At 35.1% G+C, this 144,179-nt stretch overlaps 10 protein-coding genes and 1 non-coding gene across 24 annotated transcripts; 9 read left to right on the forward strand and 2 right to left on the reverse strand.

The window, feature by feature from the left end:
* Positions 1 to 24,722: 24,722 nt before the first annotated feature.
* LOC115719437 (uncharacterized) lies at positions 24,723 to 51,075 on the forward strand. The gene is made up of 3 exons (XM_061106063.1): positions 24,723 to 24,854; positions 47,495 to 48,308; positions 48,392 to 51,075. Exons 1-3 carry the CDS (start codon positions 24,723 to 24,725, stop codon positions 51,073 to 51,075), a joined length of 3,630 nt encoding a protein of 1,209 aa, XP_060962046.1.
* A 4,201-nt stretch (positions 51,076 to 55,276) lies between these two features.
* Positions 55,277 to 58,401, forward strand: LOC115709151 (protein PHLOEM UNLOADING MODULATOR). Its single transcript, XM_030637188.2, has 4 exons — positions 55,277 to 55,804; positions 56,990 to 57,384; positions 57,461 to 57,654; positions 57,752 to 58,401. Exons 1-4 carry the CDS (start codon positions 55,509 to 55,511, stop codon positions 58,148 to 58,150), a joined length of 1,284 nt encoding a protein of 427 aa, XP_030493048.2. The 5' UTR covers positions 55,277 to 55,508; the 3' UTR covers positions 58,151 to 58,401.
* A 3,613-nt stretch (positions 58,402 to 62,014) lies between these two features.
* On the forward strand, positions 62,015 to 65,786 carry LOC115709121 (thioredoxin Y2, chloroplastic). Its single transcript, XM_030637160.2, has 5 exons — positions 62,015 to 62,291; positions 63,957 to 64,045; positions 64,995 to 65,172; positions 65,473 to 65,541; positions 65,618 to 65,786. Exons 1-4 carry the CDS (start codon positions 62,100 to 62,102, stop codon positions 65,536 to 65,538), a joined length of 525 nt encoding a protein of 174 aa, XP_030493020.2. The 5' UTR covers positions 62,015 to 62,099; the 3' UTR covers positions 65,539 to 65,541; positions 65,618 to 65,786.
* Positions 65,787 to 69,937: 4,151 nt separating this feature from the next.
* Positions 69,938 to 73,407, forward strand: LOC115709107 (protein SET DOMAIN GROUP 41). 2 transcript variants are annotated; one of them, XM_030637144.2, is made up of 5 exons: positions 69,938 to 70,774; positions 70,858 to 70,897; positions 70,998 to 71,101; positions 71,363 to 71,461; positions 72,076 to 73,407. In XM_030637144.2, exons 1-5 carry the CDS (start codon positions 69,968 to 69,970, stop codon positions 73,084 to 73,086), a joined length of 2,061 nt encoding a protein of 686 aa, XP_030493004.2. In that variant the 5' UTR covers positions 69,938 to 69,967; the 3' UTR covers positions 73,087 to 73,407. The 2 variants fall into 2 exon arrangements, with proteins under 2 accessions (XP_030493004.2, XP_030493011.2); XM_030637151.2 differs by having other exon boundaries at positions 69,938 to 70,768.
* Positions 73,408 to 74,172: 765 nt separating this feature from the next.
* On the reverse strand, positions 74,173 to 74,892 carry LOC115709095 (probable histone H2A.5). The gene has a single exon (XM_030637134.2). It carries the CDS (start codon positions 74,726 to 74,728, stop codon positions 74,297 to 74,299), a length of 432 nt encoding a protein of 143 aa, XP_030492994.1. The 5' UTR covers positions 74,729 to 74,892; the 3' UTR covers positions 74,173 to 74,296.
* A 4,818-nt stretch (positions 74,893 to 79,710) lies between these two features.
* On the forward strand, positions 79,711 to 84,735 carry LOC115702461 (potassium channel KAT3-like). The gene is made up of 13 exons (XM_030629910.2): positions 79,711 to 80,146; positions 80,217 to 80,432; positions 80,592 to 80,753; positions 80,853 to 80,910; positions 81,001 to 81,318; positions 81,407 to 81,646; positions 81,733 to 81,831; positions 82,158 to 82,190; positions 82,289 to 82,474; positions 82,726 to 82,809; positions 83,210 to 83,279; positions 83,369 to 83,500; positions 84,402 to 84,735. The coding sequence occupies exons 1-13, from the start codon at positions 79,971 to 79,973 to the stop codon at positions 84,506 to 84,508; spliced, it is 1,881 nt and encodes a 626-aa protein (XP_030485770.2). The 5' UTR covers positions 79,711 to 79,970; the 3' UTR covers positions 84,509 to 84,735.
* Positions 84,736 to 93,563: 8,828 nt separating this feature from the next.
* LOC115708964 (pentatricopeptide repeat-containing protein At3g49730) lies at positions 93,564 to 106,070 on the forward strand. Of its 12 annotated transcripts, none has more exons than XR_009684798.1 (6): positions 93,564 to 93,584; positions 99,878 to 99,942; positions 102,706 to 102,741; positions 102,840 to 105,164; positions 105,401 to 105,455; positions 105,541 to 106,070. XR_009684798.1 is itself a non-coding variant. In XM_061105289.1 (4 exons), the coding sequence occupies exons 3-4, from the start codon at positions 102,739 to 102,741 to the stop codon at positions 104,841 to 104,843; spliced, it is 2,007 nt and encodes a 668-aa protein (XP_060961272.1). In that variant the 5' UTR covers positions 99,913 to 99,942; positions 101,302 to 101,409; positions 101,534 to 102,738; the 3' UTR covers positions 104,844 to 105,480. The 12 variants fall into 12 exon arrangements, 2 of the variants coding, with proteins under 2 accessions (XP_060961271.1, XP_060961272.1); XR_009684800.1 differs by lacking the exon at positions 93,564 to 93,584 and adding exons at positions 99,747 to 99,774; positions 101,354 to 101,409 and having other exon boundaries at positions 101,534 to 102,741; positions 102,840 to 105,455; positions 105,541 to 105,845; XR_009684791.1 differs by lacking the exon at positions 93,564 to 93,584 and adding an exon at positions 101,302 to 101,409 and having other exon boundaries at positions 99,913 to 99,942; positions 101,534 to 102,741.
* Positions 106,071 to 107,027: 957 nt separating this feature from the next.
* LOC115709077 (egg cell-secreted protein 1.1) lies at positions 107,028 to 107,438 on the reverse strand. Its single transcript, XM_030637114.2, has one exon. The coding sequence runs from the start codon at positions 107,436 to 107,438 to the stop codon at positions 107,028 to 107,030; it is 411 nt and encodes a 136-aa protein (XP_030492974.2).
* A 14,254-nt stretch (positions 107,439 to 121,692) lies between these two features.
* TRNAY-GUA (transfer RNA tyrosine (anticodon GUA)) lies at positions 121,693 to 121,777 on the forward strand. The gene is given in 2 exon segments: positions 121,693 to 121,729; positions 121,742 to 121,777. It is a non-coding gene; the product is annotated as a tRNA-Tyr (tRNA).
* A 201-nt stretch (positions 121,778 to 121,978) lies between these two features.
* On the forward strand, positions 121,979 to 126,034 carry LOC115709068 (glycosyltransferase family protein 64 C3). The gene is made up of 2 exons (XM_030637104.2): positions 121,979 to 122,043; positions 124,589 to 126,034. Exon 2 carries the CDS (start codon positions 124,652 to 124,654, stop codon positions 125,639 to 125,641), a length of 990 nt encoding a protein of 329 aa, XP_030492964.2. The 5' UTR covers positions 121,979 to 122,043; positions 124,589 to 124,651; the 3' UTR covers positions 125,642 to 126,034.
* LOC115709057 (pentatricopeptide repeat-containing protein At5g47360) lies at positions 121,979 to 128,045 on the forward strand. Of its 2 annotated transcripts, none has more exons than XM_061105290.1 (2): positions 121,979 to 122,043; positions 126,276 to 128,045. In XM_061105290.1, exon 2 carries the CDS (start codon positions 126,402 to 126,404, stop codon positions 127,857 to 127,859), a length of 1,458 nt encoding a protein of 485 aa, XP_060961273.1. In that variant the 5' UTR covers positions 121,979 to 122,043; positions 126,276 to 126,401; the 3' UTR covers positions 127,860 to 128,045. The 2 variants fall into 2 exon arrangements, with proteins under 2 accessions (XP_060961273.1, XP_060961274.1); XM_061105291.1 differs by lacking the exon at positions 121,979 to 122,043 and adding an exon at positions 125,694 to 125,835.
* The last annotated feature ends 16,134 nt before the right edge of the window (positions 128,046 to 144,179 follow it).

Here is a 144,179-nt window from a genome sequence, read left to right on the forward strand (position 1 = left end):
AAAGGATGATCTCCTTCGAGCTTGACCAAACGAAAATAAATGGTGGAGATCTCATTTCACATAAGCTGAAATATCATTTATACGGGGTTAAGTGTTTTAAGGATTAAATACATTGTAGGGTGTAACGGTAATCTAATCCCTTTACAGTGTAGATCATTCATATAGAGGATCATTGATCAAATTAGGATTATAACAATGGATAACTAATGATGTGTCCATATGGTGGAACATATAGAGCATTCTATATACTGAGAGTGCAATTCTAAGTTTTATGCGTGGATTCAATGAAGAATTAATAAGTTAGTGAATTTTAGTAATAAATTCTTGATCTACTTATTGGAAGCTCGGTTATATAGACCCATGGTCCCCGCACTAGTTGAGATAATATTGCTTGTAAGACTCATATAATTGGTTTTGATTAATCAATTATAATTCTCAATTTAGACTATGTCTATTTGTGAATTTTTCACTAAGTAAGGGCGAAATTGTAAAGAAAGAGTTTTAGGGGCATATTTGTTAATTATGATACTTTGTATGGTTCAATTAATAAATATGATAAATGACAATATTATTTAATAATTATTTATAGTTATTAAATAGTTAGAATTGGCATTTAAATGGTTGAATTTGAAAATTGGGGTTTTTGAGAAAATCAGATGCAGAAAAGATAAAACTGCAAAATTGCAAAAAGTGAGGCCCAAATCCACATGTATAGGGCCGGCCACTTTTGTAGGGTTTTTCCTCTAATATTTTCATTATTTTAATGCCAAATAATTCAAACCTAACCCTAGTGGAATGCTATAAATAGATAGTGAATGCTTCAGGAAATTTACACTTAAATTTTCTACTTTTCCCTTCAGAGAAAAACCTGAGCCTTTCTCTCTCCCTATCTTTAGCCGCCACTTCTTCTCTCTCTTCCCTCTTGAATTTCGAAATTCTTAGTGTTAGAGTAGTGCCCACACACAGCAAGTGATACATCAACCATAGTGAGGAAGATCGTGAAGAAAGACTTTCAGCAAGAACGAGTTTCAGCACTAAAGAATCAGAGAAAGAGATCCAGGTTCAGATATTAATAATGCTCTGCTACAGAAAGGAATCAAGGGCTAGATATCTGAACGGAAGGAGTCATATTATTCCGCTGCACCCAATGTAAGGTTTACTAAACTTTATATGTGTTTATTTCATCGTTTTAGAAAGTTCATATTTAGGGTGTTAATCAACATACTTGTGAGTAGATCTAAGATTCTGGTAAAATAATTTCCAACAACTGGCCTCAGAGCCATGGTAATTGATTTGCTTGCAAGAAATTTGGACTTTAAAACGATTGTTTGATGTTTTGGATGGTATCATGTTGTATTGAGTGTTATTTGATGATTGATTGATGTTTGTAAATTTTCGTGAAAAATAATTGAATATCTGTTTCTCGAATTATTTTTATTGGATAGTATGGAAAAAATTAAGCAAGTTACTTTTTTACAGAACTCAATTTCTATTTAATTTGAATTAGTTATGATTTTTTGAAGTTTCGAAAAAATCGGGGTTGAGCAACACGGATACGCGCGCGGAACAGGTTGCATGCAGCCTCCTGCGCCCACATCCCTCGCCATGCAGCTCCTTGCGCGCCCATGGACAGTATGCCAAGCATACTGTCCGTACAACTCGCAATTTTTTCGCTTTTCTTCGTTTTTTCATGCTTTTTCATGGAATTAACTTCTGTTTTTTTGTGTAGTTCTGTATTTATACATTTACTATTCCTAATTCAATTCTAATTATCATAATTAATTTATTTAATATTTTTTAAATTTAATTCATGATATTAGTGTAATTTGAATTTAAAAATAGTAAATATCTATCTTTTTGCTTAATTATCTATCTTATTTTTAAATTTGATTATATCTTATCTTATTTTTAAATTTAAGGTCAGATTTTAAATTTTTTAAATTAATTTTTTTTTTAAATAATTTGACCTTATTTAAATTTAAAATAAGATAACTATAATCATGTAATTTTAAATAGATGTAAGATATTTTGCTAACTTTTAAATTTTGTTATTTTATTTATTTAAATTACATTTAAAATCTGAAAAAGATGTTCATTTATCTTTTTTAATTTTTATTTATAAAATAACATTAAATTTTTAAAAGTAATTAGCAAATTTTGAAATGATATTTAGGTTGGTTGAAACCTAATTTTTCAAAATTGTAGGTTTAATTTTAAATTTTTTTAAAAAATTTCAAAATTTTTTAATGTTTTTTAAAATTTTCGAAAATAATTTTTTTATTTATTTAATTAATTAATTTTTTCGAAATTATTTATTTAAAATTAAATAAATCATACATACGACTATCCAGCTAACCTTGTTGCATGAGTATATGTTTTAGCTTGTTTGTAAGTTTTCAAAACCTATTATTGCTTGATTGCAAATAGCCATGGTTAACTTTTGCCAAATCTAATGATCTGATGGCTCCCTTGGTCAAGTCAATAATTTGTAACAGGTAAATTTACAATCTTCTTTCATCTGTGTATGACCTAGCAACATGATAGGACCCATCCAAAGTGTGTCTGTGTGAGCCTATGTGTTTAATTTCATTATAGATGCATATAGGTTGTTGTTGCTAAATAAAATGTCATAGTTCTTGATAGATTTTATTTAGGCCCATTTAGTTTTTGTGCCTATTCAATTAATAACAGTTGTTCATTTTAAGGTTAAATTCCTCTCTTTTGGGCCTTGTGTGAGAGTTGGGAGCCATAGTAGTGGGTACGACATACTGAACCCAGCACCCCCTCACATGAACCACCCCAATTGTGAAGGCCCATTTGCCTGATTTGAATAACTGTACTATGTTAATTAAACTAGTTTAACCTAATAAAATTGATTAGCAACATAATTAATTTCATTTATTTTGAAATTAATTTAAGAAAATTATAGTTTAAAGAATTTTATATTCTAAGCTAAACTATATGTATTTTCTTGTATTTAATTAAATATAGAATTATAACTGTTGACCGAGGTTTTCGGCAACTATTAGAATATAATTATAATGATGAGCTGTAAGAAAGTGAGATGAAGACTTTTTACGTGGTTGGGGCGTTAATGAGCCTTAGTCCACGAGCCACTGCTATTAATGGATGTATTTAATACAGATTCTACACTTGAGAGAATGTTTTTCTCTTAAATACAGAGAATGTTCTTGGTGAGTTTTTTCTCTTCTTGCTCTTTTGCAACCAAGATTCTCCGACCCCATTAAATGAGCTTTGAGGGGGTATTTATAGTGTTTTGGTGGGGTAATCCCTAGAGTTGTTCTTACACATGTGTCTGTAAGTATCCATAAAGTTGGGCATTTCCGATGAATATACCACGGGTGATGCATGGTCAAATCCCTAGGTGCTGTAGGGTTTTTATGGAGAAAGTCCTTTTTGTCTTATGATTGACGTGACTCTTCGCAGAGTAGCCGTCGCTAGACTTAAATGATCATTACTGTAGCGCTGCTGTTCGGGGGTTGTGCCGTCAGACTTTATTGCGTGTTACAGTCCCAACACGCTTCCTCCCATGCAGCATTAAATGCGACTTGATTTCTCGGGAGAGACCTGACACATCCCGGAGGGCCTTCACGCTATACTAGCTTCCAGGAGTAACTTGTACTCCGGATGTCTCCTCCGGGACCCATGCTAATAGCGCTTCCTGGCGGCATAAAAAGACTTAGCAAATCTTTCCAAGTTATCTGATCCACGTGTCCCCTCTTGACTGGTCCACGTATTTTGGGCAAATTTACGAGCAACATTTACCCCCCAAGCCTTGTTTACTTAGTAAAAATAAACCAAGGCTTGTTCAAGTGTCTCCGGTTGACCCCTCGTTCCCCTAGCTCGAGCCTCGAGCGCGTGGGGGCACATTAAACGATGTCATTTAATGCAGCAGTATGCTTGTTTGCAGGAATGTTTCCAGCCGCCTCCTCGGTCTTCTGATACGACTTGGGGGCGCGTGAAGGTGTGTCTAATAATGGCATTAAATGCGGCGATTCACTTTTGCAGAGGTCGATTCGTTTCACGCCCCATGATTGATGCGGCGCATTGATGGTGTCAGATGAATACTCAAACGTTTCCACCGCCTTAATGGTAGATTGATCTGGTCCGTTGATCTTTTGGGAATTCGAATCGTGCGTTTCCCCCACCGTGCGATTGGTAGGTGAAGACGCCTGTTCCTCATGCACATTTGCCTATAAAAGCCACCACCTTTCCTTCATTTCGGTTACTTTCCATTCTTTTCCATTTCTGCTCGAATTTCTCAGAGAGAAAATTCCTCAAAGTAGCACAAACTGCTTTAACACTTAAACACTTCTTTTAATTTTCCAGTGTTCGACTTTGCCAGTGCTTCTCAACTCTCACTCAACCACGCTCAGTACCCCCAGTTCAACAATCAACTGTAAGTTTCTTGCATCTTTTGATAATAACATGCTTACATTTACTTCGTTTGTTTTCTGGGTTCGCACTTAGAGGCTTCTGGGTGTGTGAGTGTTTAAGTTCTTCGAGTTCTGCTTTATGTTTACTGTGTTAGTTGTAGAGTCGCCATTGCCATGCCTCTGTTGTAGGCGTATAGCTTTGTTTGAAGAAGGCCATGTGTTCTTCGATTAACAATTGCTTAGGGCATAGGAAGGCTTTTCCCTTTTCTTTTCCTTTTTGCAAAACCACTTTTCTGCGATTTTACTGCACCCGACACTTGTTCAGGGATTCTCTCTTGAGTTTCCCAGGTGACACGTGTCCGGAGGGGGCCTCTTTCCAGCGGTTAGGGGACCCCCACTCCCTTTTTTCTGATTTAGGGTTTGGTATGGGGCCTAACTGCTGGGTTTTTTCTTTTTGTTTTTCTCAGAACATAAAATGTCTGCTTCTGGCTCGAAATCTTCGAAGAAGAAAGGGAAAAACATAGCCACCCTGGAGGAGGTTTCTCTGGGACCCGTTGCCCAGGAAGGGTACAAGTCCCGCGCCACTGGTTGGGAGGCGGCCGAGCTTCGATCGACCCTGACTTGCCCTCACCAGCTGGAGAACATCATAAATGTGGCCGGGATCAAACCCTCTACCTCAGGGACCTTCCACCGGCCTCCTCGTGACTCGGAGACGCCTAATCATAACTATGACGGCTTCGGGGCTTGGAGTCAGACCCATTTGATGGCCGGTGCCATGCTCCCGCTCCAAGATTACTTTGTGAATTTTCTTGTATTTGTCGGCCTTGCGCCATACCAACTTATTCCTCAAGCTTACCGCCTGCTCTCAGGCTTATTTATTTTTTACACCGCCCGCGGCTGGGGGGCTCCCAGCCCGGCGGAAATTTTATATTTTTATGAACTTGTATCCGTCCCCAAGAAAGGGGACAAACTTAAGGATGGTTTTTATGGGTTCCGGATCCACCCTGCTAACGAGGGGATGGTTCCATATAATAGGCAGACTCATGTTAAGGAGTACCGCCACTGATTTTTCTTCTCGTCCGGGTTCAGGGCCGTGGACCACCCGGAGCTTCTCACGGAGTGGGTGCGGATCCCACCTTACTAGCGGACGCTCCCCACTCAGGCTTTCCTTCGAAGGGCCCAAGCCTTCGCCTCCTACGACCATGCCGATCTTGATGTCGGGGGCCTGGTCACCACGGAGAATTGTAGAAAGGCTAAACTTATCCTTTCTCATCAATCCGTGGATGACTCCAACCTCTCCAAGGTCATCTGCCCTAATGTGAGGGCGCCGGTTGCGGAGAAGGCCTTCCGGGATGAGCTCATTGCTACGGCAGAGAAGAAGTACCAAGATTATCTCTACCGGAAGGCCCAGGAGAAGGCGTATTCTAAGGCCCAGGCTGCCTCTGGGAGAGGGCTTCGCGTGGGGAGTCCGGTGGTGCGAAGGAGCCAAGCCATTGGCGGGAAGTCCGAGGCAAAATTTTTTGACAAGATTCTTCAAGAAGAGATTGGGGGTCCTTCCGCCGGGGGGCCCCTTCGTCTTGAAGGTTCTTCTGAGAACCAGACTTCCCGGCCTCAGCCTTCAGCCCCCGAACCAAACTCGGGTGCTCCCGGTGCTAGCACTTCCGGTGCTGGTGGTAAGTCTCCCTTGATAATTTGCTATGTTCCTTCCGTTGATGAATATACCAGTCATAGGCCCATAGGGTTTGACGAGCGTCTCCGTAGGTTTAAGATGCCGTCGACCCGGTGGGGGGATCATTTGAAGGAATTTTATTTTACGAACTTAAGAGATTACCTAGGTCGGTCCCGGATGGGCTCCGGCCCTCCGGAACCTATTCCCTTGGGTCGAGTCGGCTTACATAGCGTCCAAATGGTTTCGGCCCTCGGACGGTTATCTCGGAGATGATGCTTGCCGGCCATTAAAGTTCGGGACTTTGCTAGGGCCGAATTAGGAAGTTCGGGTAGGAGTAGTTTATTTGCTGCACCTTTTATAAGCAGTTTCTCACGAACTTCTAACACTTGCTTATTTTATTGGAACAGGTACCTCCATGGATGCCATCCTGGAACAGCTTGCCGGGGTTCATACTCCCGTGGCTCCTCCGGCTTTCACCCCCTCTCCCTCGGCTCCTTCCTTGAAGGTTCCTTCCGGCGCTCCTCCCGAAACCATTGACTTAGTGGATGACGAGGAGGTGCTTCCGGGAGAAGGCCAAGGAAAAGGGTGGGACTTCTCGGAGGAAGCCGCCGAGGGTACTGGAGAGCCTCAAGCCCTTCCAGTGGTAGCAGAGGAGGACGAGGAGGAGCCTGAAGTGGCTCTGATTCGCAAGCGTAAGGGCAAGATGATTGCCCAGGACGAGCCGAAGAGGCCTCGGAGGGCCGACACTCCTGCTCATGGCCTAGACGGCGGGGTTTCTCTGATGGAGGAAAATCCTGCTCCTCCTCACATTGATCTTACCCCGATTCCAGGGGATGAGGTGAGGCAGGAGCTTCGCATAGCCAAACACAACTACGCTATGGATGAGTACTCCCGGGGATATGCCGAGGTGGAGGCCCTTAGGAGGATTCTGCGAGCTGAGGTTGAGGCGAGCATCAACCATCCGGACTATCATGATCCGTGGAACCTCAACCTGGACCCTTTAACGGACTGGTTCCGTCCCCTCCTAGGGCCCACTCTGGCTCCCTTTGCCGCGGAAATGACCGGTGAGTTCGCTTCTCAGCTTACACGCTGTGCGCCCAAGCGGTTTGCCACTTGCGCTTCCCTGAACTCCATCTTCCAGGTCCAGGACCTCAGCCATTCCCTCACAGTGGTAAGTACTTTGCAATTTCTTGCGTTTCCTTTTTGTTGTTTGTATTTTGTTTTCTTCCTTTGAGCAATTTTTCCTTACGCCTCGTTATGGTTCAGCTTGCTGCTGAGGCTGGTCGTCTCTCCAGGAACATCATAAACCATGGCTTCGCTCTGTCCGATTTTGGGCACATGAACGACGTCAGGAAGGTCCTCCAAGACCTCACAGCGGAGAGGCAGATCTACCAGGAGGCTGCCGAGCGCCAGGAAGCAGCGGCCAAGGCCAAGGAAGAGAAGGCCAAGGCCAAGGAAGAGGAGGCCACCCGGAGGGAGGCTCAGGCGGAGGCCATGATCCAGGCCGAGGCCCAGCGGAGAGGCAGGATGGAGGCCCATTATCAGGAGGAACTAAGGGCTCAAACCGAGGCTGCCGAGAAGGCCAGGCGAGATCTTCGGGAGGCCAGGGAGGCTTTGGATGAAATGGCCGCCAAGGTAAGGTCTCTAGAGGAGACTCACCAGTCGGACATCGAATCCAAGGCCGCTCTAGCTGCGGAGTTGAAGGAGCTTCGGGACTACAAAGATCAGTCTACCAGGAAGGCCAAGAGGGCCGAGCTCCTTTCTCCTGTCTCCTGCGCCCGGTGCCCGAAGCGTTTTGATGATGGTGTCTACATGGCTTGGGCCACCAATGATCAGAGTATCAAGCTTACTTTTTATCCCAAACCCGAGGACATGATTGCCAAATTTCGAGAAAAGAAGAAGAGGCTTGATGCTGAGCTTGAGGCACGGATTGGACCTCGTCTTCCACCGCGGGCTGACTGAGCTGCCATATTATTGACCCAGATTTTACCCGTTCTTCTTATAACTTTTTTTTTCTTTTTTGTTTGTACATACTTGCTGCTGCCTTAGAACAATTTACATACAGGCGGCAGCTTTTATTTGAAGGGGAGACAATTTAAGGCCTGTCCCCGGGCCATTTACATGTGTATGACCTACCCTTCGGGCTAGGATATATTTTTTTATTTATATATATATGCGATCTTTTTTTTTTCACACTTATACATTTCAACCTGTCCTTTGGCTCAGGGTTTTTATACTTACGCTCTTTATTTTTGCGCATATTTTTTGACCTGCCCTTTGGGTCAGGATATTTTACTTAGATTGACCTGCCCTTTGGGTCAGGATATTTTACTTAGATTGACCTGCCCTTTGGGTCAGGATATTTTACTTAGATTGACCTGCCCTTTGGGTCAGGATATTTTACTTAGATTGTTTTTTGTTTGTCCGTGCGGTATACCCTAGTACCCCCCTGAGTGGCATAGAAACTTTGTTTTTAAGGCACTTAGTTTTATTTAATATAGAGGAGGCATACATTTGGACGGTACAAACCCTTTGAACAAAATCTAAGTTTAATTCGCTACTGGTAATATTTTCTGAGGTGATCGGCATTCCAGGCTCTTGGGACGGTAGTTCCGTCCATTCTTTTCAGTTTGTAAGTGCCAGAACCGATTTCGTCCTCGATTTCATATGGTCCTTCCCAATTTGGTCCAAGTACCCCCACTCCGGGTTCTTGGGTGGCTGGGAAAACCCTTCTTAGGACCATATCCCCAATAGCGAATTTTCTGCTTTTAACCTTGGAGTTAAAATACTTGGTCACCTTCTTTTGATAAGCGGCCATCCGTATTTGGGACTCATCCCGGAGTTCTTCGACTTGATCCAGAGCTTCTTGGAGCAGGGCCTGATTGGTGGCCGGATCGTAAGTCGTCCTCCTGTGGGATGGGAATAATGTTTCCACCGGGACCATTGCTTCACAACCGTACGCCATTGAGAACGGCGAGTGACCGGTCGTGGTTCTGGGGGTCGTCCGGTAGGCCCACAATACCCTTGGCAATTCTTCGTGCCGCTATTTTTACAGGCCAGCAGCTTCTTTTTCAAGGTGACCTTTAGGATTTTATTGACTGCTTCCGCCTGGCCGTTTGTCTGAGGTTGGGCTACCGCGGAGAAGCTTTTCACTACTCCGTGTTGGTTGCTGTCGAAGAAATTCCTCGCAATCAAATTGCTTTCCATTGTCTGAGACTATTTTGTGAGGCAACCCGTATCGACACACTATGTTTTTGATAACAAAGTCCAACGCCTTCTTAGCAGCTTATTGTCTTCATAGGCTCACCTCTGTCCACTTGGTGAAGTAGTCCACTGCTACTATTGCATACTTTACCCCTCCTTTTCCCGTAGGTAGAGACCCGATGAGATCTATGCCCCAGACCGCGAAGGGCCAGGGGCTGGTCATCAAAGTGATCTCATTTGGAGGGGCTCTCGGTATGTTCGCGTACCTTTGGCACGAGTCACACTTTTGGACATAGTCTATACAATCTTTTTTCATTGTTGGCCAGAAGTATCCCTGCCTCAATATTTTCTTTGAGAGGCTGGGTCCTCCCGTATGATCTCCACAGTCAGAACCCTTCATGGACCTCCCGCATGATTTGTCTAGCTTCGGGTCCGATACACACCTTAAATAAGGCATGCCGAGTCCTCTCCGTAGAGAATTTGATCCATCATTACATAACGATGAGCCCGATACCGAATCTTTCGAGACGTTGCCCTCTCTTGGGGCAACTCACCTGTGGTTATGTATTTTATGATGGGGACCATCCAGCTGGGTTCTTGCCCAACCGTTTGTGTGGTCTCTTTTATTTTGATGCTTGGCTCTGCCAAGCGTTCCACTGGTACTACCCCCAGCTCTTCGATTTCGCTGTCCGAGGCTAACTTAGCCAGACAGTCCGCGTGAGCGTTCTTTTCTCGGGGGATTCTTTCTATTTTGTAGTCCGTGAACTCGTGGAGCAGTTCTCGGACTATTGTTACGTACGCGGCCATCCTCTCGCCGCGAGTTTGGTATTCTCCGGAAACATGGTTTACGACCAGCTGAGAATCGCTGTAGACTTCCACCCTCTTGGCTCCTACAGCTTTAGCCAATTTTAGCCCTGCTATCAGGGCCTCATATTCGGCTTCATTATTCGAAGCTGTGAAGTTGAATCGGAGTGCTGCCTGGAGCCGCAACCCAGTGGGTGATATCATAGCCACTCCGGCTCCTGAACCGTTTTCATTAGAAGCTCCATCCACAAATACTCTCCAAGTGGGGATGGGTGGCTCCGGTGTATTGGCTGTTGCTTCGGCTTCATTACATTCGGTGATGAAGTCTGCCAAGGCTTGGCCTTTTATGGAAATCCGGGGCACGTAATGTAAGTCGAACTGACTCAGCTCCATTGCCCATTTGAGGAGTCTTCCGGAGGCTTCAGGCTTCTGGAGAACTTGCCGGAGTGGATGATTGGTCAAAATTCTGATCGGATGGGCTTGGAAGTATGGTCTCCACTTCCGTGATGCCATCAGGAGGCAGAATACTAACTTTTCAATAACCGGGTACCTTGTCTCGGCCCCTACCATGCGTTTACTAACATAGTATACGGGGTGCTGAATTTTTTCTTCCTCCCGGACTAGTGCAGCACTGTCCGCATGCTCGGAGACGGCCAAGTAAAGGAACAAGTCTTCTCCCAGGACGGGTTTTGATAGGATAGGAGGTTTGGCCATGTGGTCTTTTAACCTTTTGAATGCCTCCTCGCATTCATCTGTCCATTCGAACTTTTGGCATTTCTTCAGTATGTTGAAGAAGGGTATGCACTTGTCCGTGGACCGTGAGATAAAGCGGCTTAGTGCGGCTACCTTTCCGGTCAAACTTTGCACGTCCTTATGTTTCTTGGGGGATGGCATGTCCAGGAGAGCTTGGATTTTCTCCGGGTTCGCCTCGATCCCCCTTTGGCTGACTATGAAGCCCAGGAATTTTCCCGACTTGACCCCGAAGGTGCATTTTTTCGGGTTGAGTTTCATGCCGTATCTCCAGACGACTTCGAAACATTCCTCTAAGTCGCTTGCATGGCTGTTGCATGCTTTGGATTTGACGAGCATGTCGTCTACATATACTTCCATGTTTCGTCCCAGGAGGCTTTTAAACATCCGGTTAACCATTCTTTGATAGGTTGCTCCGGCGTTTTTCAGTCCGAAAGGCATGACTAGGTAACAAGATACCCCCTTATCTGGTCCTGAAGCTAGTGCACTCCTGGTCTGCCGTATGCATTTTTATTTGGTTGTACCCAGCATAGGCATCCATGAAAGACAGCAGCTTAAATCCGGACGTGGCGTCCACCATCTGGTCGATCCTGGGCAGCGGAAAGCAGTCCTTTGGGCAGGCTTTGTTTAGATCTGTGAAATCTATACAAACCCGCCAAGTCCCGTTTGGCTTGGGCACCAGGACCGGATTGGCCAGCCATTCCGGATAGTATACGTCGCGGATCATGCTATTGGACAAAAGTTTATCCACCTCTTTCTCTAAGGCCTCGGCTTTCACCGAGTCGAGCGGGCGTCTCTTTTGCTGTACAGGGGGCATGTCCGGGTTGACATTGAGTACATGGGTGATGACATGAGGGCTGATGCCGGTCATGTCTTCTTGGCGCCATGCAAAAATGTCGATGGCGCCCTTCAGTGTTTTTATTATTTTATCTTTTTCCTCCGGATCTAGGCTTCTCCCTATCCGGAGTACTTTGGTGGAGTCGTCGTCGCACACTGGTATTTCTTCGACGTCCTCCATTGGTTCTACGACCCTTTCGGATCCTATGCGAGGATCCAGCTCGTCTTCTTCAGCCTTCTCTATTTCAGGGGGCCCCCGGATCATGAGTACTGGCAAGTGGGTGGCAACATTGTAACATTGCCTGGCCTCTCCTTGATTTCCCCTCACCGTTCCGACTCCGGCTTCCTGGGTAGGGAATTTTAGGCATAGGTGTCGGATTGAAGTTATTGCACCAAAATCGACAAGGGCCGGTCGGCCTAAGATTGCGTTGTAGGTTGTTGGACAGTCTACCACCACGAAGGTGCAATACTTGAATGTGCTTTGGGGGGTATCCGGGCACAGGGTAACTGGGAGCCTGACTTTTCCCATCGGGATTAGCGTTGTCCCGTTAAACCCTGTGAGCTGCGATCCGCTAGGAGAGAGGTCCCGGTCGGTCAACCCTATTGCAGTGAAGGCTTCTTTGAAGAGCAAGTTCACGGAACTTCCATTGTCAATCAGGACCCTAGCCACCACTTTATTTGCTATGGGGGTCTCTATGACCAGCGGGTCGTGATGAGGAAAACGCACCGTCTTGGCGTCTTCTTCCGTGAACGTTATGGGTTGGTCCATTAGCCGAGGCCTTTGAGCTGGGAGTTGAGTGACTTCCCATACCTCACTGTGTCTTGCGGCCTCGGCATATCTCTTTCGCTCCTTTCGAGTGTTTCCTCCGATATGGGGACCTCCGGAGATCATGGCTACCCGTCCATTAGGCCGGGGCGGTAGGCCGGGTATATGCTGGGTGTCACCTGCGGGAGCAAGCCTCGGAGGCAATACTCCCGCCGTACCCCCTGGTGTTCCCGAAGGCATACCCCCTGCCACCTGCCCCGGATTAAGGTGGGGCAACCTATTTTTGATCCACTCATAGAGGTGGCCCAAACGGATCAGATTCTCAATCTCATCTTTGAGATTTTTACACTCATTGGTGTTGTGGCCAATGTCGTTGTGGTACTCGCACCTTTTACTCGGATCTCTCTGGGAGCTGTCTCTGTACAAAGGCTGGGGTCTCCGGTAGTGCGTATTCTGCCTTGTGGCAAAATATACACGTTCCTGAGAGTCCGTGAGCTCTGTGTACTGGGTGTATTGGGGTGTGTACCCCTTCTTTTGGCGCTTCTCTCCCGTTCGGGTGCTGCCCTTGGAAGACCTTTTGCTTCTCGACCCCTGGGTAGGGCCTGTTAAGCTAGCAGTCGGGGCAGCCTGTGAAGGAGCCCGTCCATTCACCCCGGACGGGTTGCCGTAATGGGAAGATGCCGGGGGCAAAGCTTGGCCCTGGCTGTATCCGGGAGTGGCAGAAAACTGTATACCACTTATCGGAGGGGTCGCGGTCGGGACAGTACCCGAGGGCGATACTCCTGGCATGTATCCTGCTATCCCGGTGGGATAATAGCCTCCGTAAGTCACGATCTGGGCTTCTTCGAGGTTAATATATTTTTGGACTCGCTTCTGGAAGTCCTGAAGGCTAGCAGCGCCTTCTTGCTGTAATTCGTTCCAGAAGGGAGTCCCGGTGCGGATTCCTGCTTGGAGAAGCACAAGCTGTTGTCCGTCGTCGACCTTCTTGGTCTTCGAGGCTTCCTCTCGGAACCTCTTGATGTAATTCTTCAAGGTCTCGGTGGGCAGTTGCTTGATGTTGGTCAAGGCACTAACCTCCAAGTTGACCTTCCTGGCGGCGACAAATTGTCTCCGGAAGTTGGTTTGGAGTTTGTTCCAACATCCCACCGATCCCCGGTTCCAATTTCTTGAACCATTCCTCCGCCGATCCGCTCGAGTGAGGGGGAAGCATAGGCATTTGGCGTCATTGCTGACCCGCATGACTGTCATGACTCGGTTGAATCGTGACAAGTGATCACTGGGGTCGGAGTTCCCAGTATATGCCGCCATCTCGGGCATCTTGAAGTTTTTAGGGAGCTCCGCCTCCAGGATATGTTTGGCACAAGGCTCCCGATCCTCACTGTCCGAGTCGGAGTCATCTCCCTTCTGCCTCCGGGAGACTCGGGCAATATCTTTTCGAAGTATGGCAAGCTCTGCCATAATCCCTTCGTTTACAGTACCCGAGGAGACTACGGGTCTGTATCTTTTTTGGTCAAGGTGATCCCGGAGGTCACCTTGATTCCCATTGATTTGATTTCTCAGATCAATGGGTGGACATCTCTGTCCACCCCTTCCTCTACCCCCTGGTTCCTGGTGCACGGAAACGCTTTTCCGGTCCCCTCGATCCTGAGGGCCAAGACTCCCTCTTTGGGGCTTGCCCCTCTGCGGACCTTTCCCTTTAGGGAAATCCGAGCGGACCTTTCGCGGATCCTGCGCCTTTTTCTTTCGACCAGGGGCAGAAGTAGGGTTTTTTGTTTGGTTTTCCTCAGCAGGGTGCCTTATAGGGCTAGGTTCCCTAGGCCTTTGCTGCTGGGAATTAGGCGAAGACGTCGCTGGCTCCCCGTCGAGTCCAGCGGCCATCGCCTTGGGATGCACGTGAATACCAGCTGCCTCCATGGCTTTCTGCATGGCTAGCATCACTTCATGCATTTTTTGGTTTTGCACTTTCTGAGCTTCGATCTCAGCTTCATGATCGATAGCTTTTTGTCTGAGGAGCACCAGCTCTTGGTAGCTTCCATCATCATAAGCGTACTCGTCGAGGTGTTCCTCGTGGTTTTCATCAGGAACTATTCCTTCTTCTTCTTCCTTGGACTCCTCTGCTGCCCTTGAGGCTACATCTTCCTCATTGGGATCTTGAGCGTCTTCTAGAGGGCGAGGATGACGTGTAGCTCTTGTCTCCACCATTATCGTGAAGTTAAATGCTTGTTGTGAAGTAGCTTTCCTCAGCTCTCAATGAAAGCACCAAAATGTTGACCGAGGTTTTCGGCAACTATTAGAATATAATTATAATGATGAGCTGTAAGAAAGTGAGATGAAGACTTTTTACGTGGTTGGGGCGTTAATGAGCCTTAGTCCACGAGCCACTGCTATTAATGGATGTATTTAATACAGATTCTACACTTGAGAGAATGTTTTTCTCTTAAATACAGAGAATGTTCTTGGTGAGTTTTTTCTCTTCTTGCTCTTTTGCAACCAAGATTCTCCGACCCCATTAAATGAGCTTTGAGGGGGTATTTATAGTGTTTTGGTGGGGTAATCCCTAGAGTTGTTCTTACACATGTGTCTGTAAGTATCCATAAAGTTGGGCATTTCCGATGAATATACCACGGGTGATGCATGGTCAAATCCCTAGGTGTTGTAGGGTTTTTATGGAGAAAGTCCTTTTTGTCTTATGATTGACGTGACTCTTCGCAGAGTAGCCGTCGCTAGACTTAAATGATCATTACTGTAACGCTGCTGTTCGGGGGTTGTGCCGTCAGACTTTATTGCGTGTTACAGTCCCAACACGCTTCCTCCCATGCAGCATTAAATGCGACTTGATTTCTCGGGAGAGACCTGACACATCCCGGAGGGCCTTCACGCTATACTAGCTTCCAGGAGTAACTTGTACTCCGGATGTCTCCTCCGGGACCCATGCTAATAGCGCTTCCTGGCGGCATAAAAAGACTTAGCAAATCTTTCCAAGTTATCTGATCCACGTGTCCCCTCTTGACTGGTCCACGTATTTTGGGCAAATTTACGAGCAACAATAACCATCTAGATTCTTTCTGAAGCTTAATTTAAATTTTTCATTAAATATTCCTATTTAAGTTGACATTTAGTTATCTATAACTAACCAGCTTAAATCTGAATATCTTTTGGATTTAAAATTTCAAAATTAAGTTGAGGAATTTTAGGCATTGGTTATTAAGATTCTTTAGATATTTTTAAGTTAATATTTTTTCGAATATTAACTTAAAATGGAATATTTTAGATATTTTTCAAGTTAATATCTTTTCGAATATTAACTTAAAATAGAATATTTTCAAATTAAGTGGTTACAACTTAATTTTTTATATTTAATTAAATTTAAATTTGAAAATATTTAAGTTCTAGATTTTTTCTAATACAACTTAAATTAGATATTTTTTCAAATTTTGTGGAAAAGATACTTATTCAAATAAGATATTTTCTAGATAGTTATTTCTAGACTACTTATTATTTTTAATATTAAATAAGAAAATATTATACATTGTGAAATTAATTATTTAAATAATTAATTTTGGTACAATTTATTTTAAGTATATTTTTCCTAGTATTAAACTAGAGATTAATAATTAAGCCTTCTCTACACTTAATTATTTATTTCTTGAATTTAATACATTTAATTAATTTGAAAATTAAATATCTAAGTTGATTTTCATCATTATACTTAAATATTTCTTTTTCATGACACTTAATTAAATAGAAAATTATTTTTAGTTGAAATTTATTTTTTCAACTAAATTTAAATAATTTTCAAAATATATTTTTTCTTTATTTTATTAATCAAATTTCGAAATTGCATTTATTAAATGCTGGAATTTGGAATTTTATTTGAAAAATAGATTAAAGTTGTAAATTATTTATTTTAATTTTGGACCAACTTAAATCAATGATTTTTTCATTTAATGATTAATTAAAATAAATGAAGTAAAATATATTTTATTAGAAATTTAATTAATTAGTCAAAGGAAAATCTAGATAGGTGATATTTTTGCTTGAAGTATTTTTCTAGTGTATTTAATTAAATAGAAAATTAATATTTAAGTTGATTTTCATCATCATACTTAAATATTTGAAATTTTTCTTATATATTTAATTAAATAGGAAAATTATATTTTTTGTTTTAAATTAATTTTATTAATTAATTTTGGGCCAACATTAAATTAGAATAATTTTTCCAGGATTTATTTTTTTTATTTTAACATGCATTTTCGAAAATTGTATTTATAAATACTTTAATTTTTCGAAATGCAATATATATTTATAGAAAATTAAATTTGAGTTGTAAATTAATTTAAATTAATTTTGTAACAACTTAAATTGAATATTTTTCTAAATATTTATTGGAAATTATTACTAAGATGGAAATAATTCATATTATTTTCATATCCATCTAAGTAAAATTTATAAATATTAAATTAAAATTTATATTTAGAATTTTTCATTCTAAATTGGAAATTTTAATTAAATAAATATATATTTAAAATAAATAGATTAATAAGAGAATCAAAGAAAATACAACTCTCTTTAAATAATGAGCTTTATTATTAAGATATTCGATCTCCATTGTTGGTGTTACATCGCGTTTGTTTTAGTGAGTAATCCTCCCTAATGGAGGAACGTTCATTAGCAATTTCGCACTGTTTAATCTCGAAAGATAAGTAATTTGTAAGTGTTTTATATGGTATGGATCACCCTAATGGTGGCGACCATATTTGACTTGCAAGTTATGAAACAATGGTGGAAGCTCATAAGATAGAATTGTCTTGACTCTCGCCTAAACGGGACAACGCCGAATTCCAATCTTGATCGAATAAAAGGTTGCTAGAATGTTTAACATTTTAGATGAGCTGACAACTCTATTCAATGGATGGTAGCTTTGACTCTCGCCTAAACGGGACACTGATATCAGTTTGTTGAAAACCTTGGAAATTATTTAGGATTGTATGTTTTAGTATTTTCACTTGTCTTTCCTACTTGCTATATGTTTAATAATTTCTGAATTGTGTATGAATTTATATTGAACCATGTTATTTTCTGTTATTAAGTTGTAGTTTAATTTCGAATCTTCATTGTTGGTCTAACTTGGTTTGTTTATCTAATGAGATAAATCCCTAGTGGATTTTTACCATTAGACATACATAATAGTGTTAGATCTCGAAAGATAAATATTGTATATGCGACATCTAGTTGTTCATCAATTGATGACACCTTAGACTAGTATTTTTACGATATGAAACAAGAAGATTATATAAATAAGATTACTTTGACTTTCGCTAATCGAAGCATCGTTGGATTCTTATTTATAAACGAAATTATCCTAATTCCTCTTAGCTTATTCATTTCGAATTAGCTCAATAATATATCATTGGATGAATGGTCTATATATCATATCATGTCATTCTATATTTTCTCTTAAGAAATTAAATGACGCATATGATTATAATCCCGAAATTCTATTCCCAATTGATATAAATCCTCAATCTTAGAAATCTCCTACTTGTATGGGCAAATCTGACTTAGAGTTTAAATTAGTAGTGGTGGTCCAAGAAAGAATTACTCATTATATTTGGTATAAATTTAAGTCTTTGACTTTAATTTTAGATTCCAAACAGAAATTTTCTTATATTTCTAATTCCAGAATACAATACAGTTACACTTTCTCAAGTGTTTAATATCCATCTTCTATTAATCGATTCAAACTGTATGGAATATGAGTTTAGTATTCTGTGACCAGGATCCACTTGCAGTATTCTAATAACTCTTTGATGTAACTAAACCTAAGTCATCAAAACGACACAACCACATTTTTTTTAATCTATGGCATTTGTATCTTGTTCATAGTGGATTTGACAAGATCAATCTCTGCAAAGAGTTAATATGCCTATATCCACTGAAAGTAGTTCATCTCATTCGCAGATGGATGTACATTCAGGGGTGGATATGAGTTTTTCGTTGTATTCTTAAAACGATCACTCTAGATTATACCTTATGCAAAGAAATTTGAAATGTTTGAAAAATCTCATTAATTTCTAGCAATGGTTAAACACCATTAAGGTAAGTGGTTAAAGATCTTGCGAACTGATAGGGGTGGAGAAATAGTTAATAGATATGCAGTTCAAAGATCATTAAATTGATTTTTGAATTATATCCAAACTTACCTCCCCAGAAATTTCGAATTGCATATTGATGATTAGTTACTAGTCGTTGCCTAATCCCTTCTATGGTAGTACATTTTCAGAATGATGTAATGGTTGTATACTTAATGTAAATCATTACTAGATTCATGGATGACCTAATCAAAATCTTAAGAAAAATTAGAACTGTTAACCATGGTTTGTTAGCTATTCTAAGTGATTAGGGGTGGACCATCCCATAGTCAATAGATAAGAAAGTGTTTGTTCAAACAAATACTACTTTTCTAAGAAAATGACTAAGTCTGAAAATAAAGTAGCAAATAAAGGAGATATTTATTTTTTGATTCCAAAAGTGTTCTATCATCTTATTTGACATATGATGATCCCACTGTCTCTGTTGTTTTGTCACAACTAAAGAGGTTAATACCATTTAGTTTTCTTAGACATAATTCACGGTACCTTGTCGTAGTGGGAGAGTTTCTAGGAACTCACCTTCTTATCACTTGGGGGACACTAGTGATTAAAATCCATTGTAAGTTTAAACAAGTAATGGATTGTCAAGATAAGAAACTAAGAAGAAAAGCCAATAGAACTATGGTTCAATCCATTCACATGGAATAACCTAAAGTTTTCTATTACAATGACATAAAAGGAAATTTTAGTTAATAAGTCTACTCTATGGACTTAACAAAACTTCCTGTTCCTAGTATTATAGGTTTGAGTTTATCTAAACCTATGGCTTGTGGTACACCTGGTAATTACTTACTCTAATGCAAGCAACTTACTTTAGTAAGATGCTGAAGCATTTTCTTTCTAATGGCAATCTCTAGAAGCTTCACAACTTCTTAGGCATAAATTTTATTTATCTAAGGAAAAGTCTCAACTATTCCAGAAAAGATAAAGCCATGAAAGAATTTCTTAAATCAACAGTGAGAGGTCTTAGATATGCTTTAGTATGCCTTAGACCAGACACCTGTTGTTGAGTGGGAGTAATGAGTAGGTATCAGATTAATCCAGGAGAAGAACATTGGAAGACAATCAAGTAAATCCTAAGATTAAGAAGATGAACTATATGTTAGTCTATAAGAGTGTGTTTAAAACTCTTAGACTACACCATATCAGATTTCGAAATTTGCCATTGTGCTAGAAAATCTTTCTGATAAGATTGTGGTTACTCTGGGGGTGGAATAGTAATTTTGGAGAAGTGTAAAAACCTATCTGAAGTCTCTAGGTCTACCAAGAAGGGACTGAATGTTAAAGTTACAGGAAAGGTACTTATTCAGTCTAAGGAAAGTTCTATACATTTTTGGCACCATTCCAAATTGCCTAAACTACTAGTGTTACTTCCTGAATAACCAAGAAGTAGTTGCCAAAGGTATAGAATCCAGTATCCCAAGAGAGTAGACATATAGAGAGGAATTTCACATTATCAATGATTTTGTGATTAAAGGAAGAGTAATGGTGGAGAAAAGGTTGTGGTTAATTCAACCTTTCAGATCCTATTACGAGGAGTTTACTACTACTACACTTGATTTGTATATCGAGGTGTTGAGATTATTTGAAACGTACTTTTTGTTTTATATTAGTGCAAGTGGGAGTTTGTTGGGTTTTATGCCCTAAATAAAACTCATTTCAATATAATCAGATTTACTTATTAATATAGATCAGAAATAACATTTAATGTTGCATGGTTCACATGATTTATTTCATGATTATATGTACATAATGTATAAATTCATCTGAAACCCTTTTCACATACTTGATCCTGTTTATTGTGCTGTCAACACATTGGAAAGTAAACATGACTATGTGAATAAAGATTCCTAGATTTATCAGACATAGGGTTTTACTGATATGATAATCTACAATAGAGTTTACTTGCATTTGGAAAAATACTATGTTCTTTCCAGAGCATTGGTTAAAGTAAGGCTCAGGTTGGATGCATGGAGTATGCATCGGAAGGGACCGATATTGAACTTTGACTTAGATTTATGAAACTTACCGTAATATCTATTCAAGTCAATATCGCCTAGTTGATCCTAGATCAAATGATCTTAATCCTGTTATGATTAGGCTCAATCTCAGGAGGCTATTCGTGTTCTTTGATTTGTTAGTTAAGCCTACTTTTAGGTCAGGGTGATACGTACATTTTGGGAACACGGTAGTGCAATTGAGTGGGAGCGCTAACATAAACATGGAATCTATAGCTTCTATCTGGCGAATAGTAAGTAAAGGATGATCTCCTTTGAGCTTGACCAAACAAAAATAAATGGTGGAGATCTCATTTCACATAAGCTGAAATATCATTTATACGGGGTTAAGTGTTTTAAGGATTAAATACATTGTAGGGTGTAACGGTAATCTAATCCCTTTACAGTGTAGATCATTCATATAGAGAATCATTGATCAAATTAGGATTATAACAATGGATAACTAATCATGTGTCTATATTGTGGAACATATAGAGCATTCTATGTACTGAGAGTGCAATTCTAAGTTCTATGCGTGGATTCAACGAAGAATTAATAAGTTAGTAAATTTTAGTTATAAATTCTTGATCTACTTATTGGAAGCTCGGTTATATAGACCCATGGTCCTCGCACTAGTTGAGATAATATTTCTTGTAAGACTCATATAATTGTTTTTGATTAATCAATTATAATTCTCAATTTAGACTATGTCTATTTGTGAATTTTTCACTAAGTAAGGGCAAAATTGTAAAGAAAGAGTTTTAGGGGCATATTTGTTAATTATGATACTTTGTATGGTTCAATTAATAAATATGATAAATGACAATATTATTTAATAATTATTTATAGTTATTAAATAGTTAGAATTGGCATTTAAATGGTTGAATTTAAAAATTGGCGTTTTTGAGAAAATCAGATGCAGAAAAGATAAAACTGCAAAATTGCAAAAAGTGAGGCCCAAATCCACATGAATAGGGCCGGCCACTTTTGTAGGGTTTTCCCTCTGATATTTTCATTATTTGAATGCCAAATAATTCAAACCTAACTCTAGTGGAATGCTATAAATAGATAGTGAAGGCTTCAGGAAATTTACACTTAAATTTTCTACTTTTTCCTTCAGAGAAAAACCTGAGCCTTTCTCTCTCCCTATCTTTAGCCGCCACTTCTTCTCTCTCTTCCCTCTTGAATTTCGAAATTCTTAGTGTTAGAGTAGTGCCCACACACAGCAAGTGATACCTCAACCATAGTGAGGAAGATCGTGAAGAAAGACTTTCAGCAAGAAGGAGTTTCAGCACTAAAGAATCAGAGAAAGAGATCCAGGTTCATATATTAATAATGCTCTGCTACAGAAAGGAATCAAGGGCTAGATATCTGAACGGAAGGAGTCATATTATTCTGATGCACCCAATGTAAGGTTTACTAAACTTTATATGTGTTTATTTCATCGTCTTAGAAAGTTCATATTTAGGGTGTTAATCAACATACTTGTGAGTAGATCTAAGATCCTGGTAAAATAATTTCCAACAGCCATATACCTTGGAAATTCTTTGGGTCTGTCTTCACAAACGTTCCAATATAATTCCCTAACTCACGAAGAGTTCTCTCAGTTTTTAAACCGGGTTGCAAACAATGCACTTGAACCCACATATCCAATTTAGAAATAACAACAGAACGAGGATCTTGTCCCCGTTGAAGCCTTTCAAAAACAAATTGAGTGCGGTTGAATGTCCAAGGACTTCCTTCAATAACCCTTTCAAGATTAATCTCATGGTAAAATTGAAACAAATACCGATTTGGCTCGAGTTCTTTAACGTACATACCACGCCCGGGTTGGAACAACGATGCCATCATATGTCTCATTGCATCAAAATCAATAGCCCTCTCGGTTAGAAAATTGCCTACAATACACCACCGATCTTCCCCACTTTGGTCTGAATCATCAAATATGTCATATACAACATCCCCATCATCTTCTCCTTCAATCAATATATTAGCATATTGATCTTCCACATCTTTGAGCAAAGCACTTGTTGAAGCCATAACACATATACGAACACCACTGTAGTCAATAAGCAGTAGACGACAAAACGAAAGACAGAGTACTATAGAGAGAACAACACAACCATGTCAAAAGACAAGACATATGTAATTCCAAGTTCGCTATGTTATTAATTAAACATACAAATTTGAATAATTAAATATATCCAAATGAGGAAAATACTAATATAGAGAGAGAGAGAGAGAGAGAGAGAGAGAGAGATTGAATTATTGATGAAGGGGGAAGAAAAAATGTCAGCAAAGATTAGTCAGGTTTCATGCTAGAGGTTTCTGTTGTTGATTTAAAAGAAGAGACTTTAGAGCAATCCCAAACATTAAAAGTGGTGTTTGAATTTGCATGTTGGATCAAAGAAAAGGCCGTTTTCTGAAACGATCTTTGGTAGCAGCCATTTGAATAGTAAAAAGAGGAGCCTGTTCTTCAGGTTGTCAATGCTCTTAGACTCGAATTTAATGGAGGTCTTGCTGTTCTTCACTGTATCGCATCAGGGCGTGACCCGAAGAAGTTTCTTTCAGTGATTGCTGGCTTGTGGGTTCTATCTATGTTGGGAAATTGTTGCAACTTTTTGACCTTGTTTTGCATAGCTTTTGTCTTGCTTCACACTGTTCCCGTACTCTATGAGAAATATGATGGCAAAGTTGATTCATTTGCTGAGAAGGCATGTTTCGAGATCAAGAAGCAGTATGCAGTGTTTGATGCAAATGTGTTGAGTAAGGCATTGAGTAAGATTCCTAGGGGGCCATTGAAGAGAGATTGAACTGGAGCTTGAGAGGGCTTTGAAAGATCCAGGTATATATTTGATTTAAAGGGCCAGTTCTCAGAAGCTTTTGAAAAGATTGGCATTTCTGCCTTTTCTGTGATTGTCTTGGGTGCGCTCTTTCTTCTCCAGTTACGGGGTGAAGACAAGGACTGGTTCGGGTGTGTTGCGGTTGTCGGAAATTTTCCTAGCCCTAGGTCGTCGACGGTTGCTACGTTGGGCAGTACTGGGATGACCTCGGCGACTCGCGGCTCGAGGCGGTTGGAGACAGGGACATCTCGACCTCGACTTGGGTACCCGAGGAACGGCCAGGTGAGGAGATTCGAGGAAGTTCTAGTTTGGGTAATAAGGGTAAGTCTCTTTTGAATTTGGAAAGAAAGACAACTGATTATACTCCCAGTTTAGAGTTGTTAAAGGTGGATTCCAGGAGTGAACCGTTGGTCTCTGTAGACCCTTGTCCTTGCAAGGAAACAGTGAGGATTGTGCCAAATCTTTGTGTAAAGTTTCCTATAACTATTGGGCCGAATGTTGGGCCGAATATTGGGCTGGATAGTGGTATTGTACATGGATTAATTGGTGAGAAGGTGTTCATGTCTTGTGATGTTGGATCTATGGCCCGATTGGATAATGGGCTTCCTCTAATGGGCTCTGAAGTCAATGTTGATAGGGCCGAAAGCTCTATAGATGTAGTTGGGTCGTTGGTGTCCTGTGGTACGTCATTATACTCTACTGATGTGGGAGTTAATAAGAATGGCATTAATAATAGTCTTTGTTTGGGGGATCAGGCGGGCCCATCCCAGAAAATTAATAGCTCGACCCCTAGTGTTTATGATGGTTCTTCTATGGGTCTGGTTGGTGTAGTGGAGGCCGAGCCCATCATTGGTGAAGATAGGGATTTGTCTCTTTTCGTTAAGGCCCAAGATCATTTGTTGTATGATCTAAAACTTTTTGGGAAGATGGATTTGTTTGAGATTAAGAACAAAGGAGGGGATTTTGGTGTTTTGCCAACCTCAGAAACCAATGAGAGAACAACGCCATTTAAGAAGAGGAAGTTTGAAGGTTTTGCTTCGCTGTGCTCTAGACCTCATAAGGTTATCAGAACACATCCTGTCGTTATTTGGGACTTCCCCTGGGACAAGAAGGATCACGACAAGGAATCTAACATGGCTTTTGAAGAACCTTATGAGAATAGCTCCAGCTCCCTGAATTGCAATGATGGAATTATGAAGTACCCTCTGGTTGGGTCTTTTGTGATGGAAGATTCTGATTCGAGATTGTCGGTACACTCCCATACCCCTGTGGAGGAGAATGTCAAATCTCCTCCACAGGAGCCATGAGAGGTGTGGCCTGGAACTGTAGAGGGTTGGGGCAGACCTCTACAGTTCGTGAACTGAAGTCCCTGATCAGATCGCGCTCTCCTGATTTTGTCTTTATTTCTGAACTGAAAGTTGATGCTACAACCCTGGTACTGTTGGGTTTTATGCCCTAAATAAAACTCATTTCAATATAATCAGATTTACTTATTAATATAGATCAGAAATAACATTTAATGTTGCATGGTTCACATGATTTATTTCATGATTATATGTACATAATGTATGAATTCATCTGAAACCCTTTTCACATACTTGATCCTGTTTATTGTGCCGTCAACACATTGGAAAGTAAACATGACTATGTGAATAAAGTTTCCTAGATTTATCAGACATAGGGTTTTACTGATATGATAATCTACAACAGAGTTTACTTGCATTTGGAGAAATGCTATGTTCTTTCCAGAGCATTGGTTAAAGTAAAGCTCAGGTTGGATGCATGGAGTATGCATCGGAAGGGACCGATATTGAACTTTGACTTAGATTTATTAAACTTACCGTAATATCTATTCAAGTCAATATCGCCTAGTTGATCCTAGATCAAATGTTCTTAATCCTGTTATGATTAGGCTCAATCTTGAAAGGCTATTCGTGTTCTTTGATTTGTTAGTTAAGCCTACTTTTAGGTCAGGGTGATACGTACATTTTGGGAACACGGTAGTGCAATTGAGTGGGAGCGCTAACATAAACATGGAATCTATAGCTTCTATCTGGCGAATAGTAAGCAAAGGATGATCTCCTTCGAGCTTGACCAAACGAACATAAATGGTGGAGTACTCATTTCACATAAGCTGAAATATCATTTATACGGGGTCAAGTGTTTTGAGGAATAAATACATTATAGGGTGTAACGGTAATTTAATCCCTTTACAGTGTAGATCATTCATATAGAGGATCAGTGATCAAATTAGGATTATAACAATGGATAACTAATGATGTGTCTATATGGTGGAACATATAGAGCACTCTATATACTAAGAGTGCAATTCTAAGTTCTATGCGTGGATTCAACGAAGAATTAATAAGTTAGTGAATTTTAGTAATAAATTCTTGATCTACTTATTGGAAGCTCGGTTATATAGACCCATGGTCCCCCCACTAGTTGAGATAATATTGCTTGTAAGACTCATGTAATTGGTTTTGATTAATCAATTATAATTCTCAAATTAGATTATGTCTATTTGTGAATTTTTCACTAAGTAAGGGCGAAATTGTAAAGAAATAGTTTTAGGGGCATATTTGTTAATTATGATACTTTGTATGGTTCAATTAATAAATATGATAAATGAGAATATTATTTAATAATTATTTATAGTTATTAAATAGTTAGAATTGGTATTTAAATGGTTGAATTGGGAAATTGACATTTTTGAGAAAATCAGATACAAAAGGTGTTAAAATTGCAAAATTGCAAAAAGCAAGGCCCAATCCACTAAGTGTATGGCCGGCCACCTTTGTAGCTATTTTAAGTTGATTTTTTCATTATTTTAATGCCATATAATTCAAATCTAACCCTAGTGGAATGCTATAAATCTATAGTGAAGGCTTCAGGAAAATAACACTTTTTTTCAGACTTCTTCTGATTCAGAAAAACTGAGCCTTCTCTCTCCCTATCTTTAGCTACCACTTCTTCTCTCTCTTCCTCTTGAATTTCGAAATCCTTAGTGTATGAGTAGTGCCCACACACAGCAAGTGATACCTCAATCATAGTGAGGAAGATCGTGAAGAAAGACATTCAACAAAAGGAGTTTCAGCATCAAAGATTCAGAGAAAGAGATCCAGGTTCAGATATTGATAATGCTCTGCTACAGAAAGGAATCAAGGGCTAGATATCTGAACGGAAGGAGTCATATTATTTCGCTGCAACCAATGTAAGGTTTCTTAAACTTTATATGTGTTTAATTTCATCGTTTTTAGAAAGTTCATATTTAGGATGTTAATAAACATACTTGTGAGTAGATCTAAGATCCTTGTAAAATAATTTCCAATAACTGGCCTCAGAGCCATGGTAATTGATTTACTTGCAAGAAATTTGGACTTTAAAATGATTGTTTGTTTGTCTTTGGATGGTATCATGTTGTATTGAGTGTTATTTGATGATTGATTGATGTTTGTGAAATTTTCGTGAAAAATAATTGCGATTTCATCTCTGGAATTATTTTTATTGGATAGTGTGGAAAAAATTAAGCAAGTTAGCCTTTTACAGAACTTAATTTGGATTTTATTTGAATTAGTTATGATTTTTTGAAGATTTGAAAAAATCGGGGTTGTGCTGATATTTTCCTGCGATCGCAAATCTGTCCGTACAGTTTCAAATTTTTTCGTTTTTCTTCGATTTTTCATGCTTTTTCATGTAATTAACTTTCGATTTTTTGTATGATTTTGTATATATACTATTACTATTCCTAATTCAATTCTAATTATCATTTTGAATTAATTTAATATTTTTTAAATTTAATTGAAGATATTAGTGTAATTTGAATTTGAATAGAATTAGTATCTATCTTCTTGCTTAAAAATCTATCTTATTTTTAAATTTGATTATATCTTATTTTTTTAAAATTTAAGGTCAGATTTTATAAGATATTTATAAAATCTTTTAAGATATTTTTAAGATATCTTATCTTTTAAGAAATTTTTAATTATATCTTATCTTTTAAGATTTTTTTTCAAAAATTAAATCTTTTTAGATATTTTGACCTTATTTAAATTTAAAGTAAGATATTTATAATCATGTAATTTTAAATAGATATAAGATATTTTGCTAACTTTTAAATTTTGTTATTTTATTTATTTAAATTAAATTTAAAATCTGAAAAGATATTTCATTTATCTTTTCTAATTTTTATTTAATTTTTATTTTTAAAATAACATTTAATTTTTAAAAGTACTTAGCAAATTTTGAAATGATATTTAGGTTGGTTGAAACCTAATTTTTCAAAAAGTAGGTTTAATTTTTGTTGCTCCTAAATTCGCCCAATATACGTGGACCAGTCAAGAGGGAACACGTGGATCAGATAACTTGGAAAGATTTGCTAAGTCTTTTTATGCCACCAGGAAGCGCTATTAACATGGGTCCCGGAGGAGACACCCGGAGTATAAGCTACTCCCGGAAGCTAGTATAGCGTGAAGGCTCTCCGGGATGTGTCAGGTCTCTCCCGAGAAATCAAGTCGCATTTAATGCTGCATGGGAGGAAGCGTGTTGGGACTGTAACACGCAATAAAGTCTGACGGCACAACCCCCAAACAGCAGCGCTACAGTAATGATCATTTAAGTCTAGCGACGGCTACTCTGCGAAGAGTCACGTCAATCATAAGACAAAAAGGACATTCTCCATAAAAGCCCTACAGCACCTAGGGATTTGACCATGCATCACCCATGGTATATTCATCGGAAATGCCCAACTTTATGGATACTTACAGATACATGTGTAAGAACAATTCTAGGGATTACCCCACCAAAACACTATAAATACCCCCTCAAAGCTCATTTAATGGGGTCGGAAAATCTTGGTTGCAAAAGAGCAAGAAGAGAAAAACTCACCAAGAACATTCTCTGTGTTTAAGAGAAAAACATTCTCTCAAGTGTAAAATCTGTATTAAATACATCCATTAATAGCAGTGGCTCGTGGACTAAGGCTCATTAACGCCCCAACCACGTAAAAAGTCTTCATCTCGCTTTCTTACAGCTTATTATTAAAAATATATTTTAATAGTTGCCGAAAACCTCGGTCAACATTTTGGTGCTTTCATTGAGAGCTGAAGAAAGCTGCTTCACAACAAGCATTTAACTTCACGATAATGGTGGAGACAAGAGCTACACGTCATCCTCGCCCTCTAGAAGACGCTCAAGATCCCAATGAGGAAGATGTAGCCTCAAGGGCGAGAGGAGTCCGAGGAAGAAGTTCCGGATGAAAACCACGAGGAACACCTCGACGAGTACGCTTATGATGATGGAAGCTACCAAGAGGCCGGGTGCTCCTCAGACAAAAAGCTATCGATCATGAAGCTGAGATCGAAGCTCAGAAAGTGCAAAACCAAAAAATGCACGAAGTAATGCTAGCCATGCAGAAAGCCATGGAGGCTGCTGGTATTCACGTGCATCCCAAGGCGATGGCCGCTGGACTCGACGGGGAGCCAGCGACGTCTTCGCCTAATTCCCAGCAGCAAAGGCCTAGGGAACCTAGCCCTATAAGGCACCCTGCTGAGGAAAACCAAGCAAAAAACCCTACTTCTGCCCCTGGTCGAAAGAAAAAGGCGCAGGATCCGCGTAAGGTCCGCTCAGATTTCCCTAAGGGGAAATGTCCGCAGAGGGGCAAGCCCCAAAGAGGGAGTCTTGGCCCTCAGGATCGAGGGGACCGGAAAAGCGTTTCCGTGCACCAGGAACCAGGGGGTAGAGGAAGAGGAGGACAGAGATGTCCACCCATTGATCTGAGAAATCAAATCAATGGGAATCAAGGTGACCTCCGGGATCACCTTGATCAAAAAAGATACAGACCCGAAGTCTCCTCGGGTACTGTAAACGAAGGGATTATGGCAGAGCTTGCCATCCTTCGAAAAGATATTGCCCGAGTCTCCCGGAGGCAGAAGGGAGATGACTCCGACTCGGACAGTGAGGACCGGGAGCCTTGTGCCAAGCATATCCTGGAGGCGGAGCTCCCTAAAAATTTCAAGATGCCCGAGATGGCGGCATATACTGGGAACTCCGACCCCAGTGATCACTTGTCACGATTCAACCGAGTCATGACAGTCATGCGGGTCAGCAATGACGCCAAATGCCTATGCTTCCCCCTCACTCTGAGCGGATCGGCAGAGGAATGGTTCAAGAAATTGGAACCAGGATCGGTGGGATGTTGGAACAAACTCCAAACCAACTTCCGGAGACAATTTGTCGCCGCCAGGAAGGTCAACTTGGAGGTTAGTGCCTTGACCAACATCAAGCAACTACCCACCGAAACCTTGAAGAATTACATCAAGAGGTTCCGAGAGGAAGCCTCGAAGACCAAGAAGGTCGACGACGGACAACAGCTTGCGCTTCTCCAAGCAGGAATCCGCACCGGGACTCCCTTCTGGAACGAATTACAGCAAGAAGGCGCCGCTAGCCTTCAGGACTTCCAGAAGCGAGTCCAAAAATATATTAATCTCGAAGAAGCCCAGATCGTGGCTTACGGAGGCTATTATCCCACCGGGATAGCAGGATACATGCCAGGAGTATCGCCCTCGGGTACTGTCCCGACCGCGACCCCTCCGATAAGTGGCATACAGTTTTCTGCTACTCCCGGATACAGCCAGGGCCAAGCTTTGCCCCCGGCATCTTCCCATTACGGCAACCCGTCCGGGGTGAATGGACGGACTCCTTCACAAGCCGCCCCAACCGCCAGCTTAACAGGCCCTACCCAAGGGTCGAGAAGCAAAAGGTCTTCCAAGGGCAGCACCCGAACGGGAGAGAAGCGCCAAAAGAAGGGGTACACACCCCAATACACCCAGTACACAGAGCTCACGGACTCTCAGGAACGTGTATATTTTGCCACAAGGTAGAATACGCACTACCGGAGACCCCAGCCATTGTACAGAGACAGCTCCTGGAGAGATCCGAGTAAAAGGTGCGAGTACCACAACGACATTGGCCACAGCACCAACGAGTGTAAAAATCTCAAAGATGAGATTGAGAATCTGATCCGTTTGGGCCACCTCTATGAGTGGATCAAAAATAGGTTACCCCACCTTAACCCGGGGCAGGTGGCAGGGGGTATGCCTTCGGGAACACCAGGGGGTACAGCAGGAGTATTGCCTCCAGCTGCTCCCGCAGGTGACGCCCAGCATATACCCGGATTACCGCCCCGGCCTAATGGACGGGTAGCCATGATCTCCGGAGGTCCCCATATCGGAGGAAACACTCGGAAGGAGCGAAAGAGATATGCCGAGGCCGCAAGACACAGTGAGGTGTGGGAGGTCACTCAACTCCCAGCTCAAAGGCCTCGGCTAATGGACCAACCCATAACGTTCACGGAAGAAGACGCCAAGACGGTGCGCTTTCCTCATCACGACCCGCTGGTCATAGAGACCCCCATCGCAAATAAAGTGGTGGCTAGGGTCCTGATTGACAATGGAAGTTCCGTGAACTTGCTCTTCAAAGAAGCCTTCACTGCGATAGGGTTGACCGACCGGGACCTCTCTCCTAGTGGATCGCAGCTCACAGGGTTTAACGGGACAACGCTAATCCCGATGGGAAAAGTCAGGCTCCCAGTTACCCTGTGCCCGGATACCCCCCAAAGCACGTTCAAGTATTGCACCTTTGTGGTGGTAGACTGTCCAACAGCCTACAACGCGATCTTAGGCCGACCGGCCCTCGTCGACTTCGGTGCAATAACTTCAATCCGACACCTATGCCTAAAATTCCCTACCCAGGAAGCCGGAGTCGGAACGGTGAGGGGAAATCAAGGAGAGGCCAGGCAGTGTTACAACGTTGCCACCCACTTGCCAGTACTCATGGTCCGGGGGCCCCCCTGAAGTAGAGAAGGCTGAAGAAGACGAGCTGGATCCTCGTATAGGATCCGAAAGGATCGTAGAGCCAATGGAGGACGTCGAAGAGATACCAGTGTGCGACGACGACTCCACCAAAGTACTCCGGATAGGGAGAAGCCTAGATCCGGAGGAAAAAGATAAAATAATAAAAACACTGAAGGGCGCCATCGATATTTTCGCATGGCGCCAAGAAGACATGACCGGCATCAGCCCTCATGTCATCACCCATGTACTCAATGTCAACCCGGACTTGCCCCCTGTATAGCAAAAGAGACGCCAGCTCGACTCGGTGAAAGCCGAGGCCTTAGAGAAAGAGGTGGATAAACTTTTGTCCAATAGCATGATCCGCGACGTATACTATCCGGAATGGCTAGCCAATCCGGTCCTGGTGCCCAAGCCAAACGGGACTTGGCGGGTTTGTATAAATTTCACAGATCTAAACAAAGCCTGCCCAAAGGACTGCTTTCCGCTGCCCAGGATCGACCAGATGGTGGACGCCACGTCCGGGTTTAAACTGCTATCTTTCATGGATGCCTATGCTGGGTACAACCAAATAAAAATGCATACGGCAGACCAGGAGTGCACTAGCTTCAGGACCGATAAGGGGGTATATTGTTACCTAGTCATGCCTTTCGAACTGAAAATTGCCGAAGCAACCTATCAAAGAATGGTTAACCGGATGTTTAAAAGCCTCCTGGGACGAAACATGGAAGTATATGTAGACGACATGCTCGTCAAATCCAAAGCATGCAACAGCCATGCAAGCGACTTAGAGGAATGTTTCGATGTCGTCCGGAGATACGGCATGAAACTCAACCCATAAAAATGCACCTTCGGGGTCAAATCGGGAAAATTCCTGGGCTTCATAGTCAGCCAAAGGGGGATCGAGGCAAACCCGGAGAAAATCCAAGCTCTCCTGGACATGCCATCCCCCAAGAAACATAAGGACGTGCAAAGTTTGACCGGAAAGGTAGTCGCACTGAGCCGCTTTATCTCACGGTCCACGGACAAGTGCATACCCTTCTTCAACATACTGAAGAAATGCCAAAAGTTCGAATGGACAGATGAATGCGAGGAGGCATTCAAAAGGTTAAGAGACCATATGGCTAAGCCTCCTATCCTGTCAAAACCCGTCCTTGGAGAAGACTTGTTCCTCTACCTGGCCGTCTCCGAGCATGCGGTCAGTGCCGCATTGGTCCGGGAGGAAGAAAAAATTCAGCACCCCGTGTACTATGTTAGTAAACGCATGGTAGGGGCCGAGACAAGGTATCCGGTTATTGAAAAGTTAGTATTCTGCCTCCTGATGGCATCACGGAAGTTGAGACCATACTTCCAAGCCCATCCGATCAGAATTTTGACCAATCATCCTCTCCGGCAAGTTCTCCAAAAGCCCGAAGCATCCGGAAGACTCCTCAAGTGGGCAATGGAGCTGAGTCAGTTCGACTTACATTACGTGCCCCGAATTTCCATAAAAGGCCAAGCCCTGGCGGACTTCATCACCGAATGTAATGAAGCCGAGGCAACAGCCAATACACCGGAGCCACCCATCCCCACTTGGAGAGTATTTGTGGATGGAGCTTCTAATGAAAACGGTTCAGGAGCCGGAGTGGCTATGATATCACCTGCGGGTTGCGGCTCCGGGCGGCACTCCGATTCAACTTCACGGCTTCGAATAATGAAGCCGAATATGAGGCCCTGATAGCAGGGCTAAAATTGGCTAAAGCTGTAGGAGCCAAGAGGGTGGAAGTCTACAGCGATTCTCAGCTGGTCGTAAACCAAGTTTCCGGAGAATACCAAACTCGCGGCGAGAGGATGGCCGCGTACGTAACAATAGTCCGAGAACTGCTCCACGAGTTCACGGACTATAAAATAGAAAGGATCCCCCGAGAAAAGAACGCTCACGCGGACTGTCTGGCTAAGTTAGCCTCGGACAGCGAAATCGAAGAGCTGGGGGTAGTACCAGTGGAACGTTTGGCAGAGCCAAGCATCAAAATAAAAGAGACCACACAAACGGTTGGGCAAGAACCCACTCGGATGGTCCCCATCATAAAATACATAACTACAGGTGAGTTGCCCCAAGAGAGGGCACTGTCTCGAAAGATTCAGTATCAGGCTCATCGTTATGTAATGATGGATCAAATTCTCTACCGAAGAGGACTCAGCATGCCTTATTTAAGGTGTGTATCGGACCCTGAAGCTAGACAAATTATGCTGGAGGTCCATGAAGGGTTCTGTGGAGATCATACGGGAGGACCCAGCCTCTCAAAGAAAATATTGAGGCAGGGATACTTCTGGCCAACAATGAAAAAAGATTGTATAGACTATGTCCAAAAGTGTGACTCGTGCCAAAGGTACGCGAACATACCGAGAGCTCCTCCAAATGAGATCACTCTGATGACCAGCCCCTGGCCCTTCGCGGTCTGGGGCATAGATCTCATCGGGTCTCTACCTACGGGAAAAGGAGGAGTAAAGTATGCAATAGTAGCAGTGGACTACTTCACCAAGTGGACAGAGGCTGAGCCTATGAAGACAATAACCGCTAAGAAGGCGTTGGACTTTGTTATCAAAAACATAGTGTGTCGATACGGCTTACCTCACAAAATAGTCTCAGACAATGGAAAGCAATTTGATTGCGAGGAATTTACTGACTTCTGCAACCAACACGGAGTAGTGAAAAGCTTCTCCGCGGTAGCCCGGCCTCAAACAAACGGCCAGGCGGAAGCGGTCAATAAAATCCTAAAGGTCACCTTGAAAAAGAAGCTGCCGTCCGTAAAAATAACTGGCCTGAAGAATTGCCAAGGGTATTGTGGGCCTACCGGACGACCCCCAGAACCACAACCGGTCACTCGCCATTCTCAATGGCGTACGGTTGTGAAGCAATGGTCCCGGTGGAAACATTATTCCCATCCCACAGGAGGACGACTTACGATCCGGCCACCAATCAGGCCCTGCTCCAAGAAGCTCTGGATCAAGTCGAGGAACTCCGGGATGAGTCCCAAATACGGATGGCCGCTTATCAAAAGAAGGTGACCAAGTATTTTAACTCCAAGGTTAAAAACAGAAAATTCGCTATTGGGGATATGGTCCTAAGAAGGGTCTTCCCAGCCACCCAAGAACCCGGAGTGGGGGTACTTGGACCGAATTGGGAAGGACCATATGAAATCGAGGACGAAATCGGCTCTGGCACTTACAAACTGAAAAGAATGGACGGAACTACTGTCCCAAGAGCCTGGAATGCCGATCACCTCAGAAAATATTACCAGTAGCGAATTAGACTTAGATTTTGTTCAAAGGGTTTGTACTGTCCAAATGTATGCCTCCTCTATATTAAATAAAACTGAGTGCCTTAAAAACAAAGTTTCTATGCCACTCAGGGGGGTACTAGGGTATACCGCACGGACAAACAAAAACAATCTAAGTAAAATATCCTGACCCAAAGGGCAGGTCAAGCTAAGTAAAATATCCTGACCCTAAGGGCAGGTCAAGCTAAGTAAAATATCCTGACCCAAAGGGCAGGTCAAAAAATATGCGCAAAAATAAAAAGCATAAGTATAAAAACCCTGAGCCAAAGGACAGGTTGAAATATATAAGTGTGACAAAAGACCGTATATATATATATAAAAAAAAATATCCTAGCCCGAAGGGTAGGTCATACACATGTAAATGGCCCGGGGACAGGCCTTAAATTGTCTCCCCTTCAAATAAAAGCTGCCGCCTGCATGCAAATTGTTCTAAGGCAGCAGCAAGTATGTACAAACAAAAAAAAAGAGTTATAAAAAGAACGGGTAAAATCTGGGTCAATAATATGGCAGCTCAATCAGCCCGCGGAGGAAGACGAGGTCCGATCCGTGCCTCAAGCTCAGCATCAAGCCTTTTCTTCTTTTCCCGAAATTTGGCAATCATGTCCTCGGGTTTGGGATAAAAAGTAAGCTTGATACTCTGATCATTGGTGGCCCAAGCCATGTAGACACCATCATCAAAGCGCTTCGGGCACCGGGCGCAGGAGACAGGAGAAAGGAGCTCGGCCCTCTTGGCCTTCCTGATAGACTGATCTTTGTAGTCCCGAAGCTCCTTCAACTCCGCAGCTAGAGCGGCCTTAGATTCGATATCCGACTGGTGAGTCTCCTCTAGAGACCTCACCTTGGCGGCCATTTCATCCAAAGCCTCCCTGGCCTCCCGAAGATCTCGCCTAGCCTTCTCGGCAGCCTCGGTTTGAGCCCTTAGTTCCTCCTGATGATGGGCCTCCATCCTGCCTCTCCGCTGGGCCTCGGCCTGGATCATGTCCTCCGCCTGAGCCTCCCTCCGGATGGCCTCCTCCTCCTTAGCCTTGGCCTTCTCTTCCTTGGCCTTGGCCGCTGCTTCCTGGCGCTCGGCAGCCTCCTGGTAGATCTGCCTCTCCGCTGTAAGGTCTTGGAGGACCTTCTTGACGCCGTTCATGTCCCCAAAGTCGGACAGAGCGAAGCCGTGGTTTATAATGTTCCTGGAGAGGCGACCAGCCTCAGCTGCAAGCTGAACCATAACGGGGTATAAGGAAAAATTTCTCAAAGGAAGAAAACAAAACACAAACACCAAAAAGGAAACGCAAGAAATTGCAAAGTACTTACCACTGTAAGGGAATGGCTGAGGTCCTGGACCTGGAAGATGGAGTTCAGGGAAGCGCAAGTGGCAAACCGCTTAGGTGCACAGCGTGTAAGCTGAGAAGCGAACTCACCGGTCATTTCCGCGGCAAAGGGAGCCAAAGTGGGCCCTAGGAGGGGACGGAACCAGTCTGTTAAAGGATCCAGGTTGAGGTTCCACGGATCATGATAGTCCGGATGGCTGATGCTCGCCTCAACCTCCGCTCGCAGAATCCTCCTAAGGGCCTCCACCTCGGCATATCCCCGAGAGTACTCGTCCATAGCGTAGTTGTGTTTGGCTATGCGAAGCTCCTGCCTCACCTCATCCCCCGGAATCGGGGTAAGCTCAATGTGAGGAGGAGCAGGATTTTCCTCCATCGGAGAAACCCCGCCGTCTAGGCCATGAGCGGGAGTGTCGGCCCTCCGAGGCCTCTTCGGCTCATCCTGGGCAATCATCTTGCCCTTACGCTTGCGAATTAGAGCCACTTCAGGCTCCTCCTCGTCCTCCTCTGCTACCACTGGAAGGGCTTGAGGCTCTCCAGCACCCTCGGCGGCTTCCTCCGAGAAGTCCCACCCTTTCCCCTGGCCTTCTCCCGGAAGCACCTCCTCGTCATCCACTAAGTCAATGGTTTCGGGAGGAGCGCCGGAAGAAACCTTCAAGGAAGGGGCCGGGGGAGAGGGGGTGAAAGCCGGAGGAGCCACCGGAGTATGGACCCCGGCAAGCTGTTCCAGGATGGCATCCATGGAGGTACCTGTTCCAATAAAATAAGCAAGTGTTAGAAGTTCGTGAGAAACTGCTTACGAAAGGTGCAGCAAATAAACTACTCCTACCCGGACTTCCTAATTCGGCCCTAGCAAAGTCCCGAACTTTAATGCTGGCAGCATCATCTCCGAGATAACTGTCCGAGAGCCGAAACCAGCTGGACGCTATGTAAGCCGACGGACCTAAGGGAATAGGTTCCGGAGGGCCGGGGCCCATCCGGGACCGACCTAGGTAATCTCCTAAGTTTGTAAAATAAAATTCCTTCAAATGATCCCCCCACCGGGTCGACGGCATCTTAAACCTACGGAGACGCTCGTCGAACCCTATGGGCCTACGACTGGTATATTCATCAACGGAAGGGACATAGTGAATTATCAAGGGAGACTTACCACCGGCACGGAAGTGCTAGCGCGGGAGCACCCGAGTTTGATTCGGGGCCGAAGGCCGAGGCCGGGAAGTCTGGTTCTCGAAGAACCTTCAAGACGAAGGGGCCCCCGGCGGAAGGACCCCCAATCTCTTCTTGAAGAATCTTGTCGAAAATTTTGCCTCGGACTTCCCGCCGATGGCTTGGCTCCTTCGCACCACCGGACTCCCCACGCGAAGCCCTCTCCCGGGCGGCTGGGCCTTAGAATACGCCTTCTCCTGGGCCTTCCGGTAGAGATAGTCTTGGTACTTCTTCTCTGCCGTAGCAATGAGCTCATCCCGGAAGGCCTTCTCCGCAACCGGCGCCCTCACATTAGGGCAGATGACCTTGGAGAGGTTGGAGTCATCCACGGATTGATGAGAAAGGATAAGTTTAGCCTTTCTACAATTCTCCGTGGTGACCAGGCCCCCGACATCAAGATCGGCGTGGTCATAGGAGGCGAAGGCTTGGGCCCTTCGAAGGAAAGCACGAGTGGTGAGCGTCCGTGGTAAGGTGGGATCCGCACCCACTCGTGAGAAGCTCCGGTGGTCCACGGCCCTGAACCGGACGAGAAGAAAAATCGGTGGCGGTACTCCTTAACATGAGTCTGCCTATTATATGGAACCATCCCCTCGTTAGCAGGGTGGATCCGGAACCCATAAAAACCATCCTTAAGTTTGTCCCCTTTCTTGGGGACGGATACAAGTTCATAAAAATATAAAATTTCCGCCGGGCTGGGAGCCCCCCAGCCGCGGGCGGTGTAAAAAATAAATAAGCCTGAAAGCAGGCGGTAAGCTTGAGGAATAAGTTGGTATGGCGCAAGGCCGACAAATACAAGAAAATTAACAAAATAATCCTGGAGCGGAAGCATGGCACCGGCCATCAAATGGGTCTGACTCCAAGCCCCGAAGCCGTCATAGTTGTGATTAGGCGTCTCCGAGTCGCGAGGAGGCCGGTGGAAGGTCCCTGAGGTAGAGGGTTTGATCCCAGCCACATTAATGATGTTCTCCAGCTGGTGAGGGCAAGTTAGGGTCGATCGAAGCTCGGCCGCTTCCCAACCAGTGGCACGGGACTTGTACCCTTCCTGGGCAACAGGCCCCAGAGAAACCTCCTCCAGGGTGGCTATGTTCTTCCCTTTCTTCTTCGAAGATTTCGAGCCAGAAGCAGACATTTTATGTTCTGAGAAAAACAAAAAGAAAAAACCCAGCAGTTAGGCCCCATACCAAACCCTAAATCAGAAAAAAGGGAGTGGGGGTCCCCTAACCGCTGGAAAGAGGCCCCCTCCGGACACGTGTCACCTGGGAAACTCAAGAGAGAATCCCTGAACAAGTGTCGGGTGCAGTAAAATCGCAGAAAAGTGGTTTTGCAAAAAGAAAAAGAAAAGAGAAAAGTCTTCCTATGCCCTAAGCAAGTGCTAATCGAAGAACACATGGCCTTCTTCAAGCAAAGCTGTACGCCTACAACAGAGGCATTACAACGGCGACTCTACAACTAACACAGTAAACATAAAGCAGAACTCGAAGAACTCAAACACTCACACACCCAGAAGTCTCTAAGTGCGAACCCAGAAAACAAACAAAGTAAATGTAAGCATGTTATTATCTAAAGATGCAAGAAACTTACAGTTGATTGTTGAACTGGGGGTACTGGAAATGGTTGAGTGAAAGTCGAGAGGCACTGGCAAAACCGAACACTGGAAAATCAAAAGAAGTGTTTAAGTGTTAAAGCAGTCTGTGCTACTTCGAGAAATTTTCTCTCTGAGAAATTCGAGCAGAAATGGCAAGGAATGGAAAGTAACCGAAATGAAGGAAAGGTGGTGGCTTTTATAGGCAAAACTGCATGAGGAACAGGCATCTTCACCTACCAATCGTACGGTGGGGGAAACGCACGATTCGAATTCCCAAAAGATCAACGGGCTAGATCAATCTACCATTAAGGCGGTGGAAACGTTTGAGTATCCGTCTGACACCATCAATGCGCCGCATCAATCAGGGGGCGTGAAACGAATCGACCTCTGCAAAAGTGAATCACCGCATTTAATGCCATTATTAGGCACACCTTCACGCGCCCCCAAGTCGTATCATAAGACCGAGGAGGCGGCTGGAAACATTCCTGCGAACAAGCATATTGTCGCATTAAATAACATCATTTAATGTGCCCCCACGCGCTCGAGGTTCGAGCTAGGGAAACGAGGGGCCAACTGGAGACACTTGAACAAGCCTTGGTTTATTTTTACTAAGTAAACAAGGCTTGGGGGGTAAATGTTGCTCCTAAATTCGCCCAATATACGTGGACCAGTCAAGAGGGAACACGTGGATCAGATAACTTGGAAAGATTTGCTAAGTCTTTTTATGCCACCAGGAAGTGCTATTAACATGGGTCCCGGAGGAGACACCCGGAGTATAAGCTACTCCCGGAAGCTAGTATAGCGTGAAGGCTCTCCGGGATGTGTCAGGTCTCTCCCGAGAAATCAAGTCGCATTTAATGCTGCATGGGAGGAAGCGTGTTGGGACTGTAACACGCAATAAAGTCTGACGGCACAACCCCCAAACAGCAGCGCTACAGTAATGATCATTTAAGTCTAGCGACGGCTACTCTGCGAAGAGTCACGTCAATCATAAGACAAAAAGGACATTCTCCATAAAAGCCCTACAGCACCTAGGGATTTGACCATGCATCACCCATGGTATATTCATCGGAAATGCCCAATTTTATGGATACTTACAGACACATGTGTAAGAACAATTCTAGGGATTACCCCACCAAAACACTATAAATACCCCCTCAAAGCTCATTTAATGGGGTCGGAAAATCTTGGTTGCAAAAGAGCAAGAAGAGAAAAACTCACCAAGAACATTCTCTGTGTTTAAGAGAAAAACATTCTCTCAAGTGTAAAATCTGTATTAAATACATCCATTAATAGCAGTGGCTCGTGGACTAAGGCTCATTAACGCCCCAACCACGTAAAAAGTCTTCATCTCGCTTTCTTACAGCTTATTATTAAAAATATATTTTAATAGTTGCCGAAAACCTCGGTCAACAATTTTAAATATATTTTTTTAAATTTCGAAATTTAAATTTTATTTCCGAAATTAAAATTTTTTTAAAATTTTATTTTATTTTTCGAATATTAAAATATTTTTAATTATTTATTTTTCGAAATTATTTATTTAAAATTAAATAAATCCTACTTCCAACTATCCAGCTAACCTTGTTGCAGGAGTATGTGGTTTTAGCTTGTATGTAAGTTTTCAAAACCTATTATTACTTGATTGCAAATAGCCATGGTTACCTTTTGCCAGATCTAATGATCTGATGGCTCCCTTGGTCAAGATAATAATTTGTAACAGGTATATTTACAATCTTCTTTCATCTGTGTATGACCTAGCAACATGATAGGACCCATCCAAAGTGTGCCTGTGTGAGCCTATGTGTTTAATTTTATTATAGATGCATATAGGTTGTTGTTGCTAAAATAAATTATCATAGTTCTTGATAGAATTTATTTAGGCTCATTTAGTTTTTGGGCCTATTCAATTAATAACAGTTGTTCTTATTAAGGTTAAATTCCTCTCTTTTGGGCCTTGTGTGAGAGTTGGGAGCCATAGAAGTGGGTACGATATACTGAACCCAGCACCCCCTCACATGAACCACCCCAATTGTGAAGGCCCATTTGCCTATTTGAATAACTGTACTAGGTTAATTAAACTAGTTTAACCTAATAAAATTGATTAGCAACATAATTAATTTCATTTATTTTGAAATTAATTTAAGAAAATTATAGTTTAAAGAATTCTTTATTCTAAGCTAAACTATATGTATTTTCTTGTATTTAATTAAATATAGAATTATAACCATCTAGATTCTTTCTGGAGCTTAATTTAAATTTTTCATTAAATATTCCTATTTAAGTTGATACTTAGTTATCTACAACTAACCAACTTAAATCTGAATATCTTTTGAATTTCAAATTTCAAAATTAAGTTGAGGAATTTTAGGTATTGGTTATTAAGATTCTTTAGATATTTTTTAAGTTAATATCTTTTCGAATATTAACTTAAAATGGAATATTTTAGATTTTTTTAGGTTAATATCTTTTCGAATATTAACTTAAAATGGAATATTTTTAAATTAAGTGGTTACAACTTAATTTTTTATATTTAATTAAATTTAAATTTGAAAAATATTTAAGTTCTAGATTTTTTCTAATACAACTTAAATTAGATATTTTTTCAAATTTTGTGGAAAAGATACTTAGTCAAATAAGATATTTTCTAGATAGTTATTTCTAGACTACTTATTATTTCTAATATTAAATAGGAAAATATTATAAATTGTGAAATTAATTATTTAAATAATTAATTTTGGTACAATTTATTTTAAGTATATTTTTTCCTAGTATTAAACTAGAGATTAATAATTAAGCCTTCTCTACACTTAATTATTTATTTCTTGAATTTAATACATTTAATTAATTTGAAAATTAAATATCTAAGTTCATTTTCATCATGATACTTAAATATTTCTTTTTCATGACACTTAATTAAATAGAAAATTATTTTTAGTTGAAATTTAATTTTTCAACTAAATTTAAGTAATTTTCAAAATATTTTTTTCTTTATTTTATTAATCAAATTTCGAAATTGCATTTCTTAAATGCTGGAATTTCGAATTTTATTTGAAAAATAGATTAAAGTTGTAAATTATTTATTTTAATTTTGGACCAACTTAAATCAATGATTTTTTTCATTTATTGATTAATTTAAAATAAATTGAATTAAAGTATATTATTAGAAATTGAATTATTAGTCAAAGAAAAATCTAGATAGATGATATCTTTGCCTGAAGTATTTTTCTAGTGTATTTAATTAAATAGAAAATTAATATTTAAGTTAATTTTCATCATCATACTTAAATATTTGAAATTTTTCTTATATATATTTAATTAAATAGGAAAATTATATTTTTTGTTGTAAATTAATTTCATTAATTAATTTTGGGCCAACATTAAATTAGAATGATTTTTCCAGGATTTATTTTTTATTTTAATATGCATTTTTCGAAAATTGTATCCTTGAATACTTTAATTTTTTGAAATGCAATATATATTTATAGAAAATTAAATTTGAGTTGTAAATTAATTTAAATTAATTTTGTAACAACTTAAATTGAATATTTTTCTAAATATTTATTGGAAACTATTACTAAGATGGAAATAATTCATGTTATTTTCATATCCATCTAAGTAAAATTTATAAATATTAAATTAAAATTTATATTTAGAATTTTTCATTCTAAATTGGAAATTTTAAATAAATATATATATTTAAAATAAATAAATTAAATAAAGAGAATCAAAGAAAATACAACTCACTTTAAATAATGAGCTTTATTATTAAGATATTTGATCTCCATTGTGGGTTTTACACCGCGTTTGTTTTAGTGAGTAATCTTCCCTAATGGAGGAACGTTCATTAGCAATTTCGCACCGTTTAACCTCGCATGATAAGTAGTTTGTAAGTGTTTTGTATGGTATGGATCACCCTAATGGTGGCGACCATACTTGACTTGCAAATTATGAAACAATGGTGGAAGCTCATAAGATAGAATTGCCTTGACTCTCGCCTAAACGGGACAACGCTTAATTCCAATCTTGATCGAATAAAAGGTTGCTAGAATGGTTATCATTTTAGATGAGCTGACAACTCTATTCAATGGATGCTGCTTTGACTCTCGCCTAAACGGGACACTGTATCAGTTTGTTGAAAAACCTTGGAAATTATTTAGGATTGTAAGTTTTAGTATTTTCACTTGTCATTCCTACTTGCTATATGCTTATATTTCTGAATTGTGTATGAATTTATATTGAACCGTGTTATTTTCTGTTATTAAGTTGTAGTTTAATTTCGAATCTTCATTGTTGGTCTAACTTGGCTTGTTTATCTAATGAGATAAATCCCTAGTGGATTTTCACCATTAGACAGTTAGATCTCGAAAGATAAATATTGTATATGCGACATCTAGCTGTTCATCAATTGATGACACCTTAGACTAGTATTTTTATGATATGAAACAAGAAGATTGTATAAATAAGATTACTTTGACTTTCGCTAATCGAAGCATCGTTGGATTCTTATTTTAAACGAAATTATCCTAATTCCTCTTAGCTTATTCATTTCGAATTAGCTTCAAACATATCATTGGATGAATGGTCTATAAATCACTTCATGTCATTCTATATTTTCTCTTAAGAAATTAAATGACGCATATGATTATAATCCCGAAATTCTATTCCCAATTGATATAAATCCTCAATCTTAGAAATCTCCTACTTGTATGGGCAAATCAGACTTAGAATTAAATAGTAGTGGTGGTCCAAGATAGAATTACTCATTATATTTGGTATAAATTTTAAGTCTTTGACTTTAATTTTAGATTCCAAATAGAAATTTTCTTATATTTCTAATTCCAGATACAATACAGTTACACTTTCTCAAGTGTTTAATATCCATCTTTTATTAATGGATTCAAACTGTATGGAATATGAGTTAGGTATTCTGTGACCAGGATCCACTTGCACTATTCTAAGAACTCTTTGATGTAACTAAACCTATGTCATCAAAAGATACTACCATTTTTTTTTAATCTATGGCATTTGTATCTTGTTCATAGTGGATTTGACAAGATCAATCTCTGCAAAGAGTTAATATGCCTATATCCATTGAAAGTAGTTCATCTCATTCGCAGATGGATGTACATTCAGGGGTGGATATGAGTTTTTTGTTGTATTCTTAAAACGATAACTCTGGATTATACCTTAAGCAAAGAAATTTGAAATGTTTAAAAATTTCATTAATTTCTAGCAATGGTTAAAACCATTAAGGTAAGTGGTTAAAGATCTTGCGAACTGATAGGGGTGGAGAAATAGTTAGTTGATGTGCAGTTCAAAGATCATTAAATTGATTTTTTGAATTATATCCAAACTTACCTCCCCAGAAATTTCGAGTTGCATATTGATGATTAGTTACTAGTCATTGCCTAAATCCTTCTATGGTAATACAATTTCAGAATGATGTAATGGTTGTATACTTAATGTAAATCATTACTAGATTCATGGATGACCTAATCAAAAATCTTAAGAAAAGCTAGAACTGTTAACCATGGTTTGTTAGCTATTCTAAGTGATTAGGGGTGGACCATCCCATTGTCAATAGATAAGAAAGTGTTTGTTCAAACAAATACTACTTTTCTAAGAAAATGACTAAGTCTGAAAAACAAGTAGTAAATAAAGGAGATATTTAATTCTGGATTCCAAAAGTGTTCTATCATCTTATATAACATATGATGATCCCACTGCCTCTGTTGTCTTGTCACAACCGAAGAGATCAATACCATTTAGTTTTCTTAGACATAATTCACGGTGCCTTGTCGTAGTTTTCTTAGACACTAGTGATTAAAATCCATTGTGAGTTTAAACAAATAATGGATTGTTAAGATAAGAAACTAAGAAGAAAGTCAATAGAACTATGGTTTAATCCATTCACATGGAGTAACCTTAAGTTTTCTATTACAAGGACATAAAAGGAAATTTACGTTTATAAGTCTATTCAATGGACTTAACGAACTTCCTGTTCCTAGTATTATAGGTTTGAGTTTATCTAAACTTATGGCTTGTGGTATACCTGGTAATTACTTACTCTAATGCAAGCAACTTACTTTAGTAAGATGCTGAAGCATTTTCTTTCTAATGGCAATCTATAGAAGCTTCACAACTTCTTAGGTATAGATTTTATTTATCTAAGGAAAAGTCTTAACTATTCCAGAAAAGATAAAGCCATGAAAGAATTTCTTAAATCAACAGTGAGAGGTCTTAGATATGCTTTTGTATGCCTTAGACCAGACACCTGCTGTTGAGTGGGAGTAATGAGTAGGTATCAGATTAATCCAGGAGAAGAACATTGGAAGACAATCAAGTAAATCCTAAGATTAAGAAGAGGAACTATATGTTAGTCTATAAGGGTGTGTTTAAAACTCTTAGACTACACCATATCAGATTTCGAAATTTTCCTTTGTGCTAGTAAATCTTTCTGATAAGATGGTGGTTACTCTGGGGGTGGAATAGTGATTTTGGAGAAGTGTAAAAACCTATCTGAATTCTCTAGGTCTACCAGATAGGGACTGAATGTTAAAGCTGCAGGAAAGGTACTTATTCAGTCTAAGGAAAGTTCTATACATCTTTGGCACCATTCCAAATTGCCTTAAACTACTAGTGTTAATTTCCTGATTAACCAAAAGTAGTTGCCAAAGATATAGAATCCAGTATCCCAAGAGAGTAGACATATAGAGAGGAATTTCACATTATCAATGATTTTGTGATTAAGGAAGAGTAATGGTGGAGAAAAGGTTGTGGTTAATTCAACCTTTCAGATCCTATTACGAGGAGTTTACTACTACTACACTTGATTTGTATATCAAGGTGTTGAGATTATTTGAAACGCACTTTTTGTTTTATATTAGTGCAAGTGGGAGTTTGTTGGGTTTTATGCCCTAAATAAAACTCATTTCAATATAATCATATTTACTTATTAATATAGATCAGAAATAACATTTAATGTTGCATGGTTCACATGATTTATTTCATGATTATATGTACATAATGTATGAATTCATCTGAAACCCTTTTCACATACTTGATCCTGTTTATTGTGTCGTCAACACATTGGAAAGTAAACATGACTATGTGAATAAAGTTTCCTAGATTTATCAGACAGAGGGTTTTACTGATATGATAATCTACAACAGAGTTTACTTGCATTTGGAGAAATACTATGTTCTTTCCAGAGCATTGGTTAAAGTAAAGCTCAGGTTGGATGCATGGAGTATGCATCGGAAGGGACCGATATTGAACTTTGACTTAGATTTATTAAACTTACCGTAATATCTATTCAAGTCAATATCGTCTAGTTGATCCTAGATCAAATGTTCTTAATCCTGTTATGATTAGGCTCAATCTTGAAAGGCTATTCGTGTTCTTTGATTTGTTAGTTAAGCCTACTTTTAGGTCAGGGTGATACGTACATTTTGGGAACACGGTAGTGCAATTGAGTGGGAGCGCTAACATAAACATGGAATCTATAGCTTCTATCTGGCGAATAGTAAGCAAAGGATGATCTCCTTCGAGCTTGACCAAACGAACATAAATGGTGGAGTACTCATTTCACATAAGCTGAAATATCATTTATACGGGGTCAAGTGTTTTAAGGAATAAATACATTATAGGGTGTAACGGTAATTTAATCCCTTTACAGTGTAGATCATTCATATAGAGGATCAGTGATCAAATTAGGATTATAACAATGGATAACTAATGATGTGTCTATATGGTGGAACATATAGAGCATTCTATTTACTGAGAGTGCAATTCTAAGTTCTATGCGTGGATTCAACGAAGAATTAATAAGTTAGTGAATTTTAGTAATAAATTCTTGATCTACTTATTGGAAGCTCGGTTATATAGACCCATGGTCCCCCACTAGTTGAGATAATATTGCTTGTAAGACTCATGTAATTGGTTTTGATTAATCAATTATAATTCTCAAATTAGATTATGTCTATTTGTGAATTTTTCACTAAGTAAGGGCGAAATTGTAAAGAAAGAGTTTTAGGGGCATATTTGTTAATTATGATACTTTGTATGGTTCAATTAATAAATATGATAAATGACAATATTATTTAATAATTATTTATAGTTATTAAATAGTTAGAATTGGCATTTAAATGGTTGAATTGGGAAATTGGCATTTTTGAGAAAATCAGATACAAAAGGTGTTAAAATTGCAAAATTGCAAAAAGCAAGGCCCAATCCACTAAGTGTATGGCCGGCCACCTTTGTAGCTATTTTAAGTTGATTTTTTCATTATTTTAATGCCATATAATTCAAATCTAACCCTAGTGGAATGCTATAAATAGATAGTGAAGGCTTCAGGAAAATAACACTTTTTTTCAGACTTCTTCTGATTCAGAAAAACTGAGCCTTCTCTCTCCCTATCTTTAGCTACCACTTCTTCTCTCTCTTCCTCTTGAATTTCGAAATCCTTAGTGTATGAGTAGTGCCCACACACAGCAAGTGATACCTCAATCATAGTGAGGAAGATCGTGAAGAAAGACATTCAGCAAAAGGAGTTTCAGCATCAAAGATTCAGAGAAAGAGATCCAGGTTCAGATATTTATAATGCTCTGCTACAGAAAGGAATCAAGGGCTAGATATCTGAACGGAAGGAGTCATATTATTTTGCTACAACCAATGTAAGGTTTCTTAAACTTTATATGTGTTTAATTTCATCGTTTTTAAAAAGTTCATATTTAGGATGTTAATAAACATACTTGTGAGTAGATCTAAGATCCTGGTAAAATAATTTCCAATAGGTACGCACTCTAAAATCCCTCCATTTTTACTTTAATATCACTGTGCCGCCTGTAGGTACAGCCGGGGGAATTATTTTGGCTTGGAAAATTGGGTTTAGCTTTGAATGTATATCTTGCTCTGGCAATCAAATTTCTGGTCTGGTATATTCGGATGCCCCCACTCACCCCTGGCTCCTCTCGTGTGTGTATGGTCCTCCATATCTTCATGCTAAGAAAAAGTTCTGGACTGAGCTCATGTGGATAGGAGAAAGATTTGGGGGCCCGTGGTTGATCTTTGGCGATACTAATTTTGTGCTTAGTCATTCTGAACGTGAAGGGTCGTCTGGAAGGGACCCCTTCGTCTCTTTTATTTCCAATCTAGTGGATTCTCATGGCCTAATTAATATGCATATCCAAGGTGAGAAAATGACTTGGGATAACCACCGGTCTGGTAGTAGACATGTGAAATCTGCTCTTGATAAAGGAATTGTCAATGGAGAGTGGATCCATCTGTTTCCCAAAGCTATTCTCTGCTCTCTTCCTACGAGCAATTTGGACCATAGACCGTTATGCCTTGACACGGGGGGAATTGCCCCTAAATTTAGAAGGTGCTTTAAGTTTGAAGAGGGGTGGACGAGGGACGAAAGAAGTAAGCTGGTGGTGGCCAATGCTTGGGACTCGGTTGAGCGTTCATGGGCTCCTGATCGAGTGTTCAGGAAACTTGGGGCGACTCGTGTTGCTCTCCTCAAGTGGAACAGAACTCAGTTTGGGAAGTTGGATGAGGTGATTAAAGAATTGGAACAAAAACTTGATAGATTACAGAGCTTACTAGCAGGTGCCCGGGACTGGAATGAAGAATATAATACACGTCGATCACTTAATGAACACCTGACTAGAAAAGCAATTTACTGGAAACAGATAAATGCTCTAAATTCTTCTTCCTCTCAGCAGCTATTAGAGGAAGAAGAAATGCCATTGAGAGCCTTCTGAGTAAAGACAATTTATGGATTACTGACTGTGAGTTAATTGGGCGTGAATTCATTGAGTTCTTTTCGAACATCTACTCGGGGTCAGAGATTAGTCAAGCTACGGGATGTAGAGAGTTATTTCAGACTAAGCTGTCGTTGGAGGAGCAGGAGGGGACCACCTTTTGTCCCTCTCGAGACGAAATCAAACGTACGTTGTTTGCCATGAGCAACCATAAGGCTCTGGGGCCGGACGGTATGTCCGTTCTCTTTTTTAAACACTACTGGGAGTCGGTTGGTGATGACTTTTGTGAGGCAGTTAGCGATTTTTTTGAAGAAGGTAATATGCATAGAGGAATCAATTCAACGAATGTGGTGCTCATCCCCAAAGTTCAGAATCTGAAGCGTCCTAACCACTACAGACCTATTTCTCTATGCAACCTCGTTTATAAGGTCATATCCAAAATAGTTGCAAACAGAATTAGACCTATCCTTCCTTCTCTGATATGCCCTACTCAAGCTTCTTTCGTTCCGGGTAGGAATATCCAGGATAACAATGTGATCGTTCAAGAGATTATCCACACCTTCAAAAGGAAAAAAGGTAAAGAGGGATATTTTGCAATTAAAATTGATCTTGTTAAAGCCTATGATAGGCTAAGCTGGAGCTTCATTGATCATGCTCTTGATTGCTTTGGTTTCCCTCAAAAGTTTCGGCGGTGGGTTTCTCAGTGTATCTCCACCACTTCTCTCAACGTGTGCCTTAATGGAGGTCAGGTTGGCAGGATTTTGCCGTCCTGTAGCCTCCGCCAGAACGATCCTCTATCTCCTTATCTTTTCATCTGTGCTGCGGAAGTGCTTTCAAGACTCTTTGAAGAGGGCCTACGAAATGGTGAGATGAAGGGTATCAGGCTCAGTAGGGGAGGGCCGGTGCTATCGCACCTATTCTTTGTTGATGATCTCATCCTGGTGGGTAGGGTCAATGTGAATGAAGCCAAAGGTTTTTGGAATTGCCTGGAGAAGTTTTGTTCTTGGTCGGGTCAAAAAGTCAATAAGTTCAAAACGTCAATATTCTTTAGTAATAATACTCCCAATGGCATGAGGAGAGGAATCAAGGAAGCATTGGGCATTGATTCTCCTGAAGGGGTCACTAAGTATTTAGGCTTGCCTCTCTTCAGATCTAGACAAAAAGATGCAGATTTCAATTTCATCCTTGATAGTCTTACTTCTAAACTTCAGGGATGGAAGACAAAGACATTGTCCAAGGCGGGTCGCGCTACGCTCATCAAGTCTGTAGGACTTTCGCTCCCAATGTATGCCATGCAGACTACTAAGCTCTCTGACCGGCTTGTAAACCAGATTGATGGTCTGGTCAGGGACTTTTGGTGGGGCTTTGAGAAGGGGAATCATGGTCTTTACCTTAGAGCTTGGGATAAACTCTGTCTTCCTAAGTCTTTAGGAGGCCTTGGTTTCCGGAAAACTAAAGAAATGAACCTGGCCTTCCTGGCCAAGTGGGGTTGGAAGATTCTGACAGGTTGCCAGTCTTTATGCTGCAAAATTTTGGAGGCTAAATATTTAAAAGGGAAGGATCTTCTCTGCTGTAGATACAAAGACTCTAACTCATGGTTTTGGAAAATTTTGGTTAAAGCCAATGCAATCCTCAGAAAAGGCGCCTGTAAATTGGTGGCGAATGGCAGAAATACAAGCATCTGGAGGGATCCTTGGATATCTCATTATAAATGTTTCATTCCGAAACCAATGGCTGGAGTCCTGACAAACAATAACTGTGTGGCTGATCTCCTTACACCCTCTGGCGTATGGGATGTTCACCAATTAAGAAATATGATTGATCAGGAAACTGTTGCGGCAATCCTTCATGGAGGAACCCCTTCGGGACAGGGAGAGGATAGATGGGTGTGGACTTTAGAGACCAATGGTCGTTTCTCGTGCAAATCGGCTTACCTTGCTCAGGCTACAGAAAGAGCTAGTCACTCTGAGGTGGCTCCGTCGCTTTGGAACAAGCTATGGAATAGTAAAATTCTAGAGAGACACAAGATTCTTTGGTGGTGTATTCTGTCAAAGGCGCTTCCTGTTAGAGCTGAGATTGGTAGAAGGTTTCAGATCGAGGATTTGGGATGTCCTTTATGTGGATTAATGGAGGAATCTATGGAACATTTGTTTCTGTCGTGTGATGTGGCGCTACGCTTGTGGCGCTCTTCACCTTGGGGCATTTACCCTGTCTGTGATAATGGAATCCGTGTTTGGGACTGGGTGAAATTTATGTGGAATCTTAACAAAAGGGGTCTCCGTACTGAGGATGTATTCCTTTATGCATCGATTGTAGTTGACAACATCTGGAGGATGCACAATGAAGTTATTCACAATAATACCGCCCCTAATGTTATGAAATGTATTGGTAGTATTTCCACTTATTTTGTAGAGTTACGTACTTCTCTTGTGCCTAGTCTGACTCCAATCTTGCGGGAGAGTTGGGAGCCGCCACCTCTGGATTGGATTAAATTGAACTGTGATGTTAGAGTGGGTATGGAGAGTATGTGCATAGCGGCTGTAGCAAGGAATCATCTGGGCACGGTGGTTCGTATCCACACGGCTCGGTTGGATTTCGTTGATGCGGTTTGAGGAGAATCAGCGGCCTGTTGTTTGGCTTTAACTACGGCGATGGATTTAGGTGCTAGATTTGTTATTGTAGAGAGTGACTCGAGACAAGTGATCAATGCTCTCAATGGGAATGAGTCTCATTGGGCTATTGAAAACTATGCCTCTTTTTGTGTTAAGTCCTCTCCTTCTTTTATATGTTGTAATTTTATGAATGTTAGTAGAACTTGTAACTATGTAGCCCATAATGTGGCTAAGTGGGCGTTCACCCACCGGATGTATGGCTCTTTTCCGGTCTCCTCTTTTCCGGGGAACCTTTTTTGTAATGACCGGGAGGTCTAACTATTTTATCTTATTAATCGACTGATGACGCTAGTTTTCAAAAAAAAAAAAAAAACATACAAATTTGTTAACAAAATAGTATAAAGATCAACCCGAACAAATTTCTCATTGAATTGATGATTTGAAAAAGAAAAAAAAATAAACAGTACAAATTAAATAATTAGCCGTCGCAAATTGTTTAACAAAAATTATGGAGATATTGTTTAAAGAAGAAAATAAAGATTTATAATAGCCATAAAATACTTTATGTGGTCCGTCTTTCCTTTAAATAATATTATGCAACTTTGTCCAAAATAAATTAATAAAATTAATATGATGTAATTGATCTTAAATCTTTGTGTTGCAGTAATAATTATAACAAACTTAAATTGAAAATATCAACTATATAGATTGATGTGTAATTAATTTTTATGGCACAATTAAATGTCATACAAATTTTTACAGTTAGAGAAAATTTCCCCCTCTTATTTTTTCCTATTTTTTTTTTTTTTTTGGTTGTAAATAAATATTATAATTTATAGAATAAAAATTTATTTTTGCCCCCTAAACTTTGTCACTTATATAATTGTACTCTTTGTAATATTAACGTTGTCAAAAATACCTTCTTAACTTCATTAGCTAGTAAAAATTATGATTTTTGTTAAAGAATAAAACTATTTTCTCCCTAAACTTTATTTTTTATACGATTGTACCCTTATAATATAAGCGTTGTTAAAAATATCCTCTTAACTTTATCAATTAGTATAAATTTAGACTTTTGCTATACTTTTTATAAATTGAGCTGAAAATGTATGACATGGTAGATAATACATTGACGGGTCCATCCATATAATTGCGTATGTGATTAAAAAATTAAAAGAAAAAGTAATTAAATTTTAAAAGGAGACTTAAAATATAATGAATCTAATTCTAAACTAATTTCTAATGAAATTTTTTATTTTAATATAAAAAATATATATGTAAACTGAACTTTTTAAAAAGAAGAAAACAAAATTAAACTTGAAACTAATTTCATTACAAAAAGAAGAAAGTTAAAACATAAAATATACTAAAAATTAAATTAAAATAAATTTCATAAGGTTTATTTTTATTTTAGTTTACTTAATTAGGTAAAAAATTAAATTAAATAATATTACATCACATCAAAAAGATAGCTGAAAAAATTGACAAAATGTAACATAAATGATAATTTTATAAAGTTCAAGAGGATATTTAAAACCTATATAAGTATAAGGCATGGTTTTTTTTTAAATAAATTATAAAATTTTATTAATAGCAATTAGTTAAAATAATAACTTGAAATCTAATTGGGACATCTCCTCACTAGATTCACAATCATGATTAGAATTAAAAAAATAAATCAACAAATAATCAATCTAATTTTTAAATCTTTTGACAAAAAAATTTAAATAAAATCACATTTATAACATTTTTTTTATTATTTCATATGTATGGAAAGCATTTTATGAGCAATGCTAGATACATACAAAACTACACACATATTTTTACACACAATTATATGTATTTAGTTTATTATGTTTGGTGGGAGGAAGGGATAGTAGGATGGATGGAGAGGTTAGAAAGGATGGGGAGTAAGAGGGATAGAGATGATTGTTCATCTCCTTTGTATTGTTTGGTATAAGGGGTGAGGTGGGAAGGATAGAAAAAAAAAATTAATTAGTAAAATTACAAAATTATCCTTTTAAAAATAAAATTTTATTATTTTTTAAGTGTAGTTATTGTATTTTGCAAAATGTGTTTTGTCTTTTTCTACAATCCTTCCAAATATGGAGGGATTAAATTTTCAAAGTTTGGAGGGATTAAATTTTCAAAGTTTGGAGGGAGACATCTCTCCTCTCCCTCCTTCTCTCCCTCTTGCCAAACAAGTGATTTAGTCTCTCCTTCCATCACTCTCCCTCCACCCCTCTCCATCCACCCATCTCCCCCTCCTACCAAACAATTACAAATGTAATCTCCATCCACTTTGCAAAAAAAAAAAATGTAATCTCTATCCAATTTTAAAATATGTTTAAAAAATCAAAATTAGCGAATAATAGTTTGACTAACAAGGTTAAAGCCATATGAATTGGGATTAATCCCCCTTGTATAAGTCACAATATTTGGTTAGACTTGCCTAATCATTTGTAATTGTTTCTGTTGAATGAAGGATTGTGATTTAAAACAAAAAGTTTACTCCTGGGTCCGCCATTGCTTGAATATTTTATGTTGGGAAGTTGTTGATCATACTTATGTCGAGCCTATTTTTAATTAATTAGTTAGCTGTTAAATGCAAAATATTACATATTTAATAAAAGAATAGTATAAAAATACAAAATTAATTAAATTTTAAATAATATTTTAATGAAATTAATGTTATATATTTGATTGTTGAAAATATTTTATTTAGATTTAATTTATCTTTGTTTATAAATAATAATTAGTATTTATAACATAATAAAGAAAAAAAATAAAAAGTTAAGAAAATACATTATTTTTATTAAAAGTTATATTTGTAGAATTTTCGTAGGTACCTAGTCGTTAAATGTCAAGTCATTATCCACATGTCACTTTTTATTGGTATATGTAAATTAATTTTTAAATAAAAATAAAAATTTAATAACCTAAACCAATCCGGGATTGTCACGTGGTAATTTACTTGACACTTAACAACCAAGTACCTACCGAAGTTTTAAAATTATAACTTGAGTATTATTACCCCCAACAATTAAACTTAAATATTTATTTACAACGAAAGTTAAACTTAAAAATTAATGACACAAATTACTAAAAAAAACATGACACTTATCATAATTTTTATTTCGTATTTATGAGTTTAATTTAGGGATATATACCTTCCAAACAAAATAAAATCTATAATTTTCATGCAAAAGTATTTTCATTTAAAGGAAAAAAAAAAAAGAGTTGTAATCAATATTTATCAATTAATCTTACAAAAAAATTTATATATTTATCAATGAATAACTTTCTTTAACTTTTTTTTTTTTTTTTAAATTTAAGATTTAGGTTACTTTGGTTACTTTGGTGGTTTCTTCAATGATTTCTATGTGGGTTGCTATGTAGATTTTTGTTACAATTTAGATTGCTCCGTTAGTTGCTATGAAGATTTTTATATAGAATTCTGTAAAAAAAAAAAACTGTTTTGAAGTATAAAAATAAAAAATTATAAATCAATCACTCTTGTAAGTGCAATAGTTTCTGTATGGCAAATTATGTGGTTCATTATCTGTTCAGTTTTCAGATTTTTATTGTTTGCTATCTTGATTCTTTACATTGACCATCTAAGTTGTCATTAGTTGCTTTTATATTTTTTTTCTAGTATGAGTCAGTGCCAGCTGGATTTAGTTGTGGTAGTTAGTTAGTTCGTCGTTTCTTTTACAGTTGGTATATAATATTCTTTTGTGGCTTTTTCTGACTAACTCTCTCATCTTTGATAAATTCATCTTTGATTCTTACTTTGCTAGGGCAAAATATTTCTTTGGTGATTCTGTGTTATCTGCAGATAAAAATTCAATGAATCTTCAAGAGGTTGAAGAAGGAGTTCATGATGTCTGAGAAGAGTTCAGACTGAACTACTGAAGGATCTTCAGCTTGATGGAAGCAAGGAGAGCTTGTCTTCTTGGATCTAGGAGTGCTTAGATTTGTTGTCTTGACTGTGTTCAAGAATTAGGTAACATCGTGTAAAGTCATTTCAGATTATGTAGTTTGATTTGTAAAATCAAAACTGGTGTATGTAATTGAATTGATTTTATAATGGATGTAATTTACCCCGTTCTTGGAGACCCAAACACTACTCGGTTGGAATGTGTTTCCAATGAAGAGAAAACTTATAAATCTAGTATTCATTGATTTAACTTTCTAGTCTTAATTTTTTGTAATATGCATTTAAGTTCAATTACTTAGCTTTTGGAGATATTAGAACTTTCAAATCTAATTTATTTATTTATTTTTAAAAAAAGAAAAGAATATTTCCTTCCAATCAAAATAAGTCCAACCTTTGTTAGAAGAAGAATTCCTACTTTTTCTTTGAGCAGAGTCCAAACCACTGAAAAACCACACACAAACACACAGAGCCACCGCCACAGACACGTGTCATCATGCGGTGGCCGGCGGCGAGGCCCGGAGGAGGGCTTGGCATCGCCGCCATATCCTACGTAGCCATCGACTACCTCCGCCACCTATCTCCGACATGGCACGAGCGTCTACAACCAGTCCTCTGGTCTGTACTCGCTCTAATAGCCATCACTCGAGTTCCATTCTACAAACACTGGTCCTCAGAGTTTCGCTCAGTCCTTCCATTTTTGGGTTCCATCATCTTCATGCTCTCAACTCTTCTCTTTGAAGCTCTCTCTGTTCGCTTCGTCACTGCTGTGCTCGGTCTTGATTGGCACAGGTAATTAATTAATGTGAGCTTTTGAGCTAAAAATGGAGTGACCCAGGTCATGAATCTGATGCAAGATTCGAAATTTTTCATCTTTTTGGTTTTTTCTTCAGTTATTATTATCTGGGTCAAGTTTAATTTGTTGTTTATTTCATTGCATTAACTAAGTTGTTTGGATTTTTGTGATTTGATGCTATTTTGGGAAAGTAATTAGATATTTATTACCAAATTGAATAGATTTGGAATTGAATTTTGATTCATTTTCAACTCTGAAGAAGCTAAATTTTATTTTTGTTTTAGTTTCTGGGAAATTGAATAGGGGCCTTTCTAATTTCGGATCTGGGGTTGTTATTGGAGATTTTTAATTGCTTAATATAGTAAAGAAACTCCTTTCATTGGAGGGTTTCCTGAGTTTTTGGCCTTAATGATGTGTCACTTGCATTTTTCACTACAAATGTAGTATTACATTATTATTTGTAACTGACCTAAGAAACTTGCTTTTATTAGAAAAGGAGATCTTTGATTCACTTCTTTACTCTTAAAGCATTTAAGTAAGTTGGAAAGATTACCAAAGTTAAAAAGAAGGGATGAAATAAAATTTTCTCATGTGGTTAATTTATTTTATTTTTTTTAAAAAAATGTGATATAATTGTGTTTAATTTTAATGTTTTTATAAAGGGGAAGATAATTTAATTTTACATTAAATTAAATCATCTAATTTTAGTTTACATGACTTAGAAAGGACTACTTACTACTTAGAGAGGGTGGAATATCCATTCACAACATTGATAAAAGATAGCAAAAGACTGATTTAACTATTTGTTTTATTGCAATTTGTGTTAGAAAGTTTCTTTTCTTCTTCTGTTTAATCTAAGTTTGGAAGATTGTAGATACAAACACTTTTTCGGTTGTGCAGAAATTAACAACTAACTTTGGAAAAACCATGATTAGATACTTGTCAATATCCCACCTTTCTAATTGCAGTAATGGATTAAGCTTACTTGACAAGTACCAACTTTACTTTACATTTGTTTTAAGTTTTATTTGGCAATTAAACTTTGTTGTGGTTCATTAACTCACTTGTCACTTAAACTTGTTGATTCCTGATCGAAAAATTACTTATTTCACACGCTAACTTTCACTGGCGGTTAGACGATTCACCATAAGTTTATTGATTGGCTTAACTGTGTTTGGCAGTGATGCAGCTCCTCTTCCCGACACTGGTCAATGGTTTCTCCTTGCTCTGAATGAGAAACTACCATATACATTCGTCGAAATATTGAGAGCCCGGATAATTGGACTGCACCACTACCTCATGCTGTTTATAATGTTGGCATTCTCTGTTTTGTTTGACTCGGTAAAAGCTCCTGGCCTTGGACTAGGTGCAAGATACATATTCACTATGGCTATTGGACGTTTTCTTCGTGCCATTACTTTCGTTTCAACAATTCTTCCATCAGCCAGGCCTTGGTGTGCTAATGCTCGGTTCAGAGTCCCTGCGTATCCTCATCACTGGGCTCAAAAGTACTATGTCCCTTATGCAACAGATTCTAATGCTATACGCCAATTACTACGAGAGGATATAGCATATGGTAAGTTCTCGGTTTATTTTGAAATCTTTCTTAGATGTCAAAACTATTGTTTTAACCTTTTACCTCTATTTCACAGCTGTTCCTGAACAGTATCTTGGCGATTATCGCCCAGATTGGGGTTCGATGAGTTTCTTAATAGATTTTCTAAGGCCAACTGCATCGGAAGGATCTACTTGGTACCATTTGCTGAAAAAAGCTGGTGGGGGCTGTAATGATCTTATCTACAGTGGCCACATGTTGGTTGCTGTACTCACAGCTATGGCTTGGACGGTATGTATACCGGTTATGCAATTCGAACTTGATTTATCTCATAACCTACTTGTCTATGGCACAGAGGCCTAAAAGGGCATTATGCTATTCCATGCAGGAAGCATATGGAGGCTTTACTTCAGCTCTCATATGGCTGCTCGTGCTTCACAGTGCACAGAGAGAAGTACGCGAACGCCATCATTATAGTGTTGACTGTATTGTTGCCATCTATGTGGGAATCCTCCTCTGGAAGATGACAGGCTTCATCTGGCCGACAAAGAACACTTTGAGAGAAAGGAAGCTTGCAATGCTCGAGAAGATTCAAAATAGACTAACCAAAGCTGCTAAAGACTCTAATATCGAGCAAGTGAGAGAACTTCTCGAGGAAGTCGAGCAGGGTAGTGAAGATAGCCAGAGCACAGGACCGAGCAAGGGAATGTGGTTGTTTGCTGGTGCGACCATTTTCTCGACGCTCACTATTGTTCTTTTGGCCTTCACATGGACAAGCGACGGGTAAACTGATACTTCCTTCCACGGCATAGAGGGTAGATAAAGCAATTCCATTTTCGTGTACTATGTAGCATTGTTTAACTTGTTTGATGAGAAGTTTGAGTGTAGATTCTTGCGTTTACATTCTTAGCTAATTTTTACATGATTGATTGGCTTACTGGCTACTGGCTTAGGTTCAGTAGCTTCAACTCCTTAACAATGTGCTGATTTGAAACTTGGATGTGGCAAAAATCTTTATTATTGCTGTTTTTTTTATTATTTTTATTTTTGTTGTTCTAAATTACATAATACCAAATAAGAATATCATTAAAAATATATGGGATACCATAACAAAATAGTATCTCCATAAAACACACATTACCTACCAACCAATCCAATTCCAAAAGTCACATTAAAAAAATGAAAAATTCATGAGTTAACATGTTTGAAATGCGTTAACATATTTTTTAAAATTAAAAATAAAAAAGAAGACATTTGTAAATGCCATATTCAAATTTAATTAATAAAATTTTATAAATATGACCAGATTGTACTTAGTTATTTATTCACTAAATATGTAACTAGTATTTTGATAAAAACATGCGATAATGTTGGGGTTCTGTTGAAATAGATTGTCGATTTTAATCTTGTGTATTCAAGAAAGAAATTCTGAAACTGCTGCAGTAAGTTCATACAATGGGAGATTGTTCACATCTCTCAAAAGTGCAATTTCATAACTCATAATACTGCTAAGTGGGTGAGAGAGACGAATGTTACTGGTTTCTTATAGCCAACCGACATGAACCAGGAAGTTTTGGATGACTACATAGAATGGAAGAGAGACGCAGGGTGATCTAGTCTTAAGTGAATTGGAAGATGTTCTATTTTCTCTGTTATGTGTTTCCTGTTGTTTTGTAATTTCCTTGTTTTCTGTTTTTGTTCTTCAACTTCGACTAGTATTCTGTTTGATATTAATTGAATTCAGTGTTTAGGTACCTCCTTTTTCATAAAAATAAAAAATCCAACCCAAAAGTTATATCTTAAAAGAACAAATTTAAAATTCATAATTTTTTTATGAAAAATTTCTTTATATAAAACAGAAACAAAAAAAAAAAAAAAACGAAAAGAATTGGTTGTAGCATCATAAGCCGCCAATCGATGAACAATAATATTGGAGAGATTAAGATTCAAATCTCAGCAAAATATTAATTTAATTTCATACTATTATAAAAGTGTGGTAATAGTGTCTATAATAGTGTGCCACTTTTACCCTTACAAAATTATAGAAATTACAATAAAGAAAAGTAATTTTTGGCATAAGACAAAAACTATAATTTGTTGATGTATTTACTCTATAAGCCACTAAGGCTAGCTTAATGGTGAGGGAGGGATGGAAAAAAGAGAGAGGTCATGGGTTCGAACCTAGGATCCTTAAGCTATTAAGTTCATATATGATTGTAAAATACCATTATGCTACACTCAAAAAAAAAAAAATGTATTTAGTCTATATCAACATTTCATCAAAAAAAAAAAAAAACATTTCTTTATAATAGCTAAATAAACAAAATTATTTCATTGAATGTCAAATTTAGATAACTTTTAGTAATGGCAACCAAAAAAAATTGTGAATAATGTAGTGTTTGAATTAATAATTATTAATAAGTTAACAATTTTTTTATTTTTTTGAATAATTAGTTAGTTTTAAGATATTTAAGATAATGTAATACTATATTTTATCATTTGTTAAAATCAAATTTAACAAATTCATAAAAACTATTTAATAATAGTTCTATATTTATTTTGAATTAATAATGAAAAGATGTAAAATAAAATAAAATAGCCATTATTTTAAGTTACAAATTAATTATAAATTTTATTTTTACTATTATTATTTTCAAAATGGCTGCCCATCTTCTTCCACTAGTATATATAAATATGACATTGGCAAGTTACTATAATAAATAAAAGAAATTTTTACACCAAAAATCTAAAATGATAAATTTATTACACAAATACCTATACACGGCTAAACCAACTTTTTTACTCATCTTTTATATTTTATTACTATTTTACCACATGCACACACAATTCAACCTTTTTTGACACGTGATTGATTGATGTATTACATCAATCACTCTATACATCATTTCTCTCTTTTTTCTCTTCATTTTCCTTTTATTTTCCATTTCTTTTCAGTTTTTTTTTTTTTAAAATAATAACCTTCATAGCTGAACATTTTTCTCTCCACAATCACAACTCCATTTTCACTCTTCTTTTTGTTCTTCAATTTTTTTTTCAACTCCCATTAACCGTTTTCCCTCTTTTTATTTTTCTTAATCTATATATAAATATGGTTGTAACTCATTCTTCATCAACTCCTTCCCCTGTTCAAAAAAAAAAATTCTAAAATGGAGTTGAAATCTTTAGCTAATAGAAACAAGGGTAAACGACCTGTTGTTGAGGATGATGACTATGATTTTGCTCCATTGTCGAAACGTGGGCGAGCTCTTCCAAAAAAGAAATCAAAGGTGGCAGCCCATGAAAAAATTCCTCAAGATGATGCTCAAAAAAATGATCAAGATGGAGTTGGTCTTCAGTATAAGGTTTGATTTTAGTTTCTTTTTGGTTTCGCCCCTATTTAAAATTTGTTTGTATTTGCCATTTGTGTGTCTTGTGTTTTTCGATTTTACTATTCTAGTTTTTTTTTTTAGCATTTCGTTTGGTTTTTTAAGACTACTATTTTTTTAGTTTAATTTATTTGTTCTTTTTATGGGTTTTTTATTTTCGTTTGTTTAGTCTTAAAAACTATTTCATTTTGTTGTTTTTTTTTTGTTTTTTTTTCTGTTTTATGTTTTTCCAGATGTTTTATTCTTTTTCATTTCAGTTTTTTCATTTGTTCTATTCTCAGTTTGTATTAGTTTTTTCATAGTTTTTTAATAGTGTAAACACGTTCTGTATGTATTTTTTTGGAAATATATTTTTGTCTAGTTGTTTCCTGTCTATTTGTATATCATCAATGGGTAACAATTTAATTTATCATGGATGTTGATGTTCAAAGAGTTTTTTCTGTATTTTAGTTTGTTTACAGTTATATTGTAGTTTTATTATGGTTTTGCTACTTGCATAATATATAAACTATCATAAAACGATAATGCAACTATAATGCAACCAAAACAAAAAATAAACACACTTATACGTAATGTGTTGTCCCTTAATTCAAATTTGCTCTTCTTATTGTGTTTTTTTAAAAAAATATATTCACCATTGGAAACGAGTAATCAACCAAAATGCAATTATATATAACGTAGATCTATTATTCATGAGGTTTTTTTAAAAAAAAAATCACATCATACCTTGTTTTGGATCCGGGGGGAGCTCCATATTTGTTTGTTACAGATCTACATTTCATGAATCTGGATTTCGATATTAGGGGAAGTTGTTTTGATCGAATAAAACCGAAAACAATTGTGTAATTTTAGTTTCTTCCCAGTTTTTCTGGTTTTTTTTTCGTAAATTTCTGTTTAGATCATTGCAGGTCTTCTTTTCCAGTTGATTTCGCCGGAATTAATGGTTGTATTTCTTCGTTTTGGTTTCATTTTAGTTGTTTTGCGGTTTTGAAACGATCGAGGTATGTCATCTTCATTGTTCGCTCCGTGCAGCTAAAGGTTTAGTGCATGTGGTATTTTTGTAAATATTTGTATGTGGACTGTATAAATGTTTAATGGGCCGGCCTATAGTATTTTTGTAATTTTTTTTCCTTTTTTGTATTTTTCTGTTTTTTTCCCTAAATAAAACTTAAAATAAAGATAATTGGTTGAAGTTATTTAATTGGAAAATATTGGACTTAGAATCCAATGTTATTTTTGTTCCTTGCATATAAAAAACATTTCTTATTTTTTATAAATTATCCAACAAAATTGGAAGAGAACAACTAAACTCAACTCCTTCCTTTCTCTTTCTCCCAACTCAACTCAATAATGGCGCTCTCTCTTTCTTCCTCCACCATTTCCGACCGCACCACTCCTTTACCAGCTCTTTCTTCTTCCTCCTCTTCCTCTTCAACACTCTCTTTTTCGTCTTCTCTCCATTTCCCCCTCCACCTCCGCCGCTTTCGGATTGGACCCAAAGGGGTTTCTGCTCCCTCCTCCAGGACTCCACTTCTTCCACTGGTAACACTTTTTCTTTTCTTTTTTCTCAAATTTTCTCAATAATAACTTCAATTTTGAGTTTTGTAACTGCCCTTTTGTTCAATCCCTTTATTGCGTTCTCCTAAACTATAAAGATGGTTCTTTTATGGATCTTAATATATAAGGAAGGAGTTTCTGAACAATCTCATGAAAATAGCTGTTAGGCTTTGAATTGGGTTTTACACTTACTTTGTTCAATTTGATTATTTGAGTACTTTCTTCAATACTTCAGAGGAGATTGAATGGAGGAACAATTTTGTATTTTAAAATATTATTAAGGAAGTTGTTGTTGTTGTGAGAGACCTTAACATGAAATTTCTTGGATTTGGGAGGAGATATTTTGCTTAGTCTCTCTTATCAATATTTCTTCAACAGTTGTGTTAGGATTGATAAATTTGGAAGGTCCTTGGATAATCTTGTCTGACATTTGGGAGCTAACATGTCGTGGGAAGAACATATTAGTGTTGATTTCTATTATAACAAGTAGAGATAGAATTGAGTCAAAATTGAAAAAGAAAAACCCTCCAGAATCCAGATTCTACAGAAGATAAGATTGCAGAAGCTAGTTTATTGGTGTTTTTTACCACATAAATATTTAAAATGAATATCAAGGATATCACATTTTTAAGAGTCTTCTGCTTTCTAGCCAGGTCTCATGTGATTGTTATTTTTTCTTTTGATTCACATTTATACATACTATGTTTTGAGTTCTTCATCTCACCAAGCAAGTATTTTCCTCCTCTTAATTCAATATTTTTTTTTTCTGTCAAGACTTTTATATCCGTATATGGATAAGCTTAAGCTTGATTTCTATTACTTGGCCTTGCATTGTTTGATTGTTGAACTACCTCTGATTTTATTGACTTTTTCTTTGCATATAATCTACAATAACGTTTTGACTCCTGAACTCTAGATTTTTAGCATTATGATTGGAATTAGCAATGCCAACCAGTTAATCAGTAATGCCAAAACTAGCTTTAGTCAACAAGTAATTGGATTGAACCAAATTGTAAAAGTTAGATGCATTTATAATGGTGGGATTCTTGTCAAACATAAGGTCTTGTTAATCAAATTATCATTATCATAATTTTCTCAAACATGTCACTTCTTTGTGTCAATTAATCTAAACTCATTGGATGTTCTTCTCATCTTAAAATTTATGATATTCATTCCTGGATTTTTTATTTTTTCTGAATACGAATAAGCTTTTACTGTATACTTTCCTTCTTTTTGCCTACATTTATCCTTTCATTCAACACACCTGTACTTACATATTGGTCCGCAGATTTCTGTTCTTACTCGCTCCATATTGATTTCTATGAAAATCTTATTTTTCTCGATGGATTGAATCCATATATGTTCTGCACAATGACTTGTAAATCTTGTAATTGACTATAGAAATTTTAAGTGAAGCTGCTGAAGTTGAGGCGAAATGGGTTCAACTGACTGGCCTCGCGGTGTGAATTAAAAATCTCATAATGTTCTTTTTCTTATAAGAGACAATAATCTCATTAAAAATGTTTCCTTTTGGGAACTTTGAAAGAAATATTTGTATTAACCGTTCAATCTTGAGAGAAGTACATGAATTCTAAATCAGTGTTGTAACATAATTACTTATGTATTTTGTTGTTAAACTTAATTTTATAGGTTAGAGCCAAGAAACAAACATTTTCCTCGTTCGATGATTTGCTCGTTAACTCAGACAAACCTGTGCTGGTAGACTTCTATGCAACCTGGTAAGCTCTTTCCATCTAATTTATTATAGAATACATTTTATATATTACTAATTACTACATTAATCCTTCATCTAATAGAGGATATGAGAATTTTTTTAATTTCTTATAAATGACATTATAAAAATGTGCATATGATCAAACAATTCCATTCCCAAGTGGAGAAGGGAAAAGGATTGGGGAATCACCTAGACATAGGGACAAGATGTTCATTTTAGGACAGGACAAAACTAAGAACATTTTTTGTTTAACTTAGTTTGCTGGCCTATGGCAGTTTCATCTGTCTTGGTTTTTTCTTGTAAATTAAAATATTAAGCTGGTAGGCGAATAGGATCTTAATCAGACGCAAATATTTAGAAATTAGAACAAATGTAATAAATTTAAGAATAAATAGGATTTTTTCCTTGAACTATGAGTTGATGACACTTGTAGAGTTTTGTCCCTGATTTTTTTTTTGTTGTTGCGAAAATATAAACTTTACAAATGTTGCAAATATTCCCTTTCAATTACATTCTGGTCATTTTTTATAATTTTTTGCTTATGTGACCGTGAGTTACAGCTATAGTGCAATATAAGGGTCTATTTAACAATTTTAAGCTATCCGAAATCTAATTTATTTGCATTAGACATACAAACATTACGTCTAAGAATGCATATACATATTTCTATAATTCACTATTAGATTGTTATTTATGCATTTATTTTTCGGTTGGTCTCTTGAACTAGGTTAGATTAATATCATGTTAGTGCTTCATCAATAAATTGTTTAAAAAAATAATCAGAATGTAACTGGAAGAAGATATTTGCACTAATTCTTTTAGTTTAGGGGCAATCTCGCAACAAAAGAAAAAGTTAAAGGGGCAAAGCTCTACACGAGTCATAGTTCGGGGGGACAAATTCTATTTATTCTAAATTTAAAATGATATACTAATCAAAATGGTTTCTTTAACAGGTGCGGCCCTTGTCAATTTATGGTTCCCGTTCTCAACGAAGTCAGCGCTGAGCTGAAAGATAAAATCCAAGTGGTTAAAATTGACACTGAGAAGTACCCAAGCATAGCTAACAAATACAAGATAGAGGCATTGCCTACTTTCATCATATTCAAGGACGGGGAGCCTTTCGATCGCTTTGTAAGTCAAATCTGTTTTGTTTTTATATTCATTTTTGTTAAGAATCAATTTCAATGCATTTAGATGATCAGTCAGGCAGCTTAATATTTCAAACATTAAAGATGCAAGTGTGTCGGTCAGTCTAACTTTAAACACGAAGTTTAAACTCATTATAAAATTTAATGAGATTTTCATTAAGTGCAACCGCATTCCTGCATTGATTTTTCAAGAGCAAAACAGAGAAACGATTTTCATACCACTTTTCTCAGTTTTCTCTAAACATTTGGATGTGTCATAAGTATATTTGATTGCGTTTTTCAGGAGGGTGCTATGCCTGTTGAACAGTTAGTCCAACGAATCGAAAATACTTTGAAAATCAAACAATAGCGGGTAAGTCATTCATCTCTTTTACTTTCCCATTCTTGAGTTCATAATATTCACTTTTTCATTTGTTGTTTTAAAACAGAATTTTGAGGGTACTCTGATGGGAAACACTTGATTTGATCAGTGAAGAATGCACAGAAACTATTTTTTCTTCTTTCCTTTTTCCCTTTTGTTATTTGAACTATTTTTCTAATATTTACAAATTGATTGTGTGATCATACCAGATATATAGTAGAATTTATTTTTTGATATTTGATGGCAGTTAATTTTTTCTTTATTTTGAAGGGTAATACTATTTTGGACTCTGTATTTTGCAAAAAAATTTGATTGGACCCTTTGTTTTGCTAAATGACAAAATGGACTATGTATTTTTCAAATGGTAAAAATAAGATTATGAGTTTAATTTTCGATAATTTTTTTAATATAATCAACTTGGAGACAATTCCTAACACGAACAGATACAAAAAATGTAAACAGTTTGGTCATAACACTTTTAAATCGGATTATTATTAAATTTCTTTTGACAAAAAATTAGTTTAGGGTTCTATTTGTACTATTCTGAAAAATGCAGGGTCTATATGTTAATTTAACAAAATTGAGGGTTCAATTAGTAATTTTTGCAAAATACATGGTCTAAAATGGTATCTCCGCCTAACTCTATTAGGCGACTAGAAAAATATAGCAATTACTATGTAGGTACTCGGGAGAGACTCAAACCTTAGACCTTGAGTTGTTATAGCAAACTACATACCTAACCATTTAAGTTATCTCTCTTGTCTTGGATATATTTTATTCGATAGCAGTTCATTTTTAGTGTTCCAAATTTCAGCCACATTTAAGAATTATATCAAAATCTAGTCTATTTTTGCTATGAGGTGATCTTTGATCCTTGCACTGTAAAGATACTTCTGGTAATATATATATAAAGAAATGTTTTAAGAGAGTTAAGGTGGCTTTCTATAAAGATAGCATTACCATCTTTCTATTTTATGATGATTTTAAATTTTTTTAATTATTTTTTATAATAATGCTAAATTAAAACTAACTAATTAAAAGAAATTAATTATCAATGACTTATAGTATTCTAAAACATGGCTTATAGTATCTAAAATAAAAACTATTTATATATGATAATTAGAACATTTTAATATATGTATTAATTATTTAAATTCTATCATTAAAAATACAAACTATTTGTATTCTTTGTATTTATCTATGAGACTTTTCATCTCTTCACCATTCTTGTCATACTATATATATATGTATATCCTACTATTGTTCAATAACATGAAAAAAAAACCTAAAAACTATCACATGTATACCATAACAATATATATTTTAGAGTTTGATTTTTTTTTTTTTAAAAAAAAAAAAAATTATCCTATGGAATTAGGAACAGCGTCAAATTATTGGTATGCTTATGATTAATAAGGTATGTATTTTTTATTTTCTATTAGTATTTTTAAATATGTCATATTTTTAATTATTAATATTTTCTATTAATAAGGTATGGATTTTTAATTTTCTTACTAACTATAATCTATACCTATGTACATCTATTACAATATATTTATATTTTTATATATATATAATCAAAGAGGTGAGGAGACATTTTTCCTTCTAATACTTTCTTTTCTCTAATTTGTAATTTTTTATTTAATTAATTTTTACTAATAATATCAATTGATTAAAAGAGAATATATAGAATCCTAATTGACATTTTAATAGAGAAATTATTAGGTGTGTGTTGTTAGAATTTTAATAGGCAAATTATATTAATAGACAAGTTATTACACTAAAAAAGTAATAGAGTAGAATTCTAATAGCTAGAGAAATTGCAAATTATTATGTGTGTGTAGTATTAGAATTCTCATAAGCAAATATTAACTTAAAAGAAAAAAAAAAAGAGAAATTATTATTATTATTATTATTATTATTATGACATTCTTTTTATATGCCAATATCTTTAATAGAATATGCCAATATATGTAACAAAAAAAATTCATGTTAGAGGATATGAAAAGGTGGCTTTCTAATTTTATTTATTCTTTTCTATTATTTATTATCTATCTTCTTTTTACTAATAATAATATTAAATATTAGTAAACGGTTATAGATTTTAAATGTATTAATAATTATTATTAAATATTTTTATTTATTTTATTTTCCTTATTACTCATTTAAGAATATATGTTTTATTATTAATGCCTTTTAACCTAAACAAACAAAATCAATACGTGTATTATAAGAAAAATAAGAAGACAAAAAACTGTTTTGATACTCTATTATATTCTTATTTTTCTGTTTTTTTTATATCAATTAATAGTAGAGTGATCATTCATTTTTCTTCTTTATTAGGGGTCATATATATATAAATATATATCTTCTTATTTTTCATCATTTTATCTCACAATTAACACTATTTAGTTTTATTTACTCAATTTAATTTGTTTGACTTTTTATATGTATTCTCATATTAAATTTCTTTTTCTCATATCATATATATAATAAATTATGTGTTTCATCTGGACATATATTATTTTAATTTCTCTCTTTTTTTCCCTTTATATTGATGTATATTTATATATTTCTAATTTGTATTATTAAGTAGTGATATTACAGTCCACATGTATTTTTTTTTCTACTATTGTTATATTTGTTATCCATTTATATATACTACTTTAGTTAATAATTTTGTATAATTTGAATAATATAGATCGATGATAATTCTAAGAAATGAAAATAGTGGAGAACCTACTTCTAATTTTGCAATATCTTTATAAACTTACTTTTGCAAATGGATACAAAGAGGAGCGAGAAGATATTTTTATATAATAATGTCTTCAAAAGCTATAAAACTAATTTTTAACCTACATACATGAAAAATATTTATATATTGATGCAAAATAAATTTAAAACATAGAAATTTAATATATATATATATGTATATAATAACAGTATATGTATATTGTATAATGTCTTTATTATTGCAAATTGTTTTAATACATGATTTTGAGAAAATAATATTAATATATTGTATAATATACCATTCATTCAGTACTAATATTTTGTAATCACAATAATAATAAAAATAAAAATTTATAAGATCGCGCGAAGCGCGATTTAGTTGCCTAGTTTACTCATAACGTAGTGGTGGTCAATTGGGTGCAATTTTACTTTGAGCATGGTTGGCCAAGTTTTTTACTTTGAGCTTTACCAAAGCTCTTTCCCGAAAAGCTTCAAGGAGTGGTAAAATGAGGACAGGTTTTTGGAGTTAGCACACTCGCAAGAATGTGAGTTTTTATCTCGTCTATTGTAGTACGTATGTCTAGTGGTGGACTTAGAATTTAAAGTGAAGGAAGCGTAATTTTTTTTGTAAAAAGAGGGAGGGCATAAATAAATTGAAAAATAAAAATATAAAGTGTAGTTAGTGGGATTTGAATCTTTACCCTCTAACATATTTGCATCTACCTTAACCATTACACCAAGCTTACTATTATGTCTATAAATATCATTTTTTTAATACAAATATATGTTGTAACTAATTAAAATACATACACATGTTTTTTTCGATTTTTTTTTTCAGGGGGCGACTGCCCCCCTCGCTACAATGTGGGTCTGCCACTGCGTATGTCTCACCCAGGGCATAAGGGGTATGATGACTTGACATCATCCTCACCTTCATCTGAGTGATCATCTGTAGTTTGTTTAAGGTTCTAAACTCAACAGTGACAAAATTATTTTTAACATATTGTACTCTTGTTAATTTATTATTAATTTTATGTAATTTTTTTTTATTATTTTGTATTATTTTTGTAAAAAATCGTAAAAATACATTAAAAAAAAAATCTTCAAACTTAAAAATATAAAAATTTGGGTGATTCTACAATGCACCCCCTTAAAAGGGATGTACTGATGCACCCTCTACTTGTTTCGGCATCTAAAAAAAATTTTAGTCTAATTTTTTTTTCATATCTATATACGTTATAGCTATTTAAGATATCCTACAAAATTTTAAGAAATTCGGAATAATTTACAGTATAGAAAACAATATTCAAACAGTCTATTTTATACGCGTATAAAATAAAATAGTCACGCGTGCAACACACTGCTTGAACGCAATTTTCAGCGTGTTAAACTTTTCCGAATTTCTTAAAATTTTGCAAGATGTCTTAAATAACTATAATTTACATGACCATGAAAAAAAATTTGACTAAAAAATTATTTCGGATACTAAAACAGATAGAAATGTATCGATATACTCCTTTTAAGGGGGTGCATTATAGAATTTTCCTAAAAATTTTACCCAAAAAAATAATATTGTATATAAGAGAAGCCTAAGCTGAAGGGCCTAAAAAAGCGATTTTTCCATATAAATACGTGTAAATATAAAATTGAAACAAGAAGAAGGAGAGAAGAGATTTGGAGGGAAATGGAAATGGAAATGGAAATGGAAATGGAAATGAGAGGAAAAGATGAGATAGAAGTGGGAGAAGACTTAACTCCTTCCCTTCCACCCCTTTCCTTCTCTCTCAACGATTCCCTCCTCTTTTCGCACTGCTCCGCCTGCTTTTCCCCTCTCCCTCCACTTTTCCATCCCCTTTTCCCTCCTCCTCCTCCTACTCTCCTCTACTGCTCCTCACAATGCTCAAATTACGATTCTACCCTCCACCACTCCAGCGCCGAATCCCAACTCCTCCACCTCCTCCGATCACGTCCCTCTCTATTCCCCCACTCCGCCGACACCTCCGATCTCCGCCTCGCCCTCCGCCTCATCACCGTCACCATCATCCAATCTCACTCCGATCGCATCGCAGGCTTACTCACCAACCGCCATAAATTAACGGCCAGTTTTGGCTCTTGTGACGAGATTCTCCTGAGAATTTCGGACGGAGCTAGGGCTATGGCATTGGCTAGGAGAATGATGATGAGAGACGGTTTTAATTTCTCCGAAGACGAGATTTTGATCGAGGATGATGTTCGGTTGGAGGAGGCGGCGCTTTGCTTGGTGCTAACGAACGCCGTGGAGGTGCAGGATAATAAGACTGGGCGTACTCTTGGAGTTGCTTTGTACGGTCAGAATTTCAGTTGGATCAACCATAGTTGTTCTCCCAATGCTTGTTACAGAATTTTGTTGCCTTCCGAGATCGAAACGTTGCCGTTTTCCCCTGAGGAGACTCCTTTGAGAATTTCCCCTTACTGTTCCGCTGAAGAAGAAGAAGAAACTCAAGTGGTGAGAGTGAGGCTCTGAATTTTAACTTCTTTTCTTCTCTTGTTGACATTGATAACTAATAAAGTTCACGTTTTTTTTTTCTTTTACAGATGAAGAATAGTGTTTGTAGCAGTGATTTCTTGAATAAAGGTGTCAACTTTTGCTGTTGTTATTAGGTATATTGTTGAAAAATTGGTTATATATGTGTATGTGTGTATATATATGTTTAATTCGATGCGTGAAAATGAAGAGTTTCAGGTTTGTTATGGACCAAGAATGATAGTTAGAAGCATCAAGAGGATAAAGAAAGGGGAGGAAGTGACTGTGGCTTACACTGACTTGTTACAGCCCAAGGTATATATGTTGGTGTTTGGTGTTTGGTGTTTGATTTATGAACTATGAAATGAATTGTATATAATTTCTATACAATATCTGCCCACCCTTTTGAAAATGTATGAATCATATAACAATTTTTTATCATTTAGTGGGAAAAACCAAGAAATAGTTATTCAAATGTCAATTTTGATCTGATATTGTAAGCTTATGTTTAAGCATTTAAAATTGTTCTTTGATTCTGATTTTTAACTTCTACATCACTTTATTGTTGCATACTAGGATATGAGGCAGTCGGAGTTGTGGTCCAGGTACCGTTTCATCTGCTGTTGTCGGCGATGTAATGCATTTCCTTCAACTTTTGTGGATCATGCATTGGAGGTAAGATATCTTGAAAACATGTTCTTCTGTTAATGGCATCTACAAACGTGCGATTGATGATAGGATTTGGATTTTACCGGCTGCAATGATTCCATTTTACCTGTCAGCATAATATTTTGCTCGACTCTTTTGAATTATGGTTTTACACTGTTAGACCCCAAGAGTAGTGGAGTATGGTAGAAGAGAGTAAATAGTTTTAAGTGAGAATAGGATAGTATATATAGTTGATTATAGGGGGAGAGATTATGCAAGAATTGAGATTGTTCTCTGCATCATAGGTCCGAAAGGACCACTCTGTAATTGCTTTTCTTTTCAAGAAATATAAAGAAAAGCCATGGCTGAAATGGCTTAGTTTTCCCTACTGCTCTACTGACCTATTTCACAGTTACTGTTCTATTGGTTTCCTTTTGTTTGTTGTTTGCTTGCTGAAATCTGTACTCAAGAGGATTGGTTCATATCATACAATATTTTTCAGTGGACAGACAGAAATCATATCATACACTAGCTCACTTGCAAAGCACCTACTCAAATTTCTCATTTAGTTAACGATTATTTTCTCTGAAAGGGAATGTTACCTGAACAAGTATTAACACTAGTGCAATTGCCTTTTCCAGGAAATTTCTGCTGTTAATGCTCATTCTTCATGTACCAGTAGTGACTTTGATAAAGACAAGGCAACTGAAATGTTGAATCAATATATAGATGATGCAATAGCAGATTATTTATCAGTTGGTGATCCCCAATCTTGTTGTGAGAAGCTTGAGCATGTTTTAACTCAAGGTCTCTTCGATGAGCATTTGGAATGTAAAGGAAAAGCACCTCAGCCAACTTACTGGATGCATCCTCTTCACCATCTTTCTTTAAATGCTTACACAACGCTGGCTTCAGCATACCAAAGCCGCTCAAAAGAATTATTTGCTTCGTTACCTGAAACCAACAAACATCTGTGTGAAGCTTTTGATATGGGCAGGACCAGTGCAGCATATTCCTTACTGCTTGCTGGCGCAACAAACTATCTGTTTCAACTTGAACCTTCTCTAATCGCTTCTGCTGCAAATTTTTGGGCTGGTGCAGGGGAATCCTTGTTAGATTTTGCTAGAAGCTCAATCTGGAGTAAGTGTTTGCCTGCATCAAACCTCTCTTCTTTCACAAAATGTAAACGCCCAAAGTGCTCGTTGAGAGAGAAAGTCATCCAAATTCGCACCAGCCAACTCAGAAAGAGAGAAACCAATCTGTTGCACGGTCAAACTCAATTTTCAGATTTTGAGAATTTATCAAGCCAGTTCCTCAATTGTATCACTAGTCTTACCACAGAGAAAGCTTGGCTTTTTCTCACTCGCAATTGTAGTCATTTGAAAGTATTTAAGGATCCCTTAGACTTCAGTTGGCTGGCTACCGAAAGATTTTTCAATTTGTGGGAGTGTCCTATTCATTGTAGTGACAACAATGAAACTATTTCTAAACACGAAGCTCAGGAATTCGGCAACCATGGAAGAATACATCTCCTCCAACTGGGCTATCATTGCTTATTATATGGAAGTTATCTAGGAAGCTTATGTTTTGGTGAGCATTCTCATTTGGTCTGTCATATTCAGAATATCTTAGAATGTGAAGATGGTTTGTAACTTGATTAACACGAACACAAGAAGGCTTTGCAGAAGTGCAACTATGTCCCAAGCTTCTCTTGAGCGTTTGGCTTGTGCAATGAAAGGAATTATGTTGGGTGCTGGACAAGGTTTTGAGCCATCTATTCTATATATCCTGAGATCATACCAAATGAATTGAGGTATTTTCCATGACAGATAAGTTTTAGATTGATGGTGATAAAGAGTATTGTTGCAGTAGGAGTTGTCATCATGATGAGAGAGAGGTTGAGGTTTTGAATGTGTTCTCACATCTTATTTTTTAATCAATGGAATATATATAGATACATTTTGAAATTTAAACGTACAAAAGACTATAACAAATAGTCAATAACGTGTCATTTGAACACAAGGCACTTTCATCATCACCATATATAATATATATATATATAAATATATATATATTTTTGAGTAAACAGAACTTCTCTTTAATTATTAATCAGAACAATGATCTTCTATCAAAATCACTCTTAAAAATTGATTGAGACATCGCTTCACTAAGCTTAGACAAATGCCTTTTGCATTCAGAGCTTGCAAGATTGAAACTTTTTCATGATTGGATGGTTAAGGCTTTCAATCTTCCTTAATAGTTGAGCTCAAAAGTAAGAAATGGATTTAGTATCAGTTAATTGTAAGGCCATTTTTGATAGTTGTTGCATTGCATGTTTCATTAAATACTAGGCATTAGTTAAGTGGTGATCAAAGTGAGAAGAGGCTCTAATGAACACTCAAATAAAGACAATCAAAATAAACACATTTCAAGGGTCTTCACAAAGTTTGTTTAATAATAATAGAGCTTTGATCAAAATGGTGTATGTACTAAAACCAATATACCACTTCACCTAAGATTTAAAAATTAATTGAGTCCAATTGAAACAACCAATCAAATCAAAGTTATTTATTAACCAAACTAAGCTCATTCCCAAGAATTCCATATACAAACAATAATTGTTATGTGTCCTTAATTTTATATTTTTTTAAAGCAAAATATAAAGTGACCATTGTGAGAATGTTAGTAATATTATAACCAAAAGAAATATATTTCAATCATTTTAAGGAGCAATCAAATAGAAAAGAAAATATTATAATAGTAATATTAATAGAGTAAATTCCCATTACATATTTCACCAACAAAGAACCAAAAGGGGAAATGTCAAGACCTAATTACATAACCAAACCCTAATTTTTCCATTTAGGCCTTTTTGGGAGATTTGGGTGCAGATTTCTCCGACTCAGCAGCCTTAGACTTCTTGGGTAGCAAAACTGGGTTAATATTGGGAAGAACACCCCCACTGGCAATCGTAACACCGTGAAGCAATTTACCCAACTCCTCGTCGTTCCTCACAGCCAATTGAACGTGTCTAGGGTTAATCCTGTTCTTCTTGTTGTCACGTGCAGCATTTCCAGCCAATTCCAAAACCTCAGCAGCCAGATATTCAAGAACAGCAGCTAGGTAGACGGGAGCACCGGTACCTGTACGTTGGGCGTATCTTCCCTTCTTGAGAAATCGAGCGATACGACCCACGGGGAACTGAAGCCCAGCCTTAACGGACTTCGTCACCGACTTCTTCCTCTCTCCGCCTTTCCTTCCTCCGGCTCCCTTGGCTGCTTTCGTGGCTTCCATTGATGAAAGTTACGAGCTTTTTTCTCTGAAACGATTGTTAGGGTTTTGGAGGGAAATTCAATTTTGTTTTGATTTGGTTTTTGAAATTTGATGCAGATGCAAATTTATATAGGGGAAAGGGGACTGCCACGCTGGCAATCCGCGACGTTTCATTTCGACGAATGGGATTAAAGGCTTTAATCCAATTAGAGAGATTATTTAGGTTGCAGAAATGAGAAGATGGTGGCACGTGACTTTCACGTTGGGATTTAAATCTAAAAAAGCGATTTAAATTGCATCAAGGATCATTGTGTTATAAGACTAATTTTTGTTGAAAAAAGATATTAAGGTCCTGTTTGGAAGGTGACAAGCAAATTCTAATTAAGTATAATTAAAGGTAATTATACAATTTTTTTTGTTTGTCTAATCATAATCACGTAATAAAATTATAATTATGTAATTAGAGAAAATTGAGAGGTATCAATTACATTCTCTAATTCTTATGTTTTATGATAATTTAGTGTAATTACTTAAAATATTTTATTTTAAATATTAAGTATAAAAAATTATTATTAACTATTTTGTTAAGACATTAAAAATTCATAAATAATCCTCATCTTATATCTAAATATACCTTTTTATTTTTATTTTAAAATAACTAAATGCACTTTAAAAAAAAATTTAAAAAAAAAAGTTAAATTGGAAAATACAAAGATTTTTTTTTTTTTTTTGAACAATGATTTTTCATGGAAGATAACTATAATGAGCTTTCATATAAGATAACATTAAAGATATACCACTTTAGTTCCTTTCACTATATTGCCACATTTTATAATTTTCAAGAGCATAGGCTTAAAAAACAATATTTAATGATAAGGATGGAAAACTAAAAGAGTAATAACAATCTAACTTAACCTAGTTAAAAGTTCAACCGATTCAAATATATAGTGTAGAAAACATGATTTTATGCAAGAATATTTATCTAGGTTTACTTCAAAACTAGTTATGATTAAATCATACATGTGACTATAATGGTCTTTATATCAACATAAAAATAATAATTATACTACCCCATCGAAATTAATTCTTTTACATTATTCCCTTCCAAAGTTTATTTTCTACCTCTGCCACTGCAGAATCCCACATGAATTTCCAATCCTTTGAAAGAGAACAAGTTTTAACGACATCAGTAGTAGAAAGAAATGACAGTATATGTAGAATGAGTGTATCAGGTAGTTTCGAAATTCTGTCTTCATTATCGAAGTCTTCCACCATGGATGTTGTTGTAACTCTTTCTTCAGCCATAAATTATTGACCTATCAAATACCAATACCAACCAACAACAAAGAACGATGAACAAAGAAAGTTCCTCAACTGAAAAATATATTAAATGACTAGAAAATCCAATGAATTACAGATACCAATATATAGTGAAAAAATAATAATGATAATAAAAACCTAGAATCGTTCCTACTTACTTAAAAATTATTAAGTGCTTGTTTGGTTTGGATTTTGGGTAAGCTAAAATCAACTTTTTAAATAAGCTGTATGGAAAAGCTAGGTTTAAGGAAGTTTTAGCTTTTAGAATTTGGTTTCCCTTTTAATAAATATTTTAAAAAGTCAAAAATTATCCATATTTAATTATTAAATTTCCCAATATAACCCTATTTAACCTTTTTCGTTTTCTTCACATTATTTATTTATTTTTCTAGATTGCACTATCATTATTTTCTTTCTCTGCAATTTTAAATTTGTTGGCTTAGTAAATAAATTATAAAACTTATCATATCTATATATTTATATGAGTGATAATATGTTTATTGTAATTATGATGGTTATCAGGGCCAGTCTTAAGGTATATGGGACCTAAGGCGAAATCAAATTTTGGGGCCCTATATATAGTTTAACTATTACATAAATGATAGTTCTAGTTCTTAGTGTAATGGTAAAATTTTAAAAAAAGGTTAGGAATTGATCCCATGACCTCTTATATTAAAGTAAAACATTTTACCACTACACCAAACAATTTTTATTATATTTTTTTCTTATTTAACACTTTATCTATGTATTAATTTTATTTTTTTTTTTACAATTTCGGGGCCCTGAGCGTTCGGGAGCTCGAGGCGCACGCCTAGCCCGCCTACCCTCAGGGCCGGCCCTGATGGTTACATTCTTGTTGACTTGTAATAATATGTTACCGAAATATAAAAAATTCATTTTTTTTTTTAAATTAAATTAACTATAATTAACCATTTTCTTAAAATAATTAATTTTTAATTTAAATATTTAACAACTTTCTATGTCAATAAGTGAATGTCATGAAACTTCTTGGTCTATCAGCATACACATTAAGGGATAAAAAGCAGATATTTAGTGGTGTCAATGAGAAGATTTGGAAACTGATGCATACCTAGAATGAAAAAATTTTCTCAGCAGGGGTAAAGAAGTTCTTTGGAAAATAGTGGTGCAATCCATTCTCACTTATGCTATGAGTTATTTTAGACTTACATCCACCTTTTGGAAGCAACTTAAATCTATAATGACAAATTTCTGGTGGGGATCCAATGCGAAAGGCTCTAAAATACATTGGCGGAATTAGAATTTGCTTTGTAAAACAAAAATTGATGGTGGAATGGGGTTTCACTCTTTTGTGCATTTTAATCAAGCTTTGATAGCAAAACAAGTTCGGAGGATTCTGCAAACACCAAACTCTTTGCTTAGTAGGGTGTTGAAAAGTTGCTATTTCTCAAATAATACTTTTCTTGAATCGCAACTGGGGCACTCACCTTCTATGACATGGCAAGGAATTCTATGGGGCCAAGAATTATTAATTGATGGTCTTTGTTGGAAGATTGGAGATGGCAGAATGTTTAGAAGTGGTTCAGATCCGTGAATTCCTAGCCACAAATCTTTCTACCCACTGTGCTATTTAGGGCCTTCTAATGGTGTGGTGGTAAACCTAATTACGGAAGAACGTCAATGAAATATATCTTTGCTGAAGCAATATTTCTCTCCATTGGATGTTGAAAGAATTTTAACACTGCCTTTAAGTTTTTTTCCTAGTGGAAATTCTCTTATTTGGCACCACCTTCACTCGGGGGTTGTACACATATAAGTTAGGATATCATTTGGCCGTAAAGTTGTTGTTGATACTTCTCCCTCCACCTCACCAGCTTCATGGTGGAACTATTTTTGGTCTTTACAGCTGTCAGAGAAGGTTAAGATTTTTGCTTGGCGAGTTGTCCATGATGCTCTTCCAGTTGCCACTTCTTTGTTTCGGTGGAAAGTAATTCCACTTGCTCCCTCAGTAATCGAGCTTGTTTGGCTGCAAGAATGCGCGTACTGTTTGGCATTTTTCTGATTTTGTGTTTGATTGGCACCATGCTCGTTCAATGAAACAGGGAGATTACCTTGTACATCTTTCAAATATGTACAAAAGCTGATATGGAGCTCATTATCTGTACTATGTGGTCGATATGGTTTAAGCAAAATAAAGTACGACATGGGAGGGGGGTTGTAAAACCAGCCAAGGTGGTGTCTTCTTTTGCCACAAATTACTTGTAGAACTTTCGAACAACCCAAGCCAAATATCAACTGGATGCCTCTGCAGCTCAACGACTCCCACAACCAGTCCAAGCATCTGTTCCATGGAGTCCTCTTGCTCTGGGAGAGTTAAAATTGAATGCTGATGTGGCTTGTGATACCAGCAGAAATATCATTGGTGTTGGAGCAGTTATTCGAGATGCTCAACGTGGTGTAATTACTGCCTTTTTAAAGCCCATTATAGAAATTTTTTCATAGCACGAGATGGAGGCAAAAGCTATCTTTCACATCTTGAACTGACTTTCACAAATGCAACAACCAATTGCACAAGTTGAGACTGATACTCTGATGGTTTCAAACACTTTGAATGCACCTTCTTCTACAATTTCTTCTTATAATAATTTAATTGTGGATATTTCAATGTGAAACACTTAATTAATATGGTTGCTCATAGTTTGACTCGATATGCTCTAGAATTTGATAAAACTTACTTTTGGTTGAAGAATTTACCTCCACCCATATACTATGTTATTGTAAATGACTTATCTTTTTAATTTATGATAGCAAAGTATTTCTCTTAAAAAAAAAAGTTTGAATTAAAATAAAATAAAAGAACCTACCCCCATATTCCTAATCGTAACAGATTCACTGTAAGAGATCCAAACCCAAAAGAACAAACCTCATCCCACCATTCCAACAAACCCAGTCGACCCCTTCCCTCCCATTGTCACTGGTAAGAACAGGTCCCAAACTAGCAAAAGACTCAGCTTTGAGTTTTTTTTATTTTTTATTTTAATTCATTAAAGATATATTAGGAATATTAACTCAGGTTTAAGTTTAATTTTTTACTTTTACAATTTTAAACAAACTGGGAAATAGGGTTTTACACGAGTATTATTTTTCACACCTAAAAGAATAATAGCCATGAGTAAGGTAAAACAAAATGTTAATTGAAAAAAATAAATATATTTAAGTGTATAAAATTAAAAATATATATTTTTTATGCCGTAAATTTTTCATAAAAATATATGAAAAAAAATCCCATAAAAATGATTTTTTATTTAAAAAATATCATATAAATTTTATTAAAAAGACACACCAAAAAAAAAATTTCTCGTATTTTGTGTAATTTTTTATAACACAATATATATATTTTTTAAGAATATGATATTGTATTAAAAAAAAAATTCTAGAGCAGGGTTACATATATAAGACGAGGAATTTCTTTAAAGAAATTTATCTTTTAACTAAAAAGCATCTTAAACCAATTCATGAAAAATTAAAGATTAATTTGTAAAAAAGAATACGTTATAAATTAAAAATTATTTAAATAATTTATTGAAAAAATCAATGGGAATAATAATGGGTAACGTTATGTAAAATATCAAAGTTATTCATAGTAAACATACTCAAATTGTATTTTATTTGTGTTTATCTAGTGTGACTGTGAAAATATATATAGTATCTTAAAAGATATTTTCCATTTATAAAGAAAAAATAAAAAGAGAATTTCAAAGAAGAAAAATCTTATTTATTATACCTATATATTTCACGTTTAAAATTCTTAATCTATTCTGTATCCTACTATAACTAGAATTCATTTATTATTATATAGATTTGCATTTAATAAATATTTGTTTTTCCATAATATCAATTTAATGTGATAGAAACACAAAAACAAGCTCTGCATTGGAATATAATCACTGTATTATAATTAACCATGTCGGGATCTTCGCGACGTCCGCGACTATTTCGAAGGCATTCGAGTCGAGAAATTATGAATAATTTGGCCTCAGTTTCAAGTAGTTTCTTACCTGCTTTCGGAACTATAGTCGATGAAACTTATCACTTACATCTCAAAAAATTTGTTATTGCTCCTTATGATAGACGATACAGGTATTGTATTGTATTGTATTATATGTTTTTTTTTTATCGATAAATTTTGATTTAACTGAAAAATTGGCAGATGGTGGCAAACGTTTCTAGTAGTATTGGTGATATACTCTGCATGGGCGTCTCCATTTGAGTTGGCTTTTAAGAAAGTGTCAATGGGACCTCTCTTACCTCTTGATTTGATTGTTGATGCATTCTTTGCTATTGACATTATTTTGACTTTTTTTGTGTCTTACTTGGACAAAACTACCTATCTTTTAGTGGTTGATCACAAGAAGATTGCTATGAGGTAATTACTCAGAATTACACTCAATTCAGCGTTTTGGAAACATGCCTGTATTGTTTAATTATAATAAATGAGATTTGATATTGAATAAAGATGGTTTTGAGACTTTTGAAAAGGTATTTTTGAATTTTGTTTGAATGGTAACTAGTTAATTAATTTCAGGTATGTAACCAAAATGTTATTTCCTATGGATGTGGCCTCAACTCTACCTTTTCAGCTCATACACAGGGTCGTTACTGGTAAAGTCCACTCCGGTGAGGCATTTCGGTTTCTCAGTTTGCTTAGGTTATGGCGACTCAGGCGTGTTAGTCAACTCTTCAAAAGGTGCTCTCCATTCATCTTTCAATTTTTTAAGCAATTTTACTACTCATAATTGTGTGGAAATATTATACTAATATTACATTTCGACTTCAATTAACTCAGATTAGAGAAAGACACGCGCTTTAGTTACTTCATAACAAGATGTTGCAAGCTAATCTGCGTAAGTTTTGAACACTATCCTGATTGATTAGTACAATTTAGTATCGAGTCTCATCTTATATATGTTTGTTATGTTGTTTGTAAAAAATAGGCAACACTATTCTCAGTGCACTCAGCAGGGTGCTTCTACTTCTGGCTGGCAACTCGCCACAAAAACCCGGAAAACACATGGATAGGAAGCCAAGTACCGGATTTCGAGCAAAGGACAATCAAATTAGGCTACACATACTCCATCTATTGGGCAGTTGTGACACTCACAACCGTAGGGTACGGTGACCTCCACGCGGTCAATCCAAGCGAAAAGGCTTTCACTTTGTTCTATATGCTCTTCAACATTGGTCTAACAGCCTATGTCATTGGTAACATGACCAATTTGATTGTACACAATGCTATCAGAACATTTGCTGTGGTAACTAACTAACTAACTAAACTCAATTTCTTCCAACAATGTCATAACTACAAATCGAAAATGATTTGTTATTGTTTTTTTTGTGTAGAGAGATTCTATCAATGAAATATTGAGGTATGGTAGCAAAAACAGACTCCCAGAGGGACTAAAAGATCAAATGTTGGCACACTTGCAACTCAAATCCAAAACAGTTGAATTACAACAAGAAGAAGTGATTGCAAATTTGCCTAAAGCAATAAGAACAAGCATATCTCAACATCTATTTTATCCCACTATTGAAAAGACATATATCTTAAGGGGAGTCTCTCAAGATTTCATTGCTCAAATGGTAAAATAACAAAACAAAACAGCTCAGTTTTATTTTGTTACACTACATATTATTACACCACCAATTTTTGTTTTTTTTTTTGACAGGTTTCAGAGATAAAAGCAGAATATTTTCCACCTAAGGTTGATATAATTTTACAAAATGAGATTCCAACAGATTTCTACATTTTGGTTTCTGGATTAGTGGTACAGTTTTCTTTTCTATATTTATTTAGTATTGTGTTTCATCGACATACATATTTGATACCTTGTGTTTTTAATAATGCTCATTTGGTACTTTTATTTTAAAATTGTATATATTTTGTACCGTAAATTCAAATTTAATTAGTATAATTCTATCAATTTGATCAAACAATTTTCAGTTATATATAATTAAAAATTCATAAAATTAAAGAGAGTTTGATCGTATCGATAAGATTTCATTAATCAAATTTGAGTTCAGGGTATTAAATTTGTACCGAATGTATAGACACCCTAAAAATAATAACAATTGTTGTTATGAAAACTTGCAGGAGGTGCTAGTTTACAAAAATGGTACTGAACAGGTAACATTTTTTGTCACTAATTCTAAATTTGCATATCATATCATGTCATCATGACTGAATCTGAATCTGATGTTGTTTTTTTTTTTTGGTTTTGCTAGCTTTTGTCAAGGCTAGGATCTTCAGACATGGCCGGAGAAATCGCTGTACTTCTTAACATTCCGCAACCCTTTACATTAAGAACAAAGAAGCTTTCTCAGGTCATCAGAATAAGTCATGATCATTTCAAGCAATTAGTAAAGCCAAATAGTCAAGATGGAAACATTTTACTCTCCAACTTCATTCAGGTTAGTAATTAATTCTTAATTATTTTTCATTGTTTTCCCTAATCCAAATCGAATCTAAAAGAAAAGCCATGTAAAAATTGTGTACCCTAAGAATTATTTTCGTCGCAATTTTAATATTGTGATCCATAAATTAGTTAAACTAGAGGATGATTTTTTTTTATGTATCCACCTAATTTGTCAATCTTGTTAAAAATGATATTCTTGATTAGATTAAGTTTTGACTAAGTGTGTGTGACTAATTCAATTGTCAGTATTTGAAGAGCTTAAAACAAGAGATTGTACAAGAAATACCTTGTCTTCCAGAATTATTGAGTGACCTAGCTACTATTACAGAGGTACAATATTATTTATTCTTACCAAATGTAAATCATTACTTTTCTTTATATCATATAGACATATTTCATTCTTATATTAAAAAAAAATTGCTATACAGTAATGCTTTGTAAAATGTACAAATCATACTTATATGATTTGCACATCATATATTTTATTTTTAAATATTTTTACCAACTATGATTAACTTTTTGTGTCCATAAAAATATTTAAAAATATACCCTATGCATTGGTATTTTTGTAATACTTTATAGATTAATTACGAAAAAAATCCCAAAAGAAAATTGTAAAAATTACCATTGTAGTGGACAATATATCTCCATTTTAATAGTTTTTCCAAATTAATTAATTAGATATTTGATATGATTGTGCTAAATGAGGATTAAATTTTATAATTTGCAGGCCACAGACTTGAATGAGGATCCACAAAATCAAGAATCTGTAGATGGAAATACAAGGGTAATAGAAGAAGGTAATAAAGTCTAGATCTTTTTTTTTTTTTTCAGTTAATGTATTAAATATTTTGATAGATTTCATAAATTTTTCTGATATAATTTGCAGATGTGGGTGGAAATTGTTGTCCATGGTGTAATGTGAGAGTTATTATCCATGGAAATAGTCCTAACCAAAATACAACAAAAGGGAAACTTGTATATTTACCTCCCACCATTGAAGATCTTTACCGTTTGGCAGGTAAATATAGGCTAAATAATTTTTATTTTTATGGATTTTTACTTTTGGTAAAAATTACAAAATTATGATTTTTTTTAAGAGAAAAATTAAAGAAAAAAAAGTTAAAAAATACGTGAAAAACAATTTAGGTAACTAGACCTCTTTAGTGTAATTAGTTACCGTACAATGCATCCCACTAAAATGAGTGTATTGATATAACTCCTAATTGTTTCGAAATTTTAACTCTAATTTTTTTTTTTTTTATAGTTGTGTACATTATAGTTATTTAAGACATTTTGTGAAATTTTGAGAAATTCAAAATAATTTATAATATAAAATTTAATATTCAAACTATCTATTTCACACACGTATAAAATAAAAAAGTCACACGTGCAATAGATTCTTTGAACCCTGTTTTCGACGTGTTAAGTTTTTCTAAATTTCTCAAAATTTTGCCCCGATGTCTTAAATAATTATAACGTATATGACCATAAAAATATTGGACTAATTTTTTTTAGATACCGAAACAAATAAGGATGCATCGGTGTACCTATTTCAAGAGAGTGTATTGTAGAATTTTCTTATTGTTTTTTCGTATTTTTTTTAACTTTTTTCTGAATTTTTTTTCTATAAAATAACTTTTAAACTATTTTTGCACAAATTGTATAAAACTCACAAAATGTGTAATTTTTACAAAATAAAATAGTATTTTTCAAAGGACTTTTCTGCAAAGGAGAAAAAAAAACCATTTTTATAAAATGTAGGGTTAACTTTGCAGTTAGACCAACCAATTAAAACTGAAGACCTTTTTTTTCTTTCTTAATGATCTCAATTTAACAATGTGACATCTTATAAATTTTCTTCTAAGGAAAATATATACTTAAATTAATAATGGATTATATTTGTTGATGATGTTTTGTAGAGAACAAGTTTGGAAAACGACCAAACATGATTGTGATTGGTGATGACTCAGAGGTTGAAGAATTGAATGCTTTAAGAGACAATGATCATCTTTATCTTATCTTTTGAGCAAACATTATTTTTTTTTACAAATTTTTTTGCACATTTGTACAAAAGTTTACAAGTCGCAAATTTTAGTGTGTGTGTGTATGTAGTAGTACTTCTAAACTACATGTTTTGACAGAGAATTAGTAAAGAGTACAAATGGTGCTTAATATTAGCTAGAATGAGATATATATTATTATTTGTGTAATTTTTTTTTAAGTAGTAAATAAATTTATTTATTTTTTTTATTATTTTTTTTGTTGGGATAACTGATAAATGTTAAAATAACAAAGGTAACAAAAGTTACACAGTAGGTGGGGAGATTTCTTTAATCCAAGAAATTATTGTCTATCCTAAAAGCATGCTTAGCCAATTTATGACCCTCAACATTAAAGATGCCCCAAGAAAACTAGACAATAGAACTTTAATATCAAAAAAGATAACCCGTAGTTCATTGAAATACACTGTTTGACCCTGCTGAGACTAAAAAAAATGAATCAGAAAAAACCCTCTACACAAGAAGTCCCACATCTCATAGCGTCTATAGTAGATCTATAAGTACTAATTCAACAATCGATAACAACAAAAGTTGTATAACATTATAACTCCAATAATCAATAACTCACACAAGAACCAAACTATAGTTCACCAAAACTATAATCACAAAAACAAAAGCTATTGTTAATATCATAATCATCAATAATTATTTCACTATTTCCCTTAACCATTAACAAAACAACTAAAAATTTATAAACACTGCCGTCTATTTCAAAAACAAAAGCCTCTTAGTGCCTCTAGACAGTAGAGTGGGGGACGACCTAACAGCAGCTGGGGTCGGGTAAAGGCCAGCAAAGCAACAAAGAAGGCCGAGTAGGAACATAAAAAATATTAGCTAAAGACATGTATAATATAATTTATCATGAACGGGTAAAAAGAATATAATTTTTTTATGAGACTAATCATATAAAAATAATAGAAATAAGTAATTCGAAAACTTATTTGTGATTTGCAACTCCTTTGTGTAAATAAATTCTTCTAGTTCCAAATTTTAATTAATTTATAAATACTCAAATGACCTAACATAACACAACAACAAAACAGAGAAAATTGGATATCGCCATAAATTCTCCTTGGTAGGAATGTGCAGAATTGATCCAATCCAATTCAACCGACCGATAAAATTGGATATCCAATCATGATTTGATTGGATCGGATGATATTTTTGAAAATCCAATATTGGATCGGTCGGTTCTTGGATGACATGTAAATCAAATAGATCCAACCGACCAATCCAATCCAACAATCATCCAATATTAAAATAAAAAATATATATTATAAATTTATAATATTAAATATATTATATTTTATTACATATATAAAAAACATTTAAAAAAAAGCAACGTATTCTCTCTCTCAACTCATTCTTTGAAGTCGGCTGCTCACTGCCCAGAGAGGTGGACGACGATGGTGACTCACTGCCCAGTGATTTGATGACGACAGAGACGACAACATCTTCTCCCCTACTCGCTGACGACGACGGCCATCTCTTCCCTAAGTCGCCGACGGCATCTTCACCAACAACAGAAGCGACACAGCTCCTCCCTCCCCAACGACAATGCAACTCCTCCCTCCGCAACGACAACACATCTTCTCCCTCGCAAACGATAGCAACTCAGTTACTCAGGTCTTTTAACTTTCTCTTATTTTTTATTTTTCATAGTTAAACTTAGAAGTAACCCAAATGAACATTTTAATTAATTTGGAGTTAGCAAAGTTAGGCAGATGGTGACACCTTAAGAAACTTTTAATTAACAGTTAGATTTTTGTTCTAATACCCTGCTGATTTTTTGTTTTTGTTCTTTTATTAGTATTTAATTTTTTATACATACATATGCCTTTGCTCAATTGAATGAATATGAATTGTGTATGCGTGTACCTATTTTTAATTGAGTTTTTGATCCATTTTAGGATTTGTTTGGTAAAATGAAGAGAGTTATGATATGAGAGTGTTTTTCATTTGTTGTGTTGATATAGAATAGAAGAAGATGTGTTGAAATCCAATCAGAAAAGTTTGTGTTGTGTCACAGTGAGTTTTTAATATAATTGCTGAAATGATATATATATATATATATCTAATGTAGGGTATACCCGGTACTACCTGTATGTGGACACAAAATAAATATATAATATGTGTGTGTGAATGGACCAATTGGAACCTTTTCCCATTATTCTCAAACATGGAAACAATCAACAAAGAAAAGAGATAAAACACCTAGTGGAATGGAAGATAGTGATAATATATGTATTTATAGAAACAACATCTAAAGGTTATAGGTTAAAATTGGATTTAAAATGAAATAGATATCCTTAATATGTTTACACAATTATTATGAAACTTTTTTTTTTTTTTTTGTGAATAAAGGCGTTTTTATAATTAAAATAAAAATCAGATCTCATGGTCATTACAAAGGATATCAATCGGGATAGTAGATACTTCTACCATACCGTTAAAATTGTTTGCAAACGCCCATTTAGTCACATTATGGGCTGCAAAATTACAGTTTCTGGAAATAAAAGAAAAATTACAAGAAATCATACAGGTAGAGAGACGTTTACATTGCCGTACATAATTTTCAATCCCCCACAAGGTGTCAGCACCTTTAAGGTTCTTGATAACACTCTCAGAATCACTCTCCACCATAACAAAATGATGATGCATAGAGATCGCCGTCTCCAAAGCTAACAGACACGCCGCTGCTTCTCCGATGATAGAGTCAGCGAAGTTAAGCAATTTAGTTGCCAGCCACAAAATCGACCCCGTAGAGTCCCTGGCAATTGCCACAACACACATGGAATCACCACCGACTCTGACGTCGCAGTTAATTTTAATCCAATCCTCCGGCGGTGGCGACCAAGCCGTGGTACCATCATCTTGAAAAGTCTTAAACAAACAGGAACCATAATCTGCGTAACAATAAGCAATAGAGTCAATATAATGTATCAAGCTACCCATAGTGTTGTTATGGACCTTATCATTCCTAGCCCTCCAGATCGTGTCAACCACAATCGAAGCAAAAAGGAACACCTCATCAGTGTCCACTCCAATTATTATGAAGCTTGAGTAGTGTTAAATTCACACCAAATTGTAGATTATTTGTGAATTTTTCTTTTCTTTATTAATGTGAATTATATCAATGAATTTATTTTTTTGTATTCTAGATTAGTAAAGTGGGATTGGAAAAAAAAAAATCATCATCACACTAGACACTACTACAAATTATGTAATTGCATCTAGCTTGGTGAGTTTAATTATTTATCATTTTTTTAATTTAGAATTTAAAAGTTTATCATTTGTATTGAATAGTAGTTGATAACGATAAGAAAAACTAAACAATTATCATTGAAAAGTAATACTCCTAGTTGTGATTCCTATGTAATGGTAAATCTTCAATACTAAAAACCAATTATGTCATGTAAGAAAAATATAGGTAAAAACATCAAACCAAACCAGTATATTATAATTCTCCCCTCAATGATGGTAGTCATATATAATAGAAAAAACTCTTCAAAAAATAAAAATATATATATAGGCAGAAGTTACGTGTCTAGTCACGTATAGTTAGTTTTATTTTAGGTTTTAGTTATAGTTATGGTTTTTTTTCAAATGTCATACGTAATTTTAAAATAAATAATGCTCAATATAGAGTGATAATTGTAGAAAGAATAATAATAATTTGAAGAAAGAGAATGTATAATTATGTAATATATTAAAAAAAATATATATATATTGTGTAAAATTTTGAGAAATAAAAATTAAACTCAAAATGTTAATAAAATATTTAAAAGCAATAATAATAAATTTATAAAATTAAATTTTAATATTGTTGATATATATTAGAAAAAATAATGCTTAAGGTTTATTAAATTAAAGAAAACAATGTAAAAAATTAAAAAGAAACATATAATTTTGATAATTAAAAGAGAAGAATTATTAAATGAAAAGGAAAAAAAATTAAAAAAATTCATTATTGAAGGAGTTTTTAATTTTTTATAGACTTAACAATAAAATTGTGAAATAGTAAAAAAAAAATACTTAATTAATTCACCGTACTATACATAATAAGTATTTATGCTCTTGTTAATCTTTATTCTAATTTGTATAATAGACCAACAAACAGAGACCGTTGAGCTATAAAACCCTTTCACATTGCCTACCAACTTCAGTACCTGCAAATTCTCACATGCTGCTATACCACGTAAGACATTGTCGTTGCACCTGTGCAATTCTAAATCTTGCAAAGTCGAGCATTACCCAGTTCAGTAGCACCAACCAATGCCACTTTGTGAAGATTTGGGCAACCGTTGGCTAATTCTTGAAGCCCTCTATCAATAACCTCGGGAGGAAGCAAATGGGCTTGGAAAGCTTGAGCATCTGCCGAAAAATGAGAACCAATTTGAACAGAAAACATTTTGTGGTTCAACAAAATATCAGAATTTAGGGTCGAAATCAAAGACCCAGAAAGCAAATCAACATGGGTCAGAAAGCAAAATTGAAAAACACACTCATTAAGTTGAACTAAAAAGATTTTTCTAAGATTAAGTTGAAAAGAACAATCATTGTTGGCTTGGATGTAAGTGAAAACAAAGATTTACATATGAAAAGCATTTAGTCATTATTCCTTAAATTTCAAAGCATATGGAATCTATCTTTCTCTATAATTGTAATTAGCTCTTCAAATTGAACCATAAAGAAGAAGAAAAAACAAGTTGAGTGATCATTCAAAAAAGTGAGCTGAAAACACAAACTGAGAACAAATAATCAAAACCCATATAAAGAAATAAAGAAAGAAAAGAGAAAAGAGAAACCTTGGGGACCAATAATGGTGGCGACCCAGCGGTAGAGATTGTCGCCTTTAGTGCCAGCAGAGCAATCAAAAGGAGGATCAGTGTTGAGCTCAGCCATTTCCCACTGAATCCGCTTACCGGAAGCTGAGACTGAGGTGGTGGATACCCAAGTGGAAGCGAAGGAAGAAGACGATGCAGGGTTGGATGACATCATCACCGTGCCTCTCTTGTTCGTACCTCAGTTTCAATTGATGATACTGTGTTTTTTTACAGTATACAAATCAATAAATTAACACATAAACTTATGAAGTGAAATGTGAACATGCACTCACTCTGGCTCATTTGCGTCAAAATGGTAAATACCATTATCAAATCCCCAGTCTGCAAGCTGCTTCTTCTTCTTCATAATGCTTGTGCAAGTACCAGACACATCCCTGATAATCCACTTCAGAAGCTCCAACATTCGTAAACTTTTTCTAAATATATTAACACAGTAAAATCAATTCAAACAAAGAGATCATATGAATCTTTACCATCCTTGGCTCTTGAGCTGTTGAGCAAAACAGTGGCCGACAAATCCCATACCGAAAATGAACATCCTTTTTCGATCCTCAGGTAACAAGGAATAAGTTTCCATATGTGAATGTTCCATCACTACCCGACTGAAGAAAGCCCTAATCGAGAAGCTTGAGAGACCGTACCAGACCTTGAAGACTGAGCCATCTTTTGCAGACGAGTGAGTTGGTGTTGCGATGAGACAGGGGAAGCTTGGCGAGAATAGTGAGTAGGATTTCATCGGAGAAAAGGAGGACGAAAATATTCTTTGGAAGTCTTTTTAATATCTAATCTCAACGTTGGAATAGGGTATAAAGGGTACGAATGGAATCACAATTTTAGGAGAATTAGTTTCATTATCGCTATCAAGCTTACAATTTCCCTAACAATTTGTTTCATTCTCTTCTCCTAATTTTTAGCATAATTGGTTATTTCTGGGATGTTAACGGAATGTGTGTTTTTTTTTAATAAAATAATGTTATGTTAACGGAATGTGTATTTTTTTTAATAAATTTTTGTTAAAAAATAATATAAATTAATTGGGAATATTCTGTTAAAATTAACGGAGGAAACAAAACAACATCGTTAAACCAAGAATTGCCGTTAATATAAATTAATGTGAACATGCACTCACTCTGGCTCATTTGCGTCAAAATGGTAAATACCATTATCAAATCCCCAGTCTGCAAGCTGCTTCTTCTTCTTCACAATGCTTGTGCAAGTACCAAACACATCCCTGATAATCCACTTCAGAAGCTCCAACATTCGGAAACTTTTTCTAAATATATTAACACAGTAAAATCAATTCAAACAAAGAGATCATATGAATCTTTACCATCCTTGGCTCTTGAGCTGTTGAGCAAAACAGTGGCCGACAAATCCCATACCGAAAATGAACATTCTTTTTCGATCCTCAGGTTCCAAGGAATAAGTTTCCATATGTGAATGTTCCATCACTACCCGACTGAAGAAAGCCCCAATCAAGAAGCTTGAGAGACCGTACCAGACCTTGAAGACTGAGCCATCTTTTGCAGACGAGTGAGTTGGTGTTGCGATGAGACAGGGGAAGCTTGGCGAGAATAGTGAGTAGGATTTCATCGGAGAAAAGGAGGACGGAAATATTCTTTGGAAGTCTTTTTAATATCTAATCTCAACGTTGGAATAGGGTATAAAGGGTACGAATGGAATCACAATTTTAGGAGAATTAGTTTCATTATCGCTATCAAGCTTACAATTTCCCTAACAATTTGTTTCATTCTCTTCTCCTAATTTTTAGCATAATTGGTTATTTCTGGGATGTTAACGAAATGTGTGTTTTTTTTAATAAAATAATGTTATGTTAACGGAATGTGTATTTTTTTTAATAAATTTTTGTTAAAAAATAATATAAATTAATTGGGAATATTCTGTTAAAATTAACGGAGGAAACAAAACAACATCGTTAAACCAAGAATTGCCGTTAATATAAATTAATGTGAACATGCACTCACTCTGGCTCATTTGCGTCAAAATGGTAAATACCATTATCAAATCCCCAGTCTGCAAGCTGCTTCTTCTTCTTCACAATGCTTGTGCAAGTACCAAACACATCCCTGATAATCCACTTCAGAAGCTCCAACATTCAGAAACTTTTTCTAAATATATTAACACAGTAAAATCAATTCAAACAAAGAGATCATATGAATCTTTACCATCCTTGGCTCTTGAGCTGTTGAGCAAAACAGTGGCCGACAAATCCCATACCGAAAATGAACATCCTTTTTCGATCCTCAGGTTCCAAGGAATAAGTTTCCATATGTGAATGTTCCATCACTACCCGACTGAAGAAAGCCCCAATCAAGAAGCTTGAGAGACCGTACCAGACCTTGAAGACTGAGCCATCTTTTGCAGACGAGTGAGTTGGTGTTGCGATGAGACAGGGGAAGCTTGGCGAGAATAGTGAGTAGGATTTCATCGGAGAAAAGGAGGACGGAAATATTCTTTGGAAGTCTTTTTAATATCTAATCTCAACGTTGGAATAGGGTATAAAGGGTACGAATGGAATCACAATTTTAGGAGAATTAGTTTCATTATCGCTATCAAGCTTACAATTTCCCTAACAATTTGTTTCATTCTCTTCTCCTAATTTTTAGCATAATTGGTTATTTCTGGGATGTTAACGGAATGTGTGTTTTTTTTTTAATAAAATAATGTTATGTTAACGGAATGTGTATTTTTTTTAATAAATTTTTGTTAAAAAAAAATATAAATTAATTGGGAATATTCTGTTAAAATTAACGGAGGAAACAAAACAACATCGTTAAACCAAGAATTGCTGTTAATATAAATTAATGTGAACATGCACTCACTCTGGCTCATTTGCGTCAAAATGGTAAATACCATTATCAAATCCCCAGTCTGCAAGCTGCTTCTTCTTCTTCACAATGCTTGTGCAAGTACCAAACACATCCATGATAATCCACTTCAGAAGCTCCAACATTCGGAAACTTTTTCTAAATATATTAACACAGTAAAATCAATTCAAACAAAGAGATCATATGAATCTTTACCATCCTTGGCTCTTGAGCTGTTGAGCAAAACAGTGGCCGACAAATCCCATACCGAAAATGAACATCCTTTTTCGATCCTCAGGTTCCAAGGAATAAGTTTCCATATGTGAATGTTCCATCACTACCCGACTGAAGAAAGCCCCAATCGAGAAGCTTGAGAGACCGTACCAGACCTTGAAGACTGAGCCATCTTTTGCAGACGAGTGAGTTGGTGTTGCGATAAGACAGGGAAGCTTGGCGAGAATAGTGAGTAGGATTTCATCGGAGAAAAGGAGGATGGAAATATTCTTTGGAAGTCTTTTTAATATCTAATCTCAACGTTGGAATAGGGTATAAAGGGTACGAATGGAATCACAATTTTAGGAGAATTAGTTTCATTATCGCTATCAAGCTTACAATTTCCCTAAAAATTTGTTTCATTCTCTTCTCCTAATTTTTAGCATAATTGGTTATTTCTGGGATGTTAACGGAATGTGTGTTTTTTTTAATAAAATAATGTTATGTTAACGGAATGTGTATTTTTTTTAATAATTTTTTGTTAAAAAATAATATAAATTAATTGGGAATATTCTGCCAAAGTTAACGGAGGAAACAAAATAACATCGTTAAACCGAAAATTGTTGTTAAATAAGTACTTTTAATATATAAAGATATGGAACACTTCTTATATAATAGAAAAAACGTTTAATTTTTTTTTTTTGAACTGACAATAGGTGTAATTTACTTTTTGATGATTTTATTTTTAATGCAATAAATAATTTTATTGAGAACATAATATAAATATATAATGGCATAGACTCGTATGTACGAAAGTACCAATTTTTAATATTTTTGTATAAAAAAGAATAATTGCAGATTATTTAAAGAAATATTGATTAATTTTATTTGACATTAATACAAACCGACTTAGCTCAGTTGGCAGAGCGGAGGACTGTAGTTGGTAATGGCTATCCTTCGGTCGCTGGTTCGAATTCGGCAGGTCAGAATTTTTTATTTATTTATTGACAATCTAAAAAACGACTTCTTATTCAACAATGGCTCCTCATTCTAATCAGGTATCTTCTTTTTTTTTTTGTGCCCTATAAAACAGAAGAAGTTTATAGGGCTTAGTCGAATCTGAGTTGTAAAGAGAAGACAAGGTTACCAATAAGGTTAGTCCGGTTTGATTCATACATTTCGATTTAGTTTACTGTGGATTTTTTTGGGTTTCAATTGTGCTGTATTAACCAAGAATCTGTTAGTTAAAGTCAAAGGCAGTTTGTTACAGTCAAATGCTGTTATTCTGTTATGCCAACTGTATTTTTCTGTTTTTACTGTCTTCATTGTTGGTTTGTTTTTCATCTTGTATCTGCAACTACTCTATATAAATAAATTCAAGCTAACCATTAAGGGTTAAGCTTTTCTTGGCATTGTTCTTTTGCTCTGCACTATACTCTGTTAAGTTCGTTTGTCTTGATTAGCTCCTACATGGTATCAATCACCATTGACGACTGTCTCTAATGGCCTCCGGTAATACCTCTGGTCTTCAATTCGATCCTCCCTTCCCTGCTACCGTTGCTATTCCTCCATCTCAATGGAATCCGTTTTCCAACTCTCTCTCTGCCTCCCTCACTGTTAGGCTTGATCGATCAAATTTCCTTGCGTGGAAATCTCAGGTTGTCCCCACCGTCATCGGACACGATCTCGACGACACTCTGTTCATTGGCGTTCCCCCTCCCCAGCATCTTGTCTCCGGTGAACCAAATCCTCAATATCGTCAATGGAAGAAACGAGATCAATTACTCCTTTCATGGCTCCGATCGTCAATGACCGAAGGTGTACTTGCTTCTGTCGCCAATTACACCAGCTCCTACTCTGTTTGGACCGCCTTAGAACAACGATTCACCAGTCAGTCTCGCACAAGGCTTCTCCAGCTCAAGGGACAATTTTCTCACATCAAGAAAGGCTCTCTTTCTATCTCTGATTATGTTGAAAAGGTTCAGTCTCTCTCTGATGCGATCACCATTGCTGGCTCTGCTGTTGGTCTCCAAGATCTCATATTGCAATTACTCAATGGGTTAGGACCCGAATATGACCCTGTGTTTTCAGGATTTACTTCCAGAAGTGATGATCTCTCTCTTGAAGAAGTTTAAGCCTTGTTAATGGCTCACGAAAGTCGACTAGATCATCACAACTCTGTCTCTGATCTCACTCTGAAAATGCAAGCTAATCTTGCCTCAAAAAATTCCAGAAATGACAACTTCAGACCATTTCAATCTCACAATCGAGACCCTCCCAGTGAAAATCAATTCAAAACTCAACCAAGAACCTTCGGCCGTGGCTCCTATCCAAGCTCTCGATTAATTTGTCAAGTCTGTATGAAGTCTGGGCACACAGCTGCTGTGTGCCACTACAGATTTGACAAATCATGGGTCACTCCAAAACCAAATGTGTCTGCACCAAGGGCGTATCTCACTGAATGTGATCTGTCTGACCATCATCAACCTGTGGTATTACCTGATTTCGGTGATGATCTTTCTTGGTTTGTTGACACTGGGGCCACAAACCACATCACCAACACTCATGAGACTCTTGACACTGCCACTGCCTACAATGGCCCTGAGACACTTGCTGTAGCCGATGGTAAGACCATTTGTATCTCTCACATTGGTTCTGCTCATTTACCTTGTTTCAATAACTGTCCTCTCAAGTTAAATTCTGTTTTACAAATTCCTTCCATTAAAAAGAATTTGGTTAGTGTTTCTAAACTAACAGAAGATAACAATGTCTTTCTTGAATTTCATAAACACTGGTGCTTTGTCAAGGACAAGGAAACTGGGCAAGTTCTGATCAAAGGGAAGGTTAAAGATGGTCTTTATCAATTGGGAGATGACTCTGCATCCTCTACTTCAGCTACATTGCAATGCAATCTTGTGTCTTGTCCTAATTTCTCTTCTGAATGTGTCTGTACCAACATGAATAAAGGTCATGAAGTACCTGCTGTAGTCAATTGTAATTCTTCTTCAATAAATGAAACATTGGATTCCACTAGTTATACATCTTTGTCTCCTGAATTATATCACACTTTTACTGCTAAAGATGTTAACACATGGCATTGCAAACTTGGTCATCCTTCCATAAACACTCTCATTAAACTATTACCCTCTCTTCCCCATACTGGTTCCATCAAAGACTTAAACTTTTGTACCGCTTGTCAGTCTGGAAAAGCCATACTCTTCCTTTCTCCATCTCTGAAAATAGAGCAAACCAACCTTTGGCCTTAATTCACACTGACTTATGGGGACCATCTCATGTTGATGCCAAACAAGGATACAAGTATTATGTGCATTTTCTTGATGATTTCAGCAGGTACACATGGATCTTTCCACTAACTCAAAAATCTCAAGCCTTTGAGGTCTTTATTAAATGGAAAGGGTTAGTGGAAAAACAGTTTAATCTTCCAATTAAGTCTGTTCAAGCCGATTGGGGAGGAGAATACAGATCATTCAAAAAGTTCTTGGAAGATCAAGGCATTCACTTTCAACATCCTTGTCCAATAACTCATGAACAAAATGGGAGGGCAAAGAGAAAACACAGACACATCACTGAAACCGGTCTCACCTTACTTGCTCAATCTGGTTTGGACCTATCCTATTGGTGGTATGCCTTTAGTACTGCTGTCTTTTCCATCAATAGACTTCCCACAAGAGTTTTAAACTACATAACACCCTATGAGACTCTATTTCATACCAAACCAGATTATAATATTCTAAAATCCTTTGGTTGTGCCTGCTACCCTCATTTGAGGCCTTACAATCAACATAAAATGGAGTATAGGACACAACAATGTCTATTTTTGGGGTACTCTACTCACCATAAAGGGTACATCTGTGAAAGCAATGAAGGCAGGGTCTATATTGCCCGAAATGTTGTTTTCAATGAACAACATTATCCTGCAAAAGTTCCCCTATTCACCATCAGGTACAATCCTCAACCACTCCTTCATTTCCTTTCACTACCTTTAATACTTTACCTTTATCTTCTCATGCTAATGTACCTACTATGTTTGACTCTCATATGTCTTCTCATGAACCACCTGTCCAAACTCTACCCGAGACACACCCACCATCTCGAAATACTCAATCAAACAGTGACCCCACTGTTCCCACTACCATGCCTTTATCATCAAACAATGACTTGTCTACATTACCAACTGTACCTAGTCATACCAACCCCACTCCACCACCAGACCGGTCCCCCACTATCCATGTGTCATTGAACACTTTACCATTACCAAATGTACCTGATGCTACAACATCACATCATCATCCTCCTAGTTCATCTAATACCTCTCTAGACTCAACCAAAATCATCCCAGCTCCTTCTATAGGCCGACATCATCCAATGAAAACTAGATCTCAAAATGGGATTACCAAACCCAAAGCCTATCTTGCTACTAAGCATCCTCTCCCTGAATCTCTCATTCCCTTTGAACCTAAGTCTCTTAAAGATGCCCTCACCAATCCCAAATGGTTTGCTGCAATGAACCATGAGTTCACTGCTCTTACCAATCAAAAAACTTGGACATTGGTTCCCTATACTAAAGACATGCAGGTGATTACTAATAAATGGATACACAGGGTTAAGCTAAACAAAGATGGGTCTCTTGACAAGTGCAAATCAAGATTAGTGGCCAAAGGGTATCTTCAAACACCTGGGATTGACTATGAAGACACATTTAGTCCAGTGGTGAAGCCAGTGACTGTTCGGGTTGTTCTTTCACTTGCTGTCAGCAAAAATTGGTGTGTCAAGCAGTTAGATGTAAGCAATGCCTTTTTAAATGGGACTCTTAATGAAACAGTATATATGCAACAACCCCCAGGTTTTGTTGACAAGTCCAAGCCAGATCATGTGTGTCTTCTTCATAAAGCCTTATATGGCTTGAAACAGGCTCCAAGAGCATGGAATGATAAACTAAAGCAAACTCTTCTTCATTGGGGATTTTCAGCATCAAAATCCGACACTTCTCTATTCTATCATGGCTCGGGTAACACATTGGTTTATTTGCTTGTTTATGTGGATGATATCTTACTCACAGGTCCCAATACTTCTCTTCTTAATCAGTTTATCGCTGCTCTCAATACTGAATTTTCACTAAAAGATTTGGGGCCGATTCATTATTTTTTTGGGGTTGAGGTTTATCGAGATCAAAATGGCATGTATCTCAGTCAAAGTAAGTACATTACTGATTTGCTTACCAAAGTTCACATGGAGGGAGCCAAAATTTGTCCTAATCCTACAAGTTCAAGTTCTAAATTGAGTCTAAATGATGGAGATCCTTTTGAAGACATCACATTATACCGAAGTACCATTGGGGCCTTACAATATTTGAGCTTAACTCGGCTTGATGTTGCCTATATTACAAACAAACTAAGTCAATTTCTTAAGGCACCAACTATCAAACACTGGGAAGCATGCAAAAGATTGCTTCGGTATCCCAAAGGTACTCTCACGGAAGGCATCTGGATTAGACCAACTGACAATCTTCACTGGACAGGTTTTACCGATGCAGATTGGGCAAGCTGCATTGATGATAGGAGATCAACTGGGGGTTATCTTATGTTTTTGGGTGACAATTTGGTGTCTTGGTCAGCCAAGAAGCAACATGTTGTTGCTCGATCAAGCACCGAGAGTGAATTTCGTGCTCTTGCTAACGCTGCAGCAGAAGTTCAGTGGCTTCTATCTCTTCTGTCTGAACTTCAAATCCCTCAGTTAAAAGCACCTGTTCTGTGGGTTGACAACCAAGGAGCTACTGCCCTTACTGCCAATCCCGTGTTTCATGCTCGATGTAAACATATTGAGATCGATCTCCACTTTGTTCGTGATCAAATCCTAGCAAAACAACTCCTAGTTTGCTATGTCCCTTCATTTGATCAAGCTGCAGATATATTGACCAAGCCTTTAACAACAGATCGGTTCAACTACTTGAAGAACAAACTTCATATGGCTTCATCGCCATTTCGTTTGAGGGGGGATATTAACCAAGAATCTGTTAGTTAAAGTCAAAGGAAGTTTCTTACAGTCAAATGCTGTTATTCTGTTATGCCAACTGTATTTTTCTGTTTTTACTGTCTTCATTGTTGGTTTGTTTTTCATCTTGTATCTGCAACTACTCTATATAAATAAATTCAAGCTAACCATTAAGGGTTAAGCTTTTCTTGGCATTGTTCTTTTGCTGTGCACTATACTCTGTTAATTTCGTTTGTCTTGATTAGCTCCTACATGCTGTGTGATAATTGGGATTTGCTTACATCAGTTGCCTATATTTTGTTTATTCATTATGTCGTGTTGCTGCTTGTTTTTATGTTTGCTGTTTTAGTATTAATATTGTAATTTGGGGTTGGTTTGTATATGAACTGCAAAGAAATCCAGAATTTTGTTTAATAGTTTGGTGATTGAGTTTTGGGGATTTGTATTGATATTTGATTTAATTGGCATTTTATATCTATATTTGATTTAAGAGTTTTGGTTTGCTGCATGAATTAGTGCACGAGTAAATAGCTTTCAAGTGTCTTTACTATTCATTTTATGACACAACGAGTAGCTATGATCAACTTGAAATGATATTCAAGTATTGCTCAAAAAGTCTTTTTTTTTAAAAAAAGGAGAAAGATGTCACTTGTATAGACTGACCCCTCCCCCAAAATATATTGAAAAACCTCATTTTTGGTGGAGGAAAACCATGGTTACAGAGTTTTAGCACAAAACAACTAAAACGAACAGTATTCAAACAAGACATGAGCATATAAAGTACTATTAGACAAAGCTATACATTTGATTTTTAGCTATGGATTCTGGAGGAGTAAGGAAAGGAACAGTAGCTTAGGATGTATTTCTACTCAAAAATCTTTCTTGACTCTTTCATAACGGTGAAGCATGACTGTCATATCTAATTTTGATTTTTGGGTATGATTGTTGGATCTATGGAGTGTGGTCTGTTATTTGATTCTTGGGTTTTCTTTTGATCTGATCTTTGTTTTTGAGTCACTTGAAACAAATAAATGTGAAAAAATAAAAAAAATATTAAGATTGATTTTTTAAAACTAATCAAAGTTATTATTCTTATAATATTTAAGTGTACTTGTTAAAAAAGCAAATATTGAGATGCAAATATAATTCTCAACTTTTTCTTTTTGTTTTTTTTTCTTTTGATAACTAAAGTTCCCAAAACATAAATAATTATTTTAAATTTTTATATAAAAAAGAATAATTGCAGATTATTTAAAGCAATATTTATTAAATTTGTTTGAAATCACCAGAAACCGACCTTAGCTCAGTTGGCAGAGCGGAGGACTGTAGTTGGTAATAGCTATCCTTAGCTCAGTTTGCGTTTTTTCTAACAAAGATTACCCTAGATTTCCAATTGTTCAATTTATATATTGGCATTTTGATTTACTTTATTTAGGTTTTAAATTGCAAATGGGCTTAGTCGGATCTGAGTTGTAAAGAGAAGACAAGGTTACCAATAAGGTTAGTCCAGCTTGATTCATCCTTTTCGATTCAATTTACTATGGATTTTTTTGGATTTCAGTTGTGCTGTGTGATAATTGGGATTTGCTTACATCAGTTGCCTATATTTTTATTTATTCATTATGTTGTGTTGCTGCTTTCTTTTATATTTGTTGTTTTAGTATGAATATTGTAATTTGGGGTTGGATTCTATATAAACTGCAAAGAAATCCAGAACTTTGTTAAAGAAATCATTTGCGGTATGTTGGTATTTGATTTAATTGGGATTTTATATCTATCTGGAATTTGATTTGTTACAGATAATGAATGAATACTAAATGGAATTTGGTTTGTTGCATGAATTAGTGCACGAGTAAAGAATTCCTATTATAAGGCTGTCCAATTCTGTGTGCATTCCTCCAACGAGAAAGGTCTCTGGCTAAGCTAAGCTAAGCTCTAAAAATGCTTACAGTAGTTTTTGGTGAAATAAATTTAACAAAAGTTACAACCTCTGTTTTGATAATTTCTGATTTTGGATTTTTTAGAATTAAACATATTTGTTACATAAATTTTATTGGATTTAGTAATGTTTTTCCATCATGTCTTTTATAGCAGTCCTTTTGAAACCAAAAGCAGTTGGTTGCTTCAGCTGCTTTGAGAAAATGTATGCTTTGCTTTACCAACATGTGAGAGAACATTAAGTATTGATATGTAACTGTTTGCTTGTGTATTTGTGGTATGTATGATTCTGGGCTTCTGTTTTTGCCTTTCTGGCATTACATTGTTGTGTCGTTATTTTTCTTCTTTTGTTTCTTGTAATGCTGTAATTTTATTTCCTTTTCTCATTGATTATGTGCTTTGTTTGTTTTGTGTTGCCTTGTAGCCTTTATTCTGGTTTTTCCTATCCTTTTTACAGAACTGTATATTTCTTTGACTGAGGGACTAGGGAAACAAGTACATTTTTTGCAGATGACTTAATGATATGTCCATTGTTTGAGTGTTAGCTGCAGTTCTGGGAAATACATTTTTCCTTCTGCAATTATTTCATAGTTTCTCTGCCTTTTGGAGTCATTTCGTTTTTTTTCTTACAAAATGGAAATTCGCTCTGGGCTATTTACTTTTTTCTTTTTAACTTGAGATTAATACTAATATAAAACTTTCTGAAAGCAGTGTTGAAATAAACAGCCCTAAATGTAAATTGGGTTTTAGTTGCATTTTAATGATTATATGCATGTAGGTGAAGAAGAGAAATTGTTGTTGCATTTTAGTGATTGTAGCAACTAACAAATTTTAAATTGTTGTTGCATTTTACAACTTTTTACTTCATACAATAGTAAAAGCAAAATGATAATCTATATACATGTATGCATATATGGCCAGGAAGAGTACTACAAGAGATAGCTTGACAGCGTAGTAATATATTTTCAATTAGGTAGTGCTTACTAAAAAATGACTTCTTCTGCAACAATGGCTCCTCACTGTAATCAGGTATCTTCTTCTTTTTTTGTGCCCTGTAAAACAGTCTTCCGTAATTGCCTTTTTTCTAAAAAAGATTACCCTAGATTTCCAATTGTTCAATTTATATAATGGCCTTTTGATTTACTTTATTTAGGTTTTACATTGCAAATGGGCTTAGTCGGATCTGAGTTGTAGTGCTTACTAAAAAATGACTTCTTCTGCAACAATGGCTCCTCACTGTAATCAGTTTGATTCATACATTTCGATTCAGTTTACTATGGATTTTTTTGGGTTTCAATTGTGTTGTGTGATTATTGGGATTTGCTTACATCAGTTGCCTATATTTTTGGTTATTCATTATGTTGTGTTGCTGCTTGTTTTTATGTTTGTTGTTTTAGTATGAATGTTGTAATTTGGGGTTGGTTTGTATATGAAGTGCAAAGAAATCCAAATTTTGTTTAATAGTTTGGTGATTGAGTTTTGGGGATTTGTATTGATATTTGATTTAATTGGGATTTTATATCTATATTTGATTTAAGAGTTTTGGTTTGCTGCATGAATTAGTGCGTGAGTAAATAGCTTTCAAGTGTCTTTACTGTTCATTTTATGACAGAACGAGTAGATCAACCTGAAATGATATTCAAGTATTGCTCAAATAGTCTGTTTTTATTTTTTTCGAAAGGAGAAAGAGGTCACTTGTATAGACTGACCCCTCTCCCAAAATGTATTGAAAACCTCACTTTTTGCGGAGGAAAACCATGGTTACAGAGTTTTAGCACAAAACAACCAAAACGAATATTATTCAAACAAGACATAAGCATATAAAGTACTATTAGACAAAGCTATACATCTGATTTTTAGCTATGGATTCTGGAGGAGTAAGGAAAGGGACAATAGCTTAGGATGTATTTCTACTCAAAAATCTTTCTTGACTCTTTCATAACGGTGAAGCATGACTGTCATATCTGATTTTGATTTTTGGGTATGATTGTTGAATCTAAGGAGTGGTCTGTTCTTTGATTCTTGAGTTTTCTTTTGATCTGTTCTTTGTTCTGAAGTCACTCTAAACAGTGATGAATACCCTAGTAACTACTAAGAAAGAGCCAAGTAAGAATTTTGGAATAGGAAACTATATCATGAAGGTGAAAATGGTCAAGGTAAGGGATACGAAATACCCTAGGTGTACTTAGTAACATGTGGGTACATTTGTATAATTAATACAATAGTTGTCGTTTTAGGATTTCATATGAGAAGTAAAATTTGCTTGATTTCCAAAGACTTTGGTTGTTGATGATTGAATATTGATAATGGTCTTCTAGTTTGCAGCGGTCCCTGACTGTTCCCGACATTGTTCGCACCATGGTAAGCTTTTGCATTGAGATTGTACTCTAATTTTTGCTTTCTGCTTAAAGCTAGGCTTTAATGGTGACTGATTATATACACGAACTTTATCGAATTAGCTTATGCAGAGGCTGTATCAGAAAACAAGGCTTCTTGTGTGTACCAAATACCCTTTCTCTCTTTCTTTCAAACCGGGCACCCGTTTTAGCCTCCTTTCATGGAAAACTTACTTAAGGGTACTTGGAACTGTACAAAGCCAATCATCTTCCACACCTTCTGCTGATTCCAGCCAATATGGCTTGAATCATAAATCCAACAGTCAAACGTATGATGGTGCAAGTGGGTTTGGGATGGTTGGCCTTCAAAATCAATTCAACGGTGCAGAGGATGAGAGTTATTGCAATGATGAATTTGCATCTGATGTTGAAAAGATCTATAGAATCTTAAGAAAATTCCACTCTAGGGTCCCGAAGCTAGAGCTGGCCTTGCAAGAATCTGGAATCACTGTGCGTTCAGGCTTGGCTGAACGCGTCTTAAATCGATGTGGTGATGCAGGGAACTTGGGGTACAGGTTCTTTGTGTGGGTGTCAAAGCAGCCTGGCTACAGACCCAGTTATGAAGTTTACAAAGCCATGATCAAGTCATTGGGGAAGATGCGCCAATTTGGTGCTGTTTGGGCACTACTCGAGGAGATGAGGAAGGAGAACCCTCAGTTGATAACATCTGAAGTGTTTATTGTTCTGATGAGAAGGTTTGCTTCAGCTAGAATGGTTAAAAAAGCAATTGAAGTGTTGGATGAAATGCCCAAGTACGGCTGCGAACCCGATGAGTATGTCTTTGGTTGTTTGTTAGATGCTTTGTGCAAGAATGATAGTGTTAAGGAAGCAGCTTCTTTATTTGAAGACATGAAGATTCAGTTTAAGCCTAGTTTAAAGCATTTTACTTCATTGTTGTATGGTTGGTGTAGAGAAGGGAAGCTTATGGAGGCAAAAGTTGTACTGATTCAGATGAGAGAAGCGGGTTTTGAACCAGACATTGTGGTTTATAACAATTTGCTTGGTGGGTATTCTCATGCTGGAAAAATGGCGGACGCTTATGATCTTCTGAAAGAGATGAAAGGGAAGGGCTGTGTTCCTACTGCAGTATCGTATACCATTTTGATTCAGGTTCTCTGCAAACATGAGAAGATGGAAGAAGCCATGCGTATTTTTATTGATATGGAAAGGAGTGGCTGTCATGCAGATGCTATGACTTACACTACTTTGATAAGTGGGTTTTGTAAGTGGGGAAAGATTGAAAAGGGTTATGAGATTTTGGATAGTATGATCCAGCAAGGCCATACTCCTAGTCAGAATACCTATTTGCAGATTATGTTGGCACACGAGAAGAAGGAAGAGCTGGAGGAATGCTTGGAGCTCATGGTGGAGATGCAAAAGATTGGTTCTGTTCCTGATTTGATCATATACAATGCTGTGATCCGGTTGGCATGTAAACTAGGGGAAGTTAAAGAAGGTGTTCGATTATGGAATGAAATCGAAGCAACTGGGTTAAGTCCAGGGCTTGACACCTTTGTGATTATGATTCATGGCTTCCTTGGGCAAGGCTTTCTGGTTGAAGCTTGTCAATACTTCAAAGAAATGGTTGAGAGGGGTTTACTATCTGCCCCACAATATGGTACGTTGAAGGAGCTAATAAATACTCTTTTACGAGCTGACAAGCTTGAAATGGCTAAAGATATATGGAGTTCCATTGTGAATAAAGGATGTGAGATTAATGTTTCTGCCTGGACAATATGGATTCATTCACTGTACAAAAATGGGCATGTGAAGGAGGCTTGTTCCTACTGTTTGGACATGATAGAAGCGGATGCAATGCCACAAGCAGATACTTTTGCTAAGTTAATGCGTGGCTTAAGGAAACTATATAACAGAGAAATTGCAGCTGAAATTACGGAGAAGGTGAGGAAGATGGCTGAAGAAAGACAGATCACTTTTAAGATGTATAAGAGACGAGGAGAAAGGGATTTGATTGAAAAAGTGAAGGAGAAAGATGATGGGAGGAAACGAAGGGGTCGTAGACGACGCTGGGGTGGGGGGAGGCATAGCAGTGCTAAAGCCTTGTAGTTTGAATGAGTAAATGAAACAAAGAATAAGCTCTACTGATTTGTTTGAGAAGATTGCTTGCTTCACATTAACATTAATTGGATGCCCACTTTTGGCAGTGAGCACTAAAATGTTAGTATCCTTAGTTGTGAACTGCAGTGAATTTGAAAACTACTTTTCAGAGAAGTGATTATTACATTATTCAGTGTGTAAAAATTTCTGGTTTCAATGCACTTGGCAAGAGTAGTCTTACCTTGAGATGAATAGAGATTCACTTTGCACTTTTAGGAGCTTTTGTTGCGGAGATCACCCCCTTTATTATCTAGAAGGCTACTCCTTGTGGTAATGTTCTAATTTATGCAGTTATGCCACATTGAAATCTTATGGTCCTATACTTGTAGCTTGTTGCATAATTAATATTTAATATGTATGGATTTATGAATATTAATTGTGACCGTTGTAATACGTACGTAACACTAGAAGATTTTCTTTTTGGTTGAAACTCATGGAAGATAACTCTGTCCTCCCTAGTTTGGCCAGGAGTTTTTCTAATGATTTTTAGTTCTCAATATTAACAGTGATGCTATACATAGCCCTACTTTGTACTAAATGAATCCATGGTATTATATGAAGGTTATTTCTTTTCCCTTACCTCTAATCTTGGAATTTCAGTTGTCTTCTATTATATTACAATCATAATTATATGTGATTTAAACAGTTTTTTCAGGAGAAGATAAAGCAGTAGTTAGAAGGGTTACTTGCTTGGATGTTTCTGCATTGTTAGAGTTATGTCATTTTCTTCGGTGAGATACATCGACATGCCTTCAAATATTTTGGACTGGTACAACTTGTGTTTAAGGTACTTACAAAATGTTAGCTATTGGTAGTACTAGTACATGATATCCTCCTACTTCTACTACTCTAGCCTTTCCTTTTTAGTTCTATCATTTTTTTATCAAATGATGAATGATTGTCAGTCTTCTTTTTCATTTTCTAAACAATAAAAAATAATTTTTAAGCTAAGTAAGCAAATGAATAATTGTTTCATTATTTTAGATAAGTATGCAACTTTATAGACTTGAAAAAACTCAAAAAACAGTGTTCATGGAATGGATTAGACAAAAGGCTCCACCTCTTCAACAGACAGAAAACCAAAAACATTATTGTTTCATTATTATAATTTGTGCTTTTTGTAAAAAACGCCATATTTATGATATGTCATATATGCTTCCCATTCATTCATTTGCATTGCATCTTCTTTTATAATATCTTAACAGTGAATTGATAAGCAAGCCACATAAAATATTAAATGTAAGCTCAAAAAATAGGCATTGTATTATTGTAGTGAAGGTGATAATACAAGAGAAATTTGTTAAACTTACCATTTCAAATACTAAAATTTATAAAATAACTTCACTTAATTTACTCTATGCGACCATGATGGTCGCACAGTGTGAATCTATAGTTGTTTTGTGACTATAATAATCGTTTTTGGTCGTACAGTATAATTCATGGCTGTTTTTGCAACCATAGAAAGTTATTTTGGCTAAAACACTCATGATATAATAGGTGGTATGAAGAAGAATAATAATTTGTATTATGTTATCCTTTTAGTTATCTCTATTGTAATTATTATTTTTGTTTTGTTTTATATGCATTTCAAATATGTTAATTCTTTCCTTGAAAAGAAAATGCTATTTTTTTTTTATATTTGTCACAAATATATCTAACAATAAATTAAATGAAGTGAAGCTCGAGAATTTACTGAAAATTACTTATGGACTCATATACAGATAAGATACCGAATTAGATAATATTTGTGTAATAAGTTATGTTATATGGGATTTACGTATACCCATAATTGCTGTTATAATTTAAATTGAGAAACTTTTTTTTATTGACAGAAAAAAATTAGTTATGTATCCATTTGAATTTTCTTATATTATTAGGGAAACACAATTTTTCATTTAAAGGATCAATACACCAAAACATATATTCAATTAAGAGTAACTAAAACACAAAATGTTAAATAAGAAAAACACAAACTTCATACCATATATATTAAAAGAAAAAAACGTAAACACACATATATAGATAGATAATTTACTTGAACCAGTTAAACAGCAATAGTACTATAACTCCAAACAAACTGACACCAAAAAACCCAAATCAAACACATAACAAAAAAACTTAAAATATAATAATTCATGGAAACAATTTCCCATGAAGAGTTTTAGTAGTAGTAGTTTGTTGATCATCACAATAATCTTGGAGAACATCAACTTCTTGATTAGTAAAACCAATGGTTCCAAACATGGCTGGCCAACATTGCTTCCCAATGATCCTTATGGCTTGGCAACAACTTGGACCCAAATAAGTCTCTCCATTCAGAAAAAACATTATCACTTCGGTTGTACACGATTGCAGCTCGATCAACGAGTCCCAACAATTATTCGACGATGATGATGAGTCTAGTTTCAGCCGAGATATGAGCTCGTTATGATCGTCATGATCATTTCTGACCCGAGCCATTGATGTTGGCAGAGCCAGAGCCAGAAACACTAGAGCTAAAACCAAAAGAGTTGTATTGTTGAGAGAATATTGGGTGGTGGCCATTGTTTTTTTTTTTCACTTTAATTTTGTGTGTTTAGTTGTGATTACTGATTAGTGAAATTATTTGGCTGGTGTGGTTTATTATTTATAGAATGGTGTAATAATGCTTAATTATATGCTAATTAATTGTATTTATTATGTGGTGAGAGTTATAGAAATGAAAAGACTCGATCATAATAATGAGGAACCTTTTAATTAACAATATCGATCGTAAGTAACCTTTTAAGTTTCTCATAATTCAATTCACATAAATGATTATATAAATTATGATCCTAATTAGTTTCGATAGTGAGATATATATGTATATATATATTATTACATTTATTTCCTTTAATTATGATGATCATGTTTTGGTATTCCAATTTGGATTGTTTTATCATTTTTAGAAAACGGCTGTCCAAATATTTATTACCATCGTCTCTCGCTTTTCTTTTTTCTTCTAATTATCGCATGTGATTAAGGTCTATATATATAATTAATAATTAATTTTTTTTTAACAAATGCACAACTAGTTTCAGTTTAAGATTTTTTTTTTTTGAAGAAAAACATAATTGGAGTTTTATTTCCCTCAAAAATTTATAAAAGCATTTCATATAATAATTTTTATTTTATATAAAAAAATTATCTTTAATTTATATTATTTTTTATTCCTTCTTATATTCTCAAAAATATACATATAACATAAATATAAAATATCTTTTAAATTTAAAACAAATAAATATGAAAAAAAATATATATATTAAGATTGATTTTTTAAAACTAATCAAAGTTATTATTCTTATAATATTAAAGTGCACTTGTAAGAAAAAAAACAAATATTAAGGTGTTCTTTATAATGTTATGGGATGCAAATATAATTCTCAACTTTTTCTATTTGAAAAAATATGAATAAAATATCTTAAAATTTTATGCCTAAAGTAATATATTTTAAAATTTTAAAAATATGACCATTTTATGATAAACTCAAAAATATTCTTCTCATTTTCAAACTTCAACTCTCTCTCTTCCTCTATCTCTCTCGGTTCTCTCTCAACATCTCACCCTCACCAAAACTGAACCTACCCCTCACCGTCTACATAGACCGCCTATACAGACGACCACCGTGAGACCCGACTACCTCCGAGATGTTGAAGGTAAGCATTCGGCCCAATTTTTTTTTTAATTTTTGTCATTGTGTTTTTTTTTTGGGTAATTTATGATAGGTAATGTTGTCAAAAGAATAAATTGAATGAGTAATGTTTGTTATCTGTGAGTAGATGGCCAGATCTGAATTTTGAGCAAAAAACTGGTTTTTTTATCAGGCCCGATGGTGGTCCGATAGTGGTCCGATGCCATCCTGTTGTTAAAATGAGTAAAGGTTGAAGACGAAGGTCCGATGGTGGTCCGATGGTAGTCCGATGATATGGTCTGATGGGGTCCGATGGTAGTCCGATGGTCACCTGATGCTATTTTTTTTATGTGCAAAAAACATAAAAAACATGGGTAGCAGATATGGTCTGATGAGGTCCGATGGTAGTCCATTGGTGGTCCGATGGTCACATGATGCTACTTTTTTTATGTGCAAAAACATAAAAAAAAAAATTAAAAAAAATTTGGGTAGCATATATGGTCCGATGGGGTCCGATGGTGGTCCGATGGTCACCTGATGCTATTTTTTTTTTTTTATGTACAAAAACATAAAAAAAAATTGATAGCAGATATGGTCTGATGGGGGTCCGATGGGTCTGATTGTGTCCGATGTGGGGTCCGATTGTGTAAATGGGGGGTATTTTAGGGATATTATAAAAATTATCATATCCTACAAATAGTGGAAATTACGTGTAGTATGGCTTTTTTAAATGTTTTATGATAAATATGGCATAGTTTAGTTTGGACACTTTTTATGGCTTTTTTAAACTTTGGACGCGTTTTATGGGTTTTTAAAACCCATACATTTGGAATAAGTTGAAAAATGTCTCTTTTATTAGTCAATTAACTAAATTTACCTCTAATTTTGTATTTATTTGAAACATACCTCTTTTTATATGTATTGTACCCAAAATACCCTGACATAAGAGAGTCATATGAAGAGTATCTTGAAGTGACATGGGCGAAATTGGTACAATGTTTAAAAAAAGAGGTAAAAATGACAGACTTTAAAAAAGAAAGTAAAAATGAAGAGGACAATATAAAAATGGTATAGAGTGTAATTTCCTGTTTGGAATGTATGTTTAAAGAGCCCATATTTTATTGTTTGTAGTTTATGTAGGTTATTTTAGTCATTTTATATTTTCAAATTTTTGTATTTTTTTTTTACATAACCATTTTTTTTGGGCTACACAGGTCATCTTCTTGCACAATTTTTGTCTTTATTTCCAACTGCTAAGATGTATTACTTACTGTTTTTGGGCTCAGACTGAGCAACTCAGAAGAAATGGGGAAGGATTTGTCTGGGCTGTTAGTAATATCTTTGGAGGAACACCAAAGCTCATCAGCATTACCCAGACTTGTTTAACCAAATACAACATCATCTTGCTGCAAAATCATCACTTGTAAGGATATTTAGTCAGATGGCTACCATTATGCATAAAATATATGAGAAAAAGTAAGAAAAAACAAATGAAAAGGAGGGTAAATAAATGCTATGAATGGAAGTGTAGCAGAAAATTTATCAACACATACACTTGGGAGGGTAAATAAATGCTATAAATGGAAGTGTAGCAGAAGACAGATGTCTTTTTTCTAACTTTTTTTTTATTTTGGGTATGATTTGTGTTGGTATTAGGTATAAACTTTTAGTAAGTACTAGATTTGTGTTTTATTTGTTGATTTAAGTAGTTTTGATTTTTAGATTTTTTTTGTGTTCATTGTTTGTTTATTTTTGGACATTTTCATTATGTGTTATTTTTATTTTAATTTTTCATTCAAGTTTCATTTGTAGACTTTATTATTAGTATCCCTCTTTAGCCTATATTTATGATTTTCATTTTTTAGGTTGTTTTTCAAATTGGTTTTAATGTTTGTTATTTTATCATTTTATTAATTGCCCAAATCATGTGTTATTTTCGGTTTTGTTGGTTTGATTTGTTTCGGTTTTTTGTGAAACTGATTTTTATATTTATTATCATGATTGATAAGTTCTTTGTGTCTAATTTTTTTTTTGTACTTTGATTCTTTATCAAATGGAAAGTAAATCAGAATCCAAAGTTTCCTTTGTACTTCTATCAAGGCTAAAGGTCGACCAAGAAAATCTTCACGGCAAGCTAAAATATGTTTTATGTTTTTAATAAAATTAGTTTTTAATCTTAAGTTTTATTTTGATTTCTTTTTATTGATTCTCATGAAACCTGGTTTTAATTTTTTTTTATTAGGATGCTTCTGTTGAAGAAGAAAACACTGTTAAAGTTCAAATGAGGAAATCTCCCCGTAAATCTAAAGTATGTTCTATGTTTTTATTGAATTTAGTTTTTGTTGTTTATTCATTTTTTCTTTTATGAATTTTTTTTTGGATGAAACTGATTTTTTTCTTGTTTTGTTTAAGGGTGCTACTGTTGAAGAAGAAATTTCCATTAAAGCAGCAACAAAGAAATCTCCCCGGAAACTTAATGTATGTTTTAAAGTTTTACTGAAACAGGTTTTGCATTTTTTTTTATGTTTCATTATTGTTTCCTAATTGTATTTTGTTTAAATTTTTCAAGTCTTTGTTCCACCAAAATTGGTTCTTATCTTTTATATGTTAGTTCCTGTGTTTTGAGTATGTTATGTGAAACCAGCTTTTTGTATTTTGTAATTTGTTATTCTTTTTCTTTGTGTTTGTTTATGATTTATTAATTTGTTCTATTTTTCTTTTGTTTATTTTTTCAGAATGATAAACAAGAAGTTAAAGTTGATGATCCAAATTTTGTTACTGAGAAACACCATAGTAAGAAGGCTTCTAATGTCCATCAACCGGACGATGATGATAATTTTTAACTGATAAGGTTGTCGTGGAAGTCGTTGCAACCAAAAAAAGGAAGTCTGTTAGTGATAACGCTAGTGCGTCAAAGAAGAGTAAAACTAAGACTGCTGTGAAAGATTCTAATTCGGTATGTCTTGTTGTTTTCTTATATTTTTTGGTTGATATGTGTATTGTATTGTTTAAATAAATTTTATTTTTTAGTTGTATGAATTTTAGTCTCTTTGTTTGTTTTAATAGTGTTTTTTTTTTTTTTTCTTTTTTTGTAGTTTCCTTTAATTGAATTGTGTTTTATATTTGTTAGCAAAAAGTGTGCGAATCTAATGTTGTTGATGATGAGAAACTGGTTAATGCCATTAAGAAAGATAAAAAGAAACCAGTTTCTAAATCCCATGCGAAGAAGAAGAGTGAGACTCATGTTAATGCTGCTCCCTTAGTAATATTTCTTATCAAAAGAAACTGGTTTCTGTTAGAAATACTGTAAATCTGTATATAGCCCTAATTAATTCAAGAGAATCAAACAATAAAATTAAGTAATAGCGGAAGCGTACCGGAGTCCATAGAATCGATTTTGTAATAACCTTAGATTGGTATGATCTTCCAATTTTTTGCATCAAAACCTTCTCTCTGGAACTTTTGTTTTCTTGATGATGGGGATTCAAGAATACGATATGAAGCGATGCAAAAAATGGGGACCAATACCTGTTTAAATTAATCCTTTTTGACTATTTCCAATTTGGCCCCTCATCAAATTAGAAATTGTCTAATTGGTATCCACATATTAAAATCATAACAATCATGCCCTTAAGTCATAAACTTTATTCCAAAATAGACCACATAAATTTGACTTATTTATTTGATGACCCAACACACATTTTATATATACAATTGTGACCCCAATAAATTCTAACAATCTCCCACTGGGTCACATATGTATACATATAAATGTGTTAACCTTATTGAGCTCATAACTTTGTCATCATAACCATAGGCATGTGCAATCTCGTCCATTAACTATATCAACATAGGATCAAAGCGATTTTCGTTGTATCAATCACAACTAAACCCATCAATGGTCACATACATCAATATAGCCAAATGACATAGATCAATCATGATAATGTGGTATGAAAATTACATGCATGGTGATCTATTCATGTCAATTTTCAATTGGTCCTACTTTACTTTATGGAGATCAAAACTTTAGCTTAAATGTACAAAGTGAAATAAACTGAATAACATAATTTCTGATCAGAAAAATATCCAAATACACATGTTTCATAAAACAAATAAAACACACTAAAGACAAACTCCCACTGAATCTAGATATCTTCATAATCTAAAACACCCATACGAGCAGTGTGCTCATGAAAGACCTTGGGTGGCAAACCCTTAGTAAGTGGGGTCTCGCAATCATGGAGTTTGTACCTAAGTGTTCTATACAAATCGTCCACTTTGTACCCTTTCTTTTACAACAAGGAACTTGATGTCAATGTGTTTTGACTTCGTCGAGCTCCTATTGTTGTTGGAATACAATACAGCTGATTTATTGTCACAATACAACTTAAGTGGTCTTTCAATTCCATCCACAATGCGCAGCCCAGTGACAAAGTTCCTCAGCCATATACCATGGTTGGATGCCTCATAACATGCAACAAATTCTGCTGCCATGGTGGATGAAGCTATGAGTGTTTGTTTTGCACTCCTCCATGATATAGCTCCACCACCTAACAAATATATGTAGCCCGAAGTAGATCTCCTACTATCTTGGCATCCCGCAAAGTCAGAGTCAGAGTATCCAATGATCTCAAAGTGATCTGACCTCCTATATGTGAGCATGTACTCTCTTGTTCTCTTCAAATATCTCATAACCTTTTTGGCTGCTTTCCAGTGATCAATTCCTGGATTGCTTAAGTATCTGCCTAACACTCCAACAATGTACGCTATATCCGGACGCGTACAAACTTGAGCATACATAAGACTCCCAACAGCTGAAGCATAAGGAATCTTTTGCATTTCTTGAATTTCAAGGCTTCCTTTAGGGCATTGTTTAAGACAAAATTTGTCTCCTTTAACGACAGGGGTATCACCTGGTCTACAATCTTGCATGCCAAACCGTTTGAGTACTTTATCGATATAGCTCTTTTGTGATAATCCAAGAATACCCCGAGAACGGTCTCGATGTATTTGAATTCCTAAAACAAAAGAGGCGTCACCAAGATCTTTCATCTCAAAATGCTTCGATAGAAATCTCTTGGTTTCGTGCAATAAGCCTATATCATTAGTGGCAAGCAATATGTCATCGACATATAGAACCAGAAATATGCACTTACTCCCACTAAACTTATGATACACACAATCATCAACAGCATTCATCTCAAAACCAAATAAGAGAACCACTTGATGAAATTTGTGGTACCATTGACGGGAAGCTTGCTTGAGTCCATAGATGGATTTTTTTAATTTGCAAACCATTTTCTTTGGGTCACCAACCACAAAGTTTTCTGGTTGCTCCATATAAATTGTCTCATCAATGTCTCCATTGAGAAACGCTGTTTTAACATCCATCTGATGTAACTCAAGATCAAAGTGAGCAACAAGTGCCATTATTATCCTGAAAGAGTCTTTCGATGAAACTGGAGAGAAAGTCTCTTTATAATCAATGCCTTCTTTCTGAGTATAGCCTTTTGCTACAAGACGTGCCTTAAACCTCACCACATTACCATTTTCATCCCTCTTGGTTTTAAATATCCATTTACAACCAATTGGTTTTATACCTTCTGGTAATGGGACAATTTTCTAAACTTTATTGTCTTGCATAGACTTATTCTCTTCATTCATGGCATCATTCCACTTTTGAGAGTTAGAACTTTTCATGGCCTGATGAAAGTTGATTGGATCATCTTCCATCATTCCAATGCCATCCTCATGTTCTTGAAGATACACTATGTATTCATCTGGATTAATAGCATTTCTTCTTTCTCTAGTGGATCGTCGCAAAGGCACTTGTTCTTGAGGTTGTTGAGTTTGTACCTCTGGGGTTTGATTGACTATGTTTGGTTGCTCTTGATCTAAAACTTGATCAATATTAGGAATGGAATCCTGAATATTGTCAAAAGCAACTATTGGAATAGGAATCAACTCATCTTCAAGAGAAGTGGTTGATTCTAAATCCTCCTCAAAAACAAAGTCTTTAACCGTATTTCTCCCCCCAAACTCAATATCCTCAAAGAACTTTGCAGTTCCCGTTTCAAATATATTTTTTACTTTGGGATCATAAAACTTGAAACCCCTGGATCGTTCGTAATATCCAATAAAGTAGCTGCTCACAGTTTTAGGTTCCAGCTTCTTTTCATTTGGCCTATAAGGCCTAGCCTCAGCTGGACATCCCCAAACATGAAAGTGCTTAAGACTGGGCTTTCGCCCTGTCCAAAGATCATAAGGTGTTTTTGCAGCTGCTTTGGTTGGTACCCTATTCAAAATGTAGGCTGCTGTCTTAAGTGCCTCTCCCCAGAGTGATTCTGGTAAGGTTGAATGACTGATCATACTCCTTACCATATCTTTAAGAGTACGGTTTCGTCTTTCAGCAACACCATTCATGCTAGGAGATCCTGGCATAGTGTACTGTGGGACAATTCCACACTCCTCTAGATATCTGGCAAAAGGTCCTGGACGTTGTTCACCTGAGCCGTCATATCTGCCATAGTACTCACCACCACGGTCAGACCTGACTTGCTTTATTCTTTTGCTAAGTTGATTCTCAACTTCAGCCTTAAAAGATTTGAACACGTCCAACACTTGAGACTTTTCATGAAGTAGAAATAGGTACGCATATCTTGAGTAATCATCTATGAATGATACAAAATATCGTTGACCATTCCAAGAAGGTGTAGGAAATGGCCCACAAATATCTGTATGTATCAACTCTAAGACATCTATAGCTCTTTTCGCACCCAATTTCTTTGTTTTGGTCTGTTTGCCTTTGATGCATTCAATACAAACATCAAAGTCTGAAAAATCAATTGAATCTAAAATTCCATCAGACACAAGTCGCTCAACTCTATTTCTAGAGATGTGACCTAACCGTTTGTGCCATAAGGAACTTGATTTTTCATTATCCATTTTACGCTTAGTACCACGTGATTCCACATTCAAGGTTTCATTATAAGAAGCAACAATGTCAAGCAAATATAAGTTGTCATAAACCATAAATGAACCAGTTCCAACAGTATTTGAATTAATAGATAAACTAAAGTAATTGTTTCCAAATGAACAACAATAACACAATTTGTCCAAACAAGAAATAGAAACCAAATTCCGTCTAAAAGACGGTACAACAAAAGTATCTATTAAGTCCAAATAGTAACCAGTACTTAACAACAACCTAAAATGCCCTATTGCTTCTACATTTACCGACTTGCCATCTCCCACATAAATGCTTCTTTCAGCATCATTTGGCTTTCGGTAACTCAGGCAACCCTGCATAGAAACACTGATGTTAGTAGTAGCACCAGAATCTAACGACCAAGTGTTTCTTGGTACTGAAGCTAAATTTACCTCAGAACAGACCAAAGTAAGAAATGTACCTTTCTTTGTTCGCCATGCAAAATACGTAGCACATTCCTTCTTCATGTGTCCTTTCATGTTGCAAAAGAAACAACCATCATCACTGTTGGTTTGAGTTTGTTTCTTATGTGCAGGACCTGTTGGGTTTTATGCCCTAAATAAAACTCATTTCAATATAATCAGATTTACTTATTAATATAGATCAGAAATAACATTTAATGTTGCATGGTTCACATGATTTATTTCATGATTATATGTACATAATGTATGAATTCATATGAAACCCTTTTCACATACTTGATCCTGTTTATTGTGCCGTCAACACATTGGAAAGTAAACATGACTATGTGAATAAAGTTTCCTAGATTTATCAGACACAGGGTTTTACTGATATGATAATCTACAACAGAGTTTACTTGCATTTGGAGAAGTGCTATGTTCTTTCCAGAGCATTGGTTAAAGTAAAGCTCAGGTTGGATGCATGGAGTATGCATCGAAAGGGACCGATATTGAACTTTGACTTAGATTTAATTAAACTTACCGTAAAATCTATTCAAGTCAATATCGCCTAGTTGATCCTAGATCAAATGATCTTAATCCTGTTATGATTAGGCTCAATCTTGAAAGGCTATTCGTGTTCCTTGAATTGTTAGTTAAGCCTACTTTTAGGTCAGGGTGATACATACTTTTTGGGAACACGGTAGTCCAATTGAGTGGGAGCGCTAGCATAAACAAGGAATCTATAGCTTCTATCTGGCGAATAGTAAGCAAAGGATGATCTCCTTCGAGCTTGACCAAACGAAAATAAATGGTGGAGATCTCATTTCACATAAGCTGAAATATCATTTATACGGGGTCAAGTGTTTTAAGGATAAAATACATAGTAGGGTGTTACGGTAATTTAATCCCTTTACTGTGTAGATCATTCATATAGAGGATAATTGATCAAATTAGGATTATAACAATAGATAACTAATGATGTGTCTATATGGTGGAACATATAGAGCATTCTATATACTGAGAGTGCAATTCTAAGTTCTATGCGTGGATTCAACGAAGAATTAATAAGTTAGTGAATTTTAGTCCTAAATTCTTGATCTACTTATTGGAAGCTCGGTTATATAGACCCATGGTCCCCCCACTAGTTGAGATAATATTGCTTGTAAGACTCATGTAATTGGTTTTGATTAATTAATTATAATTCACAAATTAGACTATGTCTATTTGTGAAATTTTTCACTAAGTAAGGGCGAAATTGTAAAGAAAGAGTTTATAGGGGCATATTTGTTAATTATGATACTTTGTATGGTTCAATTAATAAATATGATAAATGACAATATTATTTAATAATTATTTATAGTTATTAAATAGTTAGAATTGGCATTTAAATGGTTGAATTAGGAAATTGGCATTTTTGAGAAAATCAGATACAAAAGGTGTGAAAATTGCAAAATTGCAAAAAGCAAGGCCCAATCCACTAAGTGTATGGCCGGCCACCTTTGTGTGTATTTTAAGTTGATTTTTTTATTATTTTAATGCCATATAATTCAAATCTAACCCTAGTGGAATGCTATAAATAGATAGTGAAGGCTTCAGGAAATTAAGACTTTTCTTCTGAGACTTTCTGAATCAGAAAAACTGAGCCTTCTCTCTCCCTATCTGGCTGACCACTCTCTCTCTCTATTCTTTCTTGATAATTTCGAAATCCTTAGTGTATGAGTAGTGCCCACACACATCAAGTGATACCTCAATCATAGTGAGGAAGATCGTGAAGAAAGATCATCAGCAAAGGAGTTTCAGCATCAAAGATTCAGAGAAAGAGATCCAAGTTCAGATATTGATAATGCTCTGCTACAGAAAGGAATCAAGGGCTAGATATCTGAACGGAAGGAGTCATATTATTCCGCTGCACCCAATGTAAGGTTTCTTAAACTTTATATGTGTTTAATTTATCGTTTTAGAAAGTTCTTATTTAGGATGTTAATAAACATACTTGTGAGTAGATCTAAGATCCTGGTAAAATAATTTCCAACAGGACCTTTATCCTTAGCAGCCTCATTCTTTCTTTTCTTGCCCTTATCTTTAGAGGTGCTTGCCAAATGAGCACTTTCAGTCTTCTCTTGCTTCAATCTTTCTTCCTCTTGAACACAAAATGAAATGAGCTCATTAAGAGTCCACTTCTCCCTTTGGCAGTTGTAACTGACCTTAAATTGACTGAATTGTGAAGGAAGAGAGATAAGCACTAAATGCACAAGCAAGTCATCTGAAAGCTCAAGCTTTAGTGCCTTCAACTTTGAAGCAAGGTGAGACATTTCCATAATGTACTCCCTTATATTTTCCTTGCCCTTAAACTTCATGGAAATAAGTTTCTTTAAAAGAGTACTTGTTTCCGCCTTATCGCTATTTGCAAAGCGTTTCTCAATTTCAGCAAGGAAAGTTGTGGCATCGGTGACCTCCTCGGACACCGCACCCCTAAAAGCCTCAGGTATGCAGCGCTTAATGATCATAAGACTCATGCGGTTTGAACGGTCCCACTTCTCATAAATCCTCCTTTGCTCGGAGGTACTAGTATCCGTAAGAGGAGCAGGACGATCCATCCTTAATGCAAGGTCAAGATCCATGCAGCCAAGAACAATAAAAATGTTCTCCTTCCAGTCCTTAAAGTTATTACCATTAAGGACCGGTACCGAATTAAGATTAGTAGATACACTAGCAACAGCTGAAAAGAACAATACAATTACATAACTAACATGCTCATATAAGAATCCAAATAAAACAATAAATTCAAATATTGGTTAATCCCATCTCAAGATACCAAACACAACATTAATATTAAGTCTTTGGATAGTAATATTAATTGTAAGCGGTACTCTTGTTGTAGTGATCAAATATTGACAATAAATTATGTCAAACAATATGCAATCTTTGGACTAACATATTATTCACACAAAATTTCTTATAATTGTCACACATTTATCACCACAAACATGCATGAAATTCATCCAAATATTAACTCACCTTTGGGTTAGTTAATAAATTTATGAATTACATACACACCATTATCATAATATTTTTATTAAATTAATCTACACAAAAGAAATCACTTTGGTGATATTTTGTTTCAATTGATTTAACTAAAATATTATATATCCTTAATAAATTTTAAACCAAATTTAAATTAATTGTTACTGAATTATTATTATTATTATTATTATTATTATTATTATTTAAAACTAATAGTAGTAATAATAATAAATGAAATCAGAATAGAAGGCTAATCGCATTCTTCCATAATAGAATCAAAAAAAAAAAACAGAACAAATATATATATAAATGGCATATGCATCAAATCAAATACTGTAACATGACAGTATATATAAATCTAAAAGCAAAACAATATTCACTCTCATAATTATTGTGAATATATTAAATGCATTTATACTTTATACTGTAGTGACTAAATACCTATGATATAATTCCTCATACCTATGATATAATTCCTCATCAATCCTCCGGCGGAGACAAGTGTTCAAATAAAATGTCAAGCAAAAGTAAGTGTTGTATATATAAAGCAACAACTTATTTGATTTATATGAATTCAAATTAAAAGAAACAACCAAAGAACTGTATGTATATATCACTTCAATAGCAGAATGATATATCACTTCAAAATAGAAGAAATATACATATGTGCGACTGGTTTAATCGCAGAATGATATATTACTTCAATCGTGTATATATATAAACGATTATAATTAATGAAGCATGAAGTCATCAAATACAAAAAATAATTTAATGGAAGACCAACACTACTATATATTTTCAAGAACTAATTTAGGGATGCTCTTGATACCACATATTAGAAATACTGTAAATCTGTATATAGCCCTAATTAATTTAAGAGAATCAAACAATAAAATTAAGTAATAGCGGAAGCGTACCGGAGTCCATAGAATCGATTTTGTAATAACCTTAGATTGGTATGATCTTCCAATTTTTTGCATCAAAACCTTCTCTCTGGAACTTTTGTTTTCTTGATGATGGGGATTCAAGAATACGATATGAAGCGATGCAAAAAATGGGGACAAATACCTGTTTAAATTAATCCTTTTTGACTATTTCCAATTTGGCCCCTCATCAAATTAGAAATTGTCTAATTGGTATCCACATATTAAAATCATAACAATCATGCCCTTAAGTCATAAACTTTATTCCAAAATAGACCACATAAATTTGACTTATTTATTTGATGACCCAACACACATTTTATATATACAATTGTGACCCCAATAAATTCTAACAGTTTCTTCCTTTATAATTTTTCTTGTATTTAGGTTTTCTGTTTATAGTTTTATCGTTCGCAAGTTATTTTTGTTTTGTGTAATCATTTTGAGCTTCTGTATTTTTTATTGTTTATGTTTTTTATTAGCGTATTTTTAAGTAACTGGTTTCTATATTTAATTTTGATTTTAGTTATTTAGGTAATTGGTTTATGTGAATTAATTTTTAATTTAATTATTTTACGTAACTGGTTTCTCTATATTAGATTTTTGCTAAGTTGTTTATTGTAACATATTTTTGTTATTTAGTTTATAAGTTATCGTTAAAAATTATTTTATGGTATGTATTTTTTCCTTTTTAAGTAACTGATTTTTATAATTGATATATCTTTTTATTACTTTAGGCTTCATATGTTTGTTCACTTTTTATTTAATTGTAATATGAAATTGGTTTCTGTATTAAATTATTATTTTTGTTATAATACATAACTGGTTCTAAGGTTTAATTTTTAATTTGGTTAATCTACATAACTAGTTTCTCGGTGTCATATTTTTAATTAGCTGATAAATATTACTAATTTTTCATTGTCAAATTCAAAGGTCCAACTCCGATGACAACTCAAACGTCCAACATTGGTGACAACTTCGATGTCTAACTACAATGACTTTTTGGTAGCGATGACTTTTTCGACGATGACAGCAATTTTGTCGAATGTTCTCATTTTATTTTCTACTTTTATTGTGGCAAATATTTTGTTTTAGTAGACAATGATTGTTTTGTGTAGTGGGTTGATGGTCGAGTCTTGGAGTTTCGCGGAAACTTGTAACTGGTTTTAAATTTGGTTTTGTATTGATTTTAGTTTTAGTAGTGGCTTGGAGGTCAAGTCTTAGAGTTTCTAAGAAACATGTAAAATTTATATATGACTTTTGGTATTTGTAACTAGTTTTTTTCGTTCAAAAATTAATTTTTAATTATATAGAATTAATTAGTTAATTAATTTAATGTTTTAATAAAATTATTTTAATATTATTTGAGTTTCTATAAAAAAAAAAACCTCAGGTGAGATAATTTTTTTCTTTATTACAGTGTTTTATTTTTTTTTTGAAAGAAAAGAAAAAAAAATAAATAAAAAGAGAAACACAATTTAAAGTTTTTGTATGGCATTCCTCCTTATGTTTTCCCATATTTTAAAGTTTTTTTTTTAGAAGAATGTCATATTTAGTATAATTAAGTTTTGATGCCATATATATCATAACTTATATTTTTTTTCCCATATTTTTTGTAAATAGCCCCTACAAATATTAGTTATTATGTGTTTAGGGAGAAAAAAATTAACCAAATATAAGCATAAAAAATCAAATTTTCCTAACTAAAGTTCCCAAAAATTAAATAATTATTTTAATTTTTTATATTAAAAAAAATAATTGCAGATTGCTTAAAGCAATATTAATTAAATTTGTTTGAAATTAACAGAAACCGACCTTAGCTCAGTTGGCAGAGCGGAGGACTGTAGTTGGTAATAGCTATCCTTAGGTCGCTGGTTCGAATCCGGCAGGTCGGAATTTTTTATTTATTTATTTATAAATTTAGATTATGCATATACGACTTCTTCTTCTTCCTCTTTGTTTGCCCTAGAACTCTTCTTCTTCTTTTTTTGTGCCCTATAAATCAATCTTCCGTAATTGCGTTTTTTCTAAGAAAGATTACCATAGATTTCCAATTGTTCAATTTATATAATGGCCTTTTGATTTACTTTATTTAGGTTTTAAATTGCAAATGGGCTTAGTCGGATCTGAGTTGTAAAGAGAAGACAAGGTTACCAATAAGGTTAGTCCAGTTTGATTCATACTTTTCGATTCAATTTACTATGGATTTTTTTGGGTTTCAATTGTGCTGTGTGATAATTGGGATTTGCTGACATCAATTGCCTATATTTTTGTTTATTCATTATGTTTGTTGTTTGAGTATGAATATTGTAATCTGGAGTTGGTTTGTATATGAAGTGCAAAGAAATCCAGAATTTTGTTAAAGAAATAATTTGGGGTATATTGATATTTGATTTAATTGGGATTTTATTTGATTTAAGAGTTTGATTTTCTGCATGAATTTGTGCACGGGTAAATAGCTTTCAAGTGTTTTTACTATTCATTTTATGACATAACGAGTAGCTATTCGAGTATTGAGCATCAATTTTAAATTCTTTGCTTTGAGCTGTGAAAGCAAGAGTTATGGCAGTGTAGTGTGCTTTACTAAAAGGGCTTCTCGGTATCACTTCATTTAGTAAGTTTAATTAGATTTTGTTCATATGCTATCAACAATTCTACAATAAGAAAGCTATAGTCACTTACTGGTACTTGATCATTTGGCTGCTATTTTGGTGATGGTAAAGCTAGACTGGTCCGTTTAAAAGTTTAAGCTATAGATTGGAAGAGGACTATGTTCTGTATGTCCGTATTCATCATCCACAATCAACTCTATATCAAAATCAAGGTTTTCTTCTTCTTCATTGCTCATATATAGACTTAATTGTTGAGAGGTAATTATTGTTATTTTGTTTTTCATATCGATTACTGTTTTTGAGTTTTGATTTTGGGAGATTTACTTCTTTAGGGTTATGAGATATTGATTTGGGGCTATACCCTTCTTTAATGAATTCGTTATACTTCAAAAGATGCATTTTTTTTTTTCACATCATGGCACTGGTTTGACGAGGTTGGTAAAAATAAGAAAGCACTGCAGAATCATAAATTAAAAATAGGAATGTCATGTTTTTGTTTTTGTGTCTCTCTCTAATTTTCTTAGTAATTTATTAGCATGAATAAAACTTTCTTAGACATCTAGAATAAGCCCTCCTTGTTTAGCTATTTTCCCATTATTCTTATGTGATCTTCTGTCAAGTAGATTTGCATAGTATTGTTCAAGTAAAAACATATTAAATTAAATACCATCTTATAAAAAATACAATGATAGTAATAAAAAGCTTTGCATTTTGAACTTCGCCATATTTGTAATGGAAGTGAACTTTTTTACTGTTATTTTGGATTTTACAAATTTGGATGTAATCTATTTTTTCTGATTTCAATTTTATTGGGTTTCTTTTGTTTTCGAGTAAAGAATTCCTATTATAAGGCTGTCCAATTCTGTGTGCATTCCTCCAGCGAGAAAGGCCTTTGGCTAAGCTAAGCTAAGCTCTGAAAATGCTTACAGTAGTTTTTGGTGAAATAGATTTAACAAAAGTTACAACCTCTGATTTGATAATTTCTGAGTTTTGGATTTTTTAGAATTAAACATATTTTTTACATAAATTTTATTGGATTTAGTAATGTTTTTCCATCATGTCTTTTATAGCAGTCCTTTTGAAACCAAAGCAGTTGGTTGCTTCAGTTGCTTTGACAAAATGTATGCTTTGCTTTACCAACATGTGAGAGAACATAAATATTAATATGTAACTGTTTGCTTGTGTATTTGTGGCATGTATGATTCTGGGCTTCTGTTTTTGCCTTTCTGGCATTACATTGTTGTGTTGTTATTAATCTTCTTTTGTTCCTTGTAATGCTGTAATTTTATTTCCTTTTCTCATTAATTATGTGCTTTGTTTGTTTTGGGTTGCCTTGTAGCCTTTATTCTGGTTTTTTCCTAACCTTTTTACAGAACTGTATATTTCTTTGACTGAGGGACTAGGGAAACAAGTACATTTTTTGCAGATGACTCGGTGTTAGCTGCAGTTCTGGGAAATACATTTTTCCTTCTGCAATTATATCATAGTTTCTCTGCCTTTTGGAGTCGTTTTGTTTTTTTTTCTTACAAAATGGAAATTCGCTCTGGGCTATTTACCTTTTTCTTTCTAACTTGAGATTAATACTAATATAAAATTTTCTGAAAGCAGTGTTGAAATCAACAGCCGTAAATGTAAATTGGGTTTAATTGCATTTTAATGATTATATGCATGCAGGTGAAGAAGAGAAAGTGTTGTTGCATTTTAGTGATTGTAGCAACTAACAAATTTTAAATTGTTGTTGCATTTTACAATTTTTTACTTCATACAATAGTAAAAGCAAAATGGTAATCTATATACATGTATGCATATATGGCCAGGAAGAGTACTACAAGAGATAGCTTGACAGCGTAGTAATATATTTTCAATTAGGTAGTGCTTAGTTATATATATGTATATGTGCGTGTTTGTGTGTATACACATATTTAGGATTTTTGTTACCATTTTGGAGTTGTGGTGGAGTTCTTTTAAAATGCTTGATCTGTACAAAGAAATTTGTTGCAAGTTTCTATTATTTGATACAAACCATTTTATTCTGTTTCTTTTTAATGATTTCATCTCTTACTAGTTTTCTTTTACTTCTACTAAATATTGCAGTGGAACGCAATTCAATAGTCAAAACATTCAACTCATCTTCCTCTTGGCAAAGCCGCCATAGATATGAATCTTCTTCTAACAACCTTCATGTTACTCTTTTTCTCCAACTCATCGCTTTCCATCGATCCATGTGATCCAATGGTCCAAAAAGGCCCGCGAACTCTTCGATCAGACAAAATCACAATCCTCATCAATGGCTACTCTGAATCTCGGATCTCTCTCCTCCAATCAATTGCCACTAAGTACTCGTCTACCCCGTTTGTCTTTGCGGTTCTCGTCCTCTGGGGAAACCCATCAACCCCAACCCAAACCCTAGCCCAATTCTCCCAGAATCTCACACACTCCTCTTCATTCGGCAGTGCCACCATTTCCCTCATCCGACAGAAATCGAGCAGCCTCAACAACCGATTCCTCCCACGAACCGCAATTCAGACCGTTGCTGTCTTGATTTGCGACGACGATGTAGAGATCGACGTAAACTCATTCTCATTTGCCTTTAGAGTGTGGGAATCGAACCCTAGCCGTCTGATCGGGTTCTTCGCCCGATCGCACAGCTTGGATTTGTCGAGGAAGGGGTGGATCTACACTGTTCATCCAGACAGGTACTCGATTGTGCTAACTAAATTCATGATCATGAGAAAAGATTACTTGTTTTCGTACAGTTGCGGTGGTGGGCCGTTAATGGACCAAATGAGAAGTATAGTGGACCGAGCCCGGAATTGTGAGGACATATTGATGAACTTTGTGGTGGCTGATGAGTCTAGGGCCGGGCCCATTTTGGTGGGGGCAAAGTGGGCTCGGGATTGGGGTGACAAAAGAAATGAGGTGGACGAAGGTGGTGATAGGCAAAGGAGATTGAAGGGTGTGGTGGCAGAGGTTGGGTTGAGTAGTCGGAGAAGAGAGCATAGGAAGAGGAGAGGGGAGTGTATAAATGAGTTTCATAGAGTGCTCGGGAGAATGCCATTGAGATATAGCTATGGTAAAGTTGTGAATTCTGTGGGTGAACAAGGGTTGTGTCGGAAAGGAGGGAAACTAGTGTTTTGCGATCACTAATAATTAACATTATTTTTCAAGGAGCATTGCTGCTCTCCCTCCATGTGTTTGTTCTTGATTGTATATTGCTGTTGCGGATTAATTGCTAGAGCAATATGCAAAAGCCTCAGCTCAGGATGGAAATTCTACTTAGTTGAGGAGCATTACATAAAAAGAAGATGAGTCTTTGTAGACCTTACCCATTAAAGCTTTAGGTAGCTCAAAACTCTTATGTTTGCTATAAACATGTTACATTTTGGATTAGATTTGTATTTACTTTGTCTTATTTATAATGTAGGAAAACAGTTAGTTTTATGATGTTTAGAGACTCTTTGTTTATTTTCAGATTTTGAACTAAATTTGCACTTGAACTGTTGTCGTATTAATATATGAATCCGTGCAAGGGTGAAGCTATGTCCTGCATCAATTTAATTTAATTAACATAAGAATATATATATATATATATATATATATGGGGACAAGAAGAGTACTACAAGAGATAGCTTGACAATTATTTAACAGACTTTTTTTTCAATTAGGTAGTGCTTATTAACATACATGGAAAATTGTTGCAAGTTGATCTATTATTTGATGCAGAATTATTATTATCTTTAATAATTTTATCTCTTACAAGTATTTCTATTTAATATTGCAGCGCTAGGTAATTCAGTAAGTCTTCTACTGAGTTTAATATCATCTTCCCATCTCAGAGCTGACAAAATCTCCCCATCTCAGGTTTTAACCAATTTCTGTTCGAGATTTGCATATTGTTTACCAATTAATGGTGCTTTTTTCAATCTCTCGGTCCCTTTCATCATCAGTTCGCTTCCAAAACCCCAAAGTCTCGATAGTACAGTTTAGTGTAGCCTCGGGAGATATACTCAATCACTTGCAAGAAAATAGTGGCAATGTGGAGAAAACCCTATCTACGTTTAAGGGACCACTGGATTCCAAATTTGTGAGCGGGGTCCTACACAGATGCTATCCTAGCCAGTCTCATACGGGTCTCCGGTTTTTTATATGGGCTGGTCTTCAATCAGATTATAGGCATACTCCTTACATGTATAACAAAGCTTGTAAATTGTTTAGCATTAGTCAGAATCCGAAACTTCTTTTTGAAGTTATTGAGGCTTACAGGGCTGAGAGATGTTCTGTTACCGTTAAGACTTTTAAGGTTGTCTTGAATTTGTACAAACAAGCGAAACTTGCAGATGAGGCATTGTTGGTATTGAGGAAAATGCCGGAATTTGGTTTGAGAGCAGATACTACTATGTATAATTTGGTTATAAGGTTGTTTTGCGTAAAGGGTGATATGAATACAGCTGAAACTTTGATGAAAGAAATGGGTTTGATTGATCTTTATCCAGATATGATCACTTATGTTGAAATGGCTAAAGGGTTTTGCAGTGTAGGTCGATTGGATGATGCATTTCGATTGTTTGAGGTTATGAAGGAACATGGTTGTTTGCCCGATAAGGTTTTGTACTCTGTTCTTCTTCATGGGATCTGTAAATTCGGGAATATGGAGAAAGCCCTTGAGTTGCTAGATGAAATGGAGAAAGAAGGTGGAAGTTGCAGTCCTAATGTAGTAACGTATACGTCTATTATTCAAAGGTTTTGCGAGAAAGGTCAGACATTGGAAGCACTGGAGGTTCTTAATCGAATGGAAGCTCGTAACTGCTCTCCAAATCGTGTAACAGCTAGTTGTTTGATCGAGCGTTTTTGTTTGGAGGGTCGACTTAATGAGGCCTATAAATTGATTGATAAGGTTGTTAAGGGAGGCGGTGTTTCTTACGAAGAATGCTATAGTTCTCTCGTGGTGTCGTTGAAACGAAATAAACGGACAGAGGAGGCTGAGAAGCTGTTTAGGAAAATGCTCGACGGTGGGTTGAAACCAGACGGTTTGGCCTGCAGCATTATGATAAAGGAGCTTGCTTTGGGTGGTCGAGTTGTAGATGGATATGAGTTGTGTGATGAAATTGAGAAGATGGGATACTTGACTTCCATTGATTCTGATTTATATTCTCTGCTTTTGGTGGGACTTTGTGAAAGAAATCACTCAGTGGAGGCTGTGAAACTGGTAAAACTAATGCTCGTGAAAAGAATTAAGCTTAAATCTCCTTACATTGACAGTATAGTTGAAATCCTTAAGAAGTCTAGAGATGAGGAGTTAGTTAACCATTTAACTGAAAATTTGAAAAGTTTTATACCTAAAGTAATTATTGATTCTTCAAATTGAATCACTAGTTAAAAAGACTAAGGTAGTTGAGCTGAGTGTTTAGTATTTGTTTGTTTATTCAAGCAAAATATAAAAAGGACAGGTTCTTGTTTCATTGAATCAGATCTATTTCTCATCATCATATCATTGGAATTTGGAAGCTCTTCTTAAGAAAAAATAATGAAAATAATGTATTGTGAGTTTTAATTGAGCTTTAATAATTAATACTTGCTAGGTGATGATGATGTATTTTCTATTTTATTCATTTGTTTAACAATAGGTTTTATATCTTATCTTTGTATCAAATACAATGAAATTTTTTGTAATTGGAACTATTCTCTTTAAATAAAAAAATCAAAATAAATTAGAAGAGTGAAAATATTTTATAAAATTATGTTTTGTAAAATTTATTTACTTTTTAATTTTTTAATTAAGAATTTAATTTTTTTTTTTTAAAATTACTTTTAAATTTTTTTTAATTAATATTTTGGACTTTGATCTCAAGTTAGATTTTGGAAACCGAATCTAAACTCGACTCTAGACTTGGACCCGCCCTAGTTCCTAACCTCGGACCTGGCCTCAGACCCGATTTAAGTAAAATCAACAAATAAAAATAAAATTTACAGACTACACTTATCTTTTGTTTTTAAAATTAAAAAACAAAAATAGTTATAGAATACATTTTTTGTTTTTCAAAAATAAAATTTTACTTTTATTTTTGCGATTAAAAAATTTAAAAGCATAATTTTTGAAAATGACTGAAAAATAATCAGTTAAGCATAAAAAAGACTATGAAAACTAATCTCATAAAAATATAATATATATATATATTAATATTTTTATGTAAAATATAAAAAAAAGTAAGTAAATAATAAATCTTCTTTTATTCAATAATAATTATAATAATAATATTTGACATTTCTTTTACACCTCAATGTCTGATGACATTTGGCAATGAAATGGTAAGAGTTTTATCTATTCGATTAAGAGTGTGTATCGGCTTCTTCAAGAGCTTAAAGGTGAGTTAGTTGGAATTGATAACTCAGTCTTTTGAAAAGAGTTGTGAGATTTGAGAGTGCTCTTAAAGTTAAGGATTTAGTTAGGAGGGTTGCTTTCAATTATCTTCCTACTCGTGTCCAACTAAACGTGAAACATATTCCTCTTCCCTCATTGTTGTGTCTAAGGTGCTTGCGAGTTGGAGAATCTATTTATCATTGTCTTGTGGGATATTTGTTTGCTTTTGCTTGTTGACAGATGACGAGTATTTTAATGATAGAGATTGGTGACAAATCTTTTGGAGATGGCTTCATGATAGATTTCACTGTTGGGATTCTAAGATGAAACATAGAGTTGTTACGCTTTGTTGGGCGTTGTGGTCTGTACGCAATGATAATGTGTGGAATGATAAGAATAAGATTGTTAAAGATGTGGTATTGTTGGCTAAAGGTAGTTTTGATCAATGCAGTTGTGTCAAGATAAATTTTTTGGATTGCACCGGTTGGTAATACGATCAAAATTAATGTCGATGCAACTATATTTAGCAATCAGAATAAGTATGAGTATAATTGGGTGGCGCGAAACTTTTCTGGTTAGATTATTATGGCTCGGACAGTAAGCCGAATGTGGGTGGTTGATCATGTTCTTGTTAAAGCTATTGGGGTTAAGGAGGTGTTGAGTTGGTTGAAAGAAACCGGGCGATGTGATGTGGTGGTGGAGTCGGACAGTGTGATCACGATCCAAGCTATCCGAAGTTCGTTAGATATGACTTCTATTTTGGATTTTTCACAGACAGATTCTTTCTAGTTTAAATAATATCTTTTTAATTTTTGTCAAGCAATTTACTATTCGTGTTGCTCAGTATTTGGCTAGAGCTTCGTAGTTAAATGTTAGTTGTACCTATTCACATTCTACGATTTCAAGTAGTTTACCTGATGTTCTTTTAAAAGATTTGAGTTAATAAAATTGCATTTCTATTATAAATAATAATAATAATCCTTATTCTCTTCCTCTTTTTGCTATTGATCAAAATTCTCCCCACAAAATTGTATGATCTTCTCGTAGCCCAATAAAGGCCCATCCTCACCCTTACAAGAAGATGAGGCACAATCACATTAGCTCCACGATAGAGACGTTTACAATTACATCCTATGGTACACTTTGATTTTCTTTATAAAAGTTTTAACACAAATTCTTTAAATTTTATTAGGGTTATTGTTGATATCAATCAAAAGAAACAACATATGCGTGTGATATGGTACAATCTCCATCTCACATTTATTATCCTATTTAAGCTTGTAAAAACAAAAATGGTTCTCTCATATCATATCTCCATCCCAAAAATGGTAGAGATCTTCTCACAATTCCACCATATGCATCACATGTTTTTATGGGAAATTACAAAAATACAGTATTTCTAATATTTTTAAATTTCTAACAAATATTGTTTACAAAAGTTGTATGCGTCACTCTATATTCTATATTTTTGTTAAAAAAATTGTATTTTTGACATATACCTTATTTTAAAAAAATCTAAATTTTATGCATTTTTGTTAAATTCTCATCTCTAATTGTATGGCGTTAACTAACTAATAACACCAAATTGATGTGAATGTTTCATGCAACCCTTTATTAAAAAAAATCACAAATCATTTATCTCTCTCCCTACATTTCAAGATCAACTTTTGTTAAGTTACATGTTTGGTTAAATAATATTTGAAGTTTGAAAATAAAAAAAAAATAAATAAAAAAAAAAACCAACAACAACAACAACTCTTTTCAAAACGGACAATCCTATTAGGCACTAGCATCTAGTACCATGTTAAGGGATGACAAAATGGGGCTTTTTCGTGGGTCAAGTCAAGGCCCTGCCCCGGCACATCCGTGTCACTATCCGAGTCTTTGCCTTGCCCTGCCCCACACCGTTACGTTTTCTTTCAAGTTGGGTTCGACCCGCCCCAACTCAATTATATTTTTGGGGTCCGGACCTACCTACCTTAGTTCATATATTAATTAAAAAAAATAGATCTATCTTCTTCTTCATCTTCTCCATCTTCTTCCTAATAATGTTTATATAATATTTATATAGATACATATTTTTGTGTATATCTATATTTTAAGCATAAAATGAGTAATTTTACTAAAAAATTACATTTAGTTTTAATATAATTATAATATGTAATATATAAATAAAAAATTATTTTTTCTTTATAAAAAATTTAGCTTTAAAATATATATATGATCGGGTCAATGATCCGATTTAAGCAGGTCGAGGATGACCCGCCCTGATTCATAAAGCTTAATAGGGCGGGGCGAGCCACATCCACCCAAGTTACATCTTTAATGGTGGCGCACTGTGATTGGTTAGCGATATTTTATAAAAGTTATTATACTTCATTATATGAAACTTTATATTTAATTACACAAATAACGATATGATACTTTAGAGAGTGTTAGACACCACTTAAGAGTGCTTTTAGCATTTCTCTTTCAAAATATATTCAAACTTGCTTCCTATAAACTACAAAACAATATTAGTAGTGCTATAATAGCCTTGTTATAACTTATACCCAAGAAATAGCTCAAATAGTTAGCCGCGTGATTTGCTCCAAGTCCCCAAGGTATAGGTTAAATTTTTTATCCCCAAATATTATAAGGCGAAAATTTTAGTTTAATAATAATAATATCCTTAATACTTGAGTAAGGTTAGTCCTGAAATTGAGTGGGTCTAGCATGCCTTAGTCCAAGCCAGACACTCAGTTGGTTCGACCGCGACTGAGACGTCTCTTTAGAATTCATACTATTATACTTATTATCGAATGCTTTTTTTTTTTTTTTGTACTTGAGGTTGAGGTCGTGAATTCAAAACTAAAATATTATTTCAAAAATTATAAATATGGTATATAATTTTTTTTGATAAGGTATATAATTTAATAGTCTAGTATTTTACTTTTGATTTTAAGATGTTGTTTTTCCTCGATGTTCGAGTAGAGTTTTAATGACATATTTCACTATTGGTGGAGTAACTCGTTGGTAAAGTCTTGTCAAACATTCTTAAGCAGTGCTGGATGGTTGAACTACGTATCATCCGATCCGATCTAATTAATTTCAGTTATCAGATTGATTGGATCAGTTTTATCCATTGAATGTATTTTTATATGTATTTATTAAATTAGTTCAAAATTTTCTAGTATTTTAGACATATGATTTAATGGATCAGATTTGATCCATCCAGTGTTTTAGATTTAACATTAATTAGATTGAATTGGATTTGTCCAATCTAACAAAAAAAGGCAAAATTTTAATATTTATTTTTTATATATACATTTATATTTTTGGGGCTTTTTCATTTTTATACTTTAAAATAATTTTTTTTTTGTATTTTTACGAAATTTTATATAGAAATCCCTATTGCAACTAGCGCTGCAACCTAAATTGCAACAAAAAATCGTATAGAAACCCCTATTGCAACTAGCGCTGCAACCACTTTAGAAACTAAAACCGTAAATTTAAAAAAGAAAAAGTTAAAAAAAATAGTATATAGGGTAATTCTCTTATATTTTAAGTATAACAATATAATATCTAATTATTTATCTAAACTAAATTAAAATAATAGTTAATTTGATTGAATATTAGAAGTATTGGATTTTTGAACACTTCATCCAATATTCGATCTAATCCAATTAGATATTTAAAAGTAATATATGATCTGATCCGATTATAATTAGATATTCAATATTTAGTTGTCGATTATAATTGAATCGATCAATTATAATTGAATTTGATTGATCCATACACACCCTTAATTATATCTAGAGAAGATAGCGATGTTGATAGCCCTTCCGTATTTCTTTCCAAAAGAAGATGAAAAAAAAGAACACAAACTCATATAATTGAGATGACATTGGAAGAACATTTTCAAAGCAATGGGGTCAGCCTATTATTTGTATAAAATGATTCCCATATAAGATATTGTTGTATCTAAATTCTAATTATTAACATGTAAATTATTATATTTATTGTAACTTTCCCAAATTTTGATTTTGAGAGAGGACTGATTGATTATAAAAATCATATAATCATATATAAAAGAAATTTAAACAAGATGTAAATTTTGTCCAATGATCAATCTCCAACAATTGCAAATAATGCAATTAAAACAAAAAATAACATATCTCCAATTAACAATATCTCTATTATATTTATTCAATTTCTAGTCCTAGATTATCAACAAAATCAATTGAAAATCTTTTAGTGCTTAAGTGTTGAATAAATCAAACACTTTATTTAATTATTTTATAAAACATTAATATTTAAGCTATATTCTACATGCAATTATAAATTGAGAACTTCTAAAAATAAATTATAAATATGAAATATTATCCCCATATGAGATTATATTCAATATTGTGTAACACTAACATTAATAGGTTTTTTTAGGGCATTTTACATAAATGTATACATTTTCTTAATTAATTACAAAAAATGTGCAAAAAAAAATTAATTGTTACAATGTACACATTTAAAAACATTTTTACATAAAATCATACAAATTCTTAATTTAATTATATTGGATGTATTAATGAGAATGATTACCATAATTAGATTTTTATCCTTTTTATAATTATTTTTATGACTAATTTATATGATATTAATGAGTAAGCTTTCAAAATAACTTAATAATTACAAACTATAATCAATATAAGGATATTACTAATAAATAATGAAATTTGTATTAGGCATACAAATCACATCTATAATCCATCTTAACAATTGCATGGTATATTTTTTAAAATCAATACATATATAATCATGATTATTCTAAATATTTAATTAATTTTATGAAATTGTTTATTTTTTTTAATAAATATGTGATTTATTAAATTATAAAGATATATATTGGTAAAAAAATATAGATTAATTATAAATATAAAATATATTTATAACTAGTAAAAATATACATTTTTTTTTACTTAATTTTTTAAATAAACATAGACGTAAATTATTAATACATTATTGTTTATTATTTTTATTAAATATTTTGTTAAAATAAATATATATTTATAATAAATTATAGTAAAATGGATAATAAACATTTATATTATACAAAAAATTAGTATATTTATTATATTAAACTGTTTATTATTTATTTAATTTTATTTTTTTGAAGATATACGTTTTTTTCTACTTAATTTTAAATAAACATAGATATAAATTATTAATACATTATTGTTTATTATTTTTATTAAATATTCTGTTAAAATAAACATATATTTATAATAAATTATAGTAAAATGGATAATAAACATTTATACTATACAAAAAAATAGTATATTTATTATATTAAACTGTTTATTATTTATTTTATTTTATTTTTAAACATGTTTATTTATTTTTTATAAAACAACATATATATATATAATAAATCGTATATTTTATAATAAATACACTATAAATAAATATAATATATAATAAATCACACTAAAATAAATCATACACATTTATATTATAACAAAAAAATATTTAGCATATTTTTTGTGTAAAAGTGTTTATTTTTTTTCAAATAAACATGTTATATTATTATTAAAAAAAATTTAAAATATTACTATAATAAACATAATACATTATTATATTTATAATTATAAATTATAATAATTTAAACATTAACAATGATATTATTATAAATAAAATATTTTATTAATAAATTTATTATTATTTTATATATTTTATTAATATTATTAATATATTATTATAATAATTTATATTATTATATTTAAATTTTATTTTTTTCATCATGTACTTATACCATATATATATTAATAATAAAACTTAAAGTCACATGTTATATATAATGACTATACATTAATGCTCCTTAATCATATTATGTATATATATATATTTATAGTAAGTTTAGTAAATATTATATTAAATGATATAAATATTAGTAAATATGTTATTAAAATGTATGAGTTTTTATAATTAAGTTTTTTTTGCACATTTTTTGTAATATATTTATTTTTGTTGTACATTAATCAAAAAACCCCTTTTTAATATAGTCTTTAATTCTCACCTAATTTCTTTGGAGAAAAGAAAAATCTTTGTTTATTTATAATATGTACACCAACTTTTTTAAATATATATTATATTATATATAATATCATGTCATATATTAATATTCAAAATGGTCAAATTTTGGACACATAATAGGGGAAGTTGCACCTATTCCAATGGCCGGCAATGAAATTAAAATAAATAAATAAATAAATAAATAAGAAGTTTATTTTTAAGATTATGCAAATTTTTTTAACCATTTTTTAAAATTATATTATTTTATATCTATTAGGAAAAATGAAATTTAACATCAGAAACCAGATCATAAAACCTCGAGTGTTGTGAAATGTAGCCATTTAAAGCATTTGACAAACATTAGGCAATCAGTTTCCACAAAGTCGATAGGAAGTTGATATTTCTGTGCCCACGAGAGACCAACAGACATTGCTTTAGCCTCCATTTCTTGCGACTTGAAATTACCTGTTGCTGGTGTAGACAGTGCTGCAATTACCTGACTAGCTGAATTCCTAACAATAACACCAATTCCAATTTTGCTCCTCGAAGAATCCAAAGCCGCATCTGTTGGAAATTATTTTACCAGGATCTTAGATCTACTCACAAGTATGTTTATTAACACCCTAAATATGAACTTTCTAAAATGATGAAATAAACACATATAAAGTTTAGGAAACCTTATATTGGGTGCAGCGGAACATAATGACTCCTTCCGTTCAGATATCTAGCCCTTGATTCCTTTCTGTAGCAGAGCATTATCAATATCTGAACCTGGATCTCTTTCTCTGAATCTTTGATGCTGAAACCTCCTTCTTGCTGAAAGTCTTTCTTCACGATCTTCCTCACTATGATTGAGGTATCACTTGCTGTGTGTGGGCAATACTCTCACACTAAGATTTTCGAAATTGAAGAGGGAAGGAGAAAGAGAAGGGTCGGCCAAAGATAGGGAGAGAGAAGGCTCAGCTTTTTCTGAATGAAAAGTGTGTAATTTTCCTGAAGCCTTCACTATCTATTTATAGCATTCCACTAGGGTTAGGTTTGAATTATTTGGCATTAAAATAATGAAAATATCAGTTTAAATTGCCTACAAAAGTGGCCGGCCATGCTTAGTGGATTTGGGCCTCACTTTTTGTAATTTTGCAGTTTTACCTTTTCTGCATCTGATTTTCTCAAAAACGCCAATTTTCTAATTCAACCATTTAAATGCCAATTCTAACTATTTAATAACTATAAATAATTATTAAATAATATTGTCATTTATCATATTTATTAATTGAACCATACAAAGTATCATAATTAACAAATATGCCCCTAAAACTCTTTCTTTACAATTTCGCCCTTACTTAGTGAAAAATTCACAAATAGACATAGTCTAATTTGAGAATTATAATTGATTAATCAAAACCAATTATATGAGTCTTACAAGCAATATTATCCCAACTAGTGCGGGGACCATGGGTCTATATAACCGAGCTTCCAATAAGTAGATCAAGAATTTAGCACTAAAATTCACTAACTTATTAATTCTTCGTTGAATCCACGCATAGAACTTAGAATTGCACTCTCAGTTATATAGAATGCTCTATATGTTCCACCATATAGACACATCATTAGTTATCCATTGTTATAATCCTAATTTGATCAATGATCCTCTATATGAATGATCTACACTGTAAAGGGATTAGATTACCATTACACCCTACAATGTATTTAATCCTTAAAACACTTAACCCTGTATAAATGATATTCCAGCTTATGTGAAATGAGATCTCCACCATTTATTTTCGTTTGGTCAAGCTCGAAGGAGATCATCCTTTACTTACTATTCGCCAGATAGAAGCTATAGATTCCATGTTTATGTTAGCGCTCCCACTCAATTGCACTACCGTGTTCCCAAAATGTACGTATCACCCTGACCTAAAAGTAGGCTTAACTAACAAATCAAAGAACATGAATAGCCTCTCGAGATTGAGCCTAATCATAACAGGATTAAGATCATTTGATCTAGGATCAACTAGGTGATATTGACTTGAATAGATATTACGGTAAGTTTAATAAATCTAAGTCAAAGTTCAATATCGGTCCCTTCCGATGCATACTCCATGCATCCAACCTGAGCTTTACTTTAACCAATGCTCTGGAAAGAACATAACACTTCTCCAAATGCAAGTAAATTCTGTTGTAGATTATCATATCAGTAAAAGCCTGTGTCTGATAAATTTAGGAAACTTTATTCACATAGTCATGTTTACTTTCCAATGTGTTGACAGCACAATAAACAGGATCAAGTATGTGAAAAGAGTTTTAGATGAATTCATACATTATATACATATAATCATGAAATAAATCATGTGAACCATGCAACATTAAATGTTATTTCAATCTATATTAATAAGTAAATCTGATTATATTGAAATGAGTTTTATTTATGGCATAAACTCAACAGCATCAACATTTAGTTTGAATGTATTCTCTGGAGGAGGCTTCCATTTGATAACAGTTGCTAGACTGGTGCGAGTACATGCTTCTGGTGTTGCAGCAGAGGTAATGGTCCGAAACTGGTCTAAATAGGCCACTGATTGAGTCCACATTTGGAGAGGAGTCTTAACCTTTTTCCCATGAATGTAGTTATTGCGATCAGACCATATAAACCACATGAGACATAGAATATTCACAAGATCTGATTTACTATAAATTGTGGACAAATGCATAAGATAATCCCCATCTTTTAGTCGGTCTTAGAAGGCAAATTTAAGCCCCAAAATGACTTCCACCATGTCTCCTGAATCATCATAGTGCCAGATCCATCTATCATTGACTCCATCCCCCTTTGATTTGCAAAGAAATTGCCATTTCTTCCAATGAATTTTTTTGTTATCCGAAGTAGAGCCCCACCAAAACCTCGCCATCATAGCTTCAATTTCGTTGCAAAATTTCACAGGTAAACGAAAACAACTCATTGCGTATGTTGGAATTGACTGCACAACAGCTTTCAATAACACTTCTTTGCCTCCTATAGAGAAGATCTTATCATTCCATGCATGCATAAGCTTCCAAATCTTCTCTTTAATATTGCTAAACAAAAGAGATTTGTCTCGCTCACTGTAAGCTGGTAAACCCAAATAAGATTCATGGCATTCACATATAGGCATGCCCAAAATTTGCTAAAAAGAGTTTTGAACAGCTATTTGTGTATTTGGTGAGAAAGACATTACAGACTTGTCCGCATTCAATTGTTGACCCGAGGCTCGATGGTAGATATCAAGAGCTCTTTTAATAGCACCGCATGATCTATCATTTTCTTGACAAAACAACAAGCTGTCATCAGCAAATAACAAATGAGAGATAGATGGTGAATGACGAGAAACAGCCAGCCCTTTCAATCGACCTATTTGTTCTTCATATTGAAGTAATCTAGACAACCTTTCTGAACAAATGAGGAATAGATATGGCGAGAGTGGATCTCCTTGTCGTAGACCACGCTGAGGAGTAACTGAACCCGTAACTTCACCATTAATATTGAAAGAGAAAACATTGGTATGCAAACAAGACATAATTAGCGAAATCCATCGAATGTTAAACCCCATCTTGCCCATAACATCTAACCCAGGACTCTTGTCAGAACCCATTGATTTCAATGTAGCATAGACGTCCTTCCTAGTAAATTCCATCTTTAGAAGTCACAACAGAACCATCATCTCGCAGCTCTTTTATTTTATTATTGGAGTGTCTAGCCGAAGCTTTCGAATGGAAAAACTTGGTTTTGCGGTCACCCAATTTTAACCAATCAACTTGAGACCGTTGTTGCCAATATTGTTCCTCAGTTGCCAATAATTCCTCAAGTATATTTTCAGCCGTTTGAACATCCTGCAAGTGATTATCAGAAGCAGTAGCAGTGGAGTTCAACCGAGACACTTCTCGTTGAGCTTTGGAGATCTTCTTTTTCATCTTTCCAAATTTCTTCTGTAAAGTCTTTTTTTGGCAAGTTAGTTGACAAAATAATTTTTCCATTTATGGTAAGATTGTTGTGCATTCATATTCGATTTCTTACCTTATAAATTCGGATTGTAGTTGCCCTTTTCCTTGTTTGGAAAGTTGCACTTTCAGCTGAACTTTCCTTTTTTGAAAACTTCTCAAAAGAGAAGGAATTCTCTTTTGGAAAGTTGTCTTTTTTAGGGAAACTTTGATTATTGCCTTTTCCTTATTAATTTCGATTGTATCTTGATACAATCAGAATATCTAATCTGTTTTTGGCAGGAATCAAGCATTGATAAAAGATCGGACCCGATTTTAGTAAGTTTCCCGTTTCTGGGCAGATCTGCTGCGTCAGCAACCGAATCTGATGTAGCAGATCGTGTTTCTTTTGGAAAGTATTTGTATAGCTGCTAATTCGAACTTGTGGTTGCCTCTTTGGTTTCTATGATCTATAAATAGAGCCTAGAGAGCAACCATTCGAATTACCTCTTCCATTATTCATTTTCTACATTTATCTTTTGAGAGAAGAGAGTCTTTCTTTGTTTTGTGAGAGCCTAGTTGTTCATCTAGGTTCTAGTTGTTCTATTTCTGTTCTTACTCTATCCTAGAGGTTGTGAAGAACTACTTGACTGAACAAGAGATTGGTCTTCGGGAGAAGACTTGATAAAGCCTTACTTCGGGAGGAAGTAAGCACTTGGTCTTCGGGAGAAGACTTGTTGAAGCCTTACTTCGGGAGGAAGTAAGCACTTGGTCTTCGGGAGAAGACTTGTTGAAGCCTTACTTCGGGAGGAAGTAAGCACTTGGTCTTCGGGAGAAGACTTGTTGAAGCCTTACTTCGGGAGGAAGTAAGCACTCGGTCTTCGGGAGAAGACTTGTTGAAGCCTTACTTCGGGAGGAAGTAAGCACTCACACTTCAAAGACGAAGGGAGTTCGGGCTTGAAGGTGTTTCAAGAAGTCAGATTCATAAAGTGGATTACAAAGGATTGCGACAATTCAATAGAGGGAGTCTAAACTTGTTTAAGTCAATTGTCTTTGTAATTTTGATACTTTATTAATTGATTTCATTCTCTGGGCGTGGCCCCGTGGACTAGGAGTGTTCGGGAGAACACTGATACCACGTATAAATCTCTTGTGTCAAGTTATTTATTTTTCTGCAAATATTTTATATTCTGCCTGTTCAGTTTTGCTGTAGCAGAATTACTTTCTGCTGCTGCAAACGCGTACAGTTTTTATATTTTCTTATATACAACTGACATTTGCAAAAACACGGTTTTTCAATTGGTATCAGAGCGGGACACTAAACTCTTAGTGTGGTCCTTTTAACGTTTTCTTGTGTTTTTGCAATATGTTTCCCTTTGCAGAAGGAACTTCTATTGTTCGCCCACCACTCCTCAATGATTCCAACTATCCTTATTGGAAGGTTAGAATGAGAGCCTTTATCAAGTCTCAAAATGAGAAAGCATGGAGGATGGTTCTTTCAGGATGGTCTCCTCCTGTTGTGATAGATTCCGAAGGTAATTCTAAATTAAAATCTGAACTTGAATGGTCTATTGAAGATGATAATTTGTCTGCTTATAATAGCAAAGCTTTACATGCCATATTTAATGTAGTAGGTGAAGGTTATATTAAGCTTATATCTTCTTGTGAATCTGCTAAGGATGCTTGGCAGATACTTCAAACACAGTTTGAAGGAACATCTGATGTTAAGCGTTCTAGATATATTATGCTTCAGACCAAATTTGATGATCTTAGGATGTCAGATAATGAAACCCTAACTGAATTCTATGAAAAACTATCTGATATTGCTAATGAATATTTTGCTCTTGGTGAAAAACTTGATGATTCTGTTCTTGTGAGAAAAATTGTTAGAGTTCTTCCAGAGAGGTTCGATACTAAACTTTTAGCAATGGAGGAGGCTAAAGACTTTAGCACAATGAAGGTGGAAGAATTAATGGGTTCTTTGCGCACTTTTGAATTGAATCAGCAAATCAAGCAAAAGGACAAACCCAAGTCCATTGCTGATAAAGGTAAAGGTATTGCTTTTAATGTTGCTGAAAAAGAAACTTCAGATGATGAAGAAGATGATGAGATGGAAGTTTTAACTAAAAACTTTCAAAAATACATAAAAAAGATAAGTGACAAAAAGAATTTTCGAAAATTCTCCAAAGGTAATATTTTTTCAAAACCTTCAATGACTAACAAAAAGGGAATTCAGTGCAGGGAATGTGATGGTTTTGGACATATTCAATCTGAATGTGCAAATACATTGAAAAAGAATAAGAAAAGTTTCAATGTCACATGGAGTGACGATGAAACTGATAGTGATGAAGATATTTCTAAAAATGTTGCACTAACCTCAGTTTCTTCCAAGTTTGTTTGTGATTCACAGGTGAAAGAAAGATTGGTATGTTTGAATAATACCATTGAAAAAGAAAATTTTAATTCTGATTCTGATGAATCTGACATCTGTGAGGAGTCTCTGGCTGAGTCTTACAAGAATGCAGGTCAAAGAGGCTTTGCTGGTCTTGGATCAAATGGTACTGAAAGTTCTGGAAAAACAAAATTTGTAAAATCTAGTGTTCCAGCGAATTTACCTGCTGCTGCAAATTTAAGATCTGCTGCAACAAAAATGTCGTCTACAGAAGCAAAGTCTCCAGTAAGTTCAAAAAGGATAAGATCTTAGGTAAGAAGGTTTGTTCCAATCTGTCATTTTTGTGGTATTAAAGGACATATCAGGCCTAAATGTTTCACGTTGCAAAATATGTTTAAAACAAATTATTTTGGTAATTTGAAATTTTTTCAAAAGAAAAATGTTTAGCTGGTTTTTCTGATAAAAGTGCTGCTTCTCAAATGTGGTATTTTGACAGTGGTTGTTCTAGACATATGACATGTGACAAGGATTTTTTAGTGAATATCAGACCAATGCAATGTGGTGAGGTCACGTTTGGTAATGGTTTAACAGGAAATGTCATTGGAATGGGAATTCTCAATTTTGAAGGGTTACCAAGGTTGAAAAATGTTATGCTTGTTGAGGGACTAAAAGCTAATTTACTTAGCATTAGTCAGATTTGTAATCAAGGGTATACCGTCAATTTTGACAATGATCATTGTTTTGTTCTTAACAGTGATAAACAATGCACTTTACAAGGGTTTAGATCTGTTGATAATTGTTATACTCTCACATCTATTCTTACTTGTCATTCTGCATGTGAAAATACCAGTGCCATAAATATTTCTAAAAATCTTGTTCAACATTCTAGAACAAAGCACATTGATATAAGGCATTACTTTATCAGGGAACTTGTTGAAAATAAATCTTTGCAATTAGAATATGTTGATACTGAAAAACAATTAGCAGATATTTTCACAAAGGCCCTAGATTCAAGTCGCTTTGACTCCCTCAGAAAGTCTTTGGGAGTTTGCATTGTCTAAATCTCTCTTGTTCATATTTTTGTACAATATTGTTATGTGATTCTTCTCTAGCTTTTAATCTTCTTTCATTGTATTTTGACAAATCATGTTTATGCTTTTGGATTATAATTAGTTAGGATCTCATTCTTATCATACTTTGTGATGTTGTGTTAAAAGGTTCATGTTACTCTTTATTTGTGTCTAGGATTAAAATAATGTACTTATACAGAGTTGAGCAATTTTTGTTTCAGTCTTGTCAGGCCCCTTGCTGGAATAGAGCTACCCATACTGAGGTGTGAAAGCCATCTTTTGAGTAAGCTGGAACATTGTAATTAGCAACTATGATGAGGATGCACTACCATAGAAAAGGGCTACCTTCAGTATGGTGTGATAGCATCCAGTTGCGGGATCAAATTGAAAAAGGCGAAAATGAAAAATCTTGCCAAGGACAATGATCCTATTTTCACTGCACACACTTATGTCTGACAAGTGTGTTCAAATTTGTAAGTCTCCTCTACTAAATTAAACTGATAATCCTGGTTCACAATCTTTAGTAACATGCATATCTTTTTCCTCAACATCAATTAAGTATGATTTGCTCCTGAGATACTAATTAGTTATTTTCTTTAAAAGCATAACATGTATTTTATTTTGTCAATTTCCAATAATGTTTGATTACATTGCTTGCTTAGAATCACATATCTTTATTGTACATATTGTTTTTTTTTTTTATTTTTGGTCTCTTAAAAATAAAAAAAAAAATTAAAAAAAAAATAATAAAAAGGAGAGGGAGGCGTGTGACTTGTTTCATGGGCTAAGGAAATTTTGTGCTTAATGGTAAGTATCAATATTTATTCTTCCTTGATTTATTTTTGATATGTTTTCATTTAAAGATTGAGCTTTTATATGGTAATGTGTCTTTAATCTTGAAAGATTGACTTATTTTTGGAAATATTGTTGGTAATTCTAGTTTCCTTTTATTTTTTTTGAAAAAAAAGGGGAAGATGTTGCAAGGAGTGGGCAGTTTCCTTTTGTAATCGTGGGCTGGTGGTTTCTCAAATATGTTGAAATTGGTTTCCTTTTTGCTAAACTCTCCCATGTTTATTTCAACCAATTTTTGTCATTCACTCTCACCACCTACCCGATTCTATTTCTTTGTCTCTCTTGCTTGTTTGCTGGTCATTGTCTCTTTCAGATCAAAATGGTGAGAACAAAGAACCAAGGGCATCCCAAAAAGGAAAATGGTGGAATCTAAACTAGCCCCCTCAAATGCTCTTCTTGCTGCTCCAATCGTCTTGCTGCCATGGAGGAGGTTCAGCAAGAGATGTCCAAGCAGTTGTCCTCATTGATCAAGCTTTATGGGGCATAAGTTTTCTTTCTTTTTGTTTTTGTTGGACATATTTCTATATTTTCATTTCCTTTTGTCTTTGGTCCTTATAGATAAACAAAAAGGGGGAGTAATTGTATACTCAACTGTCTAGGGGGAGTTGAGGTTTGTGTTTGTGTTTGTGTTCATCTTTGGTCAAAGTTAGCTGTTTATTTTGGTTTAATGTTGTGCTTCTCAGGGGGAGTTTTTATGTTTATTTTGCTAACTTTGTTTTGTAGGTGTTTGTTAATTAATAATATTTTGATTATCTAAAGTGCCAAAGGGGGAGATTGTTAGGTCCTTTTTTGGCAATTTAGTTGTCAAAATATTTCTTAATTAATGTGCATTTTATTGAGCATTCAATTTGTTTTTATCAACTCTAGACCCTTTTTCCAGGGGGAGTTGTGTTTGGTACTTGTGTACTTATTTGGATTAAAAGTTAGCATGCTGTTTTGTTGTTTTACAATTTCGAGTGTGTTACTCAGGGGGAGTTGTTATTTGCTCTTGCTAACTTTAACTTGCAGGTA

The sequence above is a fragment of the Cannabis sativa genome, chromosome X (assembly GCF_029168945.1).
Source record: "Cannabis sativa cultivar Pink pepper isolate KNU-18-1 chromosome X, ASM2916894v1, whole genome shotgun sequence".
Taxonomy (NCBI): domain Eukaryota; kingdom Viridiplantae; phylum Streptophyta; class Magnoliopsida; order Rosales; family Cannabaceae; genus Cannabis; species Cannabis sativa.

Bases quoted from the DNA above. Each gene is read 5' to 3' on its own strand.
- LOC115709121 (XM_030637160.2), top strand. From the start codon at position 62,100: ATGGCGCTCTCTCTTTCTTCCTCCACCATTTCCGACCGCACCACTCCT. The intron at 62,292-63,956 runs GTAACACTTTTT...TTAATTTTATAG, and splicing joins GGACTCCACTTCTTCCACTG to GTTAGAGCCAAGAAACAAAC. The intron at 65,173-65,472 runs GTAAGTCAAATC...TGCGTTTTTCAG, and splicing joins GGGAGCCTTTCGATCGCTTT to GAGGGTGCTATGCCTGTTGA.
- LOC115719437 (XM_061106063.1), top strand. From the start codon at position 24,723: ATGAGAGGTGTGGCCTGGAACTGTAGAGGGTTGGGGCAGACCTCTACA. The intron at 24,855-47,494 runs GTACTGTTGGGT...AATTTCCAATAG, and splicing joins AAGTTGATGCTACAACCCTG to GTACGCACTCTAAAATCCCT. The intron at 48,309-48,391 runs GTGCCCGGGACT...TACTGGAAACAG, and splicing joins ATTACAGAGCTTACTAGCAG to ATAAATGCTCTAAATTCTTC.
- LOC115709151 (XM_030637188.2), top strand. From the start codon at position 55,509: ATGCGGTGGCCGGCGGCGAGGCCCGGAGGAGGGCTTGGCATCGCCGCC. The intron at 57,385-57,460 runs GTAAGTTCTCGG...TCTATTTCACAG, and splicing joins ACGAGAGGATATAGCATATG to CTGTTCCTGAACAGTATCTT. The intron at 57,655-57,751 runs GTATGTATACCG...TATTCCATGCAG, and splicing joins TCACAGCTATGGCTTGGACG to GAAGCATATGGAGGCTTTAC.
- LOC115709107 (XM_030637144.2), top strand. From the start codon at position 69,968: ATGGAAATGGAAATGGAAATGGAAATGGAAATGAGAGGAAAAGATGAG. The intron at 70,775-70,857 runs GTGAGGCTCTGA...TTTCTTTTACAG, and splicing joins AAGAAACTCAAGTGGTGAGA to ATGAAGAATAGTGTTTGTAG. The intron at 71,462-72,075 runs GTAAGATATCTT...TGCCTTTTCCAG, and splicing joins TTGTGGATCATGCATTGGAG to GAAATTTCTGCTGTTAATGC.
- LOC115709057 (XM_061105290.1), top strand. From the start codon at position 126,402: ATGGTGCTTTTTTCAATCTCTCGGTCCCTTTCATCATCAGTTCGCTTC.
- LOC115709077 (XM_030637114.2), bottom strand. From the start codon at position 107,438: ATGGCCACCACCCAATATTCTCTCAACAATACAACTCTTTTGGTTTTA.
- LOC115709095 (XM_030637134.2), bottom strand. From the start codon at position 74,728: ATGGAAGCCACGAAAGCAGCCAAGGGAGCCGGAGGAAGGAAAGGCGGA.
- LOC115702461 (XM_030629910.2), top strand. From the start codon at position 79,971: ATGTCGGGATCTTCGCGACGTCCGCGACTATTTCGAAGGCATTCGAGT. The intron at 80,433-80,591 runs GTAATTACTCAG...AATTAATTTCAG, and splicing joins CACAAGAAGATTGCTATGAG to GTATGTAACCAAAATGTTAT. The intron at 82,810-83,209 runs GTACAATATTAT...TATAATTTGCAG, and splicing joins ACCTAGCTACTATTACAGAG to GCCACAGACTTGAATGAGGA.
- LOC115709068 (XM_030637104.2), top strand. From the start codon at position 124,652: ATGAATCTTCTTCTAACAACCTTCATGTTACTCTTTTTCTCCAACTCA.